The sequence below is a fragment of the Dendropsophus ebraccatus genome, chromosome 2 (assembly GCF_027789765.1).
Source record: "Dendropsophus ebraccatus isolate aDenEbr1 chromosome 2, aDenEbr1.pat, whole genome shotgun sequence".
Classification (NCBI taxonomy): Eukaryota; Metazoa; Chordata; class Amphibia; order Anura; family Hylidae; genus Dendropsophus; species Dendropsophus ebraccatus.
In genome coordinates this window covers 98,430,907-98,560,195 of record NC_091455.1, presented here as the reverse complement: position 1 = coordinate 98,560,195, position 129,289 = coordinate 98,430,907, and the positions used below count along the sequence as shown (strand labels likewise).

General features: G+C 44.0%; 1 long non-coding RNA gene across 1 annotated transcript; it reads right to left on the bottom strand.

Annotated features, from left to right (window-relative positions):
* Nucleotides 1-29,968: 29,968 nt before the first annotated feature.
* LOC138784583 (uncharacterized) lies at nt 29,969-93,181 on the bottom strand. The gene is made up of 3 exons (XR_011361881.1): nt 92,634-93,181; nt 91,055-91,135; nt 29,969-30,089 (listed from the first exon to the last, which is right to left on the bottom strand). It is a non-coding gene; the product is annotated as an uncharacterized lncRNA (long non-coding RNA).
* Between the last annotated feature and the right edge of the window lie 36,108 nt (nt 93,182-129,289).

The following is a 129,289-nucleotide window of genomic DNA, read 5'->3' as shown; positions in this document are numbered from 1 at the left end:
TAGTACTAAACAACTGCTCAACCATGATTAAAAAAAACTGAACTAAGACCCCCAAAACAAATAATAATAATGCTATCTGCTTCTGTGGCATCTATATATATCGGAGTACCCTTTTAAGGTCCATTTATAGGCCCACTATATCTGAAGGTCATTTTTAAGGACAATGTAAATGTGTGCCAGTAGCCTAGCCCATTGAATAGACTCTAGCATGAAAAGTTCATGTGGCTTGTCCCTGTAGGTAATTGTTTTCTAAACTAAACAAATATGTTAGCATCCTTATTTAGTCACGGACTCTTTATATGGACTATGTTTACAGTTAACTGCTATTTAGTGTATGTCTAAGTAACCAAATTAGAAGATATAGAGCAAGACGACAAGTTTTCAGCTTTACAAATTACTATTGCTGTCGAGAAGAGAGGTTTCTGTTAGGGAAATATGAACACTGACCAGGAAAGAGTGACTCGAGCAAAATGGACTGGCACTGATATCTATTTTAGCGTTAAGTCCTCTGATTTAGTTAAAAATGTTGTGTTGGCATTGCTGTTTTTCTATTCTTCTTCATTTAAAGCAGATGTTCACCTTAAAGAACACTTTACAGTTTAAATATGAATGTATTATTACTAGAGATGAGCGAACCAGGTTCGGGTTCGAGTTGATCCGAACCCGAACGTTCGGTATTTGATTAGCGGTGGCTGCTGAACTTGGATAAAGCTCTAAGGTTGTCTGGAAAACATGGATACAGCCAATGACTATATCCATGATTTCCACATAGCCTTAGGGCTTTATCCAAGTTCAGCAGCCACCGCTAATCAAATGCCGAAAGTTCAAGTTCGGATCGACTCAAGCATGCTCGAGGTTCGCTCATCTCTAATTATTACCTAAATCTGCATTCAGTTTTTGTTTGGTTGCTGGTGGATCCGCCGCAGGTACAGATTCTTTTTTTATGCTGCATATAGCATTACATAATTTAAATGTTTTTGACAAAACTGGTACAAATTTAGCCATCTCCAAACATATGGCAGTGCCACAACATCTTGGGTTGCAATGCATGAGTGCCCACCTGTATTGTACAGGAAGCCGACAATGGAGCTGCACTCTCCATTGTGTGCACCAACATGTCTGTGCGGCTGCTATTCAATGAATGGTGGCCACACAAAACTGACATGTCAGTTTTTCATGCGGCTGGTTGGAATCCCGGCCAGAGCATATACTATGTGTGTACGCTCCGGCCAGCATTCCATTCTTTCAAAAACAATGAATGTTTTGCATAAATTACGCCCGTTGTTGCAAATTGCAACAACGGCTGTGATTTATGCAAAACATACGTTGTGTGAACATGGCCCAATAGTGTATGTACAGGAGCAAGGGACTCTTGTCTTTAACAGGAGTCCTTGTAAGTGTTTCCATGGGAAAAACACAGCAACCACTGAACTCAAGGATATCAGCGACAAAAAAAATCAATGGAGTACTCACTCAAGAGTCTCCACTGATACATTGCCCCCTATAAAGCATGTACATGAGCAGGAATTGTTGTCAAAGGCACAAGTCCTTTTATGCATTTTTAACATAAGAAATTCAACCCAAGCAGGCATCCCAACTAGTTGAACATGGTCCATTAACCTCTTAGGGACATATGCCGTGCCCATACATCATATGTTCCCAAGAGGCGTTCAGAGGGGGGCCGCACCGCGACCCCGCTCTGAACTGACGGATCCCAACTGCTATCTGCAGCACGGGACCGTGGCTATAAGCGGGAGCAGTCCGATCGCCGCTCCCGCTAATTAACACCGTTGGATGCAGCTGTCAAACATGACAGCTGCATCTAACAGTGTTAAATGCAGCCCATCCCTGGGGTCTAGTGGCGGATCCTCCCCACGCGATGCGATCGCGGAGGGGGGATCCCTTCATCTTACCGGGCCGGGCCTCAGCGACGTATTGACACTGATCCCGGCTCGGTATTCTATTGTATTGGCCTGCAGCAGGCCAAAGCAATAGAGCACCAATCTCATGGATCGGTGCTGTGTTACACAGCTACACTGATCTCTATGAGAGATCAGTGTAGCTGTATTAGAAGTCCCCCAGGGGGACTTCAAATTAAAGTGAAAGTGAAGAAAAAAGAGTTTCCATTAATAAAAAGCCCCCTCCCCTAATAAAAGTTTGAATCACCCCCCTTTTCCCATTTTATTAATAAAAATAAATAAATAAACATGCTTGGTATCGTCGCATGTGTAATCGCGCAAACTATTAATTTATCACATTCCTGAATTGGTCACATCAAATCCAGAAAACTTGTAATGAAAAGTGATCAAAAAGTTGCATATATGCAAATCAAGGTACCGATAGAAAGAACACATAATGGTGCAAAAAATGACACCTCAATCAGCCCAATAGATCAAAGGATAAAAGCGTTTGAGCCTGGGAATATAGCAATTTTAGGGAATGTTTTTTTGCTGTAGAAGGTTTTATTTTTTAAAAAGCCATCAAATAATATAAAAGAAATTTGGGAAAATTAGTCGACAGCAGAGAGCAAAGAACAAAGGATTACACAGCAGGACCTGTGTGAAAGCTGCTATTCAGAGGTCAGAGAGATCAGTGCTGACCTCAGAGAAGATAGCCCAGTGATGTAGCTGTAAATTAACTCTTTGTTGTCCTGTTTTGGTGCCTCATCTCCCTCCACCCTTCCCCTCTCCATAGAGAACAATTATGAGACAGGGGGAGAGCTTCAAACAGTTTTCATGATAAAAATGCATTTTCAGCTAATAAACTCAATTACAAAGTTTCCTAAAATCGCCTGTACTTGATTTCTGCAAAAAAAAATTTTAAAAGACAGTGACACTTTAAGCCAATACTTTCCATTGTTAACATTAAACTGTGGTAAGATATTACAATTAATTACTATCGCCCAAGAGCCATGGCAGAACACCTTCTCTCCTCAGACTTCAGATCCATCTACTTTTCAATGGAATATTGGAATTTGTGCACTTACATGATTCCAAATGTAAAGGAGCAAATTGAAATAATCCAACAATGCAAGAGAAACAAATGGATGGCACTGCCTCAGTCCCAATGTGTTAGGTATACCGTCAGACCACCAACAGAAAACAGCCCAGGTGGTTCTCAATCATAACATAAGCATGTCCAAAACTTCACAAAAGAGCAAAAAAGACGACGGCACTCACCAGCTTAGTGTGATCATCCGGCTTTATTGGACAAACGTGGTGCAGAGGAGTAAGAAGTCAGGCCTGACTTCTTACTCCCCTGCACCTCATTTGTCCAATAAAGCCGGATGATCACACTGAGCTGGTGAGTGCCACAGTCTTTTTTTGCTCTTTTTGTCAGGAAATTGAAATAATATTGCTCTATTTAAGCAGGTATCACCTATAGAGTGGATGTTAGATTAGTGCAATTATTGCCAGAATATATGTGTTTATTCCGTGCACTTGCTAGGGAACTGTATTTACACACCTACTGTAAAACATTCTGAACTTGTTCATCTGCCAGCTCAGTTTTTGACATCTGTACTATGCAAAAAAAAAAAAGACATCACCAGTGTGACGTTTTGCTTACAGCACAATAGTTTCTCACTTCATTGAATGACATTGCTTACTATTACCCCTCCAAACCTCCAGATACTACAGTATTGTAACACAAGCATTTGCCAACAACTTTATATCTTATTTAAAACACTAAATATTTGCCAAGAAAATCTGATTCCCAAAGACATTAATCAACACATCTTACAAGAGGATCTATGAAATACTCATCCAAGAGCATGGCTAAAATAATTCATGAGTATATTTAGTGGTGACCATTGCTTATAGCTTACTTCATTATTCCAATAGAAGGGGTGCATTTTAAAGGAGTTTTCCAAGAGGAAGTGCATATGACCACTGTGGCCAGCAAATAGCTGCATGTAACAAGGACACTTCCACTCAGGAAGCAGCAGCAGTGCTGGAGTAGGAGTGAGAAAAAGGCTGTGTACTTTTTACTGCTTCTACCATCCACTGCTTGTTGGACCAATTTCCATTTTTGCATTTTCGCTTTTTCCTCCTTGTGTTTAAAAAGCCATAGCACTTGCATTTTTTCACCTAGAAACCCACATGAGCCCTTATTTTTTGCGCCACTAATTGTACTTTGCAATGACAGGCTGAATTTTTGCATAAAGTACACTGCGAAACCAGAAAAAAATTCAATGTGTGGTGAAATTGTTTTTTGTTTTTACGCTGCTCGCCCTGGGATAAAATTGTCTTGTTATATATGTTCCTCAAGTCGTACGATTACAACGATATGTAACTTGTATAACTTGTATGACTTTTAAAAAATTTAAACTTTTTGGAAAAAATATATGTTCGCTCTATTACCATGCTTATCCTTTTATCCTTTGGTCTATGGAGATGTGTCATTTTTTGTGCCATGATCTGTACTTACTATTGGTACCTTAATTGCGCATATGCAAATTTTTGATCGCTTTAATTTTTCTGGATTTGATGCAATCAAAAATGCACAATTTTGCATTCTGGAATTTTTTTGTGCTTACGCCGTTTTCCATGCGAGATCAGGAATGAAATAACTTAATAGTTTGGGCGATTACGCACGTGGCGATACAAAACATGTTTGTTTATTTATTTATTTTTATTTATAAAATGGGAAAAGAGGGGTGATTCTAACTTTTATTAGGGGAGGGGGTTATTTATTAATAATAATAATAATAATTTTTACACACATACTAGAAGCCCCCCTGGGGGACTTCTAGTATAACTACACTGATCCCTCATTGAGATCTATGCAGTAGAGTAATACTGCATACATCAATGAGATAGGCATTCTATTGCTTTCGGGGACACGATCTGTGCCACAAAAAAAAACAGGACCCTTCCTAGTGCGGACGAAGATCATGGTTCCCCCAATAGAACTCTATGAGATCCGTGTTTTCACTAATTCCACAGATAACTAGTGTAATACACTGGGGTGATGTGATCAGTGGAAAACACAGGCACGGAAGTAAAAACAGATGCAATCACGGATCGTTTTCCACAGATCATGGATCTAGCTGGCGGGCCTAAATCACAGTCCTTAAAAATCCCTGAATGTGTGAATGAGGCCTTAAGGGCTCATTCACACGATGCATGCCGCTTACGGATGAGGATCACGGCACGGATCCCCTAGCTGGAGCCCCCAACGCCACCACCCGGCCACATAGATGACATAGATGACTCACCTACTCCCAGCGCTGACCGGCTACATGCGCTCACCGGAAGTGGCCTGGACTACACTGCCAGGAGAAGGCATGAAGCCGGTCAGCGTGGGGAGTAGGTAGGTAGTAGATGAGATGAGAGCACATCACGCTCTCCTGTCATCTCTGCAGCCGGGCGGCGGGAGGGGGGGCTGATCCGCACCGCGATCTGCACTGCGACATGTCCAATTTTCTTTTAGCGGTGCGGGTCGTGACATCGATGATGTGAATGGCCACATTCACTTCAATGGGCCCTAAAATTCGCGGATCCGCGTCCAAGGACAATTTTACGGGACGTGTGAATAAGGCCTAAGGGGGCTTCTCCGGACTTTAAAGGGGTTATCCAACGCTACAAAAACATGGCCACTTTTCCCCCTACTGTTGTCTCCAGTTCAGGTGCGGTTTGCAATTAAGCTCCATTTACTTCAATGGAACTGAGTTTCAAAACCCCACCCAAACTGGAGACAACAGTAGGGGCAAAGTGGCCATGTTTTTGTAGCACTGGATAACCCCTTTAATAGATCAGTGGAGGAGGGGAGTGAAAGTGTATGAAGGTTGCTTATTGTAATTTCTATTACTATCACATTTCTAGTGAAAGGACATTTAAGGTGGATGCTGCTTAAAAGTTTCATTACAGTTAACAGAATTATACATACGCACCAAGCAGCACTCAAATAAATGAAAGTGCATTTATAAGATGTTACCTTAGCTTTATCAGCTACCATTCATCTTTTTCTTGGCTTCATCAGTTATTTTATTTATGCAAAATATTTTCATTTCTTTTTATTGATAATTTGAATGAATACTAATATAATATAGAATATTGTGTTCTGGAATTTATGAGATCAATTCTAAAGTGGCTGAGGGTAGCGGCATAAAGTACTCGTGTGGGAGCTAATGACTAGGTGGATAAAAGTTAGCTTACAGCCACACAACAACACATACTGAGCAATGATCATTACTCACAATTTACAACTTGACAGGTAAACTGAAAGGATCTCAGCTTACTTTACTTTAGAAATAAAATATTTAATAGCACCTATCTTATATTTATAGACAATGTCTAATATTTACAGCTTAAATATATGTCTGATATTAAAAGGTAATTAAAGATCAAAGAGTCCAAATCTCATTTTCACTCTACTTTAAGGGCATAATAAACCATGGCCACTTGTTCCCAAGACAATGGGAAATTCACATTGTTTGTATGGAACAATGAAGCGAATACTCTAAAAACTATTCCAGGGCAAAGCTTAAAGAGTTTGTCCAGGTAGAGGTATTTTTTATATAGTGCCCAGGAAAGTAGGAGGTAAAAAAGAAACATACAGAACCACACAGCTCCAGTCTCCATTGCAGCAGGCTTCCAGGTTTGGGACCAGGATGTCACAGGCTTCAGTCGCTTAGACAAAACATCCCTGTGGCCACTGATTCGCTGAGCAGGCCAGCGACATCACCTCACCAAATCCAGCTGCCTGCTGCAATCCATACCGGAGCTGTGTGATCAATGTCCCAGCAGGGGAAGCAAGTTTATGTTTTTTTTTTTTACTTCTTACCTTCCTGGGCAGTATGCAAAAATACATGGACAACCCCTTTAAAACATTACTGTCTGTAAATTAACTTTTGACATTTTGCTTCGATCACTAGATGCCTGGGAGCAGCATGTGTCTGTGCACTCAATCTAATTATTTGCAGGAGATGGGCTCCATTATACATCTGTAATCCTATATCTAATGATGGGGCGGGCTCTAAACTTTTGGCTTTGGAAATTTTATCACCTGACACTTTTGTTATGCTCACAATTCAGAAATGAAGGGGTCTTGAGGAAGCTCTAAGTAGCAAAATTCTACAAGGATCATTGTTGTAAATGTATTTCATTTTGGATTCAATAAATTTATATTGCACTTTACAAGATCACCATTTCATAAGAGTGGTGGCTTTTTGTAAATTATACATATACCATTATTAAAGGAGTTGTCAGGACAGGGGTGCAGGCCCACCCAACCAATCAGTGACTGAGGCGGGAAACCGCAGCAGTCGCTGATTGACTAAAGGGGCCTGCAACCTCACAGCCCCAGACCCTAGAAGCAACTGCACAGTGGGCACTGATCGGTAAATACCAGCAGTGGTGCTGGAGCCAGGGAGGTAAGTGTTCTTTATTATTTTCAAGCAACCCCTCCCCAGGAATATCTCAAAAAAGACTCATGGGCTCTGGTGCTGGAAGTCCCCACCCCTTGGCAAGCGCAAGCATGTGTTCCCCCATCCCACACACCAGCACCTGCTAACCCCCCTAAAGCCTGTCCCCCCTACAGTGTCCCTAGTACCTTTCTGTCCCCCCACCCCAGTATACTCATTCTCCACACTGTGTTCCCAGTCCCTGCCTGCCTATTCTTCCTAGTATACACATTCTCCAGTCCCTGTCTGCCCCCCTCCCCCTCCTTAGCATAGCTTGGATGTACCCTCTCCCCATAACATTTAAGAGATCATAACTAGTTAGCTGGCATCAGCACAACAGCATGCAGTGGAAGACAGTAGCACAGCACATTAGTAAGAGGGGAGAAGGAGGGGCAGGAATCATTTTTATGTTTGCCTGGTTCCCTTCTTTCTGGTGATTGGTGCTCAGGAGGCAAGGGGCAGGTCAACCAGATGAGCAATAAAGCAGAGAGGTGAGCACTAAGGGCAGAGATCAGGCAGGCCCGAGCCCCCTACTTAGCTCCGGTGTGTGCAGACCAGCAGCAGCTGCATGATTCATGAGTCTGTGTGACCCAAGGATGCGAATGCTGTAGCTACGCCACTGCAACCAGGTATACCTGCTAAAAGGGATAGAGGAAGGAATGGTCAGACCCACAAACTTACATTATGCTGGGTCTCTCACTGGAGACAGGAGCTATGGAGATGCATTGGTGACAAATTTAAAATACACGTGCATTAGGGAAATGACTATGATGCACAGTGCTGCAGGTACACTTTAATGTTAGTTTTATTGTTTGCTGCACCCATACACATTAGACTGTGACTCTGATGGGCACACCCACATCATAGTATTGTCATTTTTTTGTTTGATTACATATTGAGGCTGGGTTCACACTATGTATATTTGAGGCTGTATTTGTGAGGCTGTATAGCATCCAAAACCAGGAGTGGATTGAAAACACAGAAAGGCTCTGTTCACATAATGTTGTAATTGAGTGGATGGCCGTCATTTAATGGCAAATCTTTGCTGTTATTTTAAAACAACGGCTGTTATATTGAAATAATGGAAGTTATTTACAGTTATATGACGGCCATCCACTCAATTTCAACATTATGTGAACAGAGCCTTTCTGTGTTTTCAATCCACTCCTAGTTTTGGTTGCTATGAGGACCTGACTTGAGGACCAAATACTGCCTGAAATATACTGTGTGTGAACCCAGCCTTAGGGTATAAACACACACCGTATACGCAGCGTATTTACTGCTGCGATACGCAGCAAATATGCAACAAATACGCAGCAGATTAGCTCTAAATAACTGAACACAGCATCAAATCTGCACCATCAAATCTGCTGTAGTTGTGCTGCGTATTTGCTGCGTATACGGTGTGTGTGTGTGTGTTTGTACCCTAAGGGCTTATTTCCACATTATATAAAACACAGACCCTATGGAGGGGTAAGCCCTGCAGTGGACTCTGTCCCGCCTGGTATGTTGTATCAATATGATGTCAGGAGCAGGAAGAGTGTTTAAATCTTTGGAGCACTATAATGTAATGGCTATGTCATTACAGTGCTGCGAAGATTTAAACACTATCCCCGCTCCCGGCATCATATTGATACATCATGCCAGGCGGGACAGAGTCCACTGCAGGGCTTACCCCTCCATAGGGTCTGTGTTTTACAGAGAATGGAAATAAGCCTTTGGACTATTGATGATGTCAGATCTATAGGTCCACATCATCTGTTAGTGTTTTTCTATCAATACTTATACTTTGTAACGCTAAATAAAATGAAGAGTGTAAACATAAAAGCATTTTTGCCAACTGAGAAAAGAGTGGATTTGATGTTTTTGAGTTAGAGATGGCTGCAGATAGGAGCCTGGATAAAAGATATGAAAAAAAGGAGAAATCAAAAGGTATCCCTAGTTGGGAACTTAAAAAAGTGTGAACCCATTAACTGTAATTAAGTGTTCTGGTAGCAGGGTTAAATGGGATGTTAGAATTTATGCCGAGTGGTAAACAGCTAAATTGATAAATTAACCACTTAGAACTGCCCTAATTACTGTTTGCTGTTGACTCTGCAAATGATCCAATAAAGTCTTTTTGTAGAAAAATGGTCCCCTTCAAATGAAAGATTTATAAATGTTCATGTTAAAAGCATGATAGCCTCAGACCAATGTCATTCAAACAAAACTTTACTGAAAGAGATTTTCAAGGTAAAATCCTCAATATAGGTCATCAATATCAGATACCAATATTGCCAATACCCAGCAACACGGCTAGGGCAGTGGAAAAAAAATATTTTTTTTCAGGAATATACAGATTGTTGGCAGTCATGCTAATTATCCAGGTTACTGGCCTGCAACACAACCAAATCCCACATTATATATCTACCAGCCAACCAAGACAGAAGCTTTGCTTTAGCCCCAAACAGGGCCCAAAAGCAGCCAGCCTTGGTAACTTTATGTATGTCAAATGCTACACTGAAGGTGTATTCTGCATTCCCACCACCAGATGTCACTGTGTTTTATGTATGGTATGGCACAGCTGAAGGAGATTTTCAAAGGGTTAACTGTTTAACTGTCTAACTTTATGATTATCTGTGTCTATGCCACTATGATTTGGGGGGATTTCCCTATATCAATCACTGAGCTGGATCCCTCACCCCATCCCACCAATCCCAGGATTTATCTGAGGGAGGTTCACACCAGACAGACCTCCTGCTGTGGTTTTCTTCCAGGTCCCCTGTGCAGGACTTCAAGCCAAATAGATTCCTCTTTATTTCTTTTCACACAACCCCCATCTTGGCTATATGTGTCTAAAAGCCCACAGAGGAGGAGGCTGAGGTGGCCAGTGACTAAAAGGGAACAACTCTACTCTACAATTAAGACAGGATCTCTAGTCAGTGGCTAGGTAAGTGCAGAAAGCCAAAATACTCTGCTGCTATTGCTAGGTTTCCTTAGGGGTCCCCCTGACAGCTAGCTCCACCCACAAGGAAAATACTTTATCTTGTATGCTGCACTACAAAAAGGATTTCTACAGTAAACTTAATCTTATTTAAGTTCACCAGAGACTCTGTGTTTTCCTCACACTACCCCTGCAAAAGCACCTGCATCAGTTCTAACTAAAAAGTGTGTGTTGGTACATCCAGGGGTGGGCACATACCACTTCGGGCCACAGTGGCAAGTGCCTCAGGGTACACCACCATATTTACTATTACATCTGCTATTACACTGCCTGGCAACCACTGGTCACCCCACTATTACAGAAAGCCCTACGGCTGCCTGGAATCCATGTTCTGTGAACCTGTATCCATGTTTTCCAGGACTCCCTACGACTGCATCTTACTTCTTGAGCAACCGGTAAACCGAACAAACCTGAATGTCCTCAAATTTCACTCATCTCTATCCACAATCCTAAACTCTCTACAACAAAGCTAAGGCAATACAGTATACATCGAACATATTATGTAAGTATATATATGTGGAAAATTTTACTCACCGGTAATTTTCATTTCCTGGAGTCTGTAAGCAGCACACCACGGGTTAATGTGACGTCATCTAATCGGATAGAAGAGGGTTAACCTAGCAATAAGCATAGTTAATTAGATGAATTCAAACCACGCCCCCTAAGGGGGCTATATCTAGCTGCTAGGTCCAGATACCATTGTATAATACATATAGCAATAGAACATCAGGGTGGGAAGCTTGTGCTGCCTACGGACTCCAGGAAATGAAAATTACCGGTGAGTAAAATTTTCCACTTCCTGGTCGTCCTACGGCAGCACACCATGGGACATGGAAAGCAGTACCTTACATAAGGGTGGGATCATCTTGTAGCTCCTTGGATTATTCCTTTGCCAAAGGCCGACCCCTCAGAGGATAATATGTCAAGCCGGTAGTGCTTTACAAACGTAGAGGCTGATGACCATGTGGCTGCCCTGCAGATCTCCTCTAATGGGATATTGGCTCTTTCAGCCCAGGAGGCAGCGGTTGATCTTGTTGAATGAGCTCTGAGAGATAATGGTGATTCTAGGCCTTCTGCTATGTAGCAGAATTTTATAGTCTCTTTTATCCATCTTGACAGTGAGGCTTTACTGGCTTTGGCTCCCCGGTTAGGACCGGAGTAGAGTAGTGTAGGCAACCAGCAGGAAAAATAGTGGAAGGTAGATATGTGCCAAGCAGGTTATTGTGCTATGTATGGAAGTTTCAGGGAGTTCAGGGTTGCCAGTCCGCTTGTACATCCCAGACTTTCCACATACCTGAATTGCAGCAGGAGAACTACAATGTATGTGCCACAGAGGTCCTGGGACTCTGTGGGGGAAAGACAGCAGTTCGTGGTCAGTAACTATAGGTTACTGACATTTGCTATTTAGTATAGCTGCTGTGTGGCTAAAATGGGCTGTCTTTCTTGGAACGGCTGTAGCGTGGGTGGGAGGCCGTTCCCATATTCCGGTCCAGGCTTTACTGGGTTTTTTTAAAAGCCTCTGACTTGGTGCATGAGGTGTGGAGAGACAACCTGCTGAGAGTGTTTGATTGAGTTGATCCACAGTGAATCTGGCAGACAGGAGCTGGAGAGAGAAGCCCTGCAACAGAGCTGCTACAGACTTGCTGGTCTGAATAAGGACATAACTACACGGTGGTGTGTATATGCTTTCTGTTAATGTTCCTGAAAGTCAACTGCTTTGTGTTTGAAGCTAGAACGGCTGCTGTAAAGGCCTCATGCTGGACTATTTTTTTTCTGGTTTGTTACCAATAAACGTTTTTAGTTGCATCCAAAGCCTGCTTGTGCCTACCTCTGGTGACGCTAATTCCCACACATGGTGGAGGATGCGGGCATTTGGTTGCTAATGGTAACAACTGCATGATTTTGGTGAATTCAGTAATCAGCATATGTCCTGGGTAAAAGCTGCTGCAACTCTGCCAAGCCAGTCCCCTGCTATGGAGGAGCTCTGCAAGCAACTGGTGGAGGCCAATGCTGCCCAGAAAGAAACAAATCGTTTGTTGCTGGAACAAATTGCAGTCCTCAGGGACAATGTTTCTGCTCAGAGGACAGAGGACTTATCTGGGCTCATACAGGTGAAAAAGGCAGTGCAACGCGCCTTGCAAAAGATGACCCAGGACGATGATGTAGAGGCTTATCTGGCAGTTTTTGAGAGACTTGCTGAAAGAGAAAAACTCCCTGCTGCAGTATGGACTGAGGTTCTGGCACCTTACTTGATTGGGGAGCCTCAAAAAGCATACTTTGATTTGACTGCAGAGCAAGCCAAGGACTATGACCTCCTTAAAGCTGAGATTATGGCCCGGCTGGGAGTCACCTTAGCAGTTCGGGCTCGCAGAGTCCATGATTGGCGGTTTGAGAAACATAAGCCGCCTCGCTCTCAGTTGTTTGACCTGCTACACCTGGTGCGCAAGTGGCTACAACCAGAGTTTCTGGATCCCTCAGCAATTGTTGACCGGATCGTTATGGACCGCTACACAAGTGGACTTCCTAGAGACATTAATCGCTGGGTTTCCCAGGGAGACCCCAAGTCACTGGATGAGCTGATTTCCTTAGTGGAACGTTATACCACTGCAGAGACCTATCTGGGGCCTGAAGGTAAACTCCAACACTCCATGGGGCGCTCCGGGGATCGCTTTCAGAGGACAAATGCCAAAGCCTACTCGGCTGACCAGGAGAGCCGAGCCAGCCGACCAACTCAGGGTGGTATACCTAAAGGAGAAAGGTTTGTTGGCCCAGGAAAGGTACCCTCACCCTTTAAAGTCCCCTTGGGTAGCCGAGCAGAGGTACGTTGTTGGAGGTGTCAGCAACAGGGGCATATTGCAGCGCACTGTCCTCAGCAAGAGGAACCAATGGAGTGTGGTGCCACCCGTCGCCTCTCCATGTTTGCCCATCCTGCTTGCAGCGCTACACCCCTGCATGAACATGGCCCCCAAGAGAGCCAACTTTGGGTAAATGGGGTCAGTGTTGTCGCCCTGTTGGACTCTGGCAGTCTGGTCACCCTCTTAAGAGCTTCTATTCCCCATGTTCTGTTATCTCCAGAAAAACGGGTGGGGGTGGTTTGCATTCATGGGGACATTAAGCACTATCCTCTTGCCAAAGTGACTATAGAGACTGGCTGCGGGACACTAAACCATGAGGTGGGTGTGGTGAAAGACTTGCTACATCCTCTGGTTGTGGGCCGGGACTTTCCGTTATTCTGGGAACTCTGGTCTCAGCCCCAAGGTGTGTCTGAAAATGTCTTGTGTCCCCAATCTCTCAGTCCGATTCCCCTAGATGAAGATGTCCAAAGTGATGCCGTAGGGGTGACCCCTAATATACCGGACAATTTTCCCTTAGCAGTGTTGGCTGGGGATGAGGGTGAGATGTCTACTTCTGAGCAAAACGTTCCTGAACTAGAGGTATCACGAGAGAATTTTGGAACTGCTCAGTTGCGAGACCTCACCCTAAAAAATGCTTGGGAAAGTGTAACAGTACTAAATGAGGTTCCACAAGAGCCTGATGCTGAGAAAAGGTTTCCACACTTTTCTGTCCAAAATAATTTGTTGTATCGTGTCAATAAGGTACGGGAAGAATTAATAGAGCAATTGTTGGTACCAGTGCCTTATAGGAGGATGGTACTAGAAATGGCACACAGTCATGTGCTAGGGGGTCACTTGGGGGCAGAAAAAACACAAGAGCGAGTCCTGCAAAGGTTTTATTGGCCAGGCTGTTATCAGGAGATTGTGAAGTTTTGTAGGTCCTGCCCAACGTGTCAATTAACTGCTCCTATGTCCCATTTCCGGAGCCCTTTAGTCCCCCTACCAATAATTGAAGTACCATTTGAGAGGATAGCGATGGATTTGGTAGGCCCATTGCTAAAGTCTGCCCGGGGTCACCAATATATTTTGGTAGTGTTGGACTATGCCACCAGGTACCCTGAGGCCATTCCCCTGAGAAATACCTCCTCAAAATGCATTGCCCGGGAGTTAGTTCACATTTTTTCTAGGACTGGCTTGCCAAAAGAAATTCTAACTGACCAAGGTACGCCTTTTATGTCCAGGGTGATGAAGGACTTATGTAAACTGCTGAAAATTAAACAGCTTAGAACCTCTGTTTATCATCCTCAAACAGACGGCTTAGTAGAGAGGTTCAATAAAACCTTGAAAGGAATGTTGAGAAAGGTAGTAGAAAAGGATGGGAGGGACTGGGATTGTCTGCTGCCATACCTCCTGTTCTCCATCCGGGAGGTCCCTCAGTCTTCCACGGGCTTCTCCCCATTTGAATTGATATATGGGAGACACCCCAGGGGTCTGCTAGATATTGCCAAAGAATCTTGGGAGAGTGAGGCTACCCCTTACAGAAGTGTGATAGATCATGTCACCCAAATGCAGGATCGCATCAGCAGTGTTATGCCCATTGTGAGGGAACACATGAAAAGGGCCCAGGAGTCCCAGAGCAGGATATATAATAGGGCAGCTAGGGTGAGACAATTTAACCCTGGTGATCGTGTACTGGTGCTTGTTCCCACAGTTGAGAGTAAGTTCCTAGCAAAGTGGCAGGGTCCTTATGAAGTGATGGAGAAGGTTGGAGAGGTAAATTATAAAATCCATCAGCCAGGGAAAAGAAAACCTATTCAACTGTACCACATAAACTTAATTAAACCTTGGCATGATAGAGAGTCCTTGGTAGTGTCCCTGACATCCCAACTTGACACTCACTCAGATATTGGGAAGGTTACCATTGGTGATGCCCTGTCCAAACCCCAAAAACAGGAAGCTTGGGAGTTACTACAGCGTAATAGGGATATGTTTACCGACCTTCCAGGTACTACAGATGTTGTTCAACATGAGGTAATTACCGACCCTGGGGTGAAAATACATGTTAAGCCATACCGAATTCCAGAGGCCCGGAGACAAGCTGTCTCTGATGAGGTAAAGCGCATGTTAGCCCTACAGGTTATTGAAGAGTCCAAAAGCGGTTGGTCTAGCCCCATTGTATTGGTCCCTAAGCCAAATGGGACCTGGCGATTCTGTAATGACTTCCGCAGACTAAACGAGGTCTCTAAGTGGGATTCCTACCCCATGCCCAGGGTGGATGAGTTAATCGAAAGGTTGGGGCCAGCCAGGTACATTACTACTCTCGACCTCACCAAAGGTTACTGGCAGATTCCCCTTTCAGAAGAGGCAAAGGAGAAAACTGCCTTCTCCACCCCAGAGGGGCTATTTCAGTATACTAGGATGCCGTTTGGTTTACAAGGGGCCCCAGCTACCTTTCAGAGAGCAATGGACAAGGTTTTGAAGCCTCATACCAGGTACGCAGCGGCCTATTTAGACGATATTGTGGTCTTTAGCAGTGACTGGGAATCCCATCTGAGCAAGGTACAGGCAGTACTTGATTCACTCAGGGAAGCTGGGTTTACTGCTAACCCTGAGAAGTGTGCTGTTGGCTTAGAGGAGGCTCGCTATTTGGGCTATATTGTTGGTAAGGGTACAATAAGGCCCCAAATAAACAAAGTAGAAGCGATTCAGAGTTGGCCCCAGCCTCTTACGAAAAAACAGGTAAGGGCGTTCCTAGGGATAGTGGGCTACTATCGTAGGTTTGTGCCAAATTTTGCCTCCATAGCTGCACCATTGACAGACCTAACAAAAGGGAAAAAGGCAATAATGATTCAGTGGTCCGAGGAGGCAGAAAAGTCGTTTCAGGCCCTGAAAAAAGCCCTCTGTAGTCAACCAGTGTTAGTGGCCCCTGATTTTACTAAAGAGTTTATTGTGCAGACTGATGAATCAGAAGTGGGTTTGGGCGCAGTAATGTCACAGGAGGTAAATGGAGAGGAGCACCCCATTACATATCTGAGCAGGAAGCTCACTTCCTGCGAAAGGAATTATTCTATTGTAGAACGAGAATGTCTGGCCATAAAGTGGGCTCTGGAGTCCTTGCGGTACTATCTGGCTGGTAGGAAGTTCAGATTGGTGTCAGATCATGCTCCATTACAGTGGATGTATAGAAATAAAGGTAATAATGCCAGGGTGACAAGGTGGTTCTTGGCATTACAGGACTTTAAGTTTGTAGTAGAACACAGGGCAGGGAAAGATCATATAAATGCAGATGCCTTGTCAAGGGTCCATTGTCTGATGGGATCAAGTGCCCAGTCTCCTGGCCTTGGGCAGAGGGGGGGGATATGTAGGCAACCAGCAGGAAAAATAGTGGAAGGTAGATATGTGCCAAGCAGGTTATTGTGCTATGTATGGAAGTTTCAGGGAGTTCAGGGTTGCCAGTCCGCTTGTACATCCCAGACTTTCCACATACCTGAATTGCAGCAGGAGAACTACAATGTATGTGCCACAGAGGTCCTGGGACTCTGTGGGGGAAAGACAGCAGTTCGTGGTCAGTAACTATAGGTTACTGACATTTGCTATTTAGTATAGCTGCTGTGTGGCTAAAATGGGCTGTCTTTCTTGGAACGGCTGTAGCGTGGGTGGGAGGCCGTTCCCATATTCCGGTCCAGGCTTTACTGGGTTTTTTTAAAAGCCTCTGACTTGGTGCATGAGGTGTGGAGAGACAACCTGCTGAGAGTGTTTGATTGAGTTGATCCACAGTGAATCTGGCAGACAGGAGCTGGAGAGAGAAGCCCTGCAACAGAGCTGCTACAGACTTGCTGGTCTGAATAAGGACATAACTACACGGTGGTGTGTATATGCTTTCTGTTAATGTTCCTGAAAGTCAACTGCTTTGTGTTTGAAGCTAGAACGGCTGCTGTAAAGGCCTCATGCTGGACTATTTTTTTTCTGGTTTGTTACCAATAAACGTTTTTAGTTGCATCCAAAGCCTGCTTGTGCCTACCTCTGGTGACGCTAATTCCCACAGTAGGAATAAGGATTCGGATGATCTGTTTGTTCTTGTCCTTTCCAAATAACAGGATATGGCTCTTTTTACGTCTAATAAGTGGGCATTAGAGTCTGAAGTTCCCTCCAGGACTGGAAGAATAATTTCTTGGTTTAGATTTGCAGATGAGGCTACTTTTGGTAAGAACCCCGACATTGTTCTAAGTACCACTGCATGCGGTAGAAGGCGTAGGTATGGGTCCTTACATGATAAGGCCTGAAGTTCGCTGAATCGTCTTGCTGATGTAATCGCTACTAGGAATAGCGTCTTCCAGGACAGCATCCTTATATCCGATGTTTCTAATGGCTCGAATGGGCTGCTGCATAGCTGCCTTAGCACTATGGTAAGATCCCAGGAGGGTACTGGGTTATGGTAGGTAGGCCTGAGTTTTGCTATGGCCCGGAAGAACCTGGATATAAGGGCCACTCCTGAAAAACGACCCTCAGTATGGGCATTAATGGCCGTAAGATGGACCTTCAGGGTATTTAACTTGAGGCCCTTGTCATACCCATTTTGGAGGAATTGAAGGACTGAGGCCACCTCCTGAGTCTCTCTGGATGTTTCCCTGCACCAAAGAGAGTAAAGTTTCCAAATTCTGGCATACGCTCTATTGGTACTTGGTCGTCTGGAAGCTAGGATAGTATCCACTACTTTATCAGAGAGACCTCTCCTTCTTAAGACTGACCGTTCATCCTCCACGCTGTTAAGTGTAGCTGGTGCACCTGAGGGTACTTCATTCCTTCTTGCAGTAGGAGATTCTCCTGTTGTGGTAGTCTCCAAAATTCTCCTCTCGATAATTTCAACGCGAGTGGAAACCATGCTCTGCGAGGCCAGTAGGGTAGTATTGCTATGGCCTCCACTTTTTCCTGCTGTATCTTCCGCAGAACATGGGGAATCATCGGAAAGGGAGGAAATACATAGACGAAGATTCCTCTCCAGCTTATTGACAGCCCGTCTATTGCCACCGGATTCCCTTGTCTCGACAGGGAGCAAAATCTCTCTATCTTCCTGTTCTGATTGGACGCCATCGTATCTAGGGCTGGACGTCCCCACCTGTCCACTATCTTCTTGAAGATGTTGGGGTTTAATTCCCATTCTCCAGGAAGGAGGAAGTTTCGGCTTAACCAGTCAGCCTGAATGTTCAGGGTACCCTTGATGTGAATTGCCGATATCGAGTCTACGTACCTCTCTGCCCACCTCATTATCTGGGAGCATTCTTTTTCCAGCTGTGGACTTCTCGTCCCTCCTTGTTTGTTGATATAATACACGGCTGAGAGATTGTCGGACTGTACCTGGATTGGCTGATGGCATAGGAGATGTTGAAAATGAGCTAATGCCAGCTTGACTGCTCTCAGTTCCCTGAGATTGGAGGAAAGTTTTCTTTCTTCCGGTGTTCATTTTTCTTGTATCCATTGATTGTTGACATGGGCACCCCAACCCAAACCTGATGGATCCGTAGTGATGACTGTAGGAAGACGATGAACTAGAGATCTCCCCTGGGTCAGATGAGGTGTAGTCAGCCACCAGTTGAGGCTGTTCTTTACCGATGGGAACATAGGTATTTGGTTGTCTAGGCTGCCCTGTGATCTGTCCCAGAAATGAAGAATATGCCTTTGTAAGGGGCGGAAATGAGCCTTTGCCCAAGGAACTGCTTCTATTGAAGATGTTAGTAGTCCCAAGACCTTCATGGCGTATCTTACCCTGCAGAAGTTGTAACGCACCAGGTTGCGTACTGAACTCTGGATATTTGAGATCCTGTCTTTGGATAACTGAAGATTCATCTCTCGGGTGTTGATGATGAAGCCCAGGAATTTAATTTTGGGGGTAGGAATCAAGTGAGATTTCTTGTGGTTTATCAGGAAACCGTGTTTGGAGAGGCACTGTAGTGTGACTGAAAGATGGTGTGTAAGGGTTTCGGTAGAGGAGGCCCTGAGGAGCCAATCATCCAGATAGGGTGTGATGAAGATTCCCTGTAGTCTCAGGGCTGCTGCTAGGACTACCGCCACTTCTGTAAAGACCCTGGGTGCCGAGCTTATGCCAAAAGGGAGGCATGTGAACTGGTAATGGATGATTTCCTAAGAAGTGCGAACTGCCAGACGAAGATATTGTCTGTGGGCCTTGAGTATCGGGATGTGCAAATACGCATCCTGCAGGTCTATTTTTGCAAGCAGATCGCTGTCCTGGATGTTCATCACTGCTGATTGGATGGTTTCCATCTTGAAATGTTTCTTCAAAAGGAATCTGTTTAGGTAAGTAAGGTCTATGACAAGACGCCATTCTCCGCTTGTCTTGGCGACTGCAAATATCGGTGAATAAACCCCTCTTTGTTGTTGATGGGGTGGAACAATCTCCAAGGCTTGTTTTTGCACAAACTGGTCTAGCAGGTCGAAAATAACAGGTCTTACATTTTTGTTTATCATAAACCTGTCTGGTGGAAAACTTTGGAATTCTAGGCAGTATCCGCGGGTTATTGTTGAGGTGACCCAGGCATCTTGAGATGTCTCCGACCAGTGATTTGCGAAATGACTTAATCTGGCTCCCACTGGTGGATCGGAAGGCCTGATGTCATTGGTCTGATTTTTTACCCTGAAAAGGCTTCCTCTTTGCAGAGTTGTCCTGCTTCGGCTTATATCCTCCTCGTCTGCCTGAGGGACAAAAATTACGTTGCCGCTTGGGAGAGTTTCTGGATCTTCCTTGAAAATATCTAGGATTCTTCTTCCTATATGCTTGAGGGAATTTAACACCCTTTTCTTCATTCAGGGACTTTAGAATCTCCTTCAATTGTGGACCAAACAGTGAGGACGGATGAAATGGCAGCGAGCAGAAATTATGCTTCGCTGGCACATCCCCGGGCCACTGTTTGATCCACAAAGCTCTTCTGGCTACGTTGGAGACAGCCATAGTTTTAGAGGCGAATTTTAAGGAATCCATAGCACTGTCACAAAGGTAGTCTGTCGCAGATTTCAACATCGACATATCCTTCAACAAATCCTCTCTCTTCACTCCCTGTTCAATATCCTGAGTCAGCTGGCTCAGCCAAACACGGAGGGCCCGGGCTACCGGGACACAGGAGGAAGCCACTCTGGCGGAGCAGGAGGCAGCCGAAAAAGATCTCTTTAGCATAGAATCTGCTTTTCTATCCATCGGGTCGGGGAGCAAAGAATCGTCCGCCGGGTAGACCGATTTCTTCGATAGACGTGCAACTGGTAGATCAATCTTTGGGGGTTTTCCCACTCAGAAAAAAAGTCAGGTTCAAGTCTATAGATAGATTTAAACTTGGCCCCTTGGTCAAAACGTTTTTCTGGCTTAATCCAAACCCTCTGAAGCCAGTCCTTCATAATTTGATGATTAGGTAGTACCTTGTTTTTGGAAATGGGGAAATGAAATAGCTGCTGTCTTTTAGTACTCTGACTGACATCCATTTCTGATTCCAGAGTCTGTTTAATGCTGGAAATTAACTTAGGCATATGATCCTTGTGAAAAAGATAGATTTCATCCTTCTCCTCTATTTCTGACTCATAATCCGCAGAATCAGCATCAGAGGCCTCCAGGGAGGCAGATGATAAGACAGGCTGAGACTGAGCATGCTGAGCAGAGTGAGCAGGCTGGACTGGCTGCAGGGGCTGTGATTGCTTTAGAGTAGATTTGACCTCTTGAAATGTATCCAATAGCTGGCTTTTAAACCATGACAAAAAGACTGCTGTTTCCCCTTGAGATTGATCTAAGGCCAAACAATTGGCACAGGAGTCCTGGTCCCAGGATTCCGGCATGGGCTGTTCACATCTTGTACAGATATTATGCTTTGCCTTGTGTAATCTCTTGGAAGGAGGACTCGACATCTGAAAGCACAGAAAGGAGTGCAGCGAGCCGGGGTGTGTGGGAAGAGAGTGAGGGGGATGAGGAGAGGATGATGGTGATGGTAGTCTCTCCTGAGTGTGGTGCTGAGCTCCTCTGTGAGGGGATGCACTGAGGGCTGCAGAGGGAAAGTGTGCTATACCTGCAGGATGGCTGGAACTTTGTCACGGTCACAGGTGGGCACGAGGGCTTCTGCAGGTACAGGGGGACTCTCTGGCGCTTCCCGGGTATCTCTCTCTCTTCTGTGGCTGCTGCAGCGGTTTCTGTAGGGGGGCTGCACCCGTGTGTAAGGTGGTCGGTGGTGTGGACCTGTAGTTCCCCCGGGGGCCAACCCCAAAATACTGCTGCCTGGTAATATGGCCCTTGATGGTGGTGTGGTGCAGGTAGACCAGACAACAGGGAGACAAGGAGGGAGGCAGTGTAACAGCAACTCCTTTACTGTTGGTCTTGCAGATGTTATACAGTCCTTTGGTACACAGCGGTGACTACTGGCGGCTTTGACTGGGTTACTGTACTTGTGAGAGCCTGGTGGTGTGTAGAGGGACGACCTGCCTTAGGTCCTGGTCTGCCAGTACGTGTGGGACGCTGGTGAGCACTGTGATCCTGTGGACTTCTCCCCAATGGCGCTTGAGTCTGCTTTTCCCTCCCTGTCTGCTAGGGAGCTTCCTGCTTAGGTTACTGGGCCGGGCCTTAGGCCACAACTTTCGGGTCCCAGAGGTATCCAGGGGTCCTAGTCAATCCTACCCCCCGAATGTCAGGAAGATGGGTTCCGAGGCCTACGTTAACTCGGCTCCCTCCTACAGCCAAGTCTCTCCACTGGGTGTCTGTCTTTAGGATTCCCACTGACTGTATATGTGCTGCCCCTTTCCTGAGGGTGCACCTGACAAACTGTCTCTCAAGGTCTCTCTTTCTCTCACCTCCAGCTGTTTGTTCTCTTGCTGCTCTGTGTAAGATCTTTCTCCTTGTTCCCCTCAGCAGCTTCTCTCTCTGTGGTGATCTCCTGAGGTGATGTTATTCCCTCTACAGCTGGTCACTTGTCTCACTTGTCTCCTGTCTCCTCTTGTCTCCTGTCTCTTGTCTCACTTGTCTCAGCTAAGCTCTGCAACAGCCAGCCTTATATAGGGGGCCTATCTGCATAACCACACCCCCTTCTAGCAACTTCCTAAGCTTACCACACTACCTAGAGCAGTTCCCACTAGGGACAGCAGATGTCGCTGTAGTGTGTTGTGTGAAGTGAAAAGTATGTAACCCATCTCTGCCTGCCAGTTACTGGTACAGAGAGATACAAATAACAGTTGAACATAAAACATGTTAATTCCTAAAATATATAATAACACTTGTTGACAGGTGCCATCCTCAGCCCAGCCACAGGAACCATGCTCTGGTATACTACAGGAGGATGATAGTAATCACCCCTTCGGCAGCAAGAGCAAAACTCAACATCTCGCATCAGGATGATAATACAGCCTACTTCTATAAGGACTATAGTACAATTAATCAATCGTATATTTTAATGCAAATACATATAAGAGAAACCTCTAATGTATGCAGGCAGTACAGGAGATACATATATCAATATTATTTGGACTGCTGTGAAACCACAGAGACAATCCATCCACATAGACCGGGTGTTAATAATGCAGATGCTTATGCATAGCAATAGTACCGTGCTCTCAGACTAGCAGTCCTTATGACCCGGTGTGCCTCACTGTATTACATTGCTTGTGAAACCACAAGCTGCTATGATTCCGGTTACTTACATTTGCACAGTGAAGAATCTGCTTCCCGGCGGCGTGCAGTATCGGCGCAATGTTTATCTCCTTTTAAAGATACCACCGCAGCGTTCGCCCGCGTCCTCCCAGCGCGACGCTGGCTTCCGGCATCCCGATGTTGTCACTTCCGGTGACGTATTTCCGGGTGTCCGCTAATCTCCAGTGGCTTCGGCCTCTACCCGATGTAGTCACTTCCGGTGACTCACTTCCGGCGACTTACTTCCGGATGCGGCCTACCTTCGGCCGCCGCCTCCTCCGACACTTCTCTGAATCCCTGATGGCGTTTGATCCGCGCGGTTGCGCTCCTAGTAGAGTCTCTAGGTACCGCCTGAGGTGTGTTGCCATCTGCCGACCCTGCCCACATAAACATGTTGTGCTTCCGGGCCCTCCATTATGTAGGACTGACAGTGCGGTCTCAGGAAACACTAAACAGTGTTTCCCTGTCAGATCCCTTGTAACGTTTATGGTGGAAGAAAAAAAATAAATAAAAAAATAAATAAATAAATAAATCTATAGTTAGCCACAGATAAGAATCCGTGGCTAACCCTCTCTATCCGTTTAGAAGAGAAAAAAATACAATGGTATCTGGACCTAGCAGCTAGATATAGCCCCCTTAGGGGGCGTGGTTTGAATTCATCTAATTAACTATGCTTATTGCTAGGTTAACCCTCTTCTATCCGGTTAGATGACATCACATTAACCCGTGGTGTGCTGCCGTAGGACGACCAGGAAATATATATATATATATATAGTCAAAAGTATGACTGATAGGTCCACTTAAGTGATCTGTATTTACAAAGAATACAGCTTCTGAAAGTAACAATTTATTCCCCTTACAAGCATGGCACAGATTTATATATATATCTCTACCTACTGGGGAACCTATCTACTTACCTGTGGCATCTAAATATCTTCTGGGGCAGGGACGTACCTAATGGGTGAAACTGTGCAACTGTTTGGGCATAGCTACCTATCGGGGATACTTACCTATCTACTGGGACACCTTCCTTAGGGGTGAAACTACCTACCTTCTGGAGGAACCTGTCTGCCTATTTGGGGCACATACCTATCTAAGGGGATAACCGACTTACCTGAGGGGGAAAGTATCTACCTAATGGAGGAAACTACCTAATTTATGACTACATATCCTTTGAGGGGCCAACTTACCTAACAGTGGAATACACCTACCAACTGGCGAAACGTATCCATCTACTAGGGGCACATATCTTACCATTGGGAAAAACATCTATCTATTGGGGGAAACCTTTCTACCTACTGAGGGGACTTTCCTTCTGGGGAGACTTTTCTATCTACTGGGGGAGACCTACCTTTTTCCTAGGAGGACCCACCTATTAAACAAACATGCCTACCTAATGTGGGGTTCACCTACCCTTTAACTCACATATTACTCTTTCCCAACTCACCTACCTTTCCAATCATACTGTGTGGGGTAATATGGGTATTATTACCATATGGAGCACAATGGCTCTGGAAACCTCTACTTTAGGAGAGTATATGTAAGTAAGTATTTTTTCTTCTTCCCCCTGTATTAAGACACATCAGACTTTTATGGCTGCTATACCACAGCACCCCATAACTTCCCCATTTTTTGTTAACTACAGCATACACAGTTAAAATCCAGCACACACAAACTGTAGCAGAATCGTTCCGTCACAATGAGAACCAAATGAAAACCCATTAATAAATAAAATCCAGAAAATATTACCAATGCAGACATGTAAGTTATTTTTCTACATTCCAAGGAATAATATAATATAGATCTTCGTCAGATTAAATTATTCCTCATTTTCAAAAGGAAATTTTAGTTTCAGGCTTCATAAATTCTCCGCTCATCTTCAAGGTAATTTATGTGACTGCAAATATAATCACTTGGCAGCATAAGCTCAATCACTTGATAAGAATCAGAGCACATTAGCACAAATCAAGACAAATACACAAAAATACTACTGCAGCTTGAGCTGCCCTTTGTAGCTGAGCTTCTCTCTTTTCAGTGGAATCAATCAAACAATAAAGCTGTGAAGAAGCCCAAGTCTAGAAAGAACTGAGAAATTGTCTAGAGATAAACTAACAAACCTGTTCTTCTTTGCAGCAAAAGGAAAGAACTATGATTGCTCATAGGAAACAAACTGTATGTACTGCATTGAATCTGCTAAACAATTATCGGGCCATATAGTAGGCCCTGTAAACGAGCCCTGATCTAGCAGATCTGCGCTTGTTTCCAGTATTGATCGGGCCTTCATCGGCCCCTGTAATAGGAACCTAAGAGGTTGGAGGAGTGTTTAAAGAGGATGTACCACCTGGTACATACTCTTTAATCTAAATACACGAATCGAACGGCGCCGGCAAGGGGAAGGCGGTGCCGCGGTCCGTTTTTCGGACCGAGGCCCGGTTCGTGTAGACAGCGCCGTTATATGCACCGGAACCAGCCGGTGCTGAAGCACTGGAGGCCTGCCGGGCCGCCCCCAGTGTGAGGGAATTCCCGCCCCTGTATGACGCGGCTCCCTTAGAATGAATGGAGCCGCGTCATACAGGGGAGGGAAATCCCTCCCACTGGGGGCGGCCCGGCAGGCCTCCAGTTCTTCAGCACCGGTCGGTTCCGGTGCATAGAACGCTTCCCCGTGCCGACGCCGTTCGATTTGTGCATTCAGATTAAAGAGGATGTACCTAGTGGTACATCCTTTTTAAACTAGGGACTGAGGGAAGGCAACTACGATATAGATGGTAAAGACAGAGTAAATGGAGAGCTGGGGCTATGATATGGTATTGGAGGTGGGAGAAAATAGAACAGTTGTAGGACAATGCCCTTAGAAATAAAAGTACACAAGAAAAATGGGACATTTTTGAACGATACAAACCCTATGTAAATAAACCTGGTAGAAACAGTAGAAAACCAATGCGGTTACTTCCAACTGTTAGGGGTGCAAAAAAATAATTTTAAAAAAGCATTCCGACTGCTAAAACAGGAAGTTAGTGGGGAAGCGTTGAACAATTATAGGCAAAAGATTAGATTTTGTAAAACAAAATAAAAGGAGCAAAAATTGTCACAGAAAGAATGATTGCCACAGAAAGTAAAACTTATGTAAATAGTAAGAAAATTTAGGCTATGTTCATACATGCCAGGTCAAGGAACGTCCGGTCTCTGAAAAGATGATCTTACGGGCCGCATCTGTGCGCGCCCGCATCAGAACTCCCCACTGCATACTATGGAACATGCAGTTTTCTACGACGCTGCAAGAGATCCCAGCCGGAGCATATACTATGTGTATACACTCTGGCCAGGATCCCATTGAAAGCAAGGCAACGTATGTTTTCTTACAATTGCAACAACGGCCATCCTTTTATGAAAATATATGTTGTGTGAACATAGCCTAAAACTGAAAAATGTTGGTTCCCTCTACTAAATACATTCTTCTCTGCTACTCTATAGCAGATGAAATGAGTAGGGATAAATCCTCCCACAAATCTCACCTGCCTAACCCAACAAGAAGTACGGCGCTGCCTTAAAAACATTAAAATTCATAAATCACTGGGCCCGGAAGGCATCCATCCTAGAATTTTGCAGGAATTAACTACTCTGTTAGACAGACAGTTATTCCTAATATTTAAAGATTCTATAATGACAGGGATTGTTCTACAAGACCAGCACACAGCTAATGTAGTGCCAATATTCAAAAAGGGGTCAAAAAGTGATCCTGAGACTATAGGCCTGTAAGTCTAACATCTATTGTGGGTATTTGAGGGTTTTGTAAAAGATGCTATACTGAACTATCTTAATGAAAATAATCTTATAACAGAGCACCAGCGTAGGTTTATGAGGGATTGGACCTGTCAGGCTAATCTGATCAGCTTCTATAAGCAGGTCAGTTATTGACTGGACCTGGGGGAGGCTGTGGATGTTGTGTAGCTGGACTTTTCAAGGGCATTTAAAACTGTGCCACATATCAGGTTGTTCTATAAAATGAGGATGCTGGTATTAGGAAAAAAATATATGTAAATGGGTTAGTAACCTAATAAGTGATAGGAAACAGAGGGTGGTTATTGATACTCAGATTGGGTCAGTTACAAGTGGGGTACCGCAGGGGTCAGTATTAGGTCCACTGCTTTTTAATATGTTTATTTATGACCTTGTAGAGGGGTTGCACAGTGGAATTTCCATTTTTGCAGATGACACTAAACTGAGTAAAATAATCACCACAGAGGAGCATAATATAATATAACAGAGCGATTTGGAGAAGCTAGAGGCTCGGCAGAGAAATGGCAAATTACATTTAATGTGGATAAATGTAAGGTTATGCACTTAGGCCGTAAAAATAATAAGGACAGTTATGTGCAAAATAATAAAATAATGGGTAAAACTGCTTCCGAAAAGAACCTGTGGTATTGTTGGACAGTAAACTCAACTTTAGTGATCAGTGCCAGGCAGCAGCTGCCGAAGCTAATGAAATTATAGGATGCATCTAACGAGGCATAGATGCTAAAGATGAGAACATAGTTTTCTCTCTTTACAAATCATTGGTCAGACCACATATGAAATACTGTGTACAGTTTTGGGCATTGGTATATAAGAGGGACAAAGCTGAACTGGAGCGGGTGTAGAGGAAAGCGACCAAGATCATTAGGGGAACGGGCGAGTTAAAGTACCAAGACAGGTTATCAAGCTTGGGGTTATTTAGTTTAGAAAAAAAGATATCTTACGGGCGATCTAATTGCAATTTACAAATGCCGTTGCCCAGGGTGCTGGATGCTGGTGTTGCACTAGCTGGTGGGCTCTGGTGTTTTGGGGCAACTTTGCAATGGTGGCCTTGAGTAGTAGTACCCACCCCGGACACACGGGCACCAGACCTTGGTAGAACTAGTGTGAGGTACAGGTGTGGGTGCAATGTTAGTGATGACAGAGTCTCGACTCACAGCTGCTATTGCAAAAATATATAAAAACTCTTTAGACAGACTCTTGAGGTAGAAGTTAGTAGAAGAAAAAAGGCTAACGTGCAAGGGTAGTTTAGGGGCCGGATAGAAGATCTCGTCTAAGTAGTAACAGTAGTCTGCCGAGATGTGTGTTGAATATAGTATCTTGGTGAAAGAATCCTTGTACTCACATTTAGATATTACTTGGATATCTGACCACTTTCTGTCTACACAATATTGGAGACCACCATGTGAGGTTGTACGAATTCCAAGTCTCTGTCTCTGGGTGGAGCTTACTAGTGAAGGCTTCCCCACGTAGTTGAGCATAGTGTCAGTAAAGTCTTTCGGCTTAGTGCACTTTTGCTTTACTGGGGATCAGTCCCTCTTCCTTTCCTTTTGGGGGGTGACTGTCCTGATTTAAAGATCCTTGCCGTAGACAAGGGTTGTCCTAGTGTCTGGGTACCCCACTTTTAGTGTTCAGCACTGCATAGGGGGGTGGGAAAGGAAGTGTGGAGAATAGAGAGGGTAAAAGTGTAGAGAGGAGGCAACTGTGATTAGATAAAAATATACACTGCAGCTGTGCAAAGGAAGAGTGTTACACTGTAAAAGCTGCCCAATGGTCTATTATGACCTTATTGATGACATAATGTAAAATAGAAAAAAAATAGACTCATAGATAGAAGAATCATTTTAGAACTTTTTTCACCTTTAGGCCTGGTTCACACTACGTAAAAAACACAGCCGTATTTCATAACAACGGCTGTATTTGCGCAAATAACGGCCGCTGTTTGCACAAATACGGCCATTGTTATGAAATACGGCTGTGTTTTTTTACGTAGTGTGAACATAGCCTTAATGTTAACTATAATCTGTGAAATATGTAAAAAAACAAACTATATTGAAATATTCTGGGGTAGAAAAATTAAAATAAAGGACTAAAATAGTATGGATGCATAAATATGTACACAATTACACTAAGGCTCCGTTCACACGTAGTAAAAACTGGCGGAATTCCACAGTGGAATTATCCACCGCGGAATCACACCATCCTCTGTGTCATACTGGCTGTCTATGGGAGGCTCACGTGCCTTCTCTCTCCGCTCAGAAGAATTGACATGTCAGAGAGGAGGCGTGCGAGCCTCCCATAGACAGCCAGTATGACACGGAGGATGACGTGATTCCGCTGCAGAGAATTCTGTGTGAACGGAGCCTAATACCTTGTACCCTTTAAACATATGACAGCACTCTGCAGAGGCATTCTTAGCAGAAGGCATTGCTGGACACAAGCCCAGGCCAGTAACGGACCTCTCTGCCTGTCATTCATCCTCTCCGAGCGCGCTGACCGGCAGAGCGCGGTGACTAGATACGGGTGGGAAGTCGCCCAGATAACTTCCCCGCCTCTGCCTGTCATGCCCCCGGGGGATTAAAGTCCTTTTTTTTGGGCATGCAGCTACTGCCGCAGCCGCAGCCAGCACGTGCCGCAGCTGCTGCAGGAGCTGTATACAGCAGTTCAGGGGACCATATCAGCCTGACTTCCATTTAAATTTTGATGGGCTGCGCTGCTGGCTTGGGATTGCATTGCACAGGCATGATTTTTCCCTGGCTAAATCTCTTGATCAGAGCAGGTGTCAGCAGTAGGACCTGCTCTGATCAATAACATTTGACATGCCTACATTTCACACAGCTCAATTTACACAGTTCAGCTGCTAAACATTCATTGTCAGAAATACACTTTCTAATGTGATTTGCAGTGGCAATGGTTTTTAGAAATGTTTTACTGCCCTCTAGTGTTCCACAAAAAATGTTCTTAAAGCCTGCAAGTGTATATACAGGTAGATAAACATTTGGTATATAGTGGGTTCATTCATACCCGTATGTGTCCGCATTCCAATTCAAAAGAGATGAAGTTCACTGACTGTGGCCGTGTCACTGAACGTCCGCTGTCATACATAGTGTGAACCTGCTTCAATGGGTAAAAACATAAAATTTCGTTTGGAAAAATTTCCTTTGGGAAGTGTTATTCTTCTCTTTAAAGCCTGAAATACAAGGGAAGCATAGTAGAAAAAGAAAGACAAAAGGAAGAGTAGAAAAGAAAAAAAAACAGTAAGAGCCTTATCTTGTGAGAGAGTATCTTGTGTGCTGTAGCGTAGTGTCCCATCACTGGTATCCTGGTGCCAGCCACACAGCTTTAGAAGGTCAGCAGCCAGATTTCTTCCATAACAGAATGGCAGTCTTGTTTCTATGATGTTTGCTAAAATGCAAGAAAAAACATATATAAAAAGGACGACAGATTTATCAATATTATGCTGCTTTAAAGGGGTACTCCCATCTAACAAAAATGGCTTCCCAGCCACTTCCAACCTGTTTGTGGCCGCCACATATAGTCATGAAGCCAAAAACAGACCAAGTGCAGCAACACAATTTGCATAACTCCCGTCAATTTTAATGGGAATTCTGCAAACGGTGTCGCCCCGTGATCTACTCTGTTTATGTAGCTTCTAGTGTGCTTCAGCTGTAACCAATGTACAGAGCTTAACTTGGCTTACTATATATTGTACTGGTGACATAGGGTATACTGCAGCGCAGCTTCTATTGAAGTGGATGAGAGCTGTGCTGCACTAACCTGGCCGCACCACTACACAATGTACAGAACCTTGGCTTGCGACTCTCTCCATTGTTTACATCATGATGTTACCGGGTATCGGCACCCCCCCAATCAGCTATTGATTTCCTCTCCTGTGGTTGTAAGTAGCCATTGTAGCCCCTTGGGGCCATTAACCCTTTAATGACAGAGACACTTTTCATTTTTGCACTTTTGGTTTTTCCTTGTATTTGAAAGACCACAGCGTTTGCATTTTTTTTACCTACAGACCCATATAAGCGCTTATTTTTTGCAACACCAATTGTACTTTGTAATTACATTTTTCCATAAAATATGCTGCGAAAGCAGAAACAGCCGGAGTGTATACACATAGTATACGCTCCATCCAGGATCTCTAGCGGCGCAGCAAATAACTGACATGTCAGTTTTCTGCAGCCGCTATTCATTGAATAGCGGCCACAGAAAACCATGTCAGTGCACACTATGGATGCTCGCTCCATAGTATGCTGTGGGGAGTTCTGATGCGGGCACGCACGGTTGCTCCCACATCAGAACTCTGTGGCGCCAAAGACCATCCAGCCAGTACTGCAGTACCGTCTGGGACGATCTTTTCAGAGATCTTGCATAAAAAAAAACAAAAAAACTTGCATAATATATTTTTATAATGTTTAGGTAGTTTTTTTAAACTGAAATGGATAGGCGAGACAACCTAAGAGCTCTTGTATTTGTTAGACTTGATCAGTACTAAACAGTTATTTACCCTCTGGAATCAGCAATGTTACGGTTCAATGACAAATTAGCAGGGACCCTAAAAACAGTGAGAAAAGGAAACATAAAGGGAGGTGTTTTATAAGACTGGCATATCTGGTCAGTCAAAGTAAACTCCCTGCCACCGATCACTTCAGCAGATTTTTTTAAGGGGCGCTGGTCCCTAATAAATTTGCTTTTGTGTAGCGCAGGGCATGCACTGAATGCCAGCATCAATATTGATATCCACTATGGTCACTGGTGTATCATAGTAAATCTGGTGGGCTGCCACATCCCTCTTATGCTGCCCTTTATATAAACCTCATTAAGAAATTCTTATCCACATGAATGTCACAGAGGGTATCTCCATTCCTTTCTATAAGCTACAACAGACAGCAGCTTTGTAAGAAACTTTACTTTGCTAATAGTTGGGGGATCTAGCCAGACCCACTATCATCACCTGATCTTAAGGGAACCTGTTGTTGGATCTCAGGGGAACCTGTTGTTTAATCTTAGGGGAACCTGTTGTTGGATCTCAAGGGAACCTGTTGTTTAATCTTAGGGGAACCTGTTGTTTGATCTTAGGGGAACCTGTTGTTGGATCTCAGGGGAACCTGTTGTTTAATCTTAGGGGAACCTGTTGTTTGATCTTAGGGGAACCTGTTGTTGGATCTCAGGGGAACCTGTTGTTGGATCTCAGGGGAACCTGTTGTTTAATCTTAGGGGAACCTGTTGTTGGATCTCAGGGGAACCTGTTGTTGGATCTCAGGGGAACCTCTTGTTTAATCTCAGGGGAACCTGTTGTTTAATCTTAGGGGAACCTGTTGTTGGATCTCAGGGGAACCTGTTGTTTAATCTCAGGGGAACCTGTTGTTTAATCTTAGGGGAACCTGTTGTTGGATCTCAGGGGAACCTGTTGTTGGATCTCAGGGGAACCTGTTGTTGGATCTCAGGGGAACCTGTTGTTTAATCTTAGGGGAACCTGTTGTTGGATCTCAGGGGAACCTGTTGTTTAATCTTAGGGGAACCTGTTGTTGTATTTCGGGGGAACCTGTTGTTGGATCTCAGGGGAACCTGTTGTTGGATCTCAGGGGAACCTGTTGTGACAAAATGTAGGGTTTTGTAAGGGGGTTCACAACCATTACGATGAACAGGTACATGCAAATTCTTTGGAATAAAAAAACAAACAAACATATACCTTGTAGAACACAGTGTTAAAGTCTTAAAATGAGCTAGAAAATGCTACAATTTGACTATTACGGTACATGCATATGTACACAAAAACATAACCACTTGCGCATGCACATACATACATTACACCCATTTACACACTACAGCATACACATCTATACAATGTAACACATATTTACACGTACAATCACACACATATACACAAACATACACATGCATCCACTTACTTCTCTCTTGTATTTCTTTCTTGAATACTTCTATCTATAGTAACAGCAGCCATTACTCCCTCCCACCTTCCAGAGTCACTGTGGACTCTTTGATCCCTAGCCAGGAGTGATGCTGGAACTTTGAGAAGCTCTTCCTTCCCTCCCTCCCTTCTGTTATAGAACCCTACTGCTCTATATATGTAATGCTTTCTTACACCAGTAGAGGGCAGAGTGTATTACAACACATAGCGGACCTTCCACAGATTTTTTAAATTGAATATCTGTCATAGAATAAAGTAGCAGCAAAAAGGCTGACATTGTACTTCATTAAAAAGTTCCATAAGTTAGAGCGTCAATGAAAAATGGATGTATGCATATGGCATACAACAGCTTCTGTTTTTACTATCCATTTTCGCACCTTTTTTCCTCCTTTAAATATTACACATTAAACGGACAGCAAAAACACAGTGTGAACCCAGCCTAAATGTGCGATTGCATGAAAGGAATTTATAAGATTTCTTCTATATAAGAGGCTGCACATCTTTACCTACCACAGGACTTCATGCTGTCTCTTCTACAGGTAAAAGCTCCTCCCCACAGATGATTTTGTTTAACTGGTCCACTTTCACGGCTCATTTATAACAATGGAAAGCTGACTGGCTGGAATACTCTGTGAGCATCTTACATGCATCTGTTTTTGTTAATCCCCTCGTAACTGTCATTTGTGTCTTTCAGGCCAAGAAAAACTATTTTTCCATGTGTACTGCCATGTGACAGAAATAGCTTTTCACACTAAAAATGTGTTTGTCTGCTCTGTTGCATCTGTTGGTCCATGGGGAATTAGTCAGAGGCAGACAATACCTGCTCTTTCCTTTAGATGACACACACTTATTCTCCTAACACAGGCATTACTGCTTATTCAGTGGCTAAAAAAGAGGGGATCAAAGCACTCATTCTATAACAAACTACTTTCTGAAAGAAAGTCAGAGAAAACTGCATGCAGGTTAGTTTCACACTAGTTTTGAAAGTTAAAGGGCACATTTATCAATGTGCGCATGTCTAATTTTAAATACCCGCAAAGGACGACCCAGACAGACCTCCAGTAAAGAAGGTGATTTGATCCGCCAAGGATGTACAGCTTATGGTCCTTTTACAAGGAATAATTATCATTCAAATCTGTGCAATAATAATCGCATTATTACCTGGTGGAAATACAGGTAACGTTCAAGTGAAGAGCGAGAAATCCTTAATCGTAATCTTTCAACATGTTCTCAAATCATCGCTGGTCGCTCTCTGATAATTCGCAGATTGCTTCGTCTAAACAGTCTTTCACATATTCACCCTAGTTTGCGAGATGGCCTTAAGTGATCTTAAAGGGGTTATCCACCCAAGAGCTAAAAAATTAAATGTGGCCTTGCTAACCAAGTTCCCCTGAATATTTTGAGCCATCTCCTGTCTTTCTAGCTGCTGCCATTCCTGAGTTACAAGTTTTTCTAAAAGTCTATCTATATCCAAGATGGTGCAGGGCAGGAAACTACATTTCCCATCATGCATTTCCCTTACTCGACCATTTGTGTACTCGCCCCCTTTGCCTCCTTTATGTTACTGCTGTGATTACTATTGCACAGTAAACACAGGACTGTTTGTTTTAACTGAAATTGCATCACATCGCCCTAGTATGTATTCTATACTAGCTGATGGTGTAGCAGAGCTGACGCGTGCATGGTGTAAGCTATGTTCTGCATAATGGGCATATATTTACCGGGTAATGGGAGGGTGTACTGTAGGATTAGATCTCTGCTTGCTGACTGTGAATGAAAACATTCTGGTTCCATCCAGACTCTAAGAACATTCATAACACTTACAATATGCAGAGCTGTGATACAAAGACAGGTACATATGCATGCATTCAGTAACAGCAAGCAGGGATAGAACTATAACTTTTCATATTACAGAAACCTAGGCTCTGGGACTAATGCAAGTTTATGGAAGCAGCACTTTCACTAGCAGTGATCACCTGCATGCAGATGATGCAGATTCTGTTTCCTGGAGGTCTGGTCAATAGACAGCTAATCCAGCCCCCACAGAGGAGATCACATGTCCTGTGACCACAAAGGGAGGGGGGAAGAGGGAACAAAGTGTTGTCACAGAGTGGACACAGAGAAGATTATTTAGATGTCCAGAGCGAGTAAGTAAGAGAAAAAAAAACAGGGAAAGGGTGCAAGATAGGTTATACATGTATATTAGACGTAGGGTGGTATTGGGAAGGGGGATCATTTAGAATGTTGATTTTGTTATTCGGATAACCCCTTTAAAGCAATTGTAAAAACAATTGTATCTCTTTGTCTAAACACTGATTGGCATAAAAACCAAATTGTTGCTTCAAAATTAGAAACAGGCATTACATGTGCCTTCCCCTGCCCAAACCATTTTGAGGCACATAGCAGATGGAAGTTTGGTGTTACAGTGCCCCATTATGTGACTTGTCATTATCAGCCACCATCACTGTTTGCAGTGGTGGCATAAACAAGAAACCTAAAGTGCTACATCCTGGCCCACCAGATGACCGGAACACGTCATGTCATTTCTCACTGGTTCTTCATTGGTGGGCCCCAGATACCCCAGTCCGACTCTGCGCTCAAGTGTAGAGCAGTGTGTTTGCTGTGAAGCAACACACTGGCCAAACTGCTGGTGTGATGATCTAGGGAGCCATTGCATACTGCCCCTAGTAGTGATACAAGGGCACTAACAGCTCAGCAACATGTGCAGGGCATTATGTGACAACATGTGTTGTCTTTCATGCTAGAACTACCAAGTGTTACATTTTTCTGCAGGATGATACTCTCCCACACACAGCAAGAGTTTCTTTAAATTGCAACACTCTGTTGGCCTGGCCAGATATTAGCCGTAGATAGTGTTAGGGTCCTATTCCACGGGCCGAGGAGGGCCCGATAAACGATGTAAACGAGCGGCGATCTGCTAGATCGCCGCTCGTTTACTGGGCCTATTCCACGGCCCGATGATCGTTGAGCGAGGGCTGCAAGGACATCGTTACCGATGTCCTTGCAGTCCTTGGAGAATCATACATTACCTGCAGGTCTTCTCTGCGCTGTCTTCATCCCCGTGTCCCGCGCGCTCTATCTTCCGAATGGCCGGTGAGCTGACAGGCCACACTCAGCCAATCACAGGCCGCGGCGGTCCCAGCCTGTGATTGGCTGAGCGCTCCGTCAGCTGACCGGCCATTCGGAAGATAGAGCGCGCGGGATGAAGACAGCGCAGAGAAGAAGACCTGACAGGTAATGTATGCTGCTGCGCTTCTGAAATCGTCAGTCGCCCACCGTGCACCGCTATTCAACTGTAGCGATGCGCAGTGGGGGAACGATGATTTTAGGTCTGGCCCTAAATGAACGATCAGCCGCTGACACGATCATCGGCTAATCGTTCTCTCTATTTCACCGAACGATAATCGGCCGAATCGGGCCAAATGGGGCCGATTCGGCCGATTATTGTTACTGTGGAATAGGGCCCTTAAACAATGACAGTTCATGTGGAACAGCTGCTTTTTATACAGTGTGTGAACATAGCCTTAAAGTGAATGTATAACTGTTTATAGCCAGATTCTGAAGCATGCTCTTTTTCCTAATTTGTTTCTATTTTCTGATTGTAATTTCTTAATACAGTAATATTGCGGCAGCCATTTTGTCTGAGCTATTTTAAAGAGGACAGTTAGCCAGCCTCAGAGGTATGGGTTTAGAATTTGTCTGACATTTCAGCGAGTAGTCAAATGGGTGTAAACTTAGTTTTAATAATGGGAGTGATATATGGGAGCATTCACGCCCTACAATATAAAGCATTTACACCCTCTGACTGTAAAATCCATCAACTGATCAAGGCCGTATTAACAGCTGCTGCTGCCCTGGGCACTAAACCTGAAGACGCCCCATCTTGGGGAGCTTGGGGGAGAGTGGTTTCGGCTAAATGCATTTTTTCTACATGGAGAAACATTGTCTGCATCACATTTTTCATGATTTTTAACTGCCTAAAACATAAATTTCCACATTGAATCAATGATTAGAGCAGTCTGCATATTGTCTGAAGGAATTCTCACCACAGGATTGGTAGGTAATAGGCATCACAGCGATACCAGACCTGAAAAACACCTCCACACCAGACCTGACCATACCTCCTCCCCCTATCCCCTCAAAAAGACACCAGATTTACTGGCAAGTCTGAACAGGTGGGAGACTAAAAAATAAAAACAACAAAAAAAAGTTGTTTTCTTACCCTTGCTCCCTGGTGCTGCCCCCTGAAAGGTGCTGCCCTAGGCACCAGACCACGTGATAAATACAGCCCTGCACCTGATATTGTCAGGGAAAACTATAAATACACATATCTCAGTAATGGGAGGGCAAGAAACTGTAAACAGCTGTGTAACCAGGATACCCTAATCAAACAATATTAATCTCTTAGCACTCTGGAATCAAGGGTGCTTTAAAAATTATTATTATTATCATCAATAATAATAATATTAATAATAATAATCATCTCATTTTTGGGGGTTGGCAACAGGTCATCTTTAATGGCATTTAGAAATATGCTTTACAGCAAGCCTCATGGACATAGACAACATCCTGTCTGTGATGATGAAAACAATACTGCTGAAAAGTGATATGTGCAGAACAGGAAGTATCAGCTAAATGGAGAAGTCCTGTGAAAATTTTTATTAAAGTATTGTATTGCCCCCCCAAAAGTTATACAAACCACAATATACACTTATTACAGGAAATGCACATAAACGGGGAGATTTATCAAACTTGGTGTAAAGTAGAATAGGCTCAGTTGCCCCTAGCAACCAATCAGATTCTACCTTTCATTTTCCAAAGAGTCTGTGAGGAAAGAAAGGTGGAATCTGATTGGTTGCTAGGGACAACTGAGCAAGCTCTACTTTACACCAGTTTAATAAATCTACCCAAAGTGTTTTTTTTCCCTTCACTTACTACTGCATCAAGGCTTCACTTCCTGGATAAAATAGTGATGTCACGACCCGACTCCCAGAGCTGTGCGGGCTGTAGCTGCTGTAGAGGATGATGGCAGGGGGACACTGAGGGACACAGGACACTGGAGGGACACTGAGCATCCCCAGCCATCATCCTCTCCAGCAGCCACAGCCCACACAGCTCTGGGAGTCGGGTCGTGACATCACCATTTTATCCAGGAAGGGAAGCCTTGATGCAGTAGTAAGTGCAGGAAAAAAAAGCACTTTATGAGCATTTCCCGTAATAAGTGTAAATTGGTGATTTGTATAACTTTTGGGGGGCAATACAATACTTTAATAAAAAATTTTGCCGGACTTCTACTTTAATAATATTTAGGTTTTGGAATAAAAACTGCTAGATTTCAGTGCTATTTTGAAATAGAGATAGGAAAATTGGAGAAAAAAGGGGGAAATTATAATAAACACATCACAAAAACCTGATTTAAGAAATTTGCCCATTTTCTGGTTATTCTATAGCAGTTATAGGTATACTTAACAAGTGATGCGATTTATCAGTACTACTGCAGGCAAATGCTTCACTGTCATATGAAACACAGCCTTCATAGCATCTTTATATTATACCATGCAATCCGGACAATCGTACTGTTACAGGGAAACTTGTATGACTACATTATACTAGATGTGTGCACTCATGTACATCTGTCTTTGTTTGTGTGCCCCCTTCTCTTGACAAAAACCTGCATGTGGCCATGTATAAGCTGATATAATGTTTTCTGGTTGTATGTAAAAGAAAGATTGCTAAGGAACATGAAAAAGGAAATGCATAAAACATTTATCCTACTCTGAATCTCAAACATCTAAGCTTGGCCATCTGAAATAGTGGGATGTGTGCTATTCTTGTATGCAGCTATTAATGTACTTTCCACTGACTTCTTCTCACTGTGTCCTTAGAAGGACAACCCAATTCTACTTTTGAAAACAGCTTTTTTGTTATGCATAAAAAAGGAGCCATATAGCACAATACATAGCTTAACAGAGAACTCAAATAAGCTTTTCTGTAAGATTTAATTAGTTTTTCTAATAAAACATAATCATCCATTCAATTGAAAACATGAAAATAAATTTCATCGGTGGGAAAGTCTTGGCATGCATATAAGGGACGCAGATGTTTTTCTCATCTTTCCATTTGAAAAATAAAGCCAAAATTAATCCTTAAAGGGGTATTCTCATTTCTCCAAGAATCAGATGAGCACTCCTCACTTCCTGGTTTGGCAGGATGGGGACGCAGGGGGGCAGAGGACGGGACACAGTGGTCCATAGCTGAATCAGCTCTGCATCGCTGTGTCTCCAACAGGTTACACACCTCACCTCTCCAGGGACAAACCAAGCCCTGGAGACATTTGTGACCTCAGAGGGAGACATAGAAGGAGTAAAAACATAGTTACCAGCTCCCAAGGATCCTGGCCACTGCTCACAGAGCAGAGGTAAGTGATTGAGAAACTAAGAAATAAGCTGTCAACTAAAGCGAAGAGAGAAAAGGGCCAAAAAGCAAAACTAAACAATTTTTCTAATGCAAAGCATTTGCAAATTTGCTTGCTTTTCTATTCCCTATCACCTGATAAAGAATATCTCTTTAGGGTGCCTTCACACACACCAGGCCCTAAGCGGATTTTACGCTGCAAATTTGCAGCAAAATCTGCTGTGGTTCCATTAGCAGTATCTTTCCTATGAGAATACATACTCACATCAGGATTGACATCCCGCTGCGAGTATGTAAGTTAACCCCCGCTGGCTGAAGCATACATCACCTGCTCCACGCTCCGGCTTGCTTGTTGCAGGGGTTCCCAGCATCTGCACATCCCGCTGAGCCAATCAGTGCGCTGCCCTGCCGCAGCCACTGATTGGCTGAGCCGGACGTCCAGCCGGGAACCCCTGAAGCAAGGCAGAGTGGGGAACAGGTTATGTATGCTCCAGCCAGCGGGAGTTAAATTACATACTCGCAGCGGGATGTCAATCCTGTTGTATGTATTCTCATAGGAAAGAACTGCCAAAATCCGCTGCGGATCTGGTGTGTGTGAAGGCACCATTAGGACATCCATGTAATACAAATTTAGAGTACATTCACACAGGATCTGCTGCAGATTTGAAACTTATACAGCAGATATCAATGGAACTAAATAAAATTAGCAATTTTAAAGCTGCTACAGATCTTGTACATGTAAATGGACACTAAGGGGAAAAATGTGGTTATATATCTCATCGTATTGCAGCACCTTTTGGCTATGTTCTCACAGAGTATTTTTGCTCAGTATTTTGGTGAGTATTTTGCAACCAAAACCAGGAGTGGACTAAAAACACAGAAAGGCAATGTTCACACACTGTTGAAACTGAGTTGATGGCCGCCATTTAATAGCAAATAACAGCTGTTTCTGAACCGCATCAGAGGGCATTGTCACCTAGGAGGGGCTTCATGATAGTTGGGCCCCCTCTCCCAAGAGAGCTATGGCCCAACTGCCGTAAAGCTCTGCTTAGGGGACTCCGTCCACCGAAGAAATGAAGCGATTTAGAGCAGAAAGTAGACACAGACAAGTGTTATACAGGTATATATTGAATGGGCAGCATCTAAGCTTGTGAATGGTGCAGAGAACCACACATAAATTAAGGGGGGACAATATCACTTTAATGAGCTCTGGTAAAATGAGAGCTGCACCATGAATAGTTGGTATAGGGAAATTACACCCGTTTTTGTTTCAGACAAATTGATAAATCGGGGCATTTGTCTCAGTTCTGAGGTATAGAACTGTTACCTGTGGATCAGGGAAATGTGATATGCACCGTAAGGCTGGGTTCACACTACGTATATTTCAGTCAGTATTGTGGTCCTCATATTGCAACCACAACCAGGAGTGGATTGAAAACACAGAAAGGATCTGTTCACACAATGTTGAAATTGAGTGGATGGCCACCATTTAATGGCAAATATTTGCTGTTATTTTAAAACAACGGCTGTTATATTGAAATAATGGCAGTTATTTACCGTTATATGGCGGCCATCCACTCAATTTCAACATTGTGTGAACAGAGCCTTTCTGTGTTTTTAATCCACTCCTGGTTTTGGTTGCAATATGAGGACCACAATAGTGACTGAAATATATGTAGTGTGAACCCAGCCTAAACATTGCACTTGACAACCTAAACCCTTAATCATATTTTTTATAGTGATGGCTATTTCTTACACAATAAGCTAAAAGTGAAGGCTAAAAACCCGTACTTTGTATGCCACTAAAAACGTTTGCTATGAAGTACAAAGCACATGATTGGTAGTGATATAGTTAACACATAGAACGCAGCCAACACTAGAATTACTGCTCACAGCTGCTACCAGAAACATTAACAAGTCTCAGGAAAAGCAGACACCTGGGAATACTGGAATCTCACAGAGAGGCTCTTCAGTCATCTTAGTTTCTTAATATTTCACTTTTTTGTTCACATTGTATGGTATAGTCTTTGGACCAGGTGACAACTTTTGCACTTTTTGTGTGGATAAAAACTACAGTGGAGTGTTTTGTACTTCTGGACAAACTGAAATTCTGTTACTAAATAAAAAAGTAACTGGCCCTTTAACCCTTCAATATTATTACTGTGTGTCAACAGGAACACAGTAAGGCTGGGCTCACAATGCCTTTGTACCATATGTTACAGGGAACCAAACATGACATTTTAGTGTTTCGAGTTACAAGGTTGTTGTAACTAGGGATGATCCGAAGCCTCCGAGGTTCGGGTTCGTATGAACCCGAACGCTCGGCATCAGATTCCTGCTGTCTGCCCGCTCCGTGGAGCGGGTGGATACAGCGGGAGGACCGCCTGTAAAACTGGGGTACAGCCTATGGCTATGGCTGTATCCCAGTTTTCCAGGCGGTCCTCCCACTGGATCCGCCCGCTGCACGGAGCGGGCAGACAGCGGGAAACATTACCGAGAGTTCGAGTTCGTACGAACCCGAACCGAACTCGGTTCGGACCATCCCTAGTTGTAACGCATGCTGCAGCATTTTCTACCGTATAAACTGCTTGTCTGCTGTTGCCTCTGTCTCCCCCAATATGTAGTGATGCTCCATCCCGCGTTTGATGCAAATGCACTAAGATGTTGGCGGCATCTCTCCCTCAACTAGTCATGGCTCCCGGGCTTTAGTCACACCACTCTGTGCTGTATTCTTGACACTCTGGATGTTATTCCCAGGCCTACAGCCTTCTACATCTTACAGAGGACACCCAGAGAGGGAGGATTACAGAACGGGAGCCCTGACTACATCCCAGTAGCCGTGCCTTGGTGAGGGAAAGACACCGTCCACATGCCCAGTTAGCGCTGATTTGCATACAGTGAGGGAAGACATATACATTTTCAGAGACAAAGGCAATGGCAAAGCAGTTTATATGGTAGGAAATGCTAAAGCATGCTTTATAATGTCATCACATATCATTGACTAAAGAATGCTTAAGTGATAGATCTGTACATGTAAAAGTATCCTCAGGTTTCTTTGTGCATTTAATAAATCAATTTATTTTACTTGGGGTCGATCAAACATATTTAGGCCATGTTCACACAACATAAGTTGTGAATTGATCACGGCCGTTGTTACCGACTCGCAACAACGGCCGTGATTAATTCAAAACTTACGAGCACTGCAGGCTGAGGGAATCCTGGCCAGAGTGTGTACACATAGAATACGCTCCGGCCCGGAACCCTACCAGCCGCAGCAAAAACTGACATGTCAGTTTTGTGCAACCGCTATTTATTAAATAGGGGCGCACAAGCCTGACAAGTCACACAATGGAACGTGCAGCTCCAGTAGGTACATAATCTCCTCTCATGAGCTCTAAACTTTCTTTCCTCATATGGCCTAGAAGGAACGTCTGAGCCAAGGTGGGGAGCAGGCATGGCCTTCTCCTATGCCTGATATATTATGATTTTTGCCTCCAAAGCTGGGGTGGAATTCTGTGACTGCCGTACGACGGCCTCACATTTGCTGGATTTAGTGAGAGGTGTGCACCTCTCCAGTCATAATAAATTCCCCCAAAGAGTGCCTTCACACATAACGGATCCGCAGCAGATTTCACGCTGCAAATTTGCATCGAAATCCGCTGCAGATCCATTGCCTTGAATTTTCTATAAGAATACATACTGTAAATTAACCCCCCTGCCAGCCAAAGCATACTGTACCTGCTCCGCGCACCGGCTTGCTTTGGGGGTTCCCGGCTAGATATCCCGCTCAACCAATCAGTGCGCTGCCCCGCCGCAGCCACTAATTGGCTGAGCAGGATGCGCAGACGCCGGTAGCCCCAGAAGCAAGCTGGAGCATGGAGCAGGTACAATATGCTCTGGCCGGTGGGGGGATAACTTACATACTCACAACGGGATGACAATCCCGCTGTGAGTATGTATTCTCATAGAAAATACAAGGCAATGGATCCTCAGCGGAAATCCCCTTCGTGAAATCCCCTGCGGATCCGTTATGTGTGAAGGCCCCCTAAGGGTGCGTTCACACGTACAGGATCTGAAGCAGATTTGATGGCACAGATTTAAAGTTGCATATTCAAAGCAAATCAAATCTGGGCCATCAAATCTACTGCAGATCTGCTGTAGATCCTGTACGTGGATGTGCTCTGTGCACAAAAGGGACATATCAGCAGGTTCAATGTGTCTAACCTGCTGATAGTTTCCCTTTAAATTTCTACACACACTGAAGTGGTTTCACTTGGCAGTTCTCTGGTTAATGGTAACATTAGTAGGTGCCCTTGTAGAAGTGCCTCAATTATTCAGCAGCACAGCATGCCGGTCTTAGGTCTATGCAGACTAGAGTGAACATCCCGGTAGGGGTTAATGAATGGTTCTTTTACTGCACCAGTAACTGAGTGCAGCTGTTTGTTTTGAAAACAATAGACGTCAGCCTCTGTAATTACATAGCGCCATTCAGCGAAGAGAAACTTACGCAAACTCTATTCATCTGGGACTTAATTAATTAATGATGTTACTGTTCCCTTAATACCAGGCTTTCCTAGTCTAATGGGATTTAGGAATGTGTCAGTAGAGGCTTCATAGCTCTCATGTTTGGTGGATAAAAATGCATTTTTCTTGCCGTCGATGTTCGCTGTGCATTCCAGTCACATGTGTATTATGTAGATTATAGGGAAACACATAAAAATGTGCCCTCACTGCAGTTACTTTATACATGAAGGACAAGTTCACACAGTACACTTTTTGAGATTTCTTTATTAGATAAAACAAGCAGTAGATACAAAAAGGAAGATGTCCTTTATACTTTTTCTCCTTACTTTCCCCTCCTAGTTTGAGCCAAAAAATATCCTATTAAGAACACACTGCCGCTATATTCTGTCCTGTGTTTTTGACAGAAACAATAGCTTATATGCAGCATTATTCTTCCTGTGACTGAACTGTAATCCCAATTGACCTCATTAAAAGTAATACAGAGCCCATCAGGACTTGGTGGGATTCCTGTGAAAAGGGATCTGAGATGACTTAGGGCCGCAGAGTTTTGACAGCTCCTAAAAGTTAATCGTTTATCCATTCTGGCATCTCCCAAAGCTCCCATTGGAGTGGAGTGGTGGTCAGACAAGCGCACTGCAGCTTCATTAAAGTGGTATTCCTATCTCTACTGAGGGTACAAACACACACGGCATATACGCTCCGTATTTACTGCTGCGATACGCAGCAAATACGCAGCAGATTAGATCTAAATAACTGAACACAGCATCAAATCTGCTGCGTATCTGCTGCGTATACACTGTGTGTGTTTGTACCCTAACAGTTAAAATTGTACTTGACCAGATTGGCAAAGCTATGTAAAGTGCTGCAAAATCAGTTGGCTCTGTATAAATAAACACGAACTGGAGAGAATGGAACGGCTGCACATCCCATCTATGGCTGATACTAATGCCGCTAGGCCTATATTAAAAATCAACACCAGAGTGTCTGTATATAAATTGATCAAGCCATATTGCCCCGTGTACCACCGTGCAGGTCCTCTGGTCCACACGGGTCCCTACGCTAACTCCACACCGTGTCGGTCAGCGACCGCCAACCCCGCAAAGCGTGCACATGCAGGGAAGGGAGGCCATGGAACGGCTCTGCAACCCCAATGTCACAGAACCAGACCCAAAAAGCCCCACCAAAACCCAGCCAGCACCACCGGCGGGGAAGGCTGCCCCCAAACGACACAAGTATGGATATGGTATTACACTTACCATTGCTGCTCTCACAGAATGGGAAAGACATAAGGTCCAGACATGTGAGCACAGGCATCTCCTGCTAATTTTGGTCATGTGGGTCTTATAAAGGAGTGCGAGCTGTTCAGAGAGGGAGAACTGTGAAACACGAACTGGAGAGAATGGAACGGCTGCACATCCCATCTATGGCTGATACTAATGCCGCTAGGCCTATATTAAAAATCAACACCAGAGTGTATGTATATGAATTGATCAAGCCATATTGCGACATGTGAGCACAGGCATATCCTGCTAATTTTGGTCATCCCTCCTGTCTGTCCCATTCTATCTTTGATAGCTATGGTGAGTGCAATACCTTATCCAGACTTGTGCTGTTTGGGGGCAGCTTCCTCCGCCGGTGGTGCTGGCTGGGTTTTGGTGTGGCATTTTTGGGTCTGGTCCCGTGGCATGGGGGTTGCAGGGCCGTTCCATGGCCTCCCTTCCCTGACTGTGCACGCCTGCGGGGGTGGTGGTCGCTGACCGGCACAGTGTGGACTTAGTGTAGGGACCCATGTGGATCAGATACCTGCACGAGGTACATGGGGCAGTGTGGCTTGATCAATTCACATACAGAATTCTGATGTTTTTTATGCAGCCGAGAGGTACTAGTATCAGCCATAGGTGCGAGGTGCAGCACTCTTTTTCTTCCCTGAACCGTACTCTGTATAAATAAAGACTAAAGCCTGTATTACAAGTAGCAATTATCGTTGATAGATTCGTTATAACGATCGATCACTAGTGAACAATTCTGAGGTTATTACATTCACCGATTACTGTTATGAACGTCTTTATATGGTCACTAATTATTACTCAGGACAACCCACGCAACATGTTTTATCGGCTTTTTACACTTATTACACGAACAGAAATGTGAACAATCTGCGAACTACCAACGATAATTTTTCAACTTGATGAAAGACAAAAATAAACAATTTTTCATTTGCTGTTTGATCATTGGGTGTTATTACACAGACAGATAATCGCTCATTTTCGATCGTTATAGCAATTTTTTAAACAATAATCGCACCATGTAATAGGGCCTTTATTGTTACTTGTAGGGCACATAAAGTGAAATACTTTTACAAATACATTCATTTAGCTAACTTGTCTCCTTGATATACCCACTCTTTTTCTCTTCTTTTTACTGCTCATTGTCTACATTGACTGGGTGACCACTTCTCTGCTCTAAAAGCAGTGGTTGTGATTACATATACAGTGGGGAAAGTATTTCATCCACTGCAGTGGTTGTGATTACATATACAGTGGGGAAAGTATTTCATCCACTGCCGATTTTGCAAGTTTTCCCACCTACAAAGAATGGAGAGATCTGTAATTTTTATCATAGGTACACTTCACATGTGAGAGACAGAATCTATAAAAAATAATTCCAGAAAATTACATTGAATTAATTTGCATTTTATTGCATGAAATAAGTGTTTGATCACCTACCAACCAGACAGAATTCTGTCCTTTGCAGATCAGGGTTTTTTTTTTTCCTTTTTTGCACTAATCACTGTATTAATTGCACCTGTTTGAATTCCTAATCTGTTAAAAAAACAACAACAACTGTACACACACTCAGTCAATCACACTTCAACCTCTCCACCATGGCCAAGACCAAAGAGCTGTCTAAGGACGCCAGGAACAAAATTTTAGACCTGCATAATGCTGGGATGGGCTACAGGACAATAGACAAACAACTTTGTAAGCAGGCAACAACTGTTGGTGCACAAGATGACTGTCAATCTTCTATGATCTTGAGTTCCATGCAAGATCTTGCTTGGTGGGGTACGGATGATTGTGAAAAAGGTCAGGAATCAGCCCTTGGTCAATGGCCCGAAGAGAACTGAGACCACAGACTAAAATTTTACCATTAGTAACACACTACGATGTAAAATCCTGCAGGACACAAGATCCCCCTGTTCATACCAGCACATGTGCGGGCCCATTTGAAGTTTGCCATTTACCATCTGGATGATCCAGAGGAGGCATAGAAGAAGGTCATGTGGTCAGATGAAACCAACATAGACATTTTTGGTATCAACTCTACTTGCAGTTTGGAGGAACAAGAAGAACACAGACCCAACCGTAAGGCATGGGAGTGGAAACATCATAGTCAGAGCGCTTTTCTGCAAAAGGGACAGTACAACTGCATTGTATCGAAGGGAAAATGGATGAAGCCATGTATTATGAGACTTCCCCTAGTAGAAGCATTGAAGATGGGTTGTTGCAGGACCTTCCAGCATGATAATTACCCAAAACACACAGCCAGGGCGACTAAGGACCAGCTCTGTAAGAAGTATTTCAAGTACTGGCCAGTTCCCTGACCTGAACCCAATAGAAATCCTTGGAGGGAGCTGAAACTCAATGTTGACCAATGTTGAAACCTGAAAGATCTGGAGGTGATCTGTATGGATGGGTGGGACAAAATCCCTGCTGCAGTGTGTGCAAACTTGGTCAAGAACTACAGGAAATGTCTGACCTCTGTTTTGCAAACAAAGGTTTCTGTACTAAATATTAAGTTGTTTTTCTATTGTGTCAAATACATATTTCAGGCAATAAAATCCAAAATAATTATTTGAAATTCAAAGAATGTGATTTTGGGGATTTATTTTAATAGAGTCTGTCTCTCACAGGTGAAGTATCCCTACCATTAACATTACAAACCTTCTCCATCCTTTGTAGGTGGGAAAAGTTGCAAATTGTCAGCGTATTAAATACTTATTTTCCCCACTGTATTTATGTGTTTCTGTAGATTATGGTCCAGATTTACAAATCTGTCCAAAACTACTGGTGTAATTTCCTCATAACAACCAATGAGATCTCAGTTTTTATTTTATTGGTTGATATGAGCAAGTTACATCAGTTTTTGTTTTACACAGACTTTAAAGTAACAGCCATAGTAGATAGATAGATAGATAGATAGATAAAGACAGATTTAGGCCCAAGTGGCAGATAAGGCTGGCAAAAGTATGAGGTGTATGGGGACATTAAATGTTCTTATACACTATAAATAACTATTAACCGAACAATCATTCGTCGAACAATTATCTCTCCCGTCCTCCCCTTACACAAACATTTCTGTGTTCCCTATGGGGAAGGGAGTTGTAAGATTCAGTCAGATTGCTCTGGTTCTGGGTTATCCCTCTAAAAACAAAAGGGTCGACAGCGAAAATCTATCACCCCTAAAGCACCTATTACACGGGGCGACAAAAAGGAGCAAACGAGCGGGTGAGTGCAGGGGAGGCCGCAGGGAGTACTACCCGGGTGATCGCTAGATTGTCCGGGCAGCCCATAAAGGATAGTGGCGGTCTGCTGCCGCTGCTCCAATTCCATGAAGCGACGGCAGCAGATCGCTGCTCTCACAGTCATTTGTCTTTCAACATGTTGAAAGACAAACGACAGAAACGATCAGCCGACATAGTTTATGTTGGCTGATTGTTGCCTTCTATTACACAAGACGATTATCGGATGTAAAGGCCGAATACTGTCGATAATCGTTCCGTGTAATAGGGTCTTAAAGCGACTCTGTACCCACAATCTGACCCCCCAAACCACTTGTACCTTCAGATAGCTGCTTTTAATCCAAGATCTGTCCTGGGGTCTGTTCGGCAGGGGATGCAGTTATTGTCATAAAAACAACTTTTAATCCTTCAGCGCTGTGTCTAACGGCCGGGGCTTACATTTGTATATGCATTTGGCTGGCACAACCTCTCTGTCCCTCCTCCCCACCCTCCTCATCATTAGGAATGCTCCAGGCAGATTGCTTCCTATTCCCCACCTGTGTGCATAATGAACATGGGCTGGATCGTTAAGACACCTGTGCAAAGCTCAAACAGCAGTAAATGTTCCTGGATCATTCCTAATGATGAGGAGGGTGGGGAGGAAGGACAGAGAGGTGGTGCCAGCCTAATGCATATACAAATGTAAGCCCCGGCTGTTAGACACAGCGCTGCAGGATTAAAAGTTGATTTTATGACAATAACTGCATCCCCTGCCGAACGGACCCCAGGACAGATCTTGGATTAAAAGCAGCTATCTGAAGGTACAAGTGGTTTGGGGGCAGGGCCGTCACCAGGAATTTCGGGACCCTGCACCTTGTTCACATTTAGGTTCTACAATTTTATAACTGTATAACAGAGGTTACATTTTAAGCCACTGGGGAAAATGGGGTATATGAGCCAGTTCTCTAGAATTGATCTCACACACAGACACCAGCACACATGTATACAGACACCAGCACACATGTATACAGACACCAGCACACATGTATACACACATACAGACACCAGCACACATGTATACAGACACCAGCACACATGTATACACACATACAGACACCAGCACACATGTATACAGACATACAGACACAAGCACACATGTATACAGACACCAGCACACATGTATACACACATACAGACACCAGCACACATGTATACAGACACCAGCACACATGTATACACATTTACAGACACCAGCACACATGTATACAGACACCAACACACATGTATACACACATACAGACACCAGCACACATGTATACAGACACCAGCACACATGTGTACACACATACAGACACCAGCACACATGTATACACACACATACAGACACCAGCACACATGTATACAGACACCAGCACACATGTATACACACACCAGCACACATGTATACACACATACAGACACCAGCACACATGAATACAGACACCAGCACACATGTATACAGACACCAGCACACATGTATACACACATACAGACACCAGCACACATGTATACACACATACAGACACAAGCACACATGTATACAGACACCAGCACACATGTATACACACATACAGACACCAGCACACATGTATACAGACACCAGCACACATGTATACACACATACAGACACCTGCAAACATGTATACAGACACCAGCACACATGAATACAGACACCAGCACACATGTATACAGACACCAGCACACATGTATACACACATACAGACACCAGCACACATGTATACACACATACAGACACCAGCACACATGTATACAGACACCAGCACACATGTATATATAAACACACAGACACACACTTACTCTGACCAGGGAAGCTCCAGGTTCCAGGTGCTGCAGTCCCTCTCCTCACACAGCGGCTCCCCGCCCCTCCTTCTCCGACATCCCAGCACAAGTGAAAGCAGGAAGAGGAGATAGTGAGGGGCGGGGGAGGGGGCCCTGTGTCTCTACTGCTTCCTGCCTGTGCGGTACAGCTGTCAGGAGCCTGTATGCAGGGAGGCTGGATGGCCGGGCCCCCCTGGATCCTTGTTTGAGCTCGGGCCCCTGACAGCTGTACCCAGGGGCGTAGCTAAAGACTGATGAGCCCTGGTGCAAAATGTTAGCTTGGGGCCCCCCCATCTCACCCGATCAGGCAAAGTCATATCTAACGTTATATCCAATTACTCTAATGTGCCACCATGTTCTAATGCACTGCCACTGCCTCCACCTTATGTACTGCACTACTGCCCCCTATAATTAATGGACTGTACTGTGTCATTGTCTAATCATTGTATTCCAATCTTTGACTCTCCAGCTGAAAAACTACAACTCTCATCATAAACTGCCAGTTGGAAACGATGGGGGTTGTAGTGCTGCAACCTGAAGAGCCACATGCTGCAAAACTACAACTCCCATAATAAACTGTCAGCAGGGCACGATGAAGTTTGAACTTCTGCAACCTGGAGAAATCACCTGATATCACCTGCAGTCCTATGTATCACCACATAACACAGTGATATCTCTGATTACAGATAATGTAGTAGATTTCACCTGCAGTCCTATGTAACAGCACAGATAACACAGTGATATCTCTGTGTATAGATCATGTAGTAGATGTCACCTGCAGTCCTATGTAACACCACAGATAACACAGTGATATCCCTCTGAGTACAGATAATGTAGTAGTCACCTGCAGTCCTATGTAACACCACAGATAACACAGTGATATCCCTCTGAGTACAGATAATGTAGTAGTCACCTGCAGTCCTATGTAACAGCACAGATAACACAGTGATATCTCTGAGTACAGATAATGTAGATGTCACCTGCAGTCCTATGTAACACCACAGATAACACAGCCATATCTCTGAGTACAGATAATGTAGTAGCTGTCACCTCGGGACACCCCTACTAAATGATGTTCTACAAAATAAGAAAAGTGTCATACAGGGACTCACAGGTGACGTCTTCTTTGATCTGAGGCGTCACTTTCCCTTTTCCTCTCCATCCAGTCCAGACCTCCATGATGATTTCTTCCAGATACGTTTCATCTTTTCAGAACCTGCGAGACAAACAATTTAGGCTCCGCACATTTCTAGCAACTTCCTTTCCTTTCTCCCTCCTGTAGGCTCCCAAAGTAACTGCGCTGTTTGGTGTTATGTGCAGTAAAGCGAGTAGGAATGTGGGATGCCCCCTGTATGTAGGATCCCCTGCTGTGCCCCCTGTATGTAGGATTCCCTGCTGTGCCCCCATGAGCTAATAATGCCCCCAGAGGTGGCCCCCATGAACTAATAATGCCCCCCAGAGGTTCCCCCATGAGCTAATAATGCCCCCAGAGGTGCCCCCATATACTAATAATGCCCCCGGAGGTGCCCCCATATACTAATAATGCCCCCAGAGGTGCCCCCATATACTAATAATGCCCCTGGAGGTGCCCCCATATACTAATAATGCCCCCAGAGGTGCCCCCATGAACTAATAATGCCCCCAGAGGTGCCCCCATGAGCTAATAATGCCCCCAGAGGTGCCCCCATGAGCTAATAATGCCCCCAGAGGTGCCCCCATGAGCTAATAATGCCCCCAGAGGTGCCCCCATGAACTAATAATGCCCCCAGAGGTGCCCCCATACACTAATAATGCCCCCAGAGGTGCCCCCATACACTAATAATGCCCCCAGAGGTGCCCCCATATACTTATAATGCCCCCAGAGGTGCCCCCCATGAGCTAATGCCCCCAGAGGTGCCCCCATATACTAATAATGCCCCCAGAGGTGCCCCTAAAAAAACAAACATCATACTCACCTAATCCACGCTGTATGGCTGCAGGCAGCAGCTCTTCCTCCTCTTCGGGCTCCATCTTGCGAGCCTCAGGGACGGGACTTCCAGCAGGCGTGATGACGTCACATCATCACGCCTGCCGGAGAGGTCATGTCGCGGCGTCCCATAGGCTGCTGGCATGAAGTGCCGGCAGCCTATGGGAGGGAATACAGGAAGAGGACGCTGACAGGTCCTGCTCCTGTATTCTGATCGCTTTAATGTTCTGCCCGCTCACTGTGCGGGCGGAACATCGAAGCGATCAGTGCATCCCGAGAAGCTGCGCGGCCGCAGCTTCTCGGGATGCTCAAAAACAAGTGGCAAGGGGGGCCGTGCGAGCCCCCCTAGCGTAGCGCACGGGGGGCGGGGGGCCCGTCGGGCCCCCCCCCATGTCTCTTAGGGTCCGGGCCCCATACGGCAGTACCAGTTGTACTGCTCTATCGGCGGCCCTGTTTGGGGGGTCAGATTGTGGGTACAGAGTCGCTTTGAGCCTTCTCTCCACTAACATTATCAGTGTCCGGTTCAAACTGTTTAAATATAGATATGGAATTAGGCATCATGGATATTCACCAGTTGCATGCAATTGTAACAAAACTGCAGCTCAGAAATAGCAATTTCCGCAATTCAAAAACCATTTACCAGTTGCATGCAATTATAATAAAACTGCAGCTTAAGAATAGTTTTTGCTACAAACCACTTGTACCTTCGGATAGCTGCTTTTAATTCAAGATCTGTCCTGTGGTCCGCTCGGCAGGTGAAGCAGTTATTGTCCTAAAAAACAACTTTTAAACTGGCAGCCCTGTGTCAAATTCATCACCTGAACACTGCACAGGTGCCTTAACTATCCAGCTCATGTGCAGTGATCTTGGATTAAAAGCAGCCATATGACGGTACAAGCGGTTTGGGGGATTCAGATTGTGGGTACAGAGTCGCTTTAACATGAAGAAGAACCGACACATTCATACTTTAGAGATACTATAAGAAGAAAATCATATAAGTAGACGCATAGTAACAAAACTGCAGCAATGAACAAATGGCACATAAAGCTACATTACAACCTGATAAAATAAGGGTATAAACTATAGTACTAATGAACTGAATATGAATGGGACATTTAAAATACTCACAAAAAATTAAAGTAATACAACATTTATGGAAAAGGAGCGTCACTAATTGATCATCAGTGACAGCTTCGAGCCTGCCCTCCCTAGCTCTTCCCACCAGCCTCATCCTTCCTACTACTTCATTGTCTGCCGAAAATTCATCTACCTACACTGGGACATGTATCAGGCTATCAGGAGGGAGGGTATATGGCTGCAAGAAGACATGTATCTGGCTACTAGGGGGTATATGGCGGCAAGGGGACATGTATATTTCTACAGGGGGGGTATACAGCTGCAAGGGGACATGTATCTGGCTACAGGGGGGAGAGGTATCTGGCTGCAAGGGGATATGTATCTGGCTGCAAGAGGACATGTATCTGGCTACAGGGGGAGAGGTATCTGGCTTCAAGGGGATATGTATCTGGCTGCAAAGAGACTTGTATCTGGCTACAGGGGGAGAGGTATCTGGCTGCAAGGAGACATGTATATAGCTGCAAGGGGATATGTATCTGGCTACTGGCTACTAAGGAAGGGGGAATTATTATTGGAGTATTGGGTATTGGGTTAGGGTGGAGGGGTGAGGGAGCTTGCATGACTTGATGATCCAATGAGCTAAGCTGGTGGGTGGGTAGAAAGTAATACTCTTGGCGGGGTCACCCGTTCAAGACAGGTCAATAGGGAGAGGCCAGAATAAACAAGGCACCCAGAAGAAAGGGCTGGTTTTCTACAAATTTTTTAATATTTAAAATACAAAGGACATTTACTATGGACAATACATCGATCACTCTCACTACACCTACATATGAATCAGCAGGACACACCACACACATCAGATGGCCGGGGCTGCGGGCGGGCACTGGAGCGAGCATATACTTTACCTGATCCCGGCTCCGGCATGCTGAAGACTTCTGGAACCGCCGAAGCAAGCCGGAGCCGGGATCAGGTAAAGTATATGCTCCGGCGGCCGGGGGGTTAACGGGGCGGGCTGGGGACAAACTCGCAGCAGGGATGTACATTCCTGTTGCGATTTTGTCTAACATTGAAAGAATAGGGCCGGGATCCGCAGCGAGTCTCGCTGCAAATACGCAGCGAGAGGACTCGCTGCGGATCCGGCAAGTGTGTTGGTCCCCTAAGGGTAGCTTAACACACGCTGTATCGCAGCGGATCCGCAGCAGATTTGATGTAAATAAATGAACACAGCATCAACTCTGTCCCATCAAATCTGCTGTAGATCTGCTGCGGATCCTGTACATGTGAATGCACCCTAAAGGGGCAATTTTCTGCCCCAGCAGAGGGTTATCAGGGAGCTGGGGTGGGCTTGGGCTGGGAAGGGTGACGGGAGGGTCCACATTAGAGGGCTGGGGTTGGCCTGGGAAGGGCGCTGGGTGGGTTCGTGTTAGGGGGCTGGGGCATTCCTGCACTGGTAAGGACGATGGAAGGTAAGGACAATGGCTGGTAAGGACAACCCTAGGAAGAGTGGCCGCAAGGGCTGGGGCTCACAGTTTTAAGGAGTGATAGGTAGGTTTTAGCAAAGGAAAGGTAGATTAAGGATTGGGATATGTAATTGGGTTAGGGTGGAGGGCCTCCCTCATGGTGCCTTCACCTTGACGTGGTGAGGGAGCTTGCATGACTTGATGATCCAATGAGCTAAGCTGGTGGGTGGGTAGAAAGTAATACTCCTGGCGGGGTCACCCGTTCAAGACAGGTCAATAGGGAGAGGCCAGAATAAACAAGGCACCCAGAAGAAAGGGCTGGTTTTCTACAAATTTTTTAATATTTAAAATACAAAGGACATTTACTATGGACAATACATCGATCACTCTCACTACACCTACATATGAATCAGCAGGACACACCACACACATCAGATGGCCGGGGCTGCGGGCGGGCACTGGAGCGAGCATATACTTTACCTGATCCCGGCTCCGGCATGCTGAAGACTTCTGGAACCGCCGAAGCAAGCCGGAGCCGGGATCAGGTAAAGTATATGCTCCGGCGGCCGGGGGGTTAACGGGGCGGGCTGGGGACAAACTCGCAGCAGGGATGTACATTCCTGTTGCGATTTTGTCTAACATTGAAAGAATAGGGCCGGGATCCGCAGCGAGTCTCGCTGCAAATACGCAGCGAGAGGACTCGCTGCGGATCCGGCAAGTGTGTTGGTCCCCTAAGGGTAGCTTAACACACGCTGTATCGCAGCGGATCCGCAGCAGATTTGATGTAAATAAATGAACACAGCATCAAATCTGCCCCATCAAATCTGCTGTAGATCTGCTGCGGATCCTGTACATGTGAATGCACCCTAAAGGGGCAATTTTCTGCCCCAGCAGAGGGTTATCAGGGAGCTGGGGTGGGCTTGGGCTGGGAAGGGTGACGGGAGGGTCCACATTAGAGGGCTGGGGTTGGCCTGGGAAGGGCGCTGGGTGGGTTCGTGTTAGGGGGCTGGGGCATTCCTGCACTGGTAAGGACGATGGAAGGTAAGGACAATGGCTGGTAAGGACAACCCTAGGAAGAGTGGCCGCAAGGGCTGGGGCTCACAGTTTTAAGGAGTGATAGGTAGGTTTTAGCAAAGGAAAGGTAGATTAAGGATTGGGATATGTAATTGGGTTAGGGTGGAGGGCCTCCCTCATGGTGCCTTCACCTTGACGTGGTGAGGGAGCTTGCATGACTTGATGATCCAATGAGCTAAGCTGGTGGGTGGGTAGAAAGTAATACTCCTGGCGGGGTCACCCGTTCAAGACAGGTCAATAGGGAGAGGCCAGAATAAACAAGGCACCCAGAAGAAAGGGCTGGTTTTCTACAAATTTTTAAATATTTAAAATACAAAGGACATTTACTATGGACAATACATCGATCGCTCTCACTACACCTACATATGAATCAGCAGGACACACCACACACATTGCTGTTCTTACCTGCTTCTGTTGTTGTTGTTGCTGATTGATGAACCTTGTAATTGTCAAGCAGGAGCTGGCAGGACCCCTGTACCTGAAATTCCTGTCCACCACCAAGCTCTGTCTGCATACCTGATAAGCCTCACCCGTTCAATAGGCATCCCCACCCCTTTTGCATTAAACCCTTGGGTTTTGAAATAAATTGCTTTTCTGATTGTCACCACTACCTGGACTAGTAGTAATAATTAGACTTCTTTTTTTCCAAGGTCAGATCTGCAGTAACCATAAGGAGGTTGGACCTGCTGGGAATCATAGATCGAAGGATATGGGGCACGCTGGATACAGGGCTTCATTCTGACTGCTGGCTCCTCTCCAGCAGGGTGCTGTCTGAACTATGCAGCTTTCTATAATGAATTACTTTCTATGTGGAGAAGTGCAGGGAAGGTCCCCTGTTGGGGAAAAGCCAACTGTCAAGCTATCCATGGACTGGCCCACTTAGCACACTGGCCCATCTGGCATTTGCCCTAATTGCCAGATGGGCAGTCCAGCCTATAGAAGTGTATAAAGACAGTACATGAAGCACAACTATTAAGAATCATATATTGTTGGGAACAGTGGAGAAGATAATTCCAAGAAATTCAGTGCATAGCACTAGGTATTAGTGAGATCTCTGGAGCTGTATGTGAGGTAATACTTTATATACAGCTCATTGTATGGGCACAAGAGAGGTGTGCTGTGGTAACTAGAGACTTAGACTGCAATGCAACCTGGGAAATATAGCTGCTTCCTGGTCATATGAACACACTGTACACGCCCAAAGAAAGAGACCAGAGCTGCAGAGAGTTGAAAAAGGGTAAAAATGACACTGGATAGTGCTAGAATGGTAATATATATTATTCCAGGGCTTTATTTTTCTTCCATTTTTTCCTTTAAGTTCCACTGTCCACCAACTGAGAATCTTTCTATATGTTTCCATGTGAATGTCATTTTGTTATAACATAAAACAATATGTGTTATTTTTAGCCTATTGCAATATTACAACATGCTTTTTGCCTTTCTGTTGCCTGACCTCTGACAGTCACTAGTAAAGAATCTAGTTTCTTCTTACCCGTGATGACAGAGATTGCCATGTGGTACAAGGAATGCAGCTGAATGAACACTGTGCTTCATTCTCCTTCTATCCCAGTCACAAGACAACAGCAAAAGCAAACCATGGAATAACAAAGAACCACATGCAAGCAAACAGACCGTCATTCAGCTTTAATTCTGTTACTATTCTATTTACTACTGTGCTAGCATATTTCTATTGCTTGAAAAAGACTCACTCTGGATCAGGAGATGTCAGCAAATATTTGTGCGTCTACAACTCCAAATTTGCTATTTGTCCCCTGCTGTACCCCCCCACATAGTAATAATGCCTTCTGCTGTGTCCCCCATATAGTAATAATGCCCCCTGCTGTGCCCCCAAATAGTAATTATGCCCCCTATTATACACCCCCCACCATAGTACTTCAAAGTAATAATGATCCCCTCTTGTGAACAGACCCCCACGCACCCATAGTAATAATGCCCCTACTCTGCACTCCCCCATAGTAATAATGCCCCCTGTTGTATACAGCCATACAAACACATCATACTCACCTATTGTACTAAAGCAGCATGTCTTCTCGATCTTGTGGCCCCAGCCTTTGAGCTGTGGGACGGATCCTTCAGGAGACGCAATGAGTGGTTCCCACAGCCTATGATAATAAATAGAACAGCAGGACGCTGCCAGGTTCTCCTGTTCTATTCCCCTCCTTCACAGCCCCAACTTCTAGAGATGCTAAAAAGGGGCCGGGCAGAGTAGGTCAGGGGGCCGCATGTGGCCTCCGCGCCGTACAAAGCCCAGGTCTGCTGTAGATTGTCTACAGAGGGGCATTAGATAAACTAGTAAATAAAACTAAGTCACAGAATGTGCTGTATGTCACAGGCAAACCATAGAACTTAAGGGGTTATCCAGACTGCCTATACGCTCCATACCAAACATTCCCCTATACCTGCCAGGAATAAAAACACAACACAGTAATAACTTTAGTGCTGGATGGTGGTGGGCCACAACATTTATAAAACGCTAAAGACCAACTGGCACATGGTGCCTTAAAAAACATAAGGTGGGGTAGCATGTCTGCCATGCTACCCCAAACTTCTGCACATGAATTTCTGCCAAGGAGGAGCCATGGTAATCCTACACAAGGCTAGACCACCACCCAACATGTATAGAGCTTGTTTAATCCCGTCTTGAAGCCCAGACCAGAAGATATCATTCCCGATATCCGTCAAGTGCAACATACACGCATTAAGTGACCTGCGCGCCCTCTGCACTGCATCTGTGTCTGCCATACCACCTGGGGGATGATCTCAGACCAAACCAAGACCATCTAAAAAAAGATTGACCTGAACCACTCAATGTCCAACCTTCTCATGGTCATCAATTATGCTAATCTAAGATGGCATAAATCATTGCCTCCAGCATGGACAACAACCATCATAGGACCCGCCACCAGACCAGCTATATGCAACACTGTGTGTAAGACCTTGAGCCACCTTAGGAACCACACCCAAAGGGGAAACCTGTAGGTTACAAAAGTGTGTGGGGGGGTGGGGGAGTAAAAGGGCTGATGGGCAGGAACTTCTTTGACGAGCTGGGAATCAGCATCAGGGGCAGAGGAAAGCTGGGTCCAAGGGGGAGTAAGCTCCTCAGCCGATGGGATGCTAGCCTGGAGGACACAGCAGAGAAGTGACAGGGGACAGCTACAGGGGCCTGTGCAGTACTGGCTGCCACTCAAATACTTGAGCAAGCCAGAGAAGGGCGTCTACTAAACCCAGAGGCTGGCAGGAGGAAGATGGGAGAGGCAAGGCCTGGCTGGGACAACACAGAAGGGGAAGCTGCAGGGGCACTCTCTGCCAGGAATTGTAGGGCACAGCACCCGATCTACCTGTGCCCACTGCTAGGAGCACCACAAGGACGCCTGGCACCCGGAAGTGAGGGGTTGGAGCTTAGCCAAGACGGGCAGCGGGAATCAGCCCCTGACCCTGATTAGTCTGGTAAGCCTCCTAATAAGACACAAAACAGGAAGAGGAGTAACAAGGAACAAAAAGGAGAGGAAAAAACTACATAAACATCATTAACTCATTCTTGGCCTTTTCTCATAAGACTGAATATGAAAGTGCCACATGCAGTCAGTGCACACCCTCCATATTCAGTTGGGTGCTCTCCATTCTTTTAAAATTGATGGCTAGTCCTTAGAATAGGCCATTAATATTAGATTGCTGGGGGTCTGAATCCCTGCACCCTGGCCAATCAGTTGTTTGAAGAAGCCATGGCGCTTGCATTGAACGAAATTGAACTGAACAACTCTGGGGTTCCTTGCATTGCCACTATTAAAAGTACAGAGAGTGCAGGGAGAAGCAGCAGGCTGTGGTGATCACAAGCGTTGCTGCCGCTGAGAAGTTAACACACAATATAGCCCAGGTCTGCCGTAGATTGTCTACAGAGGGACATTAGATAAACTAGTAAATATAGCTGCTCTACCTGCTCTACCTGGACATAGTCTTGTCATGTATAATGGGGAGACAGAGATCAAATGACCATTAGTGGTCTGGGGCTGATGTGTAGTCAGTGGCGGATTATAATCTGTCTGCACATACATGGACATGTACTTTCTGTGCTTCTAGTCATTATTGAGGTTTAAAGTAGCTGTACAGATCTGTTAAAAAGGGAAGGGGGCAGGGAGAGCAGTCTGTGTGTTTGAAGGGCTATCTATATGGGGGCGCTATATAGAGTAGTTAATGAGAGAGGAGGGCCATTGGTACAGTGTATGAGAGGTCCACCGTCTATATTTCAGAGTCTGGTCGAGGTTTGTGGGGGATGGGGCGAAAGATGAGGGGGGCAGCATTATTTTATACTAAGCTCTTGATGGCTTCCCCCACAAGACAAGAAATTTTAACAAATCACTTGTTTTAAAAAATCAAAGCTCCTTTTTGTAACAATGGGTGTTGTGAATCCGCTGTGCCACCACTAGCGATGACATAAGCGGCACCAGGGAGCAGAATTTAAGGGGCCGCTGGTCTTCACCAGTGCCCACCGCAAGGTGGGATCGGCTTGCTGCAGCAGGTGACCCCAAGGTCGCTACCCCTGACTTGGCTTGCTAGTGGTAGTGGCAAGGTGCAGCTGGAGACAAGTAGGCAGATAGGCTGGAACTCAAAAGGAGGCTAGGCTGGAACTGAGACAGCAGTCAGATGGCAGTAACCAGGATTGGCTGGAACCACTGGGCGGGATACACGGGCAGGAATATACAGGCAAGGTACCCAGGCAGGATACACGAGAGCTGGGCCACACGCTAATGGGAAGCATGTAGAGGCTCCAACACATGTGGTAGGGCAGGGCTGCAATTTATAGGAGAGCTGCAGAGTATCAGCCAATTAAGGGCACACTGGCCCTTTAAATTAAAGCAGAGCCGCCACACGCGCTCCCTAGGAGACAGGGACACACCCGTCGAACTGACCGGAAGCTTGAGGAGGAGGAGCCCTGACACAGAGCAGGAGATGGGGCAGCAACGCCAGAAACCTGCTTGGCCGGGGATGAGAGTGTGACCGCGACCAGGGGTGACAGCGCGACCGTGGCGAGAGGTAGGTGCCGTGGCTGCGGATGTGATGTTTTTTACTATGTTTCAAAGTAAAGTGTTTTATCCCGCACAGGGAATGCCACTACAAGCAGTTATTTTCTCTTTTAAGCGACAGGCATTTAGACAAGCAGATAAATCGCAATGAAAAGTCTTTAATGAGATAGTAATTACAATCATAAATACAATCAGAATTGCATTCGTGCCGTGTTTACACCAGGACATTGTCACTTAAATTTGAACGATTTAACAATTTTTTTGCACCATAATTGTCCCATGTAAAAGGCCCTTAACAGTGGGGACAGTGGTGTAGTGTAGGTGGGCACCAATTTGGGGGTACAGGTAGATTATTATGCCCTGCCCAATTGAAAAGTAGCTCATGTAGGATTTTCTCAAGGGTTCGGGTTTAAAAAAATAAACTGAATAACTGAACACAGCATCAAATCTGTACCAACAAATCTGCTGCGTATTTGTTGCATATCTGCTGCGTATACGGTGTGTGGGTTTATACCCTTAAACCAAGTTACTCTTAAATCAATGTACCACTGTACAAGATTAGTAATGGCATATACAAGATTAGTGTACACAAAAAAGTCAGCTGAAGCAAACTGAATAACACCAAGTGCACACAACCAAGTTATATTTTTTTCTAATTCTGTATGTTCATTTCACATAAAAAAATGTATACATTTTTACAGCCTTCAATTACAGCAGGTCAACCACGTGCAATAGAATAGTACAAAAGATGCTTGCAGCAGGTGTACTTAGTAAGAGAGTTCATGCTAGGTTAATATACAATGACTATGAAGAAGTCATGCTCCAACAGCTGTGAGGCACAAGGCCAAGTGAGACTTGCCTTTCTTTTATTTCAGCCAGTCAACTAGAAAAGCTGTCTCGCTCTGCCTTAGCATGCTAGTACAATTGGTCCAGATTGCTAACTGACACTATAAAAGCACCACTCATATCTTAAGAAATCATTTATAAAAAAAAAAAAAAACGAGTAACCAAAAAAATTCATGTCTCAGCAGGCATGTAAAGGCCTGTGTCTATAAACACACAGTGCATTAGGAGCAGCATGGAAAGTTGGCTAGTCTAACAGGATGAACAGTGTGCTGGATGTAAAAGGGGAAAGCTGCTCATGGATATAGTATACTGCTTGCCAAGTCAGTTATTTAAATAGGATACATATGAAATTCACATAACTAGGACATTTGGAGCCACAGCTTTAAAATAGTTAGGATGGATTAAAAGGGATGTTACACGTAGAGTTAGGCCGTGGCTGTGTCAGTACAGCAGCACAAAGCTTTAAATGGGCTTTCCAGGCAAAAGTAATCAATAACCTTTCCTGAGGATAGATGGGGTGCCCCTACTGATCAGCAGTTTGTCAGAGCTGTACCATACAAAACAGCAGGAAGCAGACAGCTCTGTACACTGTGTAGTGGCCAGGCCGGATTACTGCAGCTCAGCCCTCAGTCACTTGAGTGGGTGCTGCACTGCAGTAACCCAGCTTGGCCACTATATAGTGTACAGAGCTGTCAGCATCCTGTTGTGTTTTATTGTGTATGGCACAGTTCTGGAAAACAGCTCATCTGCTGGCATTCCACTGATCTAAAATTGATAACCTATGTTGAAGAAAAAGGTGAGCAATAAATTTTGCCTGGAAATCCCCTTTTTTTGTTTTAGAGCCTGTTTGGTCCGTACCGTACAGTCCGTGCACGGACCATATATATGGAACATGGGAATGTGGCTTTATTGACTGCATATGGTGAGGGGTGCATGGTAATAGTCTATCGCCATATTCTATTCTGTACTGTATTAAATCAAAACTAGGCATAATTCCAAATTTCTGCATTGCAACTGCATACACTTTAGCATAAACCTAAACAACTAGGTGCAATTTATTTATCCAACAAGCGGCCATGTCAAAAGTCACTCAGCATTCAGACAATAATATGTCATAGCTGTGGAGCAGAATGCATTGTACACTATTCACAAAATGTTAGGGATGTGGATATCAGGGTGAACCTGCTACAGGTGAACCTAATGTGACCTTCTGTAAAATTTTGAATGTACATGTTTCAAGACATGTTCAATGTTTCAGTACTTTTTAGCACAACTTGCTGTTTTTTACCAAGGAGCTTGTTAGGTGATGCTTGGTGGTGGTGTTACAATGTGAGCATGTGTGTATTGTTTGTTTCAACAAATTGCTTGCGATTAGGGATGGTCCGAACCTGCCGAGGTTCGGGTTCGTATGAACCCGAACGCTCGGCAGCCGATTCCCGCTGTCTGCCTGCTCCGTGGAGCGGGCGGATCCAGCGGGAGTAACGCCAGGAAAACTGGGATACAGCCTATGGCTATGGCTGTACCCCAGTTTTCAAGGCGGTCCTCCCGCTGGATCTGCCCGCTCCACGGAGCAGGCAGACAGCGGGAATCATTGCCGAGGGTTCGGGTTCGTACAAACCCGAACCGAACTCTGTTCGGACCATCCCTATTTGCGATGAGGAAATAATTATTGCATGTTTCTCATTTAATGCCTTACTTTCATGATATAATATCACTATGGTGCTAACGTTTTCTGTTGTACCTAAATTTAGCACGCAAGCAAAATATCCCTAACTTTCTGTGAGCAGTGTATGGTTCTCTTGAAGTAATAGTGGGTGTTACCAGATACATTTGGATACATATAGATTATTTTAGGTACAGTAGCATAGAAGGGCCACATAAGGCTGTTCAGACCCTCAGTACCCCAATAGCTGGATATCCCTAAAGCATCATTTGTAAACAAGTTCCAAAAGAGTGCAAAGACAACAGATGAATGGATGAATGACAATGCCCACCCACCCACACAGACATGCCATAGTGCACCTTCAACCTGTTTCCTGATTTAAATCCTATTAAACATGCACAGGGCACAGCCATCTACCAAAATTCCTAAAGGCCCACCAGCCGATTATTGCTGACAAGCATTCCTAGGTACGCTTATTCAGCTGAAATTCTGCTGTTTAAAAGTGCCACACATCAGCCGACGATTTTGAGCAGCCATAAAAATCATTCGACCGCACACTTCTCGGCTTAAAAAGAAGACGTGAAGCCAATAAAAATCAGCGATGCAACGATAGTTTGTGAGGCCTAGCCGTACAAATTATTTTGCCTTGTAAAGGCCCTGTAAGCGAGTGCCGATCTTGCTGATCAGCTTGTTCCCAGCGTATAGGGCCGAATATCCCGATGTGTAAAAGGACCCTTAACATGCATTGTCATCGCCCACTCATCTCCTGTTTACACAGGCCAAATACTGGGCCTTGTAAAAGGACCCTCAGTCGTTATTGTGCCATCAACATTGTTATAGAGCATGTTCAGGACGCAAGCCCACCCAATACTTGGCGCCTCCCAGCTGCTATCAGCAGCTGGGCACCACCACCAATAGCCGGCAAAACTGACAGGGACATTTAGATTGCCAAAAATACCTGTATTGGTGGTCCAGTGGTGGGAATCAGGTCCCCCCAAGCCTACTTGGGCTGCCTGACATTGGTGAATGCTAAAGGCTACATTCAGAAGCCTGTAGTAAGCAAGCACACAATCATGGATCAATGCAGTACATAGGTTCTGCATTGAACCCTAAGAGCAATCATGGTATTGCTCATAGAAGTCTCCTACCAGGACTACAAAAATGTGTATAGAAAAATGTTTTTTAATATATAAATAAAACTTTCCCATAATAAAAGTTTAACTACAAACAAAAAATAATAAACATTTTTTATCACCGCATGCAGAATCGTCTGAACTATTAAAATATAACATTCCTGACATTGCACAGTAAATGGCGCAAAAACCTACTAAAGAGCAAAAATGCTGATATTTGTTCACCTTATATCCCAAAAAAAAAATGTCAGAAAAATTGAATAAAAATTTGTATATATGCAAAAGTATTACCAACTACAAAAATACATAAAATGAGCCCTCACAGTCCTACAGACTGAATGATAAAAATATTATAAGATTCAGAATAGGGCAACCTAAGCATATTTATTTATTTATTTCTGTTTTATTAAAATGAAATAAAGTGGTAAAATAAATAAAGTAGTAAAATTAAATAAACGTTATATAGAAATTAAAAGTGTAAAATCAAAAGTGCAAAAACAAAAATTCACTAATAAGGCATAAGGGGCCTGCTATGGGGCTGTGTACAGATGCAAATGAGCGTCTATCAGCGAGATCTGCTCTTACTTGCAGTGCCTAAGCATAATAAATAGAGTGATCACTGTATCTTTTCTGCAGCCATTAACTCCTTCCCGCACAAGGACGTAACTGTACGCCCTTGTGCGGGTGGGGGAGTTCAGAGCGCGACGACCCCGCTCTGAACCGCCGCGGTCCCGGGTGCGGCATGTAGCCCGGGGCCACGGCTATTAGCGGGCTCGGTCCGATCGCCGTGCCCACTAATTAAGTTATCAGAACCAAAACAGGTGACGTCAAGGTGAAATCTAGGCTTTATTGAGGCATGTGAGGATTCCAGCCTCCCCCGCTCCTCATATGCCTCAATTAAGCTGGGATTTCACCTTGACATCACCTGGTGAGTGCCATCCGTTACTCTGTTTTGGTTCTATATACTTGACTGGTTTTTCATGGATTGAGCAACATGAGAGGTGCATACCGCAGGTTGTATCGGCATGGTCTGAACAGTACTTAAAGGAGTGAGCAGTGCCGTCCTCTTTGTCTTTCTTGGAATTAAGTAATCAGATGCAGCTGTTAAAGTTGACAGCTGCATCTAAATACTTACTGCAGCCTCATCCCTGGTGTCTAGTGGGGAGATCGCCCCCCGTGAAGTTGCCACGGAGGAGTGATCTCCGCGTCTGGTGCCAGCCGGAGTCTGCGCCATAATGGCGTTGATCCCGGCTCGGCATTCTACTGCTTTTGGCTGCAGCAGCCAAAAGCAATAGAACACTGATCTCATCGATCTATGCTGTATAACTATACAGGATAAAAGCGCTATAAGCATGGTAATAAAGCGATTTTAAGGACCATATATTTGTTAACAATGGTTTGAATTTTTTTCAAGTTATCAAATAAAATAAAAATTATACAAGTTACATATCATTTTAATCATACTAACTTAAGGAACATATATAACGTCAGTTTTTTCATAGGACGAATGGCGTAAAAACGAGCCCCCCAAAGAAAAAGAATTGCGGTTTTTGGTTTTTTTTTCAATTTCACCGTGCATATAATTTTTTTCTGGTTTCAAAGCATAGTTTATGCAAAAATTTAGCCTGTCATTGCAAAGTACAATTAGTGACGCAAAAAATAAGGGGTCATGTGGGTCTGTAGGTGTAAAAATGCAACTGCTATGGATTTTTAAGCACAAAGAGGAAAAAACGAAGACGCAAAAACGAAAATTAGCCCGGTCCAGAAGGGGTTAAAGTGTACCAGTCAATATAACTTTTAGGGTAGCTTCTTACATACAGGATCCACAGTGGATTTTACGCTGCGAGTTCCACAGCTAAATCCACTGTGATCCTGTGCCTAGTGATTTTCTATGGGTTTACTTCCTCTCAGCGTATTTTTCATTCCGCTGCAAGTATTAAAAGCCCCTTCCCAATTAACCAAGCACTGGCTGGGTAATACATTACCAGACGGTGTCCTGCTTGCTTCTCAGGCTCCCAGCTACTGGTGTCCTGCTCAGCCAATCAGTTATTGATTGTCAGATAACTAGTCTACGTGTATGGGGATTTCCCAATTTCCCCTGACACATGATGTCAAGAGAATTAAGGACCAGCGTGAATTTCAACAGCCAATTTTTTTTCTCTTTAACCCCTTAAAGGGAACCTGTCACCCCCCGTGCCGGGGTGACAGGCTCCCGACCCCCCGTTAGAGCCCCCTATACTCACCTAATCCCGCCGGGTCCCGCTTCTGGAGGTGGTCGGTTGATGAAGATCTCAGCCGCTGCAGCCCGACGCGCGCGCTGAGAGATGAGTCCAACACCCATAGAGAATGACAGGAGAGTCCAGCGCTCCGTCATTCTCTATGAACGTTGGACTCATCTCTCAGCGCGCGATTAGGTGAGTATAGGGGGCTCTAACGGGGGGTCGGGAGCCTGTCACCCCGGCACGGGGGGTGACAGGTTCCCTTTAAGGTCAAAGCCAATTTTCGTTTTTGCACTTTTGCTTCTTCCACTTTATGTTTAAAAGGCCATAGCACTTGCATTTGTTCACCTAGAGACCCACATGAGCCCTTATTTTTTGCGAAACCAATTGTAATTTGCAATGACAGGCATTATTTTTCCATAACATATGCTGCAAAACTGGAAAAAAATCATTTGTGCTGTCAAATTGAAAAAAAAGGAATTTGTTTTGATTTCGGGGAGTTTTGCATTTAAGCCGTTCGCCCTATGGTAAAACTGACTTGTTATATATGTTCCTCAAGTCGTTACGATTACAACGATAAGTAACATGTATAACTTTTATTGTATCTGATGGCTTGTAAAAAATTCAAACCATTGTTAACAAATATATGTTCCTTAAAATTGCTCTATTCCCAGGCTTATAGCGCTTTTATCCCTTGGTCTATGGGGCTGTGTGAGGTGTCATTTTTTGCTCCATGATGTGTTCTTTCTATCGGTACCTTGATTGCGCATATACAACTTTTTGATCACTTTTTATAACATTTTTTCTGGATTTGGTGCGACCAAAAATGCCCAATTTTGCACTTTGGATTTTTTTTTCGCTGACACCGTTTACCGTGCGAGATCCGGAATGTGATTAATTAATAGCTCGGGCAATTATGCGCACGGCGATACTAAATATGTTTATTTATTTGTTTATTTATATTTATAAAATGGGAAAAGGGGGGTGATTTGGACTTTTAATGGGGGAGGGGATTTTTTAATGATAAAGAAAACTTTTACTTTTATTTTTACTTTAACTAGAAGTCCCCCTGGGGGACTTGTATATAAACAGCACTGATCTCTCATAGAGATCAATGCTGTGTATATACACAGCAAAGATCCATTACATCGGTCATAGATTGCTTTGGCCTGCTGCAGGCCATAGCAATCTATTGCCGAGCCGGAATCAGCGTCATTCCGACGCTGAGGCCCGGCACGGGCAGAAGACCGCACTTCCCCCGCCCCGTGACCGCATCGCAGGGGGGAAATCCGTCCCACTAGACACCAGGGATGTTGTGCATAAAGCACTTCAATGCAGCTGTCAGGTTTGACAGCTGCATTGAAGTGCTTAATTAGCCGGCGCGGCAACAGGACCCGCGCCGGATAATGGAGGCACTGCCCGGCTGCAGATTGCAGCCGGGAGCTGTGCCGATCAGATACGCCATGGGTCGCTAAGGGGTTAAGGAGCTAAGCTGCCACTAGACATATCTGACAGCGGCTTACTACCTTCTTGTACACCCAGCAAAATTAAGGGTTGTATTACATGGCCTGATCAATAATGTAAACGGGTGCCGATCTGCTATATTGGTGCTCGTTTACTCAGCCTATTACACAGCTTGATAATCATGCAGCAAGGACTGCACAGATGCAATGTCTTTGCAGCCCTTGCTTTGAAAGTGTAAAATAATAGCATTTATACCTGTCCCGCTCCCAGTGTTCTCGTTGCTTCTGCCCACTGTCCACAGCCATGGTTACAGCTTCAGAGCGGGTCTCTGAAGTGACAGGCTGCTCAGCCAATCACAAGCCGCAGCAGTCCTGTCTCGGCCAGTGATTGACTGAGCAGCTTGACATTTTAGAGACCAGTTCTGAAGCTCCACTGGCAGCTGGGGGAGCGGACAGAGGTAACGAGAACACCGAAAGTGTAGACAGGTATGTATAAAGTTTATTATTTTTTTTACACAGTCATCAGCCATGTATTGGTATTACACGTAGCAATGTGGGGTGAAATTTACAAAAAAATGCAATTCTGCTATTATGACAATATCTAATTTATACAGTTCTTGTTCAATAAATTTTTATTGAGATTTTTCAGATAATTTTCAATATAGACATTGTAAACAGTAGAACATTAAACATAAAACATAAGTAAAACTTGTCCTTTAGGGACGAACAAACATAACAATCAAAAGAAATTGTCTTCCATTGTTCTAATTAACATTACTAAACATTTATGTTTATCTTTTTTTTTATTGCAGGTCTCGAGGTCTCAACAGCAACATCTTTACCAGGGTTAGGCAAGAGAGGGTCGAATCTTGTTGAAGTCGGTATGTATGATATAAGGTCACGTGTCATGTGTCTATAATACAAACTATGTATCATAGTTTTAATATAATTCTTTACAGAATATGGACGTACTCCACCATCCCCATGTCTGAGAGAAGCAGTCGATGGAGCCTGAACCCCAGGCAATGGTCTTTTCATAGTGGTAAGTATTGTTTATAGAATCAATAAGTTCTTGCAAGTCTGGGACTATGGGAGTCTTCCAATGTCTTGCTAATATAATTTTCATATGGATATAGAATAGGCATATCAATCTTTTATATTTCAAAGGAAAGCAATCAATATTGAGGAACAGTAACGTTTGATGCGGGCTATGTGTGAAATCAGTACGAATCACGGTGTTGAGCAAATGGAGGCTCTGCGCCCAATATGTAGCGATTCTTGGGCATGACCATAAAACATGATAGAGATCACCTCTATCCCCACAATTTCTCCAACATGTGTCAGAAGCTCCATCGTACATTCTAGCAATTCTATCAGGCGTGTAATACCACCTAGTTATGGTCTTATACGCAGACTCAATATGAGATGCGCATTTAAACATTTTATGTATGACTTTGAAAGCTTGTGACCACTCGGTGTCTGAGAATTGCATACTCAGATCTGTTTCCCATTTAAACAAACACTTGTTTTTAACAAAGAGATAGTTATCATTCATATTTCTATATACGGTGCTAAGACTTTTCTTCTGGGAGTCCATGTAGGTGAATATATTTATCTGCCTTTATTCTAGAAGGTGTGAGTTTAGATAGATATTCTCGGATCTGTAAGTATTTATAAAATTCTGAACGATCCACCCCAAATTTGTGTTGTAGGGATTGAAATGAAATCATTGTATCGTGTTCATACAATTGTGCCACTGTTGTTAACCCATTCTTCTTCCATTCACTAATTTCTAGGTGTGGAATTTCTGCTTCCACTACAGAGATCGGGAGAGATTTAACAGATAGGTAAGTTTCTGGATGAGAAGTCTTATGATATTCTTCCCATGCATGATATGATGCTAGAATGAATGGATTGGTGGAATGGTGGAAAAATGAACATCATATCCCATGGGTTAATATTGAATATAAACAAGACACAACTGATTTAAAACATGGTCTTTATTGTACATTTTGGTCCAATTTATACAGTTCTTGTTATGTTTTACTACTTTTACAAAATAAAAAAAGGTAAAAAATAAATAAATACACACACACACACACACACATATATATATATATATATATATATATATACACCAATCGCTATATATAGACCTCCCCATCCCTCTATAAAATCTTTTAATGTATGGGGTTATGTAAGGCACAATTACAATTTTTTTTTCCATTCCCCAAACAACCATATATATCTTCAATGGCTTTTGTGTAACTATTCAACCGGATCCCAATATATTAAGCTAGGATTAGCATGTAGGTGTTGTCAAAAACGAGAGGAGAGACAGCTCCTGCCAGACACGCCTCTGGACTTATCATACTTGGTGATTCTTTCTCTTGGAGGCGTTCATACACATTATATAGTAGTCTGGTTTCATTTAAAGCGACTCTGTACCCACAATCTGCCCCCCCCCCCAAACCACTTGTACCTTCGGATAGCTGCTTTTAATCTAAGATCTGTCCTGGGATCCGTTCGGCAGGAGATGCAGTTATTGTCCTAAAAAACCACTTTTAAACTTGCAGCTCCGGGCCGTGGCTTAGAGTATCTGTGCCCTAACTTTGCACCACCCCTCCGTCCCTCCTCCCCACCCTCTTGATCATTAGGAATGCCACTGGAACATTTTCTCCTGTCTGAACATTGCACAGGTGCCTTAACGATCCAGCCCATGTTCAGTATTCTCACAGCTGATGAATAGGAGACAATCTGCCTGGAGCATTTTTAATGATAAGTAGGCCGGGGAGGAGGGACAGAGAGGTTGTGCCAGCCTAATGCATACACAGCCAGTTTAAAAGTTGTTTTTTAGGACAATAACTGCATCACCTGCAGAACGGACCCCAGCAGCTATCCGAAAGTACAAGTGGTTTGGGGGGGTCAGATTGAGGGTACAGAGTCGCTTTAAACTGTCAGGTCTGTGAGACTTTTGTTTAATGTGTATGGGTGCTTTTAGCCTGTACTCTCAATGTAATGTAGTAAGAGAGACATGTCTGATTCTTCAACGTACACACAACTTTTATTTCTTTAGACGTTTGTAAAGGCCTTTATAAAGAATTATCTCATGCTGGTCTAACCAGTCCCCAGGGAGTGTGGATTTTTTTTAACGTTTGCAGTATTTGGCAGTATGAACCAGTTGTCATGCTGTTTACTTGTCTATTTTAGTCTCCAATGTATTTTTGTTACAATAAGTAGATTCTCAACATCCCTTTCAGAGACCAGAGGTAATCTGGATAAACCTGAACCTAGATCAGGTCCTGCCACCTCTCCTATTCTAAGCTGTCTTCTCTGTGAAGTTTTCGGGGGTCACTTATGAAGACCAGTGTACTCGAACACTAAGTAAGCCACACCAGATTCACTAAGAGGCGAACACTGCATCATCGGCCAGCTCCTTCTAATGATAATCAATGGAGCGGAAAAAATCAGAAAATCGTTAGATTTAAACGATAATCATTTTGTGTAATAGCAGTCAACGGTTAAACGACCAACAAGAAATCGTTAATGGTTTGATAGAATCTGAACCTATTTTTATCGTTGATCGTTCACAAATTGTTCGAACATTGTTTGTTCATTCCCTGGCCTATCAGCCAGGAAAGGACGAGCGCAAGAACGACCGCAAGTAACGATCATTGTCCTGTGTAATAGGGTGAACTATTTAAGATGGTTCTTAATAGCGGTCGTTTGAGATTGTTTATCGTTAATCGCTGAAAAATCGTCCCATGTAATACCATCCTAACAGAGCAGGACTAGCGCCAAGGAGAAAGTTAACACACATACCTTCCTCCTCAGTGTCCCGGACGCTATAAGGGGCCATCAGCCTGTTTTTGTGTGTAGAGCTGAGCTGCGAAAGGCCAGGGAAGGTTAGAAAGAAAAATCGAGAGGCATATGGGGAGACTGGGCTGTTGGGAAGAATATTAAAATCACCAATTGGATAAGAAATGAGGAAGCCAGGTAGAAAAGTAATTTAAAAAAAAACTGTTGAGGTAAACCAAGGGGCCAATAGATGACTTCAACTCTAGAGAAAATGGCTGGAGGGTGTGTCAAAAAATGGAAATTACAGTCACCAGTTATAAGAACCTGTGGATCTCAGCTAGAAGATTCTTTTCTCACTGGTGGCCACAGGAGTTGTCACCACTCTGAAGCTCCTGTAGCTGGTGGTAAAAATAACTGTCAGCCACTGAGTAGAATCAATTTGAAGCTCCTGTGTCTACCACTGAATAGACCCTGTGGCCACAGTTTTGAAGCTAAGGGCCCTATTCCACGGGACGATTATCGTTCAGATTATCGTTAAATCGTTCGAATCTGAACGATAATCGTTCGGTTGAAATGCAGTTAACGATTAACGACCGAACGAGAAATCGTTGATCGTTTAATAAGACCTGGACCTATTTTTATCGTTGCTCGTTCGCAAATCGTTCGCATTGAATAAGACATCGTCCGGTCGTTCTCAATAGATACGAACGCAATAGCGAATAAATAGCGAAGAGAAACGATCGCAATTACGATCATAAGTAACGATTATCGTTCCATGGAAATGAGTGAACGTTTTCAGGTCTTTCGCAATAGCGGTCGTTTGAGATCGTTAATCGTTAACGATTATCCAAACGATAATCGTCCCGTGGAATAGGGCCCTTAGTGGCAGCAGCTTTGAAGCAATTGCTACTGGCGGTTGCTGGCTACAGGCTCCTTTTTTTACATTACTTGCAATGCAATAAAAAATGTGAAATGTCCATAGCTTTTAATAATGCAGGAAGGCTAAATAATCTTTTATCACATTTTTCAATGTAATGATCAGTATTGTATTGTATATTGTATCTGTTACCACCATTTTCCCTTGATGGTGGATGTCTGAAAATCGAGTGATCAGCATTTCAGCATCAACAAACCAGATCTTTTATCCTAAGGCTCTGTTCACAAAATGTTTTTTGAGGCGAAAATACATCCATATTTTGATAATTATGTCCGTAAATAATGCTTATGATTTCTACCTCAAAAAAAATGTTGCCTCACAGTACCAATGCAAGAGGTGTTTAGTAGTTAATAGTATGTTAGATTGCAATTAGAATATAGGTACAATATTATGTAATATTAATTACACACCAAATCCGTTGCGACTGATACTATCCAACACACGGCACTCTTTCCTTTCTACCAGCCACCAATGTATACCTGTTGAGAAAGGTCGTCTATGACCGAAACATTCACAATGGCATACGGTTTAACTATTAAGTTTGATGTAAAGACTACATGTGCCAAATCTCGGAGCTAATCTATTGCGTAGATACATATGAGTGTGAAATAAAACAAAGAGCATAAGAAACTGAAAAAATTGGTGTGCAATTAATGTTACATAACAATGCAAGAGCTGTTTGGCAGCAGCTTATTCTTGTCGCCCCACTAATTATATAGAGGTACAGTCAATGAAACCAAACAAGCATTTTCCTAGTGGAGTCAGGAGAAAAGGCTGTCAGACAACAGCTATGTTATAAGTAGGGATGGTCTGAACAGAGTTCGGTTCGGGTTCGTACGAACCCGAACTCCTGGTAATGATTCCCGCTGTCTGCCCGCTCTGTGCAGCGGGCGGATCCAGCGGGAGGACCGCCTGGAAATCTGGGATACAGCCATAGCCATAGGCTGTATCCCAGTTTTCCAGGCGGTCCTCCCGCTGTATCCACCTGCTGCACGGAGCGGCCAGACAGCGGGAATCTGATGCCGAGCGTTCGGGTTCATATGTACCCGAACCTTGGAGGGTTCGGTCCATCCCTAGTTATAAGCATTCCTGATTTTAAAATACATCTGTCACCAGATCAGGATACACTACTCCAGATATTAAATAGTACATACATTTGTGTTTAAATGTAATCCGTATAATTTTTCTATGTAGACATTTAGTTCAATGATATCTCTTATGTTATTAGTGACTGGTAAAAGCCATGCTACTTAACCAGTTTGACTTTGGGCCACACCGGGGAGTGGAGTCTAAGTGCCCTCTATGTTGTCACCCTTTATCACACTTCAGGATAAGGAAGCTGGACCTCTGTGACTCGAGGACACCAGGTAACTTCACAAGCGTGGTCCTGGTGTAAGCAGCAGCTGGTTCCCAAGAACCAGGCAGTGTTAGTGCTAGGCAATGGGCAACAAGCCAAGTACATGTGGTCAGCAAGCCAGGGCGTCAGCAGGAGAGTCAGCACAGTACCAAGGATGAGAGAGGTATCATAGTAAGACAGGCAAAGATGGGCAGGCGGCTTCAAAGGCAGGTTAGACAATCCAAGTTGGCAAAAAAATATTGTAGAGAACAGAAAGGGGTCACACAATAATTGTAATCCAATGAACAGGCATGGGTCAGAATTCACAGAGTCATTAGAATAGCAGAAACACACCTTTGTTTGGAATACAAGAATCTAACAATGCTCAGACAGGAAGAGGCAAGTGGGGCTGGTTTAAATTGGTGCAGGTGGCTCTCCATTGGCAGATGGCAGTAGCAGGTGGAGATAAGCTTCTTTAAATCCAGAGCAGTTGGCCACATGCGCACCCTAGTGGCCGGGGTGTTAATGCAGCAGAAGGAGGAAGAAGACATCGGAAGACACAAGCAGCCTCAGAACAAGCAAGGAACACAGCAGAGGAGCACATTCTCATCCCACATTGTTACACATGCATTCAGTATACTTTTTTCTTTACCCCCATTTTTGTGTACAACTTTGCATTTCACAGAAAAGTAGTATTTTAGTTACACACTTTGATACATTATTTGTCTTGGAGAAAGGTTGGATATGCATTCTGAGCTTTTAGAATGATATGTCCCATACTTAATTACAATACGCTATACATAATTATAAACAGCCTACTTTCACCTACCACCCTCAGGGGTTCCCCTTCGGCATCTTCGAGCCCCCCACTGAACACTGTAGCCACTACTTCCACTCCCACTTGGCCACTTACTAAATGAAGCGTAACAGTGCAGTAGGTAGTGAGTGGACTCAAGATGAGCCAAGCTCAAAAGTAGCATTCATAGTGTTTAGTGGAGGACCCAAAGACGTGACAGGAGAACCCTGCATACATTGTTTATTATTTTCTGTAAAACCCTAAAAATATATCAAAGATATGAATGCATGGAGTACCCCCTTTCATGTACGGGTTTAGCATTTAAAGCAAATCTGTACTGGCTAGTACCCACCCACAATCCGCCAATATCGTTTTGTACACTTCATCACGCTATGCCAGCTTTTCCCCTGTGGTCAGAATACAAGTTTTTTTCCGGTGGCACAGCGAGGTGGGGAGTCTAGAGGTTGGGGCCTAGAGCATCCCTGCCCTAGGTCTGCAGTGCTTCTCTCTCCAATTCTCTTCATTTTCAGCATACCTCAGGGATGGATGGAGGCAGGGAGAGAGGTGCTACATGTCTAGAGCATGGATGCTCTAGGCTCTGCCTCATTGACTACCCACCGGAATAAAACCTGTTTGTCACCAAAATACTGAAGCCAGGAGAAAGGCCAACCCCTAGACCAGACATGGCTTGATGAAGTGTACAAAACTGTACTAGTGGATTGGGGTTGGGTACCAGCCGGTACAGATTCACCTTAAAATGTAGTAATGAGAAGCTTATGAAATAAAACCATATAAATTTTCCCCATAGCGGAATAGGACCCACTTGGAATTCCAGAAAAGGATATCATGTGGGATGCTCCAGGCACAGAGCATCCTCTCCTACTAAAATGCCTGGATGCTTAAATTCCTTTAACCCTGAATAATTGACATGTTCCAGGCCTACACGCTAATTAAAGAAAACATTGCAACCATTTATGCTTAGAAAGCAAATCATTGTAACTATAAATAATTTTCTAATACTTACTTGAATGGCCTATTTAGTACAAACCAGGAAAAGCACAGACCATTGTGCTAATATGACATATATTGCTTTTTCCACATTTATTTATTGTATATTTATAAACATTCTATATAATAATACAGGTTTTGATAAATCTGCACACATTTTACTATTTCAGAAGCAACTGTACATTAGATAGGGTGGCATAAAGTGTAGCTTCTCTTAGGCTGTTCGCACACTGATTTAAGCAGCTTCAGGCAAATCTATTTAAAGGGGTAGTGCTCCCCAAAGTATTACATAAATGTATTCAATCGCTAAGTACAGTACATAACATTACATTACATACACACATCCATTGTAATTCCAATGGAGTGTCCAGCAGGGGCGCACTATATATAGAAATCAATGGTACTCATTGACTTCTATATATAGAGTGCCCCCTGCTGGACACTCCATAGGAATTACACCTTTCGTTGTGACGTCACTGCTTCTGAGAGAATTCTAACACTTCCTGATATACTAAATTAAGGGAAATAGCAGTATATGAGCATTTCCCATAATTAATGTACATTAGAAAATTGTATAACTTTCCATAAGTAATAACATATAAAAAAAATAATTTTGGCCGGACTTTAAATAGATCCATAGACCCCAATATATTTGACAGAGGCCATAAGTATGTAATATTTCGCTTCTGGGAGCATGCCATAGTAGGACTCCTGTTTATGGGCAGGATACTACAGTGAAAGATCTTATGCTATTAGACCAAATAAGACACATAAGTATTGCTTGATTAACTAGTGAAGATAAAATGGCTTCTTATAGTTATATGTCTGCTATATTTCTCCCATCATGCCACTTAATACACAGTCCAAACTGAGAATGCAAGTGAATGGGAGGATCGGAAGGGATATCTGTTATCTGTTGGACATTCAGCCAACAGCTATGACCACCATAAGGCCATGTTCACACACAGTCTTTTTTATTAAAATGACGGCTGTTATTTGATACTTGTTTTCTGTCTTCATTAATGTCCACTGAAGTTCACACAAAGCCGCTGTTTGCAGCTTAAATTAGGCTATGTTCACACTGCGTACGAATCCGTACGCAGGTCTTACGCTGCCGTACATGTGCGGCTGAAACTACGGGCATGCGAAAAATCGACACGCGGTCGGATGCGTACGCACTGCGAACATACGCCCGCAGTACAGTTATGCTTCCCTAGCTTGTTTCTAAGCGATCTGAAACAGGTCATTTACTTGGAAATCTTCGCCCAGCCCCGTAAACCACACAGAACCTTTTGGATCGAAAAATCAAGTTCAATTTGGCTGAAATAAGTACTTTGTACGGGACCGCATGGAAATCCACGGCCGTGAGTTTCAACATTTCCGTCCTCAAACAATGGTCTTGTTCATTTTTCACGGCGCCGTATACGATCCGGCCGTAAGCTCATACGTAGTGTGCACTGTGCGCGCGTATATCGTATACTTTCAAGCGAACGCATCAACCTCAAAACTACGTGCGTATATTCGTGGTTCGCACTACGGACGGATTCATACGCAGTGTGAACATAGCCTTAAAGTGTAAAATAATAAAGTATATACATACCTTTCCAAAGTGTAAGATAATAAAGTATATACATATCTCCATATGCTCCCTGATGCTTCTGGCAAAATGATAGAATTAGGGATTTGATCAAATCCCGGAAAATGATTTAATGGCTACGCCATTACATCATTTCCATGAAGAAAGTCTGTGATTTGATCAAATCCCTGACCCCTTTCAGGAAAATGATGAAATGAACAAGTCAGGAGTTGCCCAGCTCTATGTTTATTTATTAAGTATTACAACAATAGTCGTTGAAACACAAATTGTTTATTCTAAACTAATTAAAAAAAGAAAATGCAATTAATAAATAATCACGTTCGTTCTTTTTTTTTAAATTAAAACACGTTGATTTGTGGCATCGTTGCAGAGTACCTTACTTTGTTCTTTTACAGCCATTTTTTTTGTTTTACATTGCATTTTGGACTGTTCCCAGGAAAACTTCTTTTAATACTTAACTGTCAAATAAGGAGAATTTTCCTGCAATCTCATGCAGACTTAGGGCCCTATTCCACAGGATGATTATCGTTCGCGTAATTGTTAACGATAAACGATCCAAACGACCGCTATTGCGAAAGACCTGAAATTGTTCACCTATTTACATGGAGCGATAATCGTTACTTATGATCGTTCTTGCGGTCGTCTTGTCGTCGCTATTGCATTCGTCACTACTGCGAACGACCGAACAACGTCTTATTCAATGAGAACAATTTGCGAACGAGCAACGATAAAAATAGGTCCAGGTCTTATTAAGCGATCAACGATTTCTCGTTACTGCTATTCAACCGAACGATTATCGCTTAGATTCGAACGACTTAACGATAATCTGAACGATAATCGTACCGTGGAATAGGGCCCTTAGGTCAGTCTGGGGAACTGTTTCGGTAAATGTTGTAGTAGCTACTTGAAGAGCGTTTCTAGATAGCCAATCTTTTAGAATTCCAACCGAGGTACTGATTTGGTATAAATTTATTTATCTTTTTTACATCTAATACGATCATAACAATGGTACTTCCATCTAATGGGCCAACCAACCTTACCAACCAACCTTCATGTATCAGTACATGAACTGGGGAATCCACTGACACCATATTGATGGTGTATGGTTACTAATGCCAGAAGTCTAGCCAGCAAGATGGGGGAGCTGGAGGCCTTGGTTCTGGAGGAGTCCATTGATGTGGTTGGTGTGACTGAGACATGGCTGGACTCCTCACATGACTGGGCTGTCAATATTCAGGGATTTACATTGTTCAGAAGGGACCGGGTGGGCAGAAGGGGAGGAGGAGTATGTCTGTATGTCAGAAATGATATTAAAGTGAGTGTAAAAGATGCAATAGTGGGCGATGACTGTGATGATGTGGAAGCATTATGGGTAGAACTACAGAAGGAGGTAAAGAGTGAAAACATTATTCTTGGTGTAATCTATAGACCCCCCAACATTACTGAGGGTATAGATGGCCAGTTGAATAGACAAATAGAGCGGGCTGCCCGGGAGGGAACAGTAGTGATAATGGGGGACCTCAACTACCCAGATATAGATTGGGGTCACGGTTCAGCAAAAACCACAAAGGGGAGGGAATTTCTTAACCTCCTGCAGGATAATTTTCTGGGCCAGTTTGTGGAGGAGCCAACTAGAAGTGATGCCTTGTTGGATCTGGTTATTTCTAACAACGCTGAGCTGGTTGGGGATGTCACTGTCTATGAACACCTGGGTAATAGTGACCACAATATAGTGACTTTTAGCTTAAAGTGTAGAAAAGAAAAACATGTTGGGAGGGCAAAAACTCTTAATTTTAAAAGGGCCAATTTTCCTGGGTTAAGGGCAAAACTTCAGGGCATAGACTGGGAGCGGCTGCTGTCACATACGGATACAGCTAATAAATGGGAAATCTTCAAATCCACATTAAATAACTGTACTGCCAAATATATTCCTATGGGTAACAAATATAAACGGTTTAAATCCAATCCCACATGGCTTACACCCAAGGTTAGAAGGGCTATAAATGAGAAAAAAGGGGCATTCAAAAAATATAAATCAGAGGGGTCAGCTGTAGCATTTAAACATTACAAAGAAGTCAACAAAACCTGTAAAAATGTAATAAAAGCAGCAAAAATTCACAATGAAAGGCAGGTAGCTATAGAAAGCAAAAGAAACCCCAAAAAATTCAAATATATTAATGCAAAAAAACCAAGGTCAGAGCATGTTGGACCCCTAAATAATGGTGACGGGGAGTTAATAACTGGGGATCAGGAGAAAGCTGAGTTACTTAATGGGTTCTTCAGTTCTGTATATACAAAAGAGGATGGAGCTGTGGTGGGTGGGGCCAGTATGAGGTGGGTGGGGCCAGTGCTGCTAACACATGTAATGTACTGAACTGGTTTACTATAAATATGGTCCAAGATAAATTAAACAAACTCAATGTAACCAAAGCTCCAGGGCCTGATGGATTACACCCCAGAGTTCTTAGGGAACTCAGTTCTGTAATTTCTCTACCCTTGTATGAAATATTCCGTGATTCTTTGCTTACTGGTATTGTGCCGAGGGACTGGCGTAAGGCAAATGTAATGCCGATCTTCAAAAAGGGCTCTCGAACTTCCCCAGGTAACTATAGACCCGTAAGCTTAACGTCCATTGTGGGGAAACTATTTGAGGGGCTTATAAGGGACTACATCCAGGAATATGTAGTGGCTAATAGTATTATAAGTGATAACCAGCATGGTTTTACTAAGGACAGAAGCTGTCAAACCAACCTGATATGTTTCTATGAAGAGGTAAGTAGAAGCCTGGATGGCGGCGTGGCTGTGGATATCGTGTACCTGGATTTTGCAAAAGCGTTTGACACAGTTCCTCATGGACGTCTGATGGGTAAGTTAAAGTCTATCGGTTTGGAAAATTTAATGTGTAACTGGATTGAAAACTGGCTTAATAATCGTACCCAGAGAGTGGTGGTCAATGATTCCTACTCCGAATGGTCCCCGGTAATAAGTGGTGTACCCCAAGGGTCAGTACTGGGCCCTCTTCTGTTTAACTTGTTTATTAATGATATTGAGAATGGAATTAACAGCAATGTTTCTATCTTTGCAGATGACACCAAGCTTTGTAGTACAGTACAGTCTATGGAGGATGTGCAGATGTTACAGGATGACTTAGACACACTGAGTGTTTGGGCGTCCACTTGGCAAATGAGGTTCAATGTGGATAAATGTAAAGTTATGCACCTGGGTACTAATAACCCACATGCATCATATGTCCTGGGGGGAGTTACTCTGGAAGAGTCACTGATAGAGAAGGATCTGGGTGTACTTGTAGATAATATACTACAGAACAGCACACAATGTCAGTCAGCTGCTTCTAAGGCCAGCAGGATATTGTCATGCATTAAAACAGGCATAGACTCTCGGGACAGGGATATAATATTACCGCTTTATAAAGCTTTGGTGCGGCCCCATCTGGAGTATGCCGTCCAGTTTTGGAACCCGATTCATAAAAAGGATGTTCTAGAGCTGGAGAGGGTACAAAGACGGGCAACTAAACTAATAAGGGGAATGGAGCATCTTAGTTATGAGGAGAGATTAAAAGAATTACATTTGTTTAGTCTGGAGAAGAGACGTTTAAGGGGAGATATGATTAACTTGTTTAAATATATAAATGGCCCCTACAAGAGATATGGGGAAAAGATGTTCCAGGTAAAACCCCCTCAAAGGACAAGAGGGCACTGCCTCCGCCTGGAGAAAAAAAGGTTCAATCTCCGGAGGCGACAAGCCTTCTTTACCATGAGAACTGTGAATCTGTGGAACAGTCTACCACAGGATCTGGTCACAGCAAAAACAGTAGAGGGCTTCAAAACAGGGCTAGACAAGTTCTTAGAGCAAAATAACTTAAATGCATATGTATAGAACCCCTCCCCCTTCCCTGTATCCATCCCCTCCTTGGTTGAACTTGATGGACATGTGTCTTTTTTCAACCGTATTAACTATGTAACTATGTAACATCTTTACATTTCTTTAAAGATTCTTCTTTCTTTTTTTTTCAGCCGATCCTTTCAGGTATTTTCCCTTCGATCTTTCTGCATAAATAGCACAGAATTTTTGACCCGTATCCTTCTTTTCCTACGGTATTGCCACATATATATTGAGTGCGCCGGATTTTTTTACAAACGCCACATGAATGGGCTCTGGCAGATTGCGTTCAACAAACAACAGAACATGCTTTGCTGTCGCCGACAGCCGATTCCCCTTCCGACGCGAGTAACACTACAGACGATTGGCCCAATAGGATAAGCGATGCTCCGGAAACACGTTAATGTCATAATTTCCCTTAAAGGGGTCAGGGATTTGATCAAATCCCTGGATTCTATCATTTCCCTTCAACATATATACGTTATTTTCTTTACAAATTCATCAGGACCTAAATACACAATCAGCCAATGATTGTTGTCAACGGCTGATCGTTGTTTTTATTACACGGAGTGATAATCTGCCAAATCGCTCTAATATCCCTCCATATAATAGGCCCCTAACTCTTTGTCCCTCAGGAAGAGCTGTCATCATATCATTTCCATTAAAGTAAATAGGTGTGCTTAGCTAATTCAAGCATGCAAGTTTATGGACGGATCAGAAAAAATAACTCTGAGGGATGAGCGTTCATCTGACAGCTAGTTAAAGTGTATGACTAGCTAAAGACACAAAATACACATCATATAGTGTCAGATCTAGCCAATTTTGGTGGGATCCCCTTATAAGCTAATATTCATGAACAACAATATACAATACTGTGCAAAAGTTTCAGGGAGGGGTGGAAAAAATACTACAAAGAAACAATGCTTTAAAAAATTAAAGTGTTTTATCAATTTACAAAACGGAAAGTGAATAAACAATAGAGAATCTAAATGAAATCACTATTTAGTGTGCCTACTCATTGCCTCCACAACAGCAACAATTCTTCTGCAGGAACTGAGGTTGTGTACCTTGTTGGAGCAGAGAGGTTGTGTCCCCCCTTTTAATACTCGTCAGACTATTTTAGTGTTGGCTTTGTAATGTTATTGCTTTTCTCTGATTGTTTTGATTATTGATCTGATTGACAAATGTAGAAAATAAACATGAGTGAGCATGTCTGTAAGCCTTTGATCACTTCCATTGCAAACAGCTATTTTAGACACACATAACAAAGGTCACCTGAGAAACAGATGCCAAGATAACCTCAGCCTCCAAAGGTCATTGGTGATATTCACTAATCAGTACTGATCATACACAACCATGCCTAAAATTACTTATGCAACAAGTTTAAGGGCCCTATTCCACCGGACGATTATCATTTGGATAATCGTTAACGATTAACAATCTCAAACGAACGATATTGCGAAAGACCTGAAAACGTTAACTCATTTCCATACGATAATCGTTACTTATGATCGTATTTGCGATCGTTTTTTCTTCGCTATTCTATTTCTTCGCTATTACGTTCGTATCTACTGCGAACAACCAAACGATGTCTTATTCAATGCAAACGTTTTGCAAACGAGGAACGATAAAAATAGACCAAGGTCTTATAAAGTGATCAACGATTTCTCGTTCGGTCATTAATCGTTAACTGCATTTCAATCGAACGATTATCGTTTAGATTCGAACAATTTAACGATAATCTGAACGATAATCGTCCGGTGGAATAGCGCCCTAAGGAAAGTATGGCAGAATTTAAACAGTTCACCCCAGCAGTATGGAATAAATGGCTCAGTATCTGTTAGGCACCAGATGCATAGTTAGCCACTGAGGCATAAAGGGTGAAACACACACATTGCAGATTACTGCAAAAAAATTCTTCCATTGCTTATTATAGGAAACTGAAATAATGTACATCTCTGGCTGCTAAGCATTGATTTCATTCACAGCATTTGGCTTGTACTGCTGTCAAATGTAATGCCTCAGATGTATGCATGCAATGAACATAAAACAGAGTTCTAGTTTAAATGACATTGTTTAAAGCAACTCTGTACCCACAATCTGACCCCCCCCCCCCCCAAAATAACAACTTTTAAACTGGCAGCCCCATGCCCTACGGGAGTATCTGTGTCCTAACTTTGCACCACCCCTCCGTCCCTCCTCCCCACCCTCTTCATCATTAGGAATGCCACTGAAACATTTTCTCCATGCTGAACATTTGCACAGGTGTCTTAACGATCCAGCCCATGTGCCGTCCTCTCACAGCTGACAAATAGGAGGCAATCTGCCTGGGGCATTGCTAATGATGAGGAGGGTGGGAAGGAGGGACAGAGAGGGTGTGCCAGCCTAATGCATACACAATGTAGGCCACTCCCTTAGGGCACGGAGCTGCAAGTTTAAAAGTTGTTTTTAGGACAATAACTGCATCACCTGCCAAACAGACCCAGGACAGATCTTGGATTAAAAGCAGCTATCCGAATATACAAGCGGTTTAGGGGGTCAGATTGTGGGTACAGAGACGCTTTAAATCATGTTTTTACCTTAAACGTATTTTTTAAGGATTAAGTTTGGTGAAATTTTTTCAAATTTTCCATTTTTCTATCTTTATTATAAAATAATCCTGAGATCTTGCAGTTTTGATTCTGACCACAGGGGCTAAGCTGAGACATCCTATTGTGTCTGTAGTGATAAGAGGAGGCTGCTGTAAAGTGATCTGTACAGCATTGCAGCAACAGGTGACACCAGAAGATAGTGGAGACAATAGCAGCTCCCTGTGGAATGACCTCTTCACAAGTCACAGAGTGCACTCAGTATATGCTAAATTGGATATAACTGCTCTATAAAATCATGTCATCATGTAATATCATGAATTAATAGCCACATTCCATTCATACATTAACAGCCTCTCTCAAACATGCATCATGTCACAAACTTATTTTCATACAGTCTTTTTAGTGAATATGAGTTGTGTATATTCACTAAAAAGACTATATACAAGTGGGTTTATGACATTTTATTTACAACAATCAACAAACATTGACATTTTATTTCTTTCTTTTTGATGACGCTATTTTGTGTAGACACTACACACAGAAAACTGGTATATTTGGTGTTTGACTAATACACAGAGTACTTTACCCTCCCTGTCCATTTCATATAATGCAGATAGAAATTATATATATATATATATATATATATATATATACTACCGTTCAAAAGTTTGGGGTCACATTGAAATGTCCGTATTTTTGAAGGGAAAGCACTGTACTGTACTTTTCAATGAAGATAACTTTAAACTAGTCCTAACTTTAAAGAAATACACTCTATACATTGCTAATGTGGTAAATGACTATTCTAGCTGCAAATGTCTGGTTTTTGGTGCAATATCTACATAGGTGTATAGAGGCCCATTTCCAGCAACTATCACTCCAGTGTTCTAATGGTACAAGGCTAATTGATGATTAGAAAACCCTTGTGCAATCATGTTCACACATCTGAAAACAGTCTAGCTCATTACAGAAGCTACAAAACTGACCTTCTTTTAAGTAGATTGTGTTTCTGGAGCATCACATTTGTGGGGTCAATTAAACGCTCAAAATGGCCAGAAAAAGAGAACTTTCATCTGAAACTCGACAGTTTATTCTTGTTCTTAGAAATGAAGGCTATTCCATGCGAGAAATTGCTAAGAAATTGAAGATTTCCTACAACGGTGTGTACTACTCCCTTCAGAGGACAGCACAAACAGGCTCTAACCAGAGTAGAAAAAGAAGTGGGAGGCCGCATTGCACAACTAAGCAAGAAGATAAGCACATTAGAGTCTCTAGTTTGAGAAACAGACGCCTCACAGGTCCCCAATTGGCATCTTCATTAAATAGTACCCACAAAACACCAGTGTCAACATCTACAGTGAAGAGGCGGCTGCGGGATTTTGGCCTTCAGGGCAGAGGGGCAAAGAAAAAGCCATATCTGAGACTGGCCAATAAAAGAAAAAGATTAAGATGGGCAAAAGAACACAGACATTGGACAGAGGAAGACTGGAAAAAAGTGTTGTGGACGGATGAATCCAAGTTTGAGGTGTTTGGATCACAAACAAGAAGGTTTGTGAGACGCAGAACAAATGAAAAGATGCTGGAAGAATGCCTGACGCCCTCTGTTAAGCAAGGTGGAGGTAATGTGATGGTTTGGGGTTGCTTTGGTGCTGGTAAGGTGGGAGATTTGTACAGGGTAAAAGGGATTCTAAATAAGGAAGGCTATCACTCAATTTTGCAACGCCATGCCATACCCAGTGGACAGCGCTTGATTGGAGCCAATTTCATCCTACAACAGGACAATGACCCTAAACACATCACCAAATTGTGCAAGAACTATTTACAGCAGAAGCAGGCAGCTGGTATTCTATCTGTAATGGAGTGGCCAGCGCAGTCACCAGATCTGAACCCCATTGAGCTGTTGTGGGAGCAGCTTGACCGTATGGTACGCCAGAAGTGCCCATCCAACCAATCCAACTTGTGGGAGCTGCTTCTAGAAGCGTGGGGTGCAATTTCTCCAGCTTACCTCAACAGATTATTAGCTAGAATGCCAAAGGTGTGCAATGCTGTAATTGCTGCAAAAGGAGGATTCTTTGACAAAAGCAAAGTTTGATGTAAAAACAATGTTATTTCAAATACAAATCATTATTTCTAGCCTTGTCAATATATTGACTCTATTTTCTATTCATTTCACAACATATGGTGGTGAATAAGTGTGACTTTTCATGGAAAACACAAAATTGACCCCAAACTTTTGAACGGTAATATATATATATATATATATATATATATATATATATTCCAAGGATAAGAGCAGCACTACTGCAAGTAATAATTGGTGCCAGAGGGTCGGACCGTAGACTAGGGTCCACTGTAGTATATATACGGATAAACCAGCAGCACTCCGTTCTCTAAAGTTCAAAACGTGTAAAAAAGAAAGACCGCGAGAGGCGGTTGAAACATCGCACTTTTTATGGAATAAATACACGTTTTGAACTTTAGAGAACGGAGTGCTGCTGGTTTATCCATATTATATATTATATTGTAGTTAGAAAAAAATCTATATATATATATACACACACACACACACTATAGCTACGAGCTGTCAATATTGGAAGAGAAAGGGAGGAATGGGCATATCAGGAGAAGGAGGCAAGTTTGCTAAAATATTCAACTTGACGAGTCCTACAAGTATAACTACCTTAGTTCACATAACTATACCCCTATAACTATATCTTAGAAATGCTTTCTAATATATCATGCATAATATATAAATATATATGTTTAACTTATAAGGTAGTTGGTTTCCTGTAAACATAACACTTACATGTATGCTTACATAACACAGCATATTACTCAAAGGACAACAGACTATATTCAGTGTATTACAAAATACTACATACTAACAAGATACATAATAACAAGATATATTTAAATAGTTACAGTAAGCTACTAGTGTCTCTGCTAAAATATAATGATCAAAAGGACAGCTACTGTACACCAAATATAAACCATTACGCTTTAGAGACACCTGCTGGGGCAGGGTAATACTGCACTATGTACTGTGAATTTCACCAGACAACATTTACTGATCAAAATTACATTGACATGCTTCTAGTGATGAAACAAGTGAAAAACATAAAACACACAAGATATTTAGATGAAATTATAAAGTCATGAAAGTTTCAAAAGAGACAACTTTGCAGTCGTCCATAGATATTAGATTGTCTGTATCAAAACTGAGTGTATATACCAACGAATGCCTAAGGCTTATGAAAGCTTAGAGGGAATGGGTCATATGAAAATGACCTATTGTTTAGCCCCTTTCCAACCCCCCAAATTATGATTACTGGCTTTTTCTTTGTCATCACCTTCTAAGGGCCAGAATTTTTTTTCCCACTGATAACAGTGGTATGGGGGCTTATTTTTTGTGGGAAAAGTAGTAAATTTTACTGGCGCCATTTATTTTACCTTACAATATTATTATGAAGCAAAATGATCTGTAGAGCAAACTTTCACTGCTGTTATTGAGCCTAGATCCCTCTCCATGGTGGACAAATATTTAGATGGCATAAAAAAGGCAAAGCATCCCCACAACCCCTGCCTGGCAAACTAAGTGTGCAAAAGAGGAGCCCGTGGAGCCTCATTGAAGAGTCTCAAAACACAAGACTAGCCAGATATCCCTCCGGTAAGGACCCAGCCAAGGGGCAGCTCTTGTTAGGAAACCACCAAAACCACCATATTAAGTGGCCCTATAAATCAATGTAATGACAAGGGAAAAACCAAGGCTAGGTAACCATCCACATGCAGCTGTTTCGGGGTGTTGCCCCTCATCAGTGTGGAGCCGGATTCTGGCTAGGTGGGAGCAATGCCTAGCAGAGCCATAAGAGAAACAGATTGCTGAACTCAGGGAGACCAGCAAAACGACAACATACACCTTAAATAACTGTCCACAGTTCTTTCAACAATGTCTCTTCCAGGTTTGTTCGGATACTGAGCAGTCTTCCGAAATTCAGGGGAGAATGTTGCTTGAACATCCAGTTGGTTGAACACAGAGGTGTTCGGGAACCAAGGTACCACAGTGATAACTTTGCCCACCTCCCTGCAGCCGCCTTTTTCCCGGAGCTGGTACCCTTGCACAGCGCTTCTCCAAAGGCCTAACTTCATGAAAGTCCTAAACAAAACTGGTGTCATTTGGCCACAGCAACCAATCACATTTTAACCCCTACAAGACAGCCATACATCTATATAGGTTGAAGGTCGTGAATCAGTGTATGGAGCAGGCTAAGGAGCTGTCTCCATGCCCTACATAGTGGGTGACAGCTGCTATCACTGTAAGGCCAGATTCACACATACTGGATCCGCAGCAGATTTCCCGCTGTGACTTGCCTGTTAGTTTCTATGAGAATTTATACTGCTGCGAGTATGTAACTGACAGCCCCCTTAACCCCCCACCGTCCAGAGCATAGTGTACCTGCTCCGTGCTCCGGCTTGCTTCCGGGCTCCTTGCATTTGGAGGTAGGGCATCCCACTGATTGGCTGAGCAGGACGTCCAGATGGAAACCCTCAAAGCAAGCTGGAGCGTGGAGCAAGTACAGTATGCTCCGGTCACTTACATACTTGCAGCGGGATGTCCAATAGTCTGGACTAACAGTGAGGGTTTTTCACTGGTTGTGACACAGGGTAAGCATGCTTGTCCTGGTGCCGTCAACAGTGTATGGAGTGGGCTTAGGACTCGAGCCTGCTCCATACACAGTGCCTCTCGGCTGCTGTAAGCTCCATACACAGTGTCTTCCCACTGTTGTTAAGTGTCAGCAGGTTCCATGCATGTGCCCTATTCTTCTTAACAGGGCTCATGCAGGGAACTTGCCAGTGCTTAGGACGTTTCCACAGAAACTCAAACTTCTTTCAGCAGCTGAGCCTGCAAAAGTAACCCCTTCAAGACCAGGCCCAAAGTGACCCAAATGACCGCGCCAATTTTCATTTTTGCGGTTTTGTATTTTCTCCTCCCCTTCTAAGAGCTCTAGCACTTTTATATTTCTATTTACAGAGCCATACAAGGGCTTGTTATTTTAAGGAGTAGTTGTACTTTGTAATGGCGCCTTTCATTCTACCATAACATGTATGATGGAACCCCAAAATTATTATTTATGAAAATAAAAATTGGTGAAATTGGAAAAAAGAATGCAATATGGTAACTTTTGAGGGGTTCCTGCGTCTACGTAATGCACTATATCAGGGGTGGGGAACCTTTTCCCTGTCGAGGGCCATTCGGACATTAATAAAATCATTTGAGGGCCGCACTCAATGTTACAATGTGCGCGGCAGCAGGATAGCGTGGGTGCGCAGCACCCGGGGCAAGGAAAAGTATTGTTCCCCTAGTGCCCCTGCTATTGTAGTTAACCCTCTGTCATGCACTTGTACCTGATAAGAATCCTTAGTGATGCCCGGTAGCCAGAATTAACCCCCAGTGATGCCCCTGCTAGTCATAGTTAACCCCTTATTGATGTCCCTGGTAGCTGTAGTTAACCCCTTATTGATGTCCCTGGTAGTCTAGTTAACCCCCCCCCCCCCGTGATGCCCCTGGTAGTCATAGTTAACCCCCAGTGATGCCCTGGTAGTAATTGTTAACCCCCCAGAGATGTCCCTGCTTGTCATAGTTAACCCCCTGTGATGCCCCTGGTCGTTTTAGTTAACCCACAGTGATGCCCCTGCTAGTCATAGTTAACCCCCAGTGATGTCCCTGCTAGTCATAATTAACCCCCAGTGATGCCCTGGTAGTCTAGTTAACCCCCCCAGTCATGTCCCTGGTAGTCTAGTTAACCCCCCAGTCATGTCCCTGGTAGTCTATTTAACCCCCCAGTCATGTCCCTGGTAGTCTAGTTAACCCCCCAGTCATGTCCCTGGTAGTCTAGCTAACCCCCCAGTCATGTCCCTGGTAGTGTACTTAGCCCCCAGTGTCTGTCCCAAATAAAAAAAATAAATATCCCACTCACTTTTCCTCCGCTCCCACGCTGCCCAGGTCCTCTTCTCTCCCCTCTAGCCTTTGCCAGTCCTCTCCTGCAGGCGGCGCGCAATGAAATGGGATCCGCTATTTTTTACACATTGTAACCTTTTGACATCCATATCATCCGCAAAAAAATAGTATCTGCAATGTGCAAACTGGTTACATCTTTTTTTTTAACCTGATCAACTTAAAGAGTCACTGTCGTATTTTTTTTTTTGCAGAAATCAATAGTCCAGGCGATTTTAAGAAACTTTGTAATTGGGTTTTTTAGCCAAATCTGCCATTATCTGCATGTAAAAAGCCTTTTCCCAGGTCCCCCCCTCCTTCCTCTTTTTCATCCACTCTGAAAAATCTGAAAATTGTGACTTGTTGCAGGAGACGTCCCCTGTCTGCTCTAGGGAGAGGGGAGGGGGGAGGAGGAAGGAGGGAGTTAGCCGGCAGCAGAAAGCAGATAACAGAGGATTACAGGCACGGAGCTGGGTGACAGCTGTAATCTGAGCTCAGACAGGTCACTGGTGACTGTCACAGGAGATATCCCGTGAGGGATTTGTAGATTAACTCTTTGTTGTCCTGTTTTGGTCTTTTCTTTAGCTCTCTCCATAGGAGAACAATGAAGACAGGGGGGAGAGCTTCAAACTGCTTTTTCATGATAAAAATGCATTTTTCGGATAATAAACCTAATTACAAAGTTTCTTAAAATCGCCTGGACTATTGATTTCTGCAAAAAAAAAATTCACGACAGTGACACTTTAAACTAGTACAGTACAGATTAAACAGATCCGCAAAAGAATACAGTATGCGGATGCACTACACAATCCATATTTTTTAGCAAGTTGTGAACGTCAATAGCCAAAAAAATATGCTGGCCTGAAAATAACACTGAATATGTGCATAAAGCCATAAAAAGAAATATCTATCGGGGTCATACATACACTTATTTTTTAATAAAAAGTTTATTTTAAAACAATTGGTAAAATAAAATGAAAGATACTGTATATAAATATTTGTAATTGTACGGCCCTACAGAATACAGATAAGATCAGGGGCGTAACTAGAAATGGCTGGGCCCCATAGCAAACTTTTGATTGGGGCCCCCCCCCGCCCGCCCCCTCTCGATCGACCACTACGCCATCAACACACTCCGCTCTACACAGGTCCTGTACACCATATAAATTACAGTACAGTTATATCAGGTGACTTACAGGGGACGTCTTCTCTGATCGGAGTTCTTCCCTTTTCATTTTCTTCTCCATCTCCTTCTCCGAGCCACAAATCCACAGAATCTGCCAGAAAAACATATTAGTCTCCTCACACTGGCACCATCCTCATTTCCCTATACTGCACATCTGCATTGGCCCCTTTACAGCCTCATTTAGTGGGAAGGCTGACTCTATGTGATCCCATTTTATTATATGGCCCTCCTCTCTGTCGCCCCTCCTTATAAATAGCCCCCTTACGTTGCCCCCCTTATAGAAGCCCCCCATGCTGTCCCCCTTATAGATGCCCCCCATGTTGTCCCCTAATAGATGGTCCCCTGTTACCCCCCCATAGATGGCCCCTCCTATGTTTTCCTCTTATAGATGGCCCCCTTTCCCCCTATATTGTCCCTTTATAGATGTTCCCCTCTCCCCCAATGTTGTCCCTTTATAATATCCCTCTCCCCTATGTTGTGCTCCTCTCCCCTATGTTGTCCCCTTATAGATGGCCCCCTCTCCCCCTATGTTGCCCCCCCCTTATAGATGTCCCTCTCCCCCCTTCCTTATAGATGGCCCTCTCTCCCCCCTCCCTTATAGATGCCCCCTTCTCCCTCCCTTATAGATGCCCCCTTCTCCCTCCCTTATAGATGTCCCCCTCTCCCCCCTTCCTTATAGATGTCTCCCTCTCCCCCCCCTTCTCTCTCCTTCCCCCCCCCCCTCCTCCGGAAAGCAGGTTTAAAAAAAAAAAAAAAAAACTCACCTTACAACGCGCTCCCCCTCGAGCCTTTTTCCTGTCAGTCCCCCGTCTGATGCGCGGCTGCCGGGGGTGTCGCGTCCTATCCCCGACAGCGCGCGTATCATAGAGCTCTCTGTGGGCTTGTGCTGCGGCCGCGACTTCCGGCACACAGAGAGCTCTATGATACGCGTGCTGCCGGGGATAGGACGCGACACCCCCAGCAGCCACGCATCAGACGGGGGACTGACAGGAGCGCTGTCGGTTGGTCCCGTGCTCCTCCTGGCCCAGTGACTCCTTTTCCCTATGGTTGGGGAAAGGAGTCGCCGGGTCAGGAAGAGCACGGGACCCGCGTCACGGGCCCCCTGATGCGGCGGGGCCCCGTAGCAGCCGCTATGGCGGTAGTTTCGCCAGTGGATAAGATGTCAGCTCTGCGGCTGATACTGCACACACTGGCCGCATCCACACACTGTTTTCTGGTCCTTTTTTACCAACAAAAATGTCAGTTTTTTGTAGCCCCCAAAAGACATTTGTTTTTCTAAACTAACGTCCCTTATGTAATATAATGAGAGCATAAGCAGTGGGGTACAGCGCCGCCCCTGGTGAGTGTGCACAGCCCTGTATGGCCCCAATTCACACTTATCAGTCTGTGTGAGAGAAAAACTGTAATTTTCCCCAACGACCAATCAGAGCTCAGCTTATATCTTACCCGAGGAAGTGAAAGCTGAGCTGTGATTGGTTGCTATGGCAAATGACACCCGTTAGAGCCTGATTATGAACGATCTCTGTGGTGTGATTGTATCCCATCGCCGTCCTCACCACAAGGCCCGGTATACAGCAGCGCTCCCCCACCTGTCCGCAGCGGTGTGGCTGCTATTTCGCCTCTGTCCTGTAGGGGGCCGAGCAGGCTGCAGCCATGTCCCCGCAGATAGCCGTCCTGCAGCAGCTGCCATCTCTCTGCCCGCTGATGCCAGGACCCCTGCGGATACCCTGTGCGGTGTATAGGTGGCGCCATATAGCAGTACCATCCTCCAGTGCAGGGGGACACCATGGCAGTAGGAGGGGAGGATGCGCCTCACACTCCCCGCTAGCACTGACTAACGCTTCATTCCTTCCGTGATGCAGCAGGCGGGAATCAGCCGTGAGCAGGATGGAATAAGGTGTGGCCTGTGCACTACTACTACTGAGCTGTGTGCCCTGCTCCCTGCCCTCCCCCAGACCTGCGACGTGTACACCTTACGGCAGGCAGGCTGGATGGATGGGGGAGGCCGCAGACCCACGGCAGCCATCCATCAGCCCTCCCCCAGACAGGGCAAACAGGTGTTCATCTCATGTGACTGGGAGGAGGGGGAGGGGGTCGGCTCCACCACATCCTGCAGGCTGGTACCCGCTCGCTGACTACTACGCTCAGGCCGGATGCCCCGCGCATGCGCACTGGCTGCGCTAATAATAGGCGTCGTAGTGTGATTGGTCAGCCGGGCTGACATGGCGCCCGTTGCCCCTCACACAGGACACATGCCCGGCTGCACCGCCTGCCCTGTGTGTCTCCCTCCCCCTTCCTGTGGGGTGTGGAGGAATGAGAAGCGGTGCTCTGCCTGTCTCCTTGGAGGTGAGGGGAGGGAGGGATGGAAAAGTGGGTCAGGATGGAATGTGCCCCTCCTGCACACACACACTGCCCTGCCTTCCTGTTAGAGGCATTCCTGGGCTGGGGATGGTAACCAGGGACCCGGGCGCCTCTGCCCTCCTGGACAAGCAGCCTGGTTACCATAGTAACGCCGTGTGTCCTGAGTGCAGTGATGCAGGGAGTGAGGTGAGCCTGGCTGCTGCTACAGCGCCTGGGGTTATTAGGTGTGGCCGCTCGCTCACTGCACCCTTTCCCTGCCAGACTACGAGCTGCCCATAGTGGTAGGAAGCCTGGAGCTGGCTCTGGATGGAGGCTGACTGTAAGAGCCTGATGAGAACCAGATTTATCAGTGCTGACTCCTCAGTCTGAGGTTAAGGGTCCTTTTAAGCGAGCACCCATCAGCTAGATGGTCAGGGCCTTCAGAAAGCACAATCAATCTTGTGGCCGGGCTGCACGAATGATGCCACAATTGTTTGTGCAGTCTCATGCCAGCCCAGGCCACACTATGAAACTTCTGCCCTATTTATGAAGAACGTGTGCCGCTTTGATAACTTGGGCACAGGTACACATAACATGCAAATCAGTGTGAAAAATCACTTCAAATACACTAATATATATATTGAGACAGGCACCCACCTACTACTTGCTACTTCAGCATTTGTGCTGCTGTAATACTACTGTGCTTAGATATTGCTCCACTTCATCTGCTTTTAGGACCAAGGTCAGAAAATTGATTATTAGAGATGAGCGAACCTGGAGCATGCTCGAGTCGATCCGAACCCGAACTTTCGGCATTTGATTAGCGGTGGCTGCTGAACTTGGATAAAGCCCTAAGGCTATGTGGAAATCATAGACATAGTCATTGGCTGTATCCATGTTTTCCAGACAACCTTAGAGCTTTATCCAAGTTCAGCAGCCCCAGCTAATCAAATGCCGATCGTTCGGGTTTGGATCGACTCGAACCTGAACCCGGTTCGCTCATCTCTATTGTTTATTAAAAAACACTCATTGTCAAGAAATTAACTTGGAAGGATTGAGTGAGGCACAGATTAGGCTAGGTTCACACTGCATGGGCAACCATGTGTTTGTTTACATCATGGGTCTCCAAATTGTGACCCTCCAGCTGTTGCAAAACCACAATTCCCATCATGCCCGCAGAGCTAAAGCTTTGGATTTGGCTGTCCAGGCATGATGGGAAATTTAGTATTGCAACAGCTGGAGGGTGGCAGGTTGGAGACGCATGGTTTACATCATTAAAAAACTATACATTTTAAATGTTATATCTCAATGGAAAGGAACTAGTTGTCTTTTGTGTTCCATTGAAGAACCAAAATATGTGATTTTGAATTTATAATTTTTCCCCTTCCTGTCATAATATTTTCCATGAACATAGCTGGACGAGGGCTTGTTTTTGCCTGATAAACTTTTTAAACTTATTTTTTATTATAGAGATCTTGAACATGCAAATGCTGTATTGCTTACAGTGTACTGACTGTAAGGCCTCATACACACGTCCCATGTTTCACAGACGTGGCATCCATGGAAGGTGTGACGTGGAGCCCCCCTCCCCCGCCGCATGGCATCATCTGTGAATATGCTGCTGGGAGCAGAGAAAGTATTTAAATACGTCAGATGGCACGTCTATGAAACAGACCGTGTGTATAAGGCCTCTATGCTAAAGTTTTGCAGCATACTGTACTTTTCCCCCACTTTTATAACACCCTGCCAATAGGTATACAGACATAGCACACCTGGGGGCCTTTATTTAGTCCCTGACTTCCATGCTAACTCCCTGGCACCCCACAATTCTGTAACAGAGGGTGGTGATTGGCTGACAGAGGGGGCTTCCACTATGTGTAACAGCTTAGATGTTGGTCACTATACACTGCACCTTCCTAGTGATTACAAGGCAGGATTGGAGTTATCTCAGATGATGGCTAGATACATGTTTAATAATTTTTCAGCAGTTGGGCAATCTTCAGGAAGACATCCTTCTCTCTGGTGTTGTGTGACAGATTTCCTGCCTGGCTTCCTATGATGCGAACTCATCCTTATGCAGCTATCATTTTATCGTGATTCAACAACTCGAGACATGGAAGAGTTTTCAAGAAGGACTCATCTAGATGGCGTTTTACTAGATTATCTCACTCCTTATTAGTAGACTTTGAAATCCCGGCAGTCTATGGGTTTATACATGTGGTGATGAAAACCTCTGTGAACTTTAACCCTTAGAGGAAACAGCCAGTTTTCATTTTTGCGCTCTTGTTTTCTCCTTCCGTTATAGGACTTGCATTTTTCCACCTAGAGACCCAGATAAGCCCTTATTTTTTGCGCCACTAATTGTACTGTGCAATGGCAGATGTAATTTTTGCCTAAAATATGCTGTGAAATAAGAAAAAAATTATATGTGTGGTGAAATTGAAAAAAAAAAATGCAATTTTTTTTATTTGAGGGGGTTTTTGTTTTTACGCTGTTTGCCCTAGGGTAAAACTGACTTATTAAACATGTTCCTTAAGTTGTTACGACTACAACGATATGTAACTTGTATGACTTTTATTTTATTTGATGGCTTTTAAAAAATTAAAACCTTTAAAAAAATATATGTTCCTTAAAATTGCTCTATTACCATGCTTATAACGCTTTTATCCTTTGGTCTATGGGGCTGTGTGAGGTGTCATTTTTTGTGCCATGATTTGTACTTTCTATTGGTACCTTAATTGCGCATATGCAACTTTTTTATTGCTTTTTATTAAATTGTGATGCGACCAAAAATGCGCAGTTTTGCGCTTTGGAATTTCTTAACGCTTACACCGTTTATGGAGCGAGATCGGGAATGTGATAATTTAATAGTTCAGGCGATTACGCACGTGGCGATACCAAACATGTTTGTTTATTTATAAAATGGGGAAAGGGGGGTGATTCTTACTTTTATTAGAGGAGGGGATTTTGAATTAATAAAAAAACTTTTTTTTCCTTACACACATACTAGAAGTTCCCCTGGGGACTGAGATCTATGCATAGATCTATGCAGTATAGATATACTGCATAGAGCTATGAGAGCTGCATAGAGCTGTGCTCTACTGCTTTCAGCTGCTGCAGCCGAAAGCAGTAGAATGCCATTATGGCGCAGACCCAAGCTCCCGCCGAGCGACCACCCTCTGAACTCCCATAGCAGCACCAGGACGTTCAGTAACGTCCTGGTGCAGCTATGGGTTAAAGGGGTTATCCACCGCTACAAATACTGTACATAGCCACTTTCTTCCAGAGACAGCACCACTCTTGTCTCCAGTTTAGGTGTGGTTTGCAGTTAAAGGGAACCAATCACCCAGAAAATCAATGTAAAGACAAGGATATGTGCTGATAGATCACCCAGCACACTTCCCAAATATGCCCCTGTAACCTCTGTGCCCCCCTCAATTAGACAGTAATCTTACTTTGTTCAGGTCACGCGCTGTATGTAAATTTTTGCTAAGTAGTCCTGGTGGGCGTATGTAGTCCTGGTGGGCGTATGTAGTCACGGTCCGGGGGCGTATCTAGTCACGGTCCGGGGGCGTATCTAGTCACGGTCCGGGGGCGTATCTAGTCACGGTCCGGGGCTGTAATCACGCCCAGAGGGGCGTGATTCGGAGGCTTGCGGTCCAGTGACGTCATCCGGCGGCTTGCGTTCCGTGTCGCGGCCGCGCCGACGTGTTCGGGAACCCGCGCATGCGCAGTACGGCGGGAGACGACGCTGACGTACTGCGCATGCGCGGGTTACCAAACACGTCAGCGCGGCCGCGACGCGGAACGCAAGCCGCCGGATGACGTCACTGGACCGCAAGCCTCCGAATCACGCCCCTCTGGGCGTGATTACAGCCCCGGACCGTGACTAGATACGCCCCCGGACCGTGACTAGATACGCCCCCGGACCGTGACTACATACGCCCACCAGGACTACATACGCCCACCAGGACTACTTAGCAAAAATTTACATGCAGCGCGTGACCTGAACAAAGTAAGATTACTGTCTAATTGAGGGGGGCACAGAGGTTACAGGGGCATATTTGGGAAGTGTGCTGGGTGATCTATCAGCACATATCCTTGTCTTTACATTGATTTTCTGGGTGATTGGTTCCCTTTAAGCTCTATTCACTTCAATGGAACTGAGTTACAAAACCACACCCAAACTGGAGACAAAAGAGGTGCTGTCTCTGAATGAAAGTGGCCATGTTTTTGTAGCGCTGGATCACCTTTTTAAAATAATCTTTGGTGGTGAGTTAAAGGGAATCAATCAGGAATATTTTGCATATAATGCTGTTAACAGTTCCTAATACAGCCGCTAAAGTGTTCCCTTACCAGAGTATGTGTGCCCTCTTCCGTTAGGGTATATCTCAGAAAACGTTCTTTTATTCCATGGTGCAGTGCAGAGGTAGAGCCGTGACTAGTCATCTGGGCAGTGACTTCTCATAGCTCTCTGCCTGTCAGTGTGCTCTGCAGGGATGATTGACAGGCAAAGAAACTTCTAACAGGCAATCATCTATCAATCATCCCTGCAAAGCGCGCTGACAGGCAGAGAGCCATGAGTAGTGACGGCCCAGACACTGCCCAGATGACTAGTCATGGCTGTCCTGCACCGGGCGCTGGAATATAAGAACATTTTCTCAGATATACCCTAACGGAAGACAGCACACACACACACTATGGCGAGGGAACACTCTAGCAGCTCTGTTAGGAGCTGATTCTCCTGATTGGTTTCCTTTTAAGAAGCCAGACCAAAGTGCAAAATGAGCTATGCCTTCAAATGTATTTCAATGACTTTATACACACATGGTCTGGAGCTATAACAGGGCACCCATAGAGGTATATACTCCTAACTACCTCCTTTTGGCTCTGATTTCTGTATGAATCCATAAACATTCTATCCTAGAAGCATTGCTTCTGTGTGAGTATACTCCAGGCATACAGCACACCTGAGCATTTTACAGCTCTGCCATGTGCATGACACTTAAATGGACACAGAGGTGTCAAAATTTTTAATCTGGGCCTGCTAAGACCCACACCTTGCAGTCATCTCCATTCACAGAGCTCTTTTCTAAGGCTATGTTCACACAACGTCAAAAATAGAGAAAAGACGGCTGCTTTTGCTAACGTCTGTCATTGCAGCAATTTAACTGAACTCAATGGAAAGACGGACGTCCAATGCACACAATGTATTGAATAATGGATGTAATCGCTGCGGATGTCAAAATAATGATCAGGACAATAATTTTTAGATATCTTTTGCAAACAGCGGACTTTTTTTATTAGTTCTTCACACACAGTTTTTCTTTTGTCATCCTTCTTTCTCCATTTTTACTATTACACTTAATGGACTTTTCAATTAAGACACACCCAAAGGCCAATTAGTAATCCCAAACTAAAATAAAGTACAAACACCAGTCATTGCACTAAGGGGAGGCCAGGCTGCTAAATGACATCCTTTATTTTAGACTTATTTTAAATAATGGGTATCATAGATATATGATATGATATACTACTTATTTATGGTATTCAAATAATTACTTAAATGATTCTTGATACTGTTTTCCTGAAAGAGAAGAAATATATTACAGCATAATGTACTACATTCTATGTATAATTTAGGATTCTGCAACTATTGGCAGAAACCACCAACAATATAGTGTGAATGGAAGCTACCAGACCCCATTTGATTTATTTGGTAAAAAAATAATCTGAACAGTTGCATTTTTACCTGACCTATAGGTTTTTCTGGAAAAAAAGAAGTGCCAGAAAAGTCTGCAAGGGCTGAACATACAGGGCTGAAATCTTTCAGCCTATGACCAGATACAGAATGTGATCATACTAACATAATAGCTTTTCTTTATTATGACATGACATATATGACATATCACTATTCAAATGGATACAGGTAACTTCAATAAGTTATTAAAGAGCCGTTTATCTTATCGTATTTCGTATTGTTTATCGTATTTTTAACAGCATTGCAAAGAAATTTTCTCCTAACAAAAAATAACTGCTTGTTGGCCACACATCACCCTGTGTAATAGGGGACATAAGGGTTGAAGAGTGGTAGCAGCAAAGGCCCTGCATGAACAATCTAGTGATCGGTAGTGCATCCCTCCCTGCACAATTACCAAGTCGTACAACAGGCTCTGTAAACGAGAGCTGATCACTGAGATCGGCATCTGTCCTCAATATGGCTCAGGCCATTTAATTGGCCTCAGTTTCTTCCCGTGCATAATTTTGCTGGGAAAACTTCCATGGAAAAAAAAAAGTGTAAGAAATAAGCTATCAGTGATACCTAGTAGAAATCGTTATTACAATAGGGTATGTTCCCACTACAGAATATGCGTTGACATTTCAAGTGGAGGCCGGACACAGACTCTTCTTGAAGTTCAGCCTGTCCCATTGCCTGAAATTTCCATGCATATTCTGTAGTGGGAACATACCCTATGGTAATAAAGATTTCTACTAGCTTATTTTCAGATCTTTATAGTCATCTTACCTCCCCAATAAATGGAATAAAAAGTTATCAAAAAGTCATATGTACCCACCAAATAGTCTCTAACAAACTACAGCTCACCCTATAAAATAAAATAAAAAAAACACAGATGAAATATTATATGGTGGTACCCTTAAAACATACAATTTCTCATGCAAAAAAGTTCTGGGTCTTTAAACAGAGAAAAAAAAAGAAAAGTGCTGCATTAGGAAGGGGTTAATACATCCTAGTCCGCAGTTTAATGACTGGTCTATCTATTGTACTTTTTCTTCAATATGCTGCACATTTGTCATTTTTGGACATCATTTAGTGTATCACTTTTCATCTCCATCAGTGCAATTGGATGTATACGGCGATGTTCACATACTGTAAAATAAAAGAAAAATTCAGCAGTAAATTTTGATGTTAAATAACAGTAGTATTTTCAATATCCTAATGCGCGCTATTGAAGTCAGTGAGAAACTGGCCAGCAGTGCTCACATTCTATGGAATAACGGCTGGAATTTATTACGACAATCCAAATAATGAACATGCTCATTATTTTTGACCTGCTAAACTACAGCCTTTTTTTTTTTCATCTGTTCACACACTGTTAGATTTTTTACTCAAAATTACGGTCACGTTTAGCTTGTACTTTAGCGTGTAGGAACTTAGCTGCAGGTGACATACATGTCATGGACAGTCCAGGATATGTGGGCAGCAGAGATGGGCACATGGTGGTACGGTACCTTAAGACAATTTGTCTCAGTACAACTAAGAGACTGCTGGATTTGTGCAATGGAGAGCAGTTTTATACCACTTAAAATAAATCACTATTTGGCACATCATTTTTTAAGTAACTAAAACAGGAACAGTTTTTTGTCATGCTGTCACTAGTAGTTATACAATTTTGGAAGGCAGAAAATCTTATATGGTAATTTTTAATTCCTAACACTTGTGTCCACCACCTTCCTGTTCTTTCAGTGTAAATCACAGAGAGGTAAAACATTCAGCAGAAGTGACATAAAGAAATACTCCGGAGACTAAAAATATACGTTTAACACATTGCTTTAAAGTGATACTGTCACCCTAGTTTTCCTGTGTGCTTTTATCATTGTTGGACAGTGTCACTAAGCTTAGTGTCTGTTAAGACCCCTCCTAGTGAATCTGTCTGGGACAAAGGGGGCAGGGCCTAATTTAAGATTGGCGTACGAGTAGGCCAGTCTTGATAAATCCCCCCTTTATATCTACATTTACTATATTTAGCTATATATATATCAGCCAGACCACTGCTTTTAGAGCAATGTGGTGGTCGGTAACCCAGACAATGATCTGTCAACAATGCAAGGGAAAGAGCAGGATATCAGGAGAAGGAGGCAAGTTTGCTAAATGTATGTATAAAATAATGTGCAAAAATAACTTGACAAGCCCTTTAAGTTTGACTAGATTGGTTGAGATTGGAATACCCTTTTAAACTTCTAAACACCACTAATGCTGCGTTTACACGTAACGATTATTGGCCCGATCGTACGATTAGCGATGTCGGATATACGATTTTTTTTTTTTATAACGATCAGCGTTTAGACGGTACGATATATCGTACGAAAATTCGCACTGCGATCGTTTTGCGATCGTTTAAGCCTATCTCACACATTAGTTAAATCGGCGAACGACTGTTCACACGGAACGATTTGCGAATTTTTTGCGTACGATGAACGACGATTTGCTGACCTGATGAAAGATCACGATGTACGATTTATTGTGCGTCGTTTGATCGTTCGCTGCGTTTACACGTACGATTATCGTTCCAATTCGACCGTTATCGCGCAAATTCGCACGATAATCGTTATGTGTAAACGCAGCATAATGATATAAAATGAAATGTGACAGTAGCAGCTAGCTATAAGAGACAATAGAATAAGTTACTGCTGCATGCATCTGCCAGAGAGTAGTGACATGAAATAATGTGCCCGAATTAGTGGCCAAAAAGTCTACAATTACTTTAAATGTCATATTGGAATAAGGCTGAGATTCATGTTTATTGGTATGAACATTGGATGTAAAACATAAGGTGCTAAAAATACTTCTGAATGCCAGCTAACAAGACACCATATAAAAGACATTGACATAGCTTCAGTCGTAATATGAAGCAAGAGGAAAACCTGTTAGGGCAGTACAACAATCTAGAACTACAAGGTGACCTTGTTTTATGTAAAACACAGGAATCAATTTGACAGGGACAGAACAATTTAGCAAAACATAATTCTCTTTAAATCTTAAATTTTAAGAGCCCCTGTACAATTTTGATCCGTTTAGGTTCAGTATTAAAAATTGTCCTTTATCTCACTGAAGGCTGCCTTTCACTGGATCAACACTGCAGAATGATACGCTTAACTGGATGGACTTTTACTACCTTGAAGGGGTACTCTGGCGAAAATCTTTTTCTTTCAAATCAACTGGTTTCAGAAAGTTATATAGATTTGTAATTAACTTCTATTTAAAGCGACTCTGTACCCACTTTGTGACCCCCCCCCCCCCCCCCAACTACTTATAATTTCTTTTAGCTGCCGAGAAGTTTTTTTGCTGGTATGTTTATCCATTCTGGTGTTCCTTTCCAGAGGCCGAAATTCATACTTTATTCGGGCTGTAGCCGTGCAAAAGAGGCGTGGCCTAAAGCGATTGTGCCCTAGACCAGCGCCGCCTGTGTGGTGTGGTTGTCCGTCTCCCCCTGCCTCCTGATCCGTTCTCTGTCCAGCCACACAGTATTAGCAGTCATTGCGCATGCACAACCTCCTGACACACACCCCCGGCGCTGCTGCAATGACGTACGCGGGTCTGCGCCGCCTCTCTGGTGTGTCCTCACAACGCCACGTGTTTGTGGCGTGCCCGGCCTTTCCCCGCCTCTCCTGCCTGTCCCTCCCGCCCCGCCTACTATTGTGTCACCCGTTCCCTAAATCAGCTGGTCCTCTTCTTAGCACATCCGCCGTTGCGCCATGATCCTGCGCATGCGCAGTGACGCTACCAGCTTTGTGCCCTTGAGAAAGCTATGGGGACATAGCGGAATGTGTGGGATTGTGGGGTTGGCTTGTTGGCACTAGGATGAGTTGACTCACTGTCTTTCTGTTGTAATAATTTTTGTGTAATTAGTTGGTATATTCATTTATGTGATTGATTATGCTTCTATTTTGATCTTTTTTATATTATTTTGAGTATTTACATGAGTCTCTCTGTCTATAGTAGTACCTGGTGTCTTGGTTTGGCCCTGAGTATTGTGGGGGCTTTCCAGCATGTGTGGACCATTGTGGTCCTATTTTAAATGTTTTTAATCATTTTTGGTTGGTGGTATTTCTAATAAAGATTTATTATATATTCTAATATTCATACAATTATGGTATTGTGTGCATAATCATTCATGTATTGTTTGCTTTCTTCTTGTTTACAATTATCCACATGTGGAACATACTGATTATTGCACCTATCCATTATAATAGTAATCCACTAGGTATTTAGCTGTGCGTCACTGCGCGTGCGCGGGATCGGAGCGTAGCGGCACATGTTCCTGTAGAACAAACAACAGCTAATAAGTATGGGAAGACTTGAGATTTTTAAATAAAAATCTGTACAGATCTGTAGTTTTGTACAGACTTACAACTTATCCCCCGATCTTCTCCCCATCTTCTTGTAATCAGCGGCTAAGCAGGGATACTGCTTCAGCCGCTGATAGGCTAAAATTACGCTTCAGCGTTGTCATCTCAGCCAATCAGCGGCTGCAGCAGTGTCCCAGCTGCAGCTGCTGATTCACTTTCTCCATCTTTAAAGAGGCAAAGCCTGGCACACTTGTATCTCAATGTGCCAGGTTCAGCTGAAGAAAGTATAAATAGGACCTGCAATTAACCCCCTTTCTTGCTGGAATGGGTACATTGTGACATCACTGTCGCCTCCATGGGGTTGGCCGAGGGTGGCATGCATCCTTTCTTAACCCCTTTGAAGCCACGTTCAGTCTGGCACATAAAGGGTTAAGTGTGGATGCCATGCATGCACTCTTAACCCCTTGTGTGGAAGATTGTAAGCAGCATCATATGATGAGTATTCTGCCCCTGGCCTTTTTTGTGTTTTTCAGATATCAGTACCCAAAAGATTATATCGGATTCATTGGACTACATCGATGACCATATTTTTTTCTTTTTTTTAAATAAAATGATTGAGAGTGTTGAGGTGGTGTTATTTTTAAAATAAAATACTTTTCTCTATTGCGTGGTGTTTTATTTTTATTTTCTTACAGGCCTAGTAGTGGAAGCTGTCTGATAGACGGAATCCACTACTAAGTCAGGGCAGGGCCTAGTGTTAGCCGGTATAAAATGGCTAACACTAACCCCCCCCCCCCCCCCCATATTACCCCAATACCCAACACAGCAGGGGTACTTAGAAGAGCCGAGTACCAGTAGCCCCGGAGTATTAAAATTGGCGCTCCTGGACTGGGCAGTAGCAGGCTGGTATTATTATGCTGGGGGGGGGGGCAAAAAAATGTCCCTTCCCACTCTGGTACTACTAGGCTGATGATTTTTTGTTTTTAAACTTGGCTGATTATAAAAATGGGTGGAATTCTATGCCTTTTTTTTTCTTCAAAATTATTTATTAAAAACCCACAGGGTTCCCGTTAAGTTAACGCCCTAAGGGCCAGATTGGTGTTTTTGTCATAGAAAAGCGCCATATGGATAGGCCATGGCATTTTTTAGTGGAGCAAAAGATATCCATTGAAGTCTATGGGAGAAAAACACTACAGTTTGCTGAAAAAACAACAAACGTTCAGCATGCTGCCTATTGCAAAAACTGCCACAGAGCCGCAAAAACGCCAGGGAGGAGGAAAAAATGCCATGTGTGCAAGACAGAACATAATTTTTCATTGACACCATTGGCATTTCTATTGGCCGTGTGAAGGCAGCTTTTCAGTCTTGTGCTGGTTAAAAAAAAAAAAAAAGACCAAACTCTGGAAGTTCAGGTCATCTTGTGCTCACAGAGCAGGATGTCATTTGATTGACATACGCATTGAGCTGTGACACTTCCAGAGTTGTGTTTTTTTTCAACCAGTACAAGACTTAAAAGTCATAGAGACATATCAAAAGTTTCCATCAGTCCGGGTCTGAGTGTTCAGACCTGTACCAATTGGGAGAACAAGCGGCGAGAAGACTGTTCTTCTCCTGAGTCCTCTCCTGCTCTGTGTTAGAAATAAACTTGGGCCTATAATGTAAGTCTATGGAGCCTAACTCTTTTTTTTATTACCCAGAGCTGGAGAGGACATGCTGCAGCACAGTCCTGTCCTCGCTCATTCTCCTGATCGGTATGATTCTTAACACTCAGGCCCGCACCGATCAAAACTTTTGACTTGTCTCTATGACATGTCAAAAGTTTTTACAAACAACAGTGACACGTTAAGGCATGATAACTAAAAATAATGATTGTAAATTGCAAACTTGCTTTATTTCACATTCCCTTCTGAATGTCCTCATAGATTTTTGAAGCCAAAGCCAGGAACAGACTATAAACAGAGAACAGATCATGAAGGAAAGAGTGAGATCTCTGCTCCATTCCTGGCTTTGGCTTCAAAATTTTGTCAAATATCTTTGTGAGTTAAAGGACCCCAAGAAATGCATGGTAATTACATTAATTTTAATAATCCTCATTCATTTTAATAATCCTTTAACTCACAAAGATATTTGACAAATATCCTGAAGGTAAAAACGGAAATCCTGATACTTTTCTGATGCCTTTTGAGGCCTCCTCATCAGGACTTACCTTCAGGAAACCATCAGGAAAAGCCTTCAGGATTCCCTGATGAGAAAAAAAAAGAAGTGTTCTCAATATGGTCTAGTATGCCAACATACATCACATGTACCCACACAGCCCCTGTACCCTGCCACAGTTTCCCCCTAATGTACCCTTCCACCGTCACCCCTAATGTACCCTACCACCGTCTCCCCCTTATGTACCCTACCACCGTCTCCCCCTCACGTACCCTACCACTGTCTCCCCTAATGTACCCTACCACTGTCTCTCCTAATGTACCCTACCACTGTCTCTCCTAATGTACCCTACCGCCGTCACCCCTCATGTACCCTATCACCATCAACCCTCATGTACCCTATCACCGTCACCCCTCATGTACCCTTCTTCTGTCACCCCTCGTGTACCCTACCATTGTCACCCCTCGTGTACAGTACCCCTTCCCCCCTAATGTACTGTTACTGTCTCCCCCTCTTGCCATGTGTTATCCTCTAATCTGTTGCAGAACTACAACTCCCATTATGTGATGTAATCCTACATATTACCACACACACCATGATGGGAGATGCAGTTATACTGTGCCCCTGCCTCCCCCCTCCTATACTGTGTCATCCTCTAATCTGTTGCAGAACTACAACTCCCATTATTACCTGCCAATAGGGCATGATGGGGGTTGTAGTCCTGCAACAGGTTGTAAAACTAAAACTCCCATCATAAAAAAGTCAGGACATGATGGGAGTTGTAGTTCTGCAACCTGAATGGAAACATATAAACTACAACTCCCATCATGAGCTGTCAGCAGGACATGATGGGAGTTGCAGTTCTGCAACCTGAATGGCCACATGTTGCAAAACTACAACTCCCACCATGGAATGTCAGCAGGACATGATGGGAATAGTAGTTCTACGACCTGGATGGCCACAGGTTGCAGAACTCCAACTCCCATCATGACCTGTTAGCAGGACATGGTGGGAGTTTTAGTTCGGGAAGGGGTTTGGGTGATCTCACCTGTCCCGGAGCCGGTCCAGGGTGGTGGTGGGGAACGCCGGCGGGCAGACTGGCGGTGCGGGTGCAGCGGCAGCAGCAAGTGGTGAGGCCCGGGGGTAAACGCGGAGGGGTGGTCAGGCGGCATCACCAGGAACCGGGGGCTCAGTTTGCGGACAAGGAGTGCCAACATCGCCAGCCACTGGGGGGGTCGGACGCAGCACAGTTCCGGGGTCTGACAGCAGGCGGCAGCAGGGAGCCTTGTCGTGAGGTCCGAGGGGGGGGGGGCGGTTGTGCAGAACGGAGTTCCTGGGGGTGAAGCTGGGTCGGGCAGCAGGCACTCAGGGCAGGGGGGGTCTGCCGGAGCGACAGTGGGCGACGCTGCAAGAGACCGGCGGCGGCAGTAGGGTGCCCTGTGGTGAGGTCCGGTGGGGGCAGTGGCTGTGGGGGTGCCAGCGGGCTCACAACCAATCCGGAATCCCGGAAACTTTCCTGACTTTCAGGAAAGTTCCCGTGAATCCGGCACTCCCATAGACATCTGTGGGGCCGTCCAGCCCGGAATTCCGGATAAAAATAAGACATGTCCTCTAAAATCCAGATCTATTTTCCGGAACGGACACCCCTCCGGAAAAATCCGGAAGGGTGTCCGTGACTAATTAAAGTCTATGGGTCCGGAAATCCGGGTGGTTTTTCCGGACGTGTCTAGGGGACCTAACAAAGCAGTTTGCTTCACCTATTACTGTATAATCGCTAATCTCTAGTGATCATCATGTGTAACTGGGTAGCACATGAAGGTCCCTCGCCCTAGAGCTGGATTAGATTTGTGAATAAGTGTAAACAACACAAAACCATTCACTATAAGAATTATAAAAATGTGGAATTTATGGAGAGAGGAGTGTCTCTAAGCACGATTTATTTATTTCATTTTTTCTCTCCTTTGGAGCAAGGGAGGGATGGGTGGTTGGGAGGGGGTCAAAAGGGAATTATTTTCTTGTCTATTATGTGATTAAAATAAGTAAAGGGAAACAAAAAAAAGATACATTTTCCTTACAGATTCCACAACTTTTCTAACAGAAAATAAATATGTTAAATTCAAAATGTCTGCAAAAAAACACAGCACAACCCAGTTATTAAAGGGGTTATCCGGGTAACAAAAACAATATTCTAAACTATTCCCCTTCCCATTACCACCCTATGTCTAACTTACATGTATAACCTATCTTGCACCTTTTCCCTGGTTTTTCTCATACTTATCCGTTCTGAATGTCTAAAATCCTCTACTCTGGGTTCACTCTGAACATGCTCAGCTCCCTCTTCCCCCCTCCCTTTGTAGTCACAGGACATGTGATCTCCTCTCTGGGGGCCAGGTTAGCAGTCTATTGACTTGGTAACCCGACCCCCCAGGAGACATCTTCTGCATCATCTCCATGCACCTGTTCACTAGTGAAAGTGCTGCTTCCATAAACTTACATGTGTCCCTGAGCCTAGGTTTCTGTAATAAGAAAAGTTATAATTCTATCAGTGCTTGCTGTCAGTGAATGCAGGCATATGTACCTGTCTGTGTGTCATGGCTCTGCATATTGTAAGTGTTATAGATTTTCATCGAGTCTGGATGGAACCAGAATGTTTTCATTCACAGTCAGCAAGCAGAGACCTAATCCTACACTACAACCCCCACCCCCGGTAAACAGATGCCCGTTAAGCACCACATAGCGTGTCAGCTCTGCTACATAATCAGCTAGTATGGAATACATACTTGGGTGATGTGATGCAAAATCAGTGGAAAAAAAAATCCTGTGTTTACTGTGCAATAGTAATGACGAGCAGTGGGCAGGAAAGAAAGCTAAGGGGGTGAGTACACAAATGGACCAATCAGGGAAATGCATGATGGGAAGTTTCCTATCTTGGTTATTGACAGGCTTTTAGAAAAACGTGTAACTCAGGAACGGCAGCAGCTAAAAAGACAGGTGACGGCTCAAAATACTAGGGGACTTGGTGAGTAAGAACAGCTAGCATTTACTTTTTCCGCTCTTAGGTGGATAACCCCTTTAAACATTGGAGAACCCAGGTCCATCATATTATAGAACTACATATACAACAATGCAGAAGTCAGAAATCACACCTGTGTCCTAATGTAAACTGACAATTGGCATTCATGACTTGGCATTGACAGCTGTGCAACCCAGAGCACAGATATGTATTATTAAAGGTCCACACAGCCTTGTCTATGAAGAGTGAAGAAAACATCCAGCTGTTCCCTTCAGTACAAAACCTATTTTACAGCTTCTGCTGTGCACATGCAGCTGTTTTGTGCACATTCCTCCGCTCGGTTACCATGATTCAGTCTACATCTTCACATTTGCTGAAGGGCAGTTAGTTACTGCAGAATGAGGCCTGAAATACTTGTTACTCCAAACAAGACAAATTCAGACCATTCAAATGTTTGCATTCAGCCAGGGGTGTGTACAAGCTATTGCAATGGCACGCATACAGATCTGCAATAAGAAAATCATTTAGTTCACACTCATCAATATTAGATGTAGTAGGTGATTTCAGTTTGTTGTGTTGAGTTGTTGTTTTTTGTTTTTTTTTAAATAATATTTTATTCAAAGTTTACAACGATACAGTTATACAGTTTAGAAGACAGGCTGGGCCTATACCCTTGAAGTAGCTTTCAAGTGCGAAATCCCAATAACATTTAGGTACACAATGTATTGAGTATGCATTCACGCGGCAGGTCATACAAAAAATGCCCGTATTAATCATGAAATATATCTTAGCCCCGCCGGAGCTTCCCAGTCACCTGCCGATATCAAGCAAACACTGGAGTGTCTTTAGCAAAAACAAGCAAGATCAAAATAGTCATTAAAAGAAAAGAAAAACATATCAAACAATACAAATCCCATATGAAACCACGGCATTCCCATGTGCGAGTCTCCAGGACGAACACTGATATAAAACGTATACAGTCAAGGCAAGAGAATTTTTATAAAGACAGTCAAGTCACCCTCTATTGAACATGAGTAGACACCTGCCCCTTTATTACGATAGGTAAGTAACCAGTAGATGATATGGCGCACTAGAGGGAGGGAAAAGGTGAGGTCATAATGAGAAAGCAATTAGGGTTCACTTCCTGGTCGGTGGACTTTAAGAATACCTAGTGATCCTTTTATATCTTCTGTAAGGTACCAGGTAGATTGTGTGAAAGATTGCATTATGGAGTGGATCTCAGTGTGAGAGAAGTATGCCTCAATGAAACGCCTCCATCTGCAGAAGAGCGGTTCAGTCAGTTTATCTTTTTCTCTCAGGGCAAGTCTGCGTTCCACATAAAAGAGATGTTGTAATCTCTCTATCACTGTTGTGAGAGTTGGTAAGTTAGGTTTTATCCACTCCTTGAGAAGGCTCAGTTTGGCCACCATTACTATGTAATGGGCTAAAGTAGGGAGATAGGAGCAGGGTTCTCCCGAGTCCACCGGGTTTAGACTAATGTGGAACAATGCTTCCATTGGAGTTAACCTGGACGTAAATGAAGTGACCCTGTGAATAAGGTTTGATACCTCCCTCCAGTACACCTCTAGGCGGGGGCAGTTCCAAATACCGTGGAACAAGTCAGTTTTAGGGGTATCACACTTTGGACAGGCTGGTCTGCGCTCCGGAAGCGATATAGATGGAGGAAACGTAAATGCATAAATAGCATTGTGAATAAGCTTCAACTGCGTTTCCCTCCATTTCTCGTTTACAATACGCTTACGGAAGGCAGTCATCCCAGTCTGAATATGTTTAACCATATCAGGGGTATTCAGCACTGTGCCCCAGTATTTACCCGGGGGTACACTTGAAGATGGTAGTAACCGCGGGAGCAGTTTCTTATACAGCAGAGAGATGGAGTTACCAGGGGGATGTAGTAGCAAGGAATCAAAGTCATTTGGACATGCCTCTGATGCCACGTCTCGTAGTTTGGAAGTGACGTAGGACTTGATCTGGTAGTATGAGAGGAAGTCGGTGGATGATGTTTGGAACGCAGTTCCTATCTCTGGCAATGTGAGCCAGCGACGTTCAGCTGGGTGAAGTAGGTCTCCCAGGACCTTAATCCCCCTATTCCTCCATCTAGAAAGAAGCCCGCTATTATCCCCTGGAGGGAAGTCTGGCACGTTCCACAATGGGTAGTGTTTGGAACACTGGAAAGGCCTATTGTAGGACCGCCTGACTTGTTTCCAAGCCAATATAGTATCACGGATGACAATGGAGTGTTTCACGTCCGGGGGGAGCACAGAGAGAGGACCATGTAGAACAGCCATGAGATCCCAAGGTCTTGATAACTGTCTCTCCAAACGTGTGTTGGAGTGGACGGTAGTGTTATGCTGCCAATCCAATATATGTCTGAAAAGGCATGCTAAGTTATATCCACGGATGTTGGGGAAATTAACCCCCCCTTCGCCCCTGGATAGCATAAGTTTTGAGAGAGCGATCCTCGGCTTCTTGCCAGCCCAAATGAACCTAGTGAAAGTGGATTGTAAGGAAAGAACGTCTGAATGTTTGAGCAGCATGGGTATAGTTTGGAGTGGGTATAAGAGTTTGGAGAAGCCTGACATTTTAACTAAATGACACCTACCCAACAGAGAGAGGGGGAGTGAGTGCCACCTATATAGGTCGGAGCGGATTTTAGCGAATAAAGTGGGGTAGTTCAGGTCGTATAGAGAGTGGGACGATTTACCTATCTTTATTCCTAAATATGTTATGGCGGATTTTGCCAGGGTAAGACCCAGGCTGGACAAAGCATTAGCTTGCATTCTTGGAGGTTGGAAAAGAGGGAGCATTTCCGACTTGCCTGTGTTTACCCTGTAACCAGAATAGCTACCAAAATCTCTTAGCACCTGTACGATATTGGGGACGTCGGTTATTGGATCGTTAGAAAAAAGGATGATATCATCCGCGAACAGGGCTGCACGTACCGCCACCTCACCTACCGGGATTCCAGAGAACACCGCCCCAGAGGTAAGATATCTGGACAGCGGTTCTAGGGCTAGGTTGAAGAGAAGGGGCGATAACGGGCAGCCCTGGCGCGTTCCCTTTTGTAGATGAATGACTGGGGAAAGGAATCCTGGCGTGTAAATTGTTGGTGAGGAGTAAATGTGGGATAACAAAGTTCTAAAGGCTCCCGAGAATCCAAATGCATCTAGCACCGCCCCCAGCCAGGGCCATCGGACATTGTCAAAAGCCTTTTCGGCATCGAGTGTGACAAGGGTAGGATGGGCCCCTGGCTGAGGGCGGAGACGCACTCTATCCAGCACTGCGATCACCGTCCGGATATTAGTGACGGCAGATCTATTTTTGATAAACCCTACTTGTTCTGCGGATATCAGGTCTGGCATAATAGTGGAGAGGCGGTCGGCCATAATTTTAGTCAAGATTTTAGTGTCTACGTTAATGAGGGATATGGGCCGATATGAACCTGGTTGTAAGGGGTCCTTACCTGGTTTGGGCAAAAGTTTTATATATGACATGTCTGCCGAGGGGGGCAGGCCCTTGTCGGATAGAGCTCCATTATATAATTCGGATAGGGGGGTGGAAATTTGGTCGCCTAAGATTTTAAAGAACTCCCCCGAGTATCCATCAGGTCCCGGGGCCTTAGAGGGTTTAGGGTGTTTAATGGTGTCTAGAACTGACTGAGGTGAAATAGGGGCATTCAGAAGGTCCAAGTGGTCAGGTGTCACTCTAGGAAGGGAAATTTTTCGGAGGAGAGTGTCTGGTAGCTGGGTTGTGTCGGAATCAGTATATATCTGTGAATAATATTGGGCTAGGTAGTCGCTAATGGCTTTTGGGCTGGCAAGAAGTCTATCACGGGAATCGCGGAGGGTAGTGATATGGTGAACCGCCCTAGGACCTCTGGCAAGGTTGGCAAGTAGCTTACCCGCCTTGTTGCCAAATTTATGTAGAGTGGCTTCAAATTCCGATCTGTAAAGGTCCTCCCTCTGTGCTGCCCAGTCGTCGAATTGACGTTTAGCTTGGGTCCAGGCTTCCTTGTTCAGTGGGGTGGGTGTCTGCAGAAAAAGATCATAGCAGTTACGCAGATGTTCACTAGCCGTTTTAAATTTTTCCAGTGCTTCCTTCTTTTTAGCTGTAGTGTATGCAATGATATGACCCCGTAGTACGGCTTTTGCCGTGTCCCAAAAAAGGGTTGTATTTTCCCTATGAGCTGCATTATCTGTACTGTATGTGAGCCACCATCCCTTTAGGAGGGAAGTGAAGTTATCATCCTTGCTAAAGGATTGCGGAAAGCGCCATAGAATATCAGTTCCCCTGGGGAATGTCTCAGCCAGGGAAATCGATATCGGGGAATGATCCGATATTACCATTTGTTCAATTGATGCATGTACAACTTTAGGGAACAAGGATTGGGAGGTGAAAAGGTAGTCTATACGCAACCAGGTAGACCTCGGGGCCGAATAGAAAGTGTATTCTCGCTCTACCGGATTGTGTGCCCTCCAGGAGTCTACCAGGTCGGTATGCGACAATAGTGAGGGTAGTGCTTTATCTCTGACGGATACTACCGGGACACCTGTAGAGGAAGTTCCCGATGACCTATCCGCTTGAGGGCGAACCACCGAGTTAAAATCGCCACCCACAATTTTGTAAGGGGCGGGATCCGACAATATTTGTGACTCCAAGGATGAAAAAAAGGTTGCATTGCCGTCATTAGGGGCATATACATTGTATATACTCAGGGTCCCACAAGGTGTTTTCAAAACCAAGTTATTAATCCGTCCTGCCTTGTCGTGAGATGATTTGAGGACCTTATAGGATAGGTTCCTATGCAATAAAGTAATCACCCCCGCCTTCCCCTCCACTGAAGGGGACCCATATATCTCCCCCACCCACAGTTTTTTCATTCTGAAGAAATCGTCCTGGGTCAGGTGAGATTCCTGAAGCAGGACGATATCCCCTTTCAGCTTTTTGAGGTGACGTAGGACCATTGAGCGCTTATTCGGGGAGCGCAGCCCCTTCGTATTCCATGAAATTATACTCATGAAAATATGAAAGAGAAATATTTTGGCAATGCCAATGACTACTCACTGTACTTAATTCAGTGTTCCTCACTGCCTTGTGGTTGTTTTCGGGCTCGCACATGGGAGATGCTTCAACAAACATAAACATGAAATGAATAGAAAGAACATGCAAAAACAACATTATAACCAACTAAAATAAAGTAACAGCGCCAACAGGTGGCGAAATGGCTAGTGCAGGACTACTAGCCAAGTAGTGAGGCCCTCTCGACTTCCTTTTTTCAGGGGGAGAAGCAAACCTCCAAACCAAATATCCTCATAATCATGAGATTAGCCTGGGAGAGTGAGGGGGGTAGAGGCGAGGGGGAGGAAGAATCGGGGGGAAGAAGGGGTGACACAAGGAAGGGAGGGGGGTAAGGAAGTGGGGGGGGGGAATGGGAATGATAGGGGAGGGATGGTCAGGGTGGGGAGGGGGGAAACAGGGAATACACGGTGTATCAGGAGACTAAGGAGAGGATTAACCCTCAGTGCACCATGCTATATAAGCCTCCCCGTGAAAAAGGAGGGATGAAAGAGGAAATGTGAGTCAAGTGGAGGCCTGAAAAAATAAAAAAGGGCCTCGGAAAAGAAAGTCAAGTTTAACCGGACCAGAAAGAAATCCAAAACCTGTTCGTCCCATTAAACTTGGGGGGGGGGGGGGGGAGGGGGGGGCAGTAGACAAATCCGAAGGTCATAATGGTTCCCCCATTATCCTGTCGTAATCCATCTTGAGCAGAAGAATCAATCATGGGGGGGCCAGTCCCTCCTCCGGCGCAGGCAAGTGGCTCTGTTTGCGGCGTTTCTTGCCCGGGCTTATTAGAAATAAATCCGCTGACGACTCCTGGATCATGTCCTCCTGAAGGGGGGAAGATGTCGAGGCGTAAGAGAGGGCAGTGGGCCGCTTCCTCAGCTGAGGTGTATGATTGCAGGCTGCCATCACTGTATATTATCTTCAGGGTCGCAGGGTACTGCAGGCGAAACTTTATGCCTTTCTTGTACAGTTCAGAGCATACTGTGCTGAACGCTCTGCGCTTGCGTGTGGTCTCTGCTGAATAATCGGCAAATAGGATTACTTTGGTCTCATTAAGCAAAAGGGGAGTATTCCTGGATCTAAAGGCTTTGAGGATATCCTCTTTATCATTGAAATCCAGGTATCGCATGATGACTTGTCGCGGGCGCGTTTTCCCGGTACCGTTATTGTCATCAAGATTTGCAATGCCAGGCCCGACTCGGTGCGCGCGCTCTACTTTCTTGGGGAAGGGCAGCCCCAGGGCCTCTGGTAGTATAGTCTCACATACATGCTTAAGTTGCTGCGGTTTGAAGGACTCCGGGAGGCCGATTAGTCGCAGGTTGTTGCGACGCGCCCGGTTCTCTTGATCCTCAAGGCGGTCCCTAAGTATGGTGGTTTCTCTTGTGAGGTAGCGGACCTGGCCAACTGTGGAAGAGGAAACGTTTTCCGCCTGGTGCACTCTGTGCTCAATTTCATCCATGCGAACTGCATGTTTTTGTACTTCTAGTTGTAAGGCTTGCAGCGATGCCCCTATAGTAGTGACCAGAGTCTCTCTCAGGTCAGGCGCCAGGCGGTCGGCCACCGCTATAGCCAGGTGTTTGTAGTTGATAGGAATCATGGGTGACTGTGGCGCAGCTTCTAGATCGTGCGGGAGAGAGATCTGGGAGTCCTGAGACAATAAAATATAATCCGAGTCGGGTGTACTTATCTGGTCTGGTAAGCTCGCCGGGTCGTCATGAGCCCTAGCGCCCACTCTGGTTTGTGGTGGCGCGGCTGTACATGTGGCGTCCGCCATCTTGGGAGCAGGAGAGGCTGCCTCCGTGCTGGTGCCGGTCGGGCCGGCGGGGACTCTCAACACAAACCGGTCCATGCGAGGGTGATCCGGGGCAGATGAGGGGTCTCACAGCAATGTCCGTCCCCAACTGCAGCCAGTATCGTCGCTGTGTATGCGGGTATAGTGAGGTGGTCTGGAGGAGCTGTGTCCCGCATGTCCTCACATCCCTGCGCCGGAACCGGAAGTCTGAGTTGTTGTTTTATGTAACAATTTCCCTTTACTTACGCCAGAATCATACTCATAAATAGATAAGATGGGATCGGGTCATTCGCAGTAAGCAATGGACACAGATCCTCTCTCCTGCCTGCACTAAGACCTCTTTACAGGTCACAAACGCCTAGAAAGTTAATAGGGTCCTTTAAAATTCTTTGTTGCTTTGGCCATAGTGCTTGGTGTATAGCTTGTCTCTAAGGGCCCTATTACATGGGACGATTATCGTGGGGAAAAATCGTTAAATCGTTTGTATTTAAACTATAATCGTTCTGTGTAATTGCAGGCAACGATTGAAAAATCGATCGTATGTCGTTGATCGTAGTTTCAGATCTGGACCTAAAATTATCGTTAGTCATTCGCTAATCGTTCGCTGTAATTCCACGTTCGCTCGGTCAAGTTCCGCGTTTTTTCACTAAACGTACAGTGTAATTGCACATTGCCCATTGTTTTGCTGGGATCAGAAGGAGTAAACAATCAGTAACGATCGCAATAACGATCATAGTAACGATCGTAACTAATGATTGTTCTGTGTAATATGGTGAACGATTTCAGGTTAACGACAAACAATCTCAATTGCGATCGTTTATCGTTAGTCATTAATCGTTAAAAATCGCTCCGTGTTATAGGACCCTAAATCATGATGTTAAAAGCATCTCTGGCAAGCTTTCTCCCAAATACTGTACAGAAATTGAAATAATAAAGTATACATTCAGAGAACAGTAACAGAAAGAGGACATTTCAGTATTTGGCTTTAATCAGTCTAAAAAAAATCTGGGTAATTTGTTCATTTGAAAAAGTGTGTTACTACATTGGCAAGCTGAAAAAGATTAGAAAATGGTTTATTGCACTTAATAAAGAAAATAGCTATCTTTTCTTTATCATCTATGATGAGAAGACCTATAGTGGTATGCAATAAATTAGAATATCAACAAAAATTTTTTTTTCCAGTAATCCAATCAAAAAGTGACATACAGAGTGAACTATTTGAAGCGTTTATTTCTGTTAAAGTTAATAATTATGGATTACAGCCAAGAAAAAAACAAAAGTCAGTATTTCAGAAAATTAGGATATTATATAAAAACAACTGAAAAAAAAAAAATGTTTTAACACTGAAATGTCGACCAAATGAAAAGTCAGTACAGTAAATGCCCTCAATACTTGGTCGGGACACCTTTTGCATGAATGACAGCATCAATGCGGCTTGGCATGGAGGCAATCAGCTGATGGCTCTGCAGAGGTGTTATTGAAGCCCAGGTTGCTTTGATAGTGGCCTTCAGCTCGTCTGCATTGTTGGGTCTGGTGTCTTTCATCTTCCTCTTGACAATACCCCATAAATTCTCTATGGGGTTAAGGTCTGGCAAGTTTGCCTGCCAATCAAGCACAGTGATGCTGTGGTTAGTAAACCAGGTATTGGTACTTTTGGAAGTGTGGACAGGTGCCAAATCCTGCTGGAAGATGAAAATTCCATCTACAAAAATCTTTTCAGCACAGGGAAGCATGAAGTGCTCTAAAATTTCCTGGTAGACGGCAGCATCGACTTTGGTGTTGATGAAACACAGTGAACCTACACCAGCAGATGACATGGCTCCCCAAACCATCACTGATTGTGGAAACTTCACACTAGACCTCAAGCAGCTTGGATTGTGTGCCTCTCCACTCTTCCTCCAGACTCTGGGACCTTGATTTCCAAATGAAATGCAAAATTGACTTTCATCTGAAATCAGTACCTTGGACCACTAATCAACAGTCCAGTTCTTCTTTTCCTTGGCCCAGATAAGACACTTCTGGCCTTGTTTATTGGTCAGGAGTGGCTTAACCCTTTAAGGACATGGCCCATTTTCGTTTTTACGTTTTCGTTTTTTCCTCCTTGTGTTTAAAAGGTCATAGCACTTGCATTTTTCCACCTAGAAACCCACATGACCCCTTATTTTTTGCGTCACTAATTGTACTTTGCAATTACAGGCTGAATTTTTGCATAAAGTACACTGCGAAACCAGAAAAAAATTCAAAGTGTGGTGAAATTGAAAAAAAAAAACACATTTCTTTTATTTGGGGGAAATGTGTTTTTACGCCATTCGCCCTGGGGTAAAACTGACTTGTTATGCATGTTCCTCAAGTCGTTACGATTAAAACGATATATAACATGTATAACTTATATTGTATCTGATGGCCTGTAAAAAATTCAAACCGTTGTTAACCAATATACGTTCCTTAAAATTGCTCCATTCCCAGGCTTATAGCACTTTTATCCTTTGGTCTATGGGGCTGTGCGAGGTGTCATTTTTTGCGCCATGATGTGTTCTTTCTATCGGTACCTTGATTGCGCATATACGACTTTTTGATCGCTTTATATTACATTTTTTCTGGATTTGATGCGACCAAAAATGCGCAATTTTGCACTTTGGGATTTTTTTGCGCTGACGCCGTTTACCGTACGAGATCAGGAATGTGATTAATTAATAGTTCGGGCGATTACGTACGCGGCGATACTAAACATGTTTATTTATTTATTTATTTGTTTACTTTTATTTAAAACCTGGGAAAAGGGGGGTGATTCAGACTTTTATTAGGGGAGGGGGCTTTTTACTACTAACAACACTTTTTTTTTTTTTTTTTACACATATACTAGAAGCCCCCCTGGGGGACTTCTAGTATATACACTGTGATCTCTCATTGAGATCTCTGCAGCATAGATATGCTGCAGAGATCCATAAGATCGGCACTCGTTTGCTTTCGGCTGCTGCAGCCGAAAACGAATGAGTGCCGAGCCGAGGACGGCGCCATCTTGGACGCGTCCCCGGCCGGCATCAGTAACGGAGATCGCTCCTCCGGGACAAGGTCCCGGAGGAGCGATCTCCCCCACTAGACCCCAGGGAAACGTTGCATCCGGTAATCGGAGGCAGCTGTCAACTTTGACAGCTGCCTCCGATTAGCTAATTAGCGGGCACGGCGATCAGACCGTGCCCGCTAATAGCAGCGGTCCCGGGCTACTCGCGGCACCCGGGATCGCGGCACTTCAAAGCGCGCGGCGGCCCCGCTTTGAAGTGCAAGTGAGGACATATGACGTACGCATACGTCCTATGTCCTTAAGAGGTTAAAGGGGTAGTGCGGCGGTAAACAATTATTCACAGAATAACACACATTACAAAGTTATACAACTTTGTAATGTATGTTATGTCTGTGAATGGCCCCCTTCCCCGTGTCCCACCACCCCCACCCGTGTACCCGGAAGTGTGGTGCGCTATACATACCTGTCACGTGCCGACTCGTCTCCGATCTTCAGTCTGCGATGTCGTCTTCGGATGGCCCGGCCGAATCCCTCCGAGCGTCCTGGGTGCCGGCCGCCCTCTTCAGCGTCATCAGATGCTCAGCCGCGATTGGCTGAGCACAGCTTGGCTCAGCCAATCGCGGCTGAGCAGCTGATAACGCGGCCGCGTCATCAGCTGCTCAGCCGCAATTGGCTGAGCACAGTTATGCTCAGCCAATCGCGGCTGAGCAGCCGATGATGCTGAAGAAGGCGGCCGGCACTCAGGACGCTCGTAGGGATTCGGCCGGGCCGTCCGAAGACGACATCGCAGACTGAAGATCGGATGGGGGTGGTGGGACACGGGGAAGGGGGCCATTCACAGACATAACATACATTACAAAGTTGTATAACTTTGTAATGTTTGTTATTCTGTAAATAATTGTTTACCGCCGCACTACCCCTTTAACACATGGAATGCAACACTTGTAGCCCATGTCCTGCAGACGTTTAGATGTGGTGGCTTTTGAAGCACTGACTCCAGCAGCAGTCCACTCTTTGTGAATCTCTCCCAAATTTTTGAATGGCATTTTTGTTACAATCCTGTTAAGACCGGTTCTCCCGGGTTGCTTGTGCACCTTTTTCTACCACATTTTTTCCTTCCACTCAACTTTCTATTAATATGCTTTGATACAGCACTCTGAGAACAGCCAGCTTCTTTAGCAATGAACTTTTGTGGCTTACCCTCCTTGTGGAGTGTGTGAATGACTGCCTTCTGGACATCTCTCAAGTCAGAAGTCTTCCCCATGAATTTGTTGCTTACTGAACCAGACTAAGGGACCTTTTATAACTTTTAGGAAGCCACTGCAGGTGTTATGGGTTAATCATTCTAATTTCTGAAATACTGACTTTTGGGTTTTTCTTGGCTCTAATCCATAATCATCAACTTTAACAGAAATAAACGCTTGAAAAAGTTCACTCTGTATGTAATGACTCTATAGAATAAATGAGGTCACTTTTTGAATTCAAATACTGAAAAAAAAATTTTTGTTGATATTCTAATTTATTGCAAACCACTGTATGTTGTCTTACAAGCTTGCTATTTAATGGGGTAGTTAAAAAAATGTTTTCAAATCAACTGGTGCTAGAGATTTGTAATTTACTTCTATTTAAAAAAAAAAACCTCAAGTCTTCCAGTACTGTATTTATCAGTTGCTGTATGTCCTGCAGGAACTGGTGTATTTTTTCCAGTCTCTAGAGCAGGAGAGGTTTCTATGGGAATTTACTACTGTTCTGGACAGTTCCTGAGATGTACAGAGGTGGCAGCAGAGAGCACTGTGTTAGACTGAAGAGAATACACCACTACCTGCAGGACATGGCAGCTGATAAGTACTGGAATAAGAGATTGTTTTTATAGAAGTAAATTACAAATCTTTGGCACCAGTTAATTTGAAAGGAAAAAACTTTTAGTGAACAACCCTTTTAAAGGAAATCTGTGACCATAAAAATATGTAACCCCCCCCCCGCCCCCCCCCCCCCCCAAAAAAATAAGGCATCCTCTTTCAATAAGACACCCCAACTAATCTACCAAGTAGCCCAAAGTAAGGCAGCCCCACCTAAAGTAAGGTACCCCCCGAAAGTAAGGCCGCCTGCCACTACCCACCGCCGCTCAGCCCCTCCCTCCCTGTGATTGTCCTGTGCCACTCACCCCTCCTTCTCCCTCCCATGTTGCTTACCCCTCCGTCTCCCTCTCATGCCACTCTTCCCCTCCATCTCCCTCACGTGCCACTCCCCCCTCCATCTCCCTCTCATGCCACTCACCCCTCCGTCTCCCTCACGTGCCACTCACCCCTCCCTCTCATGCCGCTCACCCCTCCGTCTCCCTCACGTGCCACTCACGCCTCCGTCTCCCTCTCATGCCACTCACCCCTCCATCTTCCTCCCGTGCCACTCACCCCTCCATCTCCCTCTCATGCCGCTCACCCCTCCGTCTCCCTCCCGTGCCACTCACCCCTCCGTCTCATTCACGTGCCACTCACCCTTCCATCTCCCTCTCATGCCGCTCACCCCTCCGTCTCCCTCCCGTGCCACTCACCCCTCATTCACGTGCCACTCACCCCTCCATCTGCCTCCTGTGCCGGTCACCCCTCCATCTCCCTCCTGTGCCGCTCACCCCTCCGTCTGCGGGGAAACATGGCACACAGTAAGACTGGGTTCACACTACGTATATTTCAGTCAGTATTGTGGTCCTCATATTGCAACCAAAACCAGGAGTGGATTAAAAACACAGAAAGGATCTGTTCACACAATGATGAAATTGAGTGGATGGCCGCCATATAACAGTAAATAACTGCCATTATTTCAATACAACAGCCGTTGTTTTAAAATAGCAAATATTTGCCATTAAATGGCGGCCATCCACTCAATTTCAACATTGTGTGAACAGATCCTTTCTGTGTTTTCAATCCACTTCTGGTTTTGGTTGCAATATGAGGACCACAATACTGACTGAAATATACGTAATGTGAACCCAGCCTAAAGCAGCATTGATATATAGTAAAGTTACCTTACTGGTTTAAATCCCTGTTCTTTCTATGCTTAGGAGTCCAGTTGGTAGCTTTCCTTCCATGAGCATGAATACAAAAATGGCTGTCAATCACTGCATACAGTACAACCACCCAATGGACCCCTAAGCTTACAAAGGACAAGGATTCCAGTTAATACGTTACAAGTTATAAACAACCAATAAGTAACAAAACTACAGGATCTGCTCATCTCCCCCCTGTTACATGCTGCTAGCAGACTGAACTACCTGTACAAAATAATAATAGTTACGCTTTCAGAGGAAATACACCATCAGGGTCACTTATAGTAGCCATAAACGTAGTTTTAACATGCAGTTCTCTTGCTCCTGTGACACAACAACTATTGACTTTCTATCACAGCATAGCAATGTTCACACAGTGTATTTTGATGCTCAAAATTACATCTGTATTTAGGAGTAATATCAGCCTAAAATTTTTTATGTTTTTTTTTTCTTTTTTGCTTTTCAGGGATTTTTTCTTCTTCTTTTTTGCCATTTAATGGATGTTGTACAGGTATTTTTCACATATTATGAAAATTCTTTCTCTGCTTGCAATTTTTATGTAATTTGCAAAAAATGATATAAACTTTGTAGCACTTTACTATCAAAGAAGAAGAAAATCCAAATCACTGGAGATCTCTAATGTATGTGTCTTTTATTTAAAGTGAAAATGCAGGCTGATAGGGGCGCGCGGGCAGTGTCCCTGGTTACTTGCGCTGCATCACTCCCCGGCCACGGCACTCAGCTGTATTTTGTACATTAGTCATGCTGACTGGCAGGTGCCACTGCAAGTAAGCTCTGGGTTTTGCAGGGGGCTGGAGTCCCTGCCCCAGTCAGTACCTGGGGCTGGGACTTTAGCTTTCATAAGTATGTTCTCCTAGCATACACTCATTGCCTGCTATAAAGCCTTCTTGTGGAGTGCCTATGCTACCTATCTGTATCTGTTTTTGCAAATTTGGTGTATCTGATCCTTGGCTTAGTTTCTCTGACTTCTCCTTAGCCTTTTGACTTTGCACTTGCTTGCTGGCCCTCCTTATATTGTGTTTAGTTTTTTTCTATCCTTGTCTTGTGTGTGTTCATAGTATCCAGTGTAGCCTGCAGTCTTTAGGTTGAGGCCGGCCTACTAAGCAGTCGGGTTCCCCAAAAGGCAGGGACAGACTGGTGGGTTGAGCACCAGGGCTTCACTCTGTCTTTGTATCTGCTCAGTCATTACAGCAAAATTCAACAATGTTTTGGCCACATCTGGACTTTATCAACCCACAACAACATATACAATCCATGGAGGATTGACTCCTCTTTAACTCCTCCTTCATTAATGACCATATTGCCAGGCAACTATTAACAGCAAAATCAAAAAGTTATAAATTCAGAGTTTACACACAGTGTTCTTCCTGTAGGTAGAGATTAGCCCCTACAGGAGTGTCATGTTTAAATAATGGGTTAAGCATGGGTTGCTTGCTGTGCAAAGACCAGCCTCAGACAACAGTCAAGTGTCAGAATACCACCATTCAGATGGCATACCATTACATCATCATGCATTCAATGTCCATTGCCTGCATGTGACCCCCACACACACACACACACCCCACCCCCGGATTACATCAGAGTCTCACCTATTAGTCACATCCACTAATACCAAAGTGGAAGGAATTACCCGTAATGTGTCATGTCAATATACCAACCCTTGCCTGCAGTGTCCAGGCAGAACACTGTATGCTGGAGATATACCAGCAATCATAACATGTTGTGTTATAGAAGTCAATCATATGTTACAGCTAACACAACAGCACACAGTAATCCACATAATTAAAATAAGCCTTCAGTAATTACAACTATAGAAAGCCGCATTAGACACAGGGCATGAGGGGTAAGTATAGCTCTAAACTCACACCTTCTCAGACTGCTACCTGTGTTTTTAAGATGGGGGGAAGGAAACCCATAATTTAAAAATACTACATACCAGTGAGTGGTTGCACCCTGCATCCCTACAACCAAAATCATTGCTTGACTCCAATACAATGTTACCTAAAATACAGGTATAATGTTATTTTTAACATACTGTTGCATCAACTATATTTCTCAAAGGGTAACAAATTATATTGTATATTCTATGTGCTATGTGTATGTGTCTAGAGTCTTTTCATCCAGGACAATTCCTTTTTCTTCAACTATGTCACCTGATCACCACGTCACTGAAGTGGTAAAACACCATGAACAACCTAATAAATGGTTACATTGGGGGGGGGGGATTTATGAAGACCGGCGTACAAGTACACCAGTCTTATATTAGGCCCGCCCCCTTTTCCCAGCAGCCTGGTAACCTGTGCCCAGCGTACTAAATCTACACCTGCTTCCAGCTAGTGTAGACTTGGATCATAATATATGCCAGGCGTAAATCATGATAAATGAGGTGCGGGAGGAGGCCACGCCTCCTCCCCACCTTGTCACCCCCCCCCCAAGCTCTCCCATCCCAGCTGTGGATACAGTGTACCTCGATTTTGCAAAAGCATTTGACACAGTCCCCCATGAACGTCTGACGTGTAAGTTAAGATCTATGAATTTGGAAAGTTTAGTCTGTAACTGGATTAAAAACTGGCTTTATAATCGTACCCAGAGAGTGGTGGTCAATGATTCCGACTCCGAATGGCTCCGGTAATAAGAGGTGTACCCCAAGGGTCAGTACTGGGCCCCCTTCTGTTTAACTTGTTTATTAATGATATTGAGAATGGAATTAACAGCAACTTTTCTATCTTTGTAAATGACACCAAGCTTGGTAGTACAGTACAGTCTATGGAAGATGTGCAGTTACAAGCAGACTTAGACAAATTGGGGCAGATTTATTAAACATGGTGTAAAGTGAAACCGACTCCGTTGCCCCTAGCAACCAATCAGATTCCACCTTTCATTTTCCAAAGAGGCTGCGAGGAATGAAAAGTGGAATATGATTGGTTGCTTGGGGCAACTGAGACAGTTTCACTTTACACCATGTTTGATAAATCTCCCCTATTGAGTGTTTGGGCATCTACTTGGCAAATGAGGTTCAATGTGGATAAATGTAAAGTTATGCACCTGGGTACAAATAACCCACATGCATCATATGTCCTGGGGGAGTTACTCTGGGAGAGTCACTGATAGAGAAGGATCTGGGTGTACTTGTAGATAATAGACTACAGAACAGTACACAATGTCAGTCAGCTGCTTCTAAGGCCAGCAGGATATTGTCATGCATTAAAACAGGCATGGACTCTCGGGACAGGGATATAATATTACCGCTTTATAAAGCTTTGGTGCGGCCTCATCTGGAGTATGCTGTCCAGTTTTGGAACCGGATTCATAAAAAGGATGTTCTAGAGCTGGAGAGGGTACAAAGACGGGCAACTAAACTAATAAGGGGAATGGAGCATCTTAGTTATGAGGAGAGATTAAAAGAATTAAAGGGGTAGTTCAGCGGTAAACAATTATTCACAGAATAACACACATTACAAAGTTATACAACTTTGTAATGTATGTTATGTCTGTGAATGGCCCCCTTCCCCGTGTCTCACCACCCCCACCCGTGTACCCGGAAGTGTGGTGCGCTATACATACCTGTACATACCTATAACTGTGCTTAGCCAATCGCGGCTGAGCATCTGATGACGCTGAAGAGGGCGGCCTGCACTCAGGACGCACGGAGGGATTCGGCCCGGCCGTCCGAAGACAACATCGCTGACTGAAGATCGGACACGAGTCGGCACGTGACAGGTATGTATAGCGCACCACACTTCCGGGTACACGGGTGGGGGTGGTGGGACACGGGGAAGGGGGCCATTCACAGACATAACATACATTACAAAGTTATATAACTTTGTAATGTGTGTTATTCTGTGAATAATTGTTTACCCCCACACTACCCCTTTAAATTTGTTTATTCTGGAGAAGAGACGTTTAGAGTCTGTTCACACGTACAGATTTGCTGCGTATTTATCGATGTGAGTTTCTCGCACATAAATCCACAGTGATACTTATTGCTATCAAGTCAATGTATGTGTATTCTCGCTGCGTGTTTGGTGCGATTTTTACATGCGAGTTTTGATTTTGACATGATTTTCACAGGCAAGTTCCACACCACAAAAAAACGCAGCTACTTTCATGCGAGTTAGATGCGAGTTCTGTGCGTGTGAACAAACCCTCAAGGGGAGATATGATTGATTTATTTAAATATATAAATGGCCCCTACAAGAAATATGGGGAAAAGATGTTCCAGGTAAACCCCCCTCAAAAGACAAGGGGGCCCTGCCTCCGCCTGGAGAAAAAAAGGTTCCAGGTGACAAGCCTTATTTACAATGAGAACAGTAAATCTGTCAACAGTCTACTCCAGGATCTGGTCTCAGCAAAAACAGTGGAGGCACAACAGGCTTAGGGTACTATTACACGGAACAATAATCGGCCGAACCGGCCCTATCCGGCCAATTATCGTTCCGGGTAATAAACACAACGATCAGCCGATGACAACGATCATCGGCTGATCGTTGATATAGGTTTGGACCTATAATTGTCGGGCACTGACCGCGCATCGCTACATGTAATAGCGGTGCACGGCCAGCGGCTGACGATATGCAAAGTGCATACATTACCTATGCATGGTCCAGGGCTCCTCCTGCGCTCTGCTTCTCCCCTGGTCTTGCGCTCTGCAGCTTTAGGCTATGTTCACACTACGTATATTTAAGGCTGTATGTTTGAGGCTGTATAGCAACCAAAACAAGGAGTGGATTGAAAACACAGAAAGGATCTGTTCACATAATGTTGTAATTGAGTGGATGGCCGCCATTTAATGGCAAATATTTGCTGTTATTTTAAAACAACGGCTGTTATATTGAAATAATGGAAGTTATTTACCGTTATATGGCGGCCATCCACTCAATTACAACATTATGTGAACAGAGCCTTTCTGTGTTTTCAATCCACTCCTGCTTTTGGTTGCTATGAGGACCTGACATGAGGACCAAATACAGCCTCAAATATACATAGTGTGAACCCAGCCTAAGAGCGGCATGTCTTAGCTGACAGGCCGCTCAGCCAATCACTGGTCGTGACCGCAGCGGCCAGTGATTGGCTGAGCAGCCTGTCAGCTAAGAAAGGCCGCTCTGAAGCTGCAGTGCATGGAACCAGGGAAGAAGCAGACTGCAAGAGGAGCCCTGGACCATGCATAGGTAATGTATGCAGTTTAAGCAAGGGCTGCAAGGACATCAGTAGCAATGTCCATGCAGCCCTTGTTAAACGATTAACAGATCATTAAATAGGCCAGGTAAACGAGGGGCGATCTAGCAGATTGGCACTCGTTTACAGTTATTATCGGACCCCCATCAGCCCGTGTAATAGTACCCTTAGACAGGTTCTTATAAAAATATAACATAGAATAATAAATAATAAATATAGAACCTACAAAGACTAAATTATCTCATTTTATATTTTTCTTCTAAGCCAGACGTGTATATTGTTTTTTTTTCTTTCTAGGTCTTTCTATGATTTAATTACCACTGAAAAAAGTTTGTTACATCATCAGCGTGGTCCAAGGAGATGAGTAAGGGCCTGCAAAATCATCTCTGCAGGCCGGGCATGGTCACTGAATGTACTGGCTTTCTATTTTCCTGTTTGGAAACAGCAGCAAAAAAAAGAATATTTTCTCCCTCCCCCTTCCTGTCAGGACAAGAAAGGGAAATAATGTGTTTAGTAGAAAAAAGTCAAACAGTTAGCTGGCCGTACAGTTTCAAGGCCTCAGTTGAAAGAATTGCATTGGTCAGGAGAAGCGATGAGAATTATACACGTAATTCTCTCTGCTGTTGTCTGAATATTGCAGATGGATTATGCAATATAGTACTACTGTTCTACTTATGGTACATCAGAATCTATGTCATGTTTTATAGGTCCCTTTCACTTTATTATGAACAGTTTAATTTTTTATTACAGATTTTAGATAGTTTTGGTAACCCCCAAAAGGTAGATGGATAGAACAACATGCTGCAAATAATACGCTCCTCTTTTTATTCAGTGTTATAGTTTAGTCATGTAAAGACAGAGTAAGCAAATTATTACCTCAGAAAACCATGCCACCTTGTCGTTTCACGCACAACATTTTTTTGCTGTTTTTCACAATTTTAAAGATAGAAGGAAAAAGGTTAAAGATAGAAATGGATTAGAATGAGGTATATAAAGGAAGGACTTATGCTGGGTTTACACGGAGCGATAATTCGTCCAATCGTACGATTAACGATTTCTAAGTAACAATTTTTCTTTTATAACGATCAGCGTTTAGATGGAATGATATATCGTACAGAAAATTAGTTTTCCGATCGTTTTGCGATCGCTTACGCCTATCTCGCACATAGGTAAAATCAGTGAATGACTGTTTACACGGAACGATCGGCGGATTTTTTGCAAACGACGAACAACAATTTAAGAACAAGTTAAAAGATCAAAATGAACGATTTCTCGCTCGTCGTTCGATCGTTCGCTGCGTTTACACGTACGATTATCGTTCGAATTCGATCGTTATCGTGCAAATTCGCACGATAATCGTTCTGTGTAAACCCAGCATTACACATCTTCCTTCTGGCTCCATATCTAGCTTTGGCATAAGGCTGAGTTCACACAGCATTTTTGCAATTCGTTTAACGTATACGTGTTATGGAAAAACTGATGCAATTGTGTGTCATCCGTTTGGGTCCGTTTTTCCATTGACTTCCATTTAAAAAAAACGTATCGAAACGAATGTCGGCTGATCGCTGTGTTCTATTACACAGGAGATTATCAATTACGGACAATAATTGTTCTGTGTAATAGGGCCTTTAGGAAAGTCCTTATGATCTATACCAGTGTTTACAAAATGCATAATGGTACAGGCATATAGGCTGTAAGAGGTCAGTCAATGTGGCATCCCCTGCCATTGTGCATGTCCAATGCCCCTGATGAGGCTGTGTTGATGACAAAACATGGTGGGGAGGGGTACATGTTCTGTTTTTTTTTTTTTTTTTCATTTCTTTTTTTACCTTCTATTTGTCTGCATTAATAAAAAGCAGTTGTCATACAGTATTCAGATTACCTTGATGCTGATTGTGACACTATGCTGACCACCTTGTTTTTCTGCTTTCACTTTGGAATCCCTCCATTATATTTTAAATGTTGTTGTTTTTTTTGTTTGTTTTTTCATCTCTTTTTTTATCTTCTATTTGCCTGCATTGATAAAAGCAGTTGCCATACAGTATTTAGATTACCTTGATGCTGATTGTGACACTATGCTGACCACCTTGTTTTTCTGCTTTCACTTTAGGATCCTTGCATTATATTTTAATTGTTTGATGTTAAAAAATTAAGATTTTACAACTAGAGATGAGTGAATTAACAGTAAAAACTAAGCAAATTGATTCATTAGCTCAGCAATCTGCTTATCAGCCGGCTGCCTTTGAAGTCTGTGCTTCTCCCTGGTGGGCTGAAAAAGCTGCATTCAGTCCTGGGAAGCTTCTCACAGTTGCACAGGGCTGGATCCTGCTTTTCCTGGGGGCAGCACAGTATGGACCTCAAAGGCAGCCAGCTGATAAGCAGATTGCTGAGCTAATGAAGCAATTTGCTTAGTTTTTTCACTTATGCTACGTTTACACGGAACGTTAATTCGCCCGATCGTACGATTAACGATGTCGGAGTAATGTTTTTTTTCATAACGATCAGCGTTTA